The sequence below is a fragment of the Pleuronectes platessa genome, chromosome 17 (genome assembly GCF_947347685.1).
Source record: "Pleuronectes platessa chromosome 17, fPlePla1.1, whole genome shotgun sequence".
Classification (NCBI taxonomy): domain Eukaryota; kingdom Metazoa; phylum Chordata; class Actinopteri; order Pleuronectiformes; family Pleuronectidae; genus Pleuronectes; species Pleuronectes platessa.
In genome coordinates this window covers 4,947,615-5,062,646 of record NC_070642.1, presented here as the reverse complement: position 1 = coordinate 5,062,646, position 115,032 = coordinate 4,947,615, and the positions used below count along the sequence as shown (strand labels likewise).

At 43.2% G+C, this 115,032-nt stretch overlaps 3 protein-coding genes and 1 pseudogene across 3 annotated transcripts; all 4 read right to left on the bottom strand.

Moving 5' to 3' along the window:
• Positions 1 to 2,534: 2,534 nt before the first annotated feature.
• Positions 2,535 to 7,460, bottom strand: LOC128460606 (cilium assembly protein DZIP1-like; annotated as a pseudogene).
• A 753-nt stretch (positions 7,461 to 8,213) lies between these two features.
• On the bottom strand, positions 8,214 to 33,112 carry LOC128460605 (midasin). Its single transcript, XM_053445848.1, has 28 exons — positions 32,911 to 33,112; positions 30,845 to 30,960; positions 30,352 to 30,483; positions 30,206 to 30,268; positions 29,783 to 29,825; positions 29,650 to 29,700; positions 29,397 to 29,440; positions 28,944 to 29,142; positions 28,606 to 28,670; positions 22,849 to 23,010; positions 17,224 to 17,359; positions 16,517 to 16,695; positions 16,220 to 16,351; positions 15,965 to 16,106; positions 15,157 to 15,464; positions 14,917 to 15,069; positions 13,972 to 14,073; positions 13,682 to 13,880; positions 13,427 to 13,594; positions 13,116 to 13,276; positions 12,872 to 12,961; positions 12,100 to 12,215; positions 11,507 to 11,681; positions 11,194 to 11,267; positions 10,890 to 11,004; positions 10,477 to 10,543; positions 9,413 to 9,555; positions 8,214 to 9,322 (listed from the first exon to the last, which is right to left on the bottom strand). Exons 1-28 carry the CDS (start codon positions 33,110 to 33,112, stop codon positions 9,137 to 9,139), a joined length of 3,723 nt encoding a protein of 1,240 aa, XP_053301823.1. The 3' UTR covers positions 8,214 to 9,136.
• Positions 33,113 to 49,533: 16,421 nt separating this feature from the next.
• On the bottom strand, positions 49,534 to 73,800 carry LOC128460604 (midasin). The gene is made up of 29 exons (XM_053445847.1): positions 73,648 to 73,800; positions 73,262 to 73,346; positions 71,483 to 71,598; positions 70,990 to 71,121; positions 70,839 to 70,901; positions 70,416 to 70,458; positions 70,283 to 70,333; positions 70,030 to 70,073; positions 69,577 to 69,775; positions 69,239 to 69,303; positions 60,014 to 60,017; positions 58,439 to 58,615; positions 57,729 to 57,907; positions 57,432 to 57,563; positions 57,177 to 57,318; positions 56,370 to 56,677; positions 56,130 to 56,282; positions 55,186 to 55,287; positions 54,896 to 55,094; positions 54,641 to 54,808; positions 54,330 to 54,490; positions 54,092 to 54,181; positions 53,320 to 53,435; positions 52,764 to 52,938; positions 52,451 to 52,524; positions 52,143 to 52,257; positions 51,730 to 51,796; positions 50,733 to 50,875; positions 49,534 to 50,642 (listed from the first exon to the last, which is right to left on the bottom strand). The coding sequence occupies exons 1-29, from the start codon at positions 73,798 to 73,800 to the stop codon at positions 50,457 to 50,459; spliced, it is 3,642 nt and encodes a 1,213-aa protein (XP_053301822.1). The 3' UTR covers positions 49,534 to 50,456.
• Positions 73,801 to 97,106: 23,306 nt separating this feature from the next.
• On the bottom strand, positions 97,107 to 108,985 carry LOC128460603 (midasin). Its single transcript, XM_053445845.1, has 18 exons — positions 108,938 to 108,985; positions 105,953 to 106,088; positions 105,245 to 105,423; positions 104,948 to 105,079; positions 104,693 to 104,834; positions 103,880 to 104,193; positions 103,640 to 103,792; positions 102,706 to 102,796; positions 102,528 to 102,641; positions 102,273 to 102,440; positions 101,962 to 102,122; positions 100,952 to 101,067; positions 100,359 to 100,533; positions 100,069 to 100,119; positions 99,738 to 99,833; positions 99,326 to 99,392; positions 98,264 to 98,406; positions 97,107 to 98,173 (listed from the first exon to the last, which is right to left on the bottom strand). Exons 1-18 carry the CDS (start codon positions 108,983 to 108,985, stop codon positions 97,988 to 97,990), a joined length of 2,472 nt encoding a protein of 823 aa, XP_053301820.1. The 3' UTR covers positions 97,107 to 97,987.
• Positions 108,986 to 115,032: the final 6,047 nt, after the last annotated feature.

The window sequence follows — 115,032 nt, the reverse complement described above, 5'->3', positions numbered from 1 at the left end:
TAGTTTTTTTTACTGAATTCTCATTTAGATTTGATGTTTAGTTCAGGATAAGTACTTTTGTCAAATGTTGTCCCAGAAATTCTCCAGTCATCTGTGCTTTTCATTGACTATAGGGAAAAGGGGAAATGTATAAGTTGTATTTCCCACATGTGTTTTAATTGAAATGTGAGGTCAGCTGCATGCAAGACATAAAAACACCCAAATTAAATAAGAAATGTTTTATTCATTAGTCAACAACATAGTACAAACCCCAAAGAGAGTAAAGACATTTCTCAGGGCATGATGTCACCCAGTGTACATTATACAGAGTAGGAGCAGGGGTTGCAGTGGGGGGGGTTTCTGTCCTGTAATAGGAGATTCAATACATGAACAAACAAAAAATTATCTTCTGGTCTTTAATTCTACCCATCTGCGGATGGGGGCACAAAGCTTATTATCACGGTGACAGATTCAAGGAAAAGGCCCTGACCAATAAAAAGTCATTTCATTTATACAAGTAGAAGCTCCTCCTCACAGGAGAAGAACGTTTATCCAATCGGCTCTCTGAGTGTGTGACCAGGCTGGTCGAACATTCTGTCTCCATCAATCTGCATGAGGACTTCTTTGAAGTCTTGCAACACAATGACATCTTGTTTCTGCTCAGACTCAAGAAGAAGCTCTTGAGTTTGAAAACCTGTTTTCCCAGTGACCCCCGTCTTCTGGTCAGTAACAACTATAGTCTCTCTGCTCCATCTGCTTGACTGGCCCCTGCTGTGAAAACCTTTTGTTTTAGCAAGAGGCACAGGAGTCTCTAAGCAAATACACATCTGAGCATTGTGTGCAAATACACATTGTGTTACAAGTCTAACTACAGAATCACATCTTGTAACAATATTCTCTATATAAACTTGTCATTCTTTCATTAAACTTATCTAAATACAGAATGTCCCATTACAGTCCATTTACAAATATCACTTTATAAGTTGTATAAGTGTATAAGTTGTATTTCCCACATGAGTTTTCATTAAAAACTTAGTGGTGGGTGGAGCCTGCACTCTTCCTTGCGTCCACTGTGTCCTTCAACAAAAGGGAGAGCCTTGGTGCCCTCTTCCCTTTCTCTGCGATGAACTCCAGCTGGTTATGGTAGGAGTCCATCACCTCCATGGACGTGACCACCTCCAGGTCCTGCTGGATGAGCTGGAGGAGCTCACAGAGGCTCTCGAGAGACGGCCTGATGCAGCAGTGCATGGCTTTCTCAGCCAGAACCTTTGAGAGAGAACTCCCCAATAAAGCCTGATGGTATTAAGGAAGCGACCGGAAGGTTTGGCGTTGTTTTGTTCTTCCCTCAGCCGATCAATCACCCTCACGTCCCTGACTGGCTCCAGGCAGGACCCACTCTTCTGATAAAGGCCCTCCCTGTCAAAGTTCTTCCTGTACGCTGCCTGGCAGTGTTTGACCAGCAGAGACCTGAAGGAGACGCTGGCTGACCAGTCGGACAATGATTGGACCTCCACCTGAAGAGGAGAAAACCATAAGGAAATATTAACACAAATGTAACTCACATAGTGATCAGTGTCAGCTGATTTGATCCTCAAATCTAAATGAACTCATTATTTGATTAACACAACATGGGTCAAAAGTGAACCCACTCAGTTTGTATTATTTATATCTTTGCAGTAAATTGTTTTCGTCATTCAGTATTTCAGGTTATCTTCAATTAACAGTTTTTTCCACTTCCATTCTAATTCAAAAAATGGGTCAAAAATATTGTATTGTAAAATATGGTATGATTTCCGATGTTTTTTTAATGCATATTAGAGTTTTTCTTTGCTATATCTTTGAAATCCACTTATTTCTTCATTTAATATTGTACGTATTCATTAAATATCTTGTTTTTAACACAAATCATAATTTAAATCCTCCCTTCTTACCTTATGAATAAATGTATATTCTTATTAAGTCTTATTTGACAATCTATTACTAGTGAGAAAGATAATTAATAATTTACCCAAGGGGTTTGGATAGCTTGTTTATCAAAGGGTTAAATTAAGGTTCCAACCTGCACATAAAAGACAAGCTGTCCAACTAAGTAAGAAACAGGATAAAGTAGCTTCCAGTCATAGATGCATCACTTACTGTTGAGAGGTGTTGGCACAACTCAGAGAAGACTGCAGCAGAGTGTGGTTTCTGCACGGCCCTCTTGAAAACGAGCTCAACCATTACCTGCAACTGCTCCTCACCGTCCGACTCCTCGTGACTCAGATCCGTCATGAAAGCTTGAAAGTTTTCAGTGATGCAGCTGACGGACTCCTCCGGCCGGACCTGCTCCTTCCTCACAGCTTCTTCAGAGGCGGCTGGAGCTTCGTCCTCTGTCGTCTCGATCATCTGGATGGAGGCAGCGCCAAAGGTGATGTCCACCTGCGGCTGATACGCGTAGGAGGCAGCGCCGAGAAAGACAACGGGGTCGTCCGGCCCTCTGATCAGCTGGGTTCCATGGCTTCTTTGAGAAGTATTAAATATGACTGTTCTGGCAGCGGCTGGAGTGTGGACTGAATTCACTGCTTGTTTCCTCGGAGTCGCTGGAGTCCCAGAGGGAGGACACACTGCTCCTCAAGGCGATTGTGTCCCAGCAGCCTGAGCTGGAGCAATTCTGCTCCTCCTCTTTGGCCCGGACAGTGATTTTCTGATCTAAAAACAAACAGAGGGCATCATATTGACACACGAGGTGAGTGCATCATATTTAAGACCTAACCTGATTAAAAAACGTTTCATTTAAACGTTTTTAAATTTAAAAAGACATTTGAGACTTTTAAAATAACTCGTTGACTCCTTGAATATAAACAACACAACTTCTGTGACTAACATCGACATGTAAATCATTTTAAACAAACTTTTTCACTGTTATCAAATGAAGTTTGATGGATGAAGAGAATCATATCTTTTCTCGTATGGTGTGAGTTTGTAGTTCAGGAAACTAAGCATGAACCTTCCTTGCAGTTTGCCTTATCCACGTGGCCATCCTGATCCCTGTTTTCCTGCATTTCAACAGAAACTTTGTGTTTTAAAACCATCATCATTCCATTTTAAACACTTTTGATGTAATCATTTTCAAGACATGTGACTGATTGTGTACGTACATTGTGATACACTGAAATACTGAAAGGTGAAATGCATGATGGGAGAAGTAGTTTGTTTGTAAGTGTTCCTCAAACCTACTAGAATTGATTCATCCAGTGGTTAAATTCCTCCTCAGGCAGGACACTGAAGCCCAAATTGCCATGAGAGTGGGATGTATGAGTGATGGTGGTCGAGGGGACTAGAAAATCTCTAAATAACACAGTGTGTTTTGTATTTTTACATGACTTTGCAGGTCCTTGGAGCAGCCTTGCTGTTGGGTGGAGCCATCTTGGGCTTGGTGGTGCTCTCGGCCCTCGGCGCTGGCTGGGGAGTCTTGGACTCTTTGCCTGCAGGTCCAGACACCAGAGTCACTGATGGTGTTTCAGAGCCTTAATCCAATTATGTGAAGGTAGACAAACTTTTACAGATTAGACTGAGAGTGTTGGATATACACAGTCAAAACCAATTACACTTTATAAAAATGAAACTAATATTTCATTTCAAATCAGTCATATAAGGCTATGAGTGGAGATGGAAGGTCCAGTGTGGTGTGGTTTAAATTGGTCTGTTAGCAGAATAAGAATTAAAAGAGGATTTCTGATGACGGAGTCTGAGGAAGCACCTTGAACCGCTTGTCCGGATGGAGCCTGAGGCTCTGGAGGAGCTTCTGTCATCATTCTGGCGCTCATCTTCTCGTCCAAGCTGAGGTCGAGCTCCCCCCGACAGCGCCAGTAACCAGGCACCTCCTTTGCTTGGTCCTCCAATGATTTCACTTTGGCCATGAAGAAAGTGAAATCCTTGCTCTTCACACCACTTAGATTCTGAGAAGAAGAAGCAGAAGGGTGAAGGTCTAGAGAAAGCGTCTCTTCATAGCTTATATGTCTTTTCATAGATCATTTCCACGCAGCCCTGTATCTGTATGCAAGTCAACCGGAAGTGAGGAAAAGAGGCTCCTCCTTCTCATTAAATAACTATTTTGTTCTCCTATATTGTGACTTTATCCTCTTACTCATAGGGTTTAGTTCGTATATGAAACAGAAGCGTGGACACGAAAACAAAACTGTGTGGAGAGAGGAGGTGTTAATAGTGAGAACATACGGGCTTGACCCCCAGCTCCTCCAGGCTCTTAAAGGCGGACTGCTCCAGCTCTCGTCGGACCTCCTTCTTGTCGCTGGGGTTCAACTTCAGATCATGTACCATCATGCTCTGACTCTGTTCCAGCTCAGAGGCGCTGCTCGAGTCTGTAAAAGAAACCTCACTCGGTCAGTCTTGTGTTGACAATCACACATGTTGGGCAGATAAAACAGGCGTTAACAGAGAGGGGTCAGGGACATGGCAGCAGTGCAGCTGTTACACTGCATTAAATCCATCATGCAGGGAAGCACATGCTCAGCCTGTCTGGGAGTGACCATGTTTTAATGTTCTCATTTTAGTTTTAGGATTTACTCACCAAGAACAACCCTCGATGGTTTGGGCTCTGGTGCCAGTGCGCAGACCACCACTGGAAAACACAATGAGATGAATGCATTAGGATCATATGAGCAGTTTCTGTCCTGAAGAAGACATGTGAGATGGATCCATACCTGGTTCTTCCACTTCTTTGGTGTTGGAGGGAATATTTACCATCTGCAAGTGGAACAAATCATCACAAGTTATACCTCATGATCATGCATGAAAAAGATAAACAGTCTTTGAGATTTTCATGAAATTAAACGAGAGCGTTTGGTGAAATTCTCTAAAAAGTTGCACTGACAGCAAGAGACTTGGCCGTTTACATCTCAGCAGAATTCATTCTTTATGTCTTTATGTATTGTTATTAGAGCTGAATTTAATAATTGGGCGGATCAAAAAAATCTATATCAGGTCTGATTGTTTATGACAGTCTCTACAAAACAAGAGCTTTTCTTTACGCGCTCAGAACACTTTGCACAACAGGAAATACATGTCAGACATGATCAGTTTGCTTGTTTAATATTTCACATGCGCCAACTCTGACAGAAACTCACCTTATTCATTTCAGAGTCATGGTGTTCCTTGCTCTGGTGCAGGATGGATTTCCACGATTCATCCTGGAGAGAAATATTTTAAGCATTTTGTGTTATCACATCACTTCACTCATTTCTAGGCTTTAAAATATCAGCTCCCTGTGCCACTGACCTGCTCCTTCAGCTGCTGCTCCAGCTTCAGGAGGAGTTGTTCCTGGGAGCGAGCAGAGTCGGTTTGGACTCGCTCAAAGCGAGCCATCTCCTCAGCTTTGAAATGGCCTAGCTCACTCTCAAGTCGCTTCTCCTGGAATTACACAAAAAAACAGTGAAATAACAAGTGCCTGTTATAAGAGTGGAAGCTTCAACAAGATTACGGAGAGAACTATTTTAAGCATCACTTCACTCATTTCTAGGCTGTAAAATATCAGCTCCCTGTGCCACTGACCTGCTCCTTCAGCTGCTGCTCCAGCTTCAGGAGGAGTTGTTCCTGGGAGCGAGCAGAGTCGGCTTGGACTCGCTCAAAGCGAGCCATCTCCTCAGCTTTGAAATGGTCTAGCTCACTCTCAAGTCGCTTCTCCTGGAATTACACAAAAAAACAGTGAAATCACAAGTGCCTGTTATAAGAGTGGAAGCTTCAACAAGATTACAGAGAGAACTATTTCCCCAAATCAGTTTTCAAAATCTGATCAACCTGACTTCAAATCAGTTGTTAACTATCTCTGTACATTTTCTGCCAGGAGTCGACAAGCAGCTTCAACTAACATGCAAAATAATTAATTTAATTTGAATAACAGCAGACAGCGTTCACATGAATTGTGCCTTAAAATTTAAAATCAGAGAAAGTTAATGAGTGCATCAAGTTTTCCTTAATCGCTCGTTACTACCACGTGACAACAAATCTGTTTGGTTCTCCGATGTTCTGCTTTTCTTACCTGAGCTGTTTTGAGCTCCAGGTTCTGCTGCAGCTGAACGTTCCGCTCCCTCAAGCTGCTGATCTCCATCTTCAGATTATTGATCTGAGATTTCATTTCCCGATCCGACTGCAGCTCTGGAGGAAAGAATACGAGTCATATCACTTGCATTAATTAAAAGCTCATCTACAGGTGAAAGACAAGACTCTGTTCTGAACCCTTTTTCAAACTGGCGTCCCGCGGGTCGCCCCTCAGTGGCCACGAGAGATCGTTGTTTGCTTGATCCGGTTTAAATCCATTTTAAATAAGAACTTTAACAGCTAAAACTTTCATTACTGTTTCACCAGAAAGCAGGACGTCTTTTACCTCATTACACTAATGATCACATCATTACACTACATGCAGTGGAAAACGTAGCATCAACAGGTGGTGGCACCAAGGGATTGTTGTTTACATGATGGTGCTCAAATCAATCCAAAACAAAAACCATAACAGCTACAACATTCAGTCTTTTAGAAGCAGAAAGCCAAGGGCTCAGTTTTCTACCTCCTCATGTTGAGGTAGAAGACGCAACGTTACGTGTATCTGACTTTACTTATGTTCCTCTCTATCTCTCTCTCTCTTTGTGTCAGGTGGACTTACGGCTCTCATGGTCCTCCGGATGACGGCGTTCCATGTGGCTCTGGAGGAATTGTGGAGTGAAGAACCCCTTCTTACAAATTGGACACTAAAAGAAAGAAAGAAGGAGAAAACGTTATTGATTACATTGTATAAGGCAACTCCCATTACTGAGGAAACAGGTCAGTGTAGATCCGTTATTGAGCCACCTCTGTTAGCTGAGCTAGAAGCGCTCCTAGCAGCTTACCTTATGGCTACAGAGGAGCAGCTTGGACTGGAGGTCGCTCACGAGCTTCCCCTTCAGCACAAGTTCTTCTTCCAGAGCCTTCACCCTCTCCTCCTGCTGGCTCTGCTGCTCCAGCAGCTGCTCCTGCTCTTTGCGCTCCGCCTCCAGCCTCTCCTCCACCGCATGAAGGTTGAGGCTGAGGACTTCCTGGCAGTGGAGCAGCCACTCCATCGAGAGCTGCGCCAGCTGCAGGACCTTGAGAAGGCCCGGGTCCACCGGGCTCCGGCACTCCTGGCACCGCTCCCCATCCAGGCTGCACAACATCACTTCCATGATGTGCTCCTGGAGAGTTTCTATATCCAAGTGGCTTTTTACATGGTTTATGTCCACCTTGTACATCTGCCGCCAGTCCACCGTCTCCCCGCGATGGCGGAATTTGAAGGGGGGGACAGTGGAGGTACCACTGCGAGAAGTCATCCCCGCTGCGGGTACAGAGTAGTGGCTGAGCTGGTAGTTCAGGATGGACTAGATCCCTGCTGGTGAGTGGCTCCCTTGGGTGTCACTCGTGTAGGGGTACTAGATGCCGTTGTGAAATGGCTGCAACAAACAGAGAGACGATAACATATCATCTATTTCATCAAAGGAGGCTCTGATTACATAGAAGATGAGTCTTCTATGTCATCAAAGGAGCCTCTGAGAACCACCCATGGGGGGGGGGGGCGATTAACGTTGTGGAATGGTTGTTGTTTAGTGCAATTTAGTAAACGTTTGTGTCTTGACATTTAACATAGATGTGTTTGAGACTTCCTGTTTTTCCAACTTCAAAGAGTACGATGGCAATTTGTCAAAAACTATCGCAAAGAGGCAAACAAGAAACTAACCCATAACTCTTCTTGAACCCTCGACACCCGACATTTAACGGAGCTAACAGCGGAGAAGTTCTTCAACATGGATGACATTAAATTAATAATTGAAGTGGAGAAGTAACTTGAGTTGTATGATTCTCAGCATATGTTGTATAAAGACAACACCAAGAAAGACACATGTTGGGACGCTGTCGCAGTTAATGTTGGAGCAACAAGTCAGTATATGCTTGAGTATATCATTGAAAAAAATGATTAAATGCCGTTTTTACTGCAGGCTGATAACAGCAGAAGTATGTGATATTATTAGTAATGCGCGGCTGTGCATGGCTGCCCACTGCTCTGTGTGTCCTCCTGTGTTCACCAGATGGGACAAAAGCAGAGAACAAATTCCCCCCATTTGCATGTCTTATGTGTGTGGGACCAATACATGTATCTTATGAAACATGCTGATCTCAGAATGTCTATTGTTGTGGTTGGAGCAATGATATATTAAGAGACAGAGATACAGAGATACTTTTTAAACAGTTTATTGTCAGGATCATTCGTGTCATGATTTAACAGATGGATGCTCTTAAAAATGGCCAGTGTCTTCTGACACTTACATGTACGCTACGAAACACAGAGGTGATGAGAAACATTTCAATGCACATTTCATCTAGTCCTAACAGACACGTTGATGAGCCGTCGCTCAGCAGATGTGTCATCTTCAAACCACACACGCTGGTAATTCTGGGGCATTCACTCAAAACTGGAATCTGCGGAACTGTCGTTGTGCTTCAAAGTGTGTGAGATCGGAGTTTCTAAAAAATCGGTGACAGAGCTGTGGCCGTGCCTCCGACTCCTCAACCAGCAGCTGATCCAGCTGTGGAGGGAGATGCAACACTGTTCTCCTCTCCAAGGCACATTTAGGAGTTCCTCAGTCACGACCACGACAACATGCTACTGTAGGTCGTGACGTCCATTTTACACAAAGCACAGCTCTGCACGTCTGTCGTGTTCACACATGGATGACTGGATGATCTCTGCAGCACTGACTGTCCCATCCACACGGACAAACAGACGGTCTGGGGGTATTGTACAAGGTGGACAGAGGTATTTACTGACCCTTCACTGAGGTGGTTCACACGCAATGAAATCACAATTTTACTTCTATCGCTTCATCTGAGACGTGCAAGTTAAAGCAATCCTCGCTACATTACAAAAGAAACACAATTCTTCTGATAACAAAGATAAAACAGCAAAGGTTGCTATTAAACTCTACTAAAATCTACAGTAAAAATAGGAAAATAAAGGCACATGTACAGCGGTAAATCCGTCTTCTGTTTTATTTTTTTGTTCTGTTGATTTTCAGTTCTGGCTGAGAAGCTTAGCAGCAGAGTGGCATTGTGCAGTGGGTCGCCGAACACTTCTTCCCTTTGTGTGAAAGATGGCTTCTCATTGGTCGGCTGCCGTGACCAGTTCAAACCACTGCCTGAGAGCGTCGCTCAGCGTCTCCGGCAGGGCGTTGACGTCTCGCAGGATGACGTAGAAGGGGAAGGGGAACTCCTCCATGTAGGTGCGGATCTCTGGGAGTTCCCCCGGCCCTTTGAATATGGGGACCTTGATGTCGAGGATGGAGTCCTGCATTGAGCACAGACAAAAACGCTGCTTAGTAACAGTTTGTGTACGGAAAAGTAAAATACAAGTGAAGTCAAATTCTGCTTTTCTCACCCGTGAGTTGGGGTTGTCGAGAACCACGAAGATGACAAACACATTTGCACTGCGAGCTGCTCGCACTGCTGCCGTCACCCGCTCCTTCCCCTCCAGGAAGAGACCCCTGCCGTCAGAGACGATGACCAGCAGCTGGGCCGTGTCTGTGGAGGGAGGTCAGAGGTCAGAGGGGAACGGTCAAGGGTATTAAAGGTAAATGAAACAACTCGTGCTGTTAATTAAGTTTTGTTTGCATGAGGCAAGGACTGTGAGGTGATAAAGTACATGTACAGTTCAAATCTGATGTAGAACAGCTTATATTCTTATTTATATCAATTCAATTTACATGAAATGGGCTTTTGAATAGCAATTGAATCAGCTTGAGTCCAACGCAACATGCAACTCTGTTAATTCCTTTGGGAAAGGACCAACGATTTCCATTTCCCAGTCTAATTGTGATATTTTAAATCAAGAGAGAATCATTAAAAAGACATGTTTATGTTGAAAAGGACTAAAATACATGTGAGCACTGGCTTCAGTGGCATACTGGGAAATCTTGCATTGTGGGACTGAGCAAAGTGACATACATGAATGAATAATTTATTCGGTACAATTCTTGTTATTGTTGCTCAGTGTTAACAGGCTTAGCTGCTTGTTGAGCTTCTACATAATTCATAATTCTGCCTGTATCACAGTGACATGAAGGGAAACGCTCCCTCTGAGGTTTTCAGTCACTTGTTCTTCCTCTTTGTCACATAACAGGTTTTTTATGGATCAGACCTAATCTGACTCCATTTACTCACACAGGTTCAGCAGGAAGAAAGACTCCAAGCAGTCACACACTTTAAAAACTTTTACAACCAATAAAACCGTTTATGAACCAACAAGAGATGTTTAATGGTTTTTAAATGTGCTGTTATTGATCAAAATGTTTTGGGTTAGTAAGATTTGAAAACAGATGTGATATTGCTGCTTAAACTTTGACATTTCAATGACACACACATACACACACATCTCAAAAGTCCCACTATACACAGCATCAGTTGACTGAGCTGGTACAGTCAGCACGTAGCGTGAGTCATTACCTGAGTTTACAGATCCTGGAATCTGCTGCCGAGCTGCGAGAAACATTTTGGTGGAAGTCTCCATAAACTACAGAGGAGAGAGAGGGATGAGAGAGTGAGTCAGACGGGAGGAGCTTGTTTGCTCACAGTATGTATGCAATCATATGAAAAGGCACAAGGCGGAAAAGTTAACTTGTTTAAAAGCTTTTCAAACATGTATTCCTTATACGAGGTGGGTGTCTCGGCATGGGAACACACAGGAGGAGTCTTATTAAGGAAAGAATCACGAAGCTTTTAAAAAACAGGTGTAGTATTTCTTACAGGTGTCAGGATTAAAGCATGATTTGCTGTTCAAGATCAGTCATGTTTAAAAGGCAAACATGAGCAGCGACATTAGTTCAAATTTGAGAACAGAGGATGGTCGACCCCCCCACCTGAGCTATTCTGGTCTTCTTCTGCTGGAACTGACACAGTCGGAGGATCCGAGCCCCGGACTCGTCGTTGAACTGCTGCTGGAAGGGATGGAGCAGCTGCACCTGCTCGCCAAAGCTGAACACACCAACAGACATGACATGAACATGTTGTTCACCACGAGCTGTGCATTCCAGTGCACTCAGTTTCGTTTGGGATCAGTTTGTTACTTTAATTACGTTTTTCTTCTCTAGCATCATTTGATCACTTTCTATCTTCACTGTGCAAATAAACTAAAAACAAGAATTAAAGAAGAAAAGTCCTTACCTGCACACAGACACCTGTCCAACCTCCAGTAGAGTGAGAGCGTTGATGATCACTGACAGGGATTCAAACGCCAGCTGCACCAAACACACACAGGTCCTTTGTCAGATATTTACTGCAATTTCTTATATTCACTATGATTCTATGAAACAGATATTTCTGTACAGATAGTGAAAGGACCTGTCCTGTCCTATACCAACACAAACCACATTTGAACACAGCGTTAATCATCAATAATTCATTTTTAATCTATGGAACAGCTTTCTGGAAGAGCTATAAAGCAGGTATACAAGGTTACATGACGGGGCTCTGTCACCTGTTTGGAGTGGTTGTCCACCATACTGGAGGAGTCATCCACAGCCAGACAGACATGGTACTCCCTCTTACTGGGCTTGGTCCTCCTCAGCCAGATCTTGTCTTTGCGGAACTGACTGGCGATGTAGGGGATGACCTTCCTCATGTTCAGACGCTTCCCTGTGCGGTAATCTCCTCTGTGAAGCGACAGTGCAGCGCCACGGTCAACACCACTGATTAAACGTAGAGGCTTACCAGGCTACTATGGTTTTTTTAGCTAAGAACTTTTTGGATACTTTTTCCTCACTCTAGTTAAGTGTTAAGGACAGAGGATGTGGGAATATGGGCTATAATCATTAATTGATTTGAAATAATCTGAGAAAATGAGGAAAAATATTCTCTGTTCGGTGAGTCAACCATTTTACTCCTTATCCCATAAAGACAAACTCTTATGATTTCATTTAGCCATTATGGATACTGAGCGTAGATTGATCCAAATTAGCATACAACATAATAAAGTGAGCAAAAGTGAAGTGGTCTTAAAACGTTCTAAATCAATTTGCCATCTTTACCCTGCAGCACTCATGGTGTATGTTGTGTTGTGTTTGTACTGACTTGAGCTTGGCGGCCTGTGTGGGCTCCAGGATGAGGCGGAGCTGCTCACACAGCTGCTGGGACAGAGCGGAGGTCAGGGTCTGGTACTGATGCCACATGGAGGCAGCTGCACTCTCCTGAAACAGACAAGAACACGTCGGCCACGAGTTACAACCTGATATTAGTTAATGTAAACCACTGAGATCAGAGAGAATAGATCTCAGACACAGCCGGAGATTAAACAACACTACGAGTGATACATGTAGCCTGTGGAGTTTTGGACCACTGGTGGCACTATTGAGCAATTTGTGCAGTCAAAAGTCAAACTGTTTTGGTGTGCAATAGTGCATGTCAGCAGATGTTTTGTGGACATTCAGTCAGACCCACAGACAGAAGATACATTGCAGAAAAAAGCCAAAACCTCCTTAAGAATATAAAGTACTGATAGATAAACCATGATCTAGTCACACATGGCATCTGTAGTTCAGGAGATAGAGCGGGTCACTGACCAGAAGGTTAGTGGTCCGTTCAAGTCTCCCTATCCCAAACGCCAAACTGATCCTGGGCGAGATACTGAGCCCCAAATTGCGCCCGCGGGCAGTGCCAGCAGTGTGTGAGTGATGTATGATACAACTGTATGGATGTGTGTGGATGGCAAAACTAAACTGTGAAGAGTTCTGAGTAGTCATCAAGACTAGAAGAGTGCTACATGAATACAGTCAATTAACTATTTACACAATTTACAAAGAGTGGAGGAGGAGACTTTAGATTAAACCTCCTGTTGCAGCCTCACCTCCTCCTGAGCTCCTGGAGCCAGTTTGTGCCAGGCCTCCAGCTGCAGCTCCATCTCCCTCCTGATCTCCTCTGGGTCTCTCTCTGCTTTCTGCAAACACAAACACAAACACAAACACAGAGACACGACTTTGATACTAAATTCTTAGTTTTTTGGCCTACGGCGAAACAAAAGCCCTGAGAATGTTTGTGTAGGACGAGGAAGAAGAGCAAATCTGAGTGTCTGTGTTACAGCGGTTGTTTACCTCCATGGTGTCCATCAGCAGCTCAGGAATAGTGTGAATTGTGGATTCTGTGCTTCTCTCTGCTCGCCTATCTTCTGCGAGACGCTGGCGGTCCTTCCATCTCTCCTGGTCCTCCTCCTCCTCGCCCTGCCTCTGCACGTCCATCTCCCCACTGTCTACACCTGCACATGGACAAAAGGAGGAAGAAGTGAGATGATGCTCAGCTTTCTTTAAAAACAACTAGAAATTCATAACCAACATAAAGGAGAAGAAGATATGCTGAAGCTGGAGAAGAACATATGCTGAAGCAGTAGAAGAAGATATGCTGGCACCTTTCTGGGAGGCCTTGGTTGAATCCAGCTGCTCAGGCTTCAGCTCCTGAACATCAGCGGCACGGAGGTCCTCTTCCTGGTCCTCTGTTTCCATGGCAACATCCTCATCTTTCTGATCCTGGTCCTGCTGAGGCCCCGCTGCTTTCTGCTGGTCTGCACTTGCCACATCTGGAAACACAACAGTCATTCATCCGCCTATAAAAACACTGATCTGAGGTTCTCATGGGCTACTTGTGTGTTTGTGTGATCACTGACCGTATGTCTGAGTGTCGTAGGCCGTCTCTCCCTGTTTGATGTGCTCGTACAGCTCAGAATCCTGCTGGGCGTCGCTCGGCCTGTTGTCTGCACTTCTGTCCTTGCTGCTCTCCACTGTACGCAGACGCTTGTTTATTTGTTCGTTGTAGTCGCCTGTCGATCGCTCGTTGTCCGCGTGACCAGGCTTCCTCTTGAAGCTCTGGAGCAGTAGAATAAAAAGAAAGCTGCGATGAGATGGATTGAAAAACAAAAGGCAGGCAGAAACGGAGCCTGATCCCTGTGAGTCGTACCTGAGTCTTGCTCTGAGTCTGTGTCTGTGCAGCCATTCTAGCCGTCAGCTTTGACTGGTGACCATCTGCTTGGCTGGCATCAGCTGCCCCGCTCCCATGTTCCTATACAAGAGAGAAAAAGGTTTAATATTTTAAATTCAATCGTCTGTAAAGGGACAACTTGACTGTGGATGAAGAATTGATCCAGATCTGGCTCCACTGAACTGAGCCAGGTCTGTGCTGAGTCGATCAATGGCAGTAGCCGCTAAACTTATGACAGTGTACAATTATTTCTGACACGATCCCAACTTTCTCTGATATCATGCATACATAAGCAACACACATTTTAGATAAGGATGTCAGCAGTTTTATTGCCACTGACTGCAAAGCTTCAGGACATGAGGAGAAACGTTTCCTCTGATCTGATCTTTTCCTGTTTAACTGCACAGACAGATTTTATTAGTCAGATGTTTTATTATTAAAGCCCTATGAGACGATTTCTGAATATGGGCTATACAAATACAATTTGATTGATTGGTTGATAATGTGTGAAGATAGGTCGCCATTGACTTCAATTGGTTCGGATTCTGCTGCTACAAAATTGACCTCTGAGATTCCAGAAGTGTTTTGTGGATTCTGACACTTCACCCACCTGTCCATCGGCATAGTGGTGAGAAGATGATGATCATTTATTTAATAACAAAGATTTCATTTTTCAGTGAACTTACCCTTTAAGACTTTTCAATGAATTTCCAGGCCCAATTTATTCAAAGTCAAGGATAATATTGCTACAATAATGACCACTCTGTACCCGCTGCTGAAACCATGTCTGAACAATCTGAAGACTAAACCTCTTCAGGTCTTATACCGTGTCCCACAGTTTGCCTGGTTTCACTGGTTTGGGTTTTCTAGAGTAACACGCCTCAGACAGGTGACGCTCTTGATTCAGTTCAGAATGAAGTGTACCTCTTTAGCTTGGTCTTTCTCCGACGCCTCTCCTCCCAGCTCCACAGCTGTGTCACTCTGGACATTCTCCTCTCCAGTCTGACCGTCTCGGTTATGCTCCTTCCTCTCTGCTGACTCTGGCTGCTCCTCATCCCCACCCTCCTCCTCTTCATCCTGCACGCATGAAAAATCATTATAGTGAAACGGAGAACAAAAGTATGCGTTTGGAGAGAAGTTGCAGAAGCTCCTTTAAATACACACTTTTGGTTTGTCTCCTTTGTCGTCGCGAACAGTGTGATCTTCATCTCTTCCTGCCTCTTGTCCACTCTTTTCCTTCTCCTCCTCCTCTTCATCTTGCGCAGCAGACTCCTCGTCAACTCCTTTTTTCTCCCCTTCTCCCTCCTCCTCTTCAGTCTTGGGCTCTTGCTCCTTCTCCTTCTCCTCTCCTGGTAGTTCTGTCTGTTCCTCCTGCATCTCCTCTGCTCCTTCATCCTCTCCTCCATCTTTCTCTCCATCCTCCTTCTCGTCCAGGTCCATGGCTTTTTCATCGATGTCTAAGGGATTCTCTTCTGAAGAGGGAAAACATGTTTCAGAGGCTAAAAGTTATGGTAATGTATTTCAGAGATACTGTTGCACGTTCTGTGTATGTATAATTACCAAAAGATGCCTCTTTATATATCAGAAATATTTTTATTCAGTTTTTAGCACAATAACTTCTCAAAGTTATGTGTTGCTGAAACAGCTTTGGTGCTGTTCTAGGACTTATTTAGATGACATTATACTGAATGTATTTAAACTGTATTTTAACCAAAAAGGATAGTATAATTTCTTAGGTTTTATTGTTTAACATTTTGTATCTTTCATTACAGGGAGTTTTTTCCCACTCGAATAAATCTACCACACAGTTCAGTGTGCAGAAGGTCTGAATACTCTGAGACCATCTTGTCAATATATAAATTCTTCATCAGCTTCATTCTCCTTAAGCAACTCCCTCTAAAATCACTGTCCTTCAACTACATGTTAATATGATTAAAAAAGCTGCATCTCTAAGTTCAGCAGCAGGTCTCACCGTCACCCTCGCCCTCTCCATCCTCTCCAGGTTCTTCATCCTGGTCCAGATTGAGATCCTCGGGCAGATCCATGGCCTCAGCCTCAGGCCTCTTGTCCTGCTGACCGTGGTATGGATCCACTTCATTCTCATCAAACTCCCTCTGAGAAACAGCAACAGCACAGATCAGACACAGCTCAACCACAGAAGTAAGAGGAGATCAGCGTATGCAGGGAGGAGTACCTCTGAACTTCTTCAGTTCTTAATGAATATTACCTCATCTCCTTGCTCGTGGATCTTTTCTTTCTCCTCCTCAACCATCTGTTCATCTTTATCCTGGTTTTTCTTGTCTTTGTTTGGCTCTTCAGCGTCCAAGTTGTCGTCTTTGGCAACCAGCTCGGATTCACCCTGACACAGAATCCAGTGTTGACAGGAAATTAGGCCAGACCAACAACACCTCACTGGTCTTTAATATTGATTAATGTGAAAAACAGCCAATAAAATACTTAGTGGAGACATTAACGATGTATGTTAAATATTGTTTTAGCCTGATGGTAATCTAGTGTCCTTTACCTGGTCCATGCCCTGGCCAGACTCTTCCTCCTGGTCACTTTCCTCTTCCTCCTCCTCATCATCATCCTCATCATCTCCCCACATCCTCTCATCCAGAGTGTCAGTCTCGCCTTCACCCAGGTTCCCCATCTTTTTGTCCAGATCCTCCTGGTCCTCTTTATCAGAGTCTTCATCTTCACCTGAGAATGATGAATGGATGATGGATCTTATGAGCAGTTATTTTGGAAGAGGCGTTTTTACTTTCTGAAATTCTTTAGTCGTTGGTCACCAGCACGAGATGATAAAAAATGAGTTAATTTTTAACTTCTTATAAAAAGAAGCCTTCCTAGCCTGATCTTACACTGCAACAAGAAAGTTGTGCCTGCATCCGAGTACATTTCTGACCAGGTTTAAAACAGCATGAAGGCGTGAGAAATCTAAGAAGCCCTTCCTTCTATTCTACGTGCTGCTTAAACACAAACTTAATTAGCTGAGAGCTTATTAACACAGACTGTCACTTTTTGCAATAGATGGTGCATTTAATCTGCAGTGGTTGTGGTAGTGTCAGGTCACATGACCTGGGTTTAAGGAACCCACTGAAGTCTGTGTCAACAAATCAGGACTGAGATTTTTTTTACTCCAGTTTCTCAGTAGCCAGCAGTAGGGACTAGAAAGCAAGAGATAAAACCATGAAATGGAACAAAAGCAAAATTGGTGGGCCACATCACCTGGTTCTTTCTCATCCCCATCATGCATCTGGCCATCAAAGTCCTCGGACATTTCAATAGCGTTGTCTTCAGCCTTGATTTTCTCTTTATCCTGTTGTTCTTCCTTCTCCTGGCCCTCCTGAAACGTGTCCTCCACCTGGAGGAGGAAGAGGAGAAATGTTGACCAAACCAAAAATCCTCTTGAGAGATTCATCAGTAACGTGACTTATTAAACGACTTATTAAAGGCTTTGGTTTATTTTTTTATTTTTTTTCACTTTATTTATTGGTTTTCACAATTGAACATGAAATCTCATACATGCAGACGTATATGAACAAATCCCCCCCCCACCCCCCCCCACCCCAGGGGACAAACTGAAAAGAAAAATTTAATAATGACTTCAGATCCTCGTAACACTTCTAAGCCTTCTTTTGTAAAAGCTTCTCATTAGTTAAGTCTCATTGGCTCCTGTGACTCTAACAGCAGCTCAGGGTTATTGTATGATTCTCTGGGTGCTGGAGGGCAGAGTGCAGGCATCAGGTCATGTGAACATGTAGGTTCAAATGTCTGAACAGCTTGCTGACACTGTGAAGGAGGTAGACACTGAACTCAGTTCACCTGCAGTAAGTGTGACAGGAGCTTACATCTCCATGTTAAAAAAAGATAAGAGCAGTTCTCTTTTTGGCCATGCTGCCATGTTAGAGATGTTTATGTCTGATCGTTTCCACCACACTAATCTGTCCCGACAGGGACTGGACAGATGAGTGCAAAATGTATTAACCTTCATGGTCCCAGAACTGGGAATCCTGAAATATGCTGCGAGATTGTCTCCCAAAAGAAACTAAAGTTTAGTCCAGTGCACAAACATAAGCTCACAGACAGAGTCTCTGAGTTTCAGCAGACGATACTGAGCTAATTCTAGGAGTCTGAACTCGGATGCCGTATTTATTACACATGCACTGAAATATCTTAAGGATTGGTTTAAAATAGTGTTACTCAAAACTTAGCTGCAGTTTGTCTGTCCTTGTCAAATAATAGCATGCTCTTGCTGTTGATATAATAAAACCAAGCTTTTTATCTATTCATAAATATCCCTCTCCAGAGGCTTATATTGAATATCCTCACAGCATGAAGTGAAACTAGTCTTACACAACTAGCTGAAAGGAGATCAAATATGAGATCAAATATGTTTTAGTTTTTTTTACTGAATTCTCATTTAGATTTGATGTTCAGTTCAAGATAAGTACTTTTGTCAAATGTTATCCCAGAAATTCTCCAGTCATCTGTGCTTTTCATTGACTATTGTTGCGGGTGGAAATCAAAGGAGAGGAGTCGTCGTTCTCAAGTTGAAATTAAGCAAGTTTATTCAGAGGTCACAGGTCAGGAAAACGCGGTGTCCAGGAATTGAACATGCATGGGTCTCTAGTTCTATGCAGAAGGCTGCGCAGGAAGAAAGACGCTTAAACAGAGTACGCACATAGATTATATATTGTTATATTGGGCGTGACTGGGGTTCTTCTTGTATTGGTCAAAACTAGATGGAGGCTGCTGCATCTAGACGGGACAGTGCCTCATCCTCTTGGAATATCGCGTGATGACGATGTCGTACGTGCACTCCGTTGTCGTGGTTACCAGAGGTGATAATGTTGCTGTATCAGTGCAGCTGCGTTAGTGTGCTGTCTGGGGGAGAGATTGTGGGCCAAGGTCTACTCACTGTCTCTGTGCGAACTGAATCAGGGAGCTGGGATGTGTGATATAAAGTGTTGACTATGAGTATGGTTTAAGGAATATATGTGGTGTATCAATATGAGTATGTATTATGTGTTTGGTGTATGTCAATATGTGTATGTGTTATGTGTTTGGTGTTTGGTGTATGTCAATACTATAGGGAAAAGGGGAAACGTATAAGTTGTATTTCCCACATGTTTTAATGTGTTTTAATTGAAATGTGAGGTCAGCTGCATGCAAGACATAAAAACACCCAAATTACATTTAAAACATTTTATTCATTAGTCGACAACATAGTACAAACCCCAAAGAGAGTAAAGACATTTCTCAGGGCATGATGTCACCCAGTGTACATTATACAGAGTAGGAGCAGGGGTTGCAGTTGGGGGGGGTGGGGGGGGGGGGGGGTTTCTGTCCTGTAATAGGAGATTCAATACATGAACCAACAAACAATTATCTTCTGGTCTTTAATTCTACCCATCTGCGGATGGGGGCACAAAGCTTATTATCACGGTAACAGATTCAAGGCAGAGGCCCTGACCAATAAAAAGTCATTTCATTTATACAAGTAGAAGCTCCTCCTCACAGGAGAAGAACGTTTATCCAATCGGCTCTCTGAGTGTGTGACCAGACTGGTTGAACATTCTGTCTCCATCAATCTGCATGAGGACTTCTTTGAAGTCTTACAACACAATGACATCTTGTTTCTGCTCAGACTCAAGAAGAAGCTCTTGAGTTTGAAAACCTGTTTTCCCAGTGACCCCCGTCTTCTGGTCAGTAACAACTATAGTCTCTCTGCTCCATCTGCTTGACTGGCCCCTGCTGTGAAAACCTTTTGTTTTAGCAAGAGGCACAGGAGTCTCTAAGCAAATACACATCTGAGCATCGTATGCAAATACACATTGTGTTACAAGTCTAACTACAGAAACACATCTTATAACAATATTCTCTACATAAACTTGTCATTCTTTCATTAAACTTATCTAAATACAGAATGTCCCATTACAGTCCATTTACAAATATCACTGTATAAGTTGTATAAGTGTATAAGTTGTATTTCCCACATGAGTTTTCATTAAAAACTTAGTGGGGGGTGGAGCCTGCACTCTTCCTTGCGTCCACTGTGTCCTTCAACAAAAGGGAGAGCCTTGGTGCCCTCTTCCCTTTCTCTGCGATGAACTCCAGCTGGTTATGGTAGGAGTCCATCACCTCCATGGACGTGACCACCTCCAGGTCCTGCTGGATGAGCTGGAGGAGCTCACAGAGGCTCTCGAGAGACGGCCTGATGCAGCAGTGCATGGCTTTCTCAGCCAGAACCTTTGAGAGGAACAGCTCCCCAATAAACCTGATGGTATTGAGGAAGCGACCGGAAGGTTTGGCGTTGTTTTGTTCTTCCCTCAGCCGATCAATCACCCTCACGTCCCTGACTGGCTCCAGGCAGGACCCACTCTCCTGAAGGAGACGCTGGCTGACCAGTCGGACAATGATTGGACCTCCACCTGAAGAGGAGAAAACCATAAGGAAATATTAACACAAATGTAACTCACATAGTGATCAGTGTCAGCTGATTTGATCCTCAAATCTAAATGAACTCATTATTTGATTAACACAACATGGGTCAAAAGTGAACTCACTCAGTTTGTATTATGTACAGTGCCTTGCATAAGTATTCACCCCCTTTGGACTTTTCTACATTTTGTCATGGTATAACCACAGATTAAAATGTATTTCATCGTGAGTTTATGTAATGGACCAACACAAAATAGTGCATCATTTGGAAGTGGGGGGAAATATTACATGGATTTCACAATTATTTACAAATAAAAATCTGAAAAGTGTTGAGTGCATATGTATTCACCCCCTTTACTGTGAAACCCCTAACAAAGATCTGGTGCGACCAATTGCATTCACAAGTCACATTTGCAAGTCACATAATTAGTAAATAGGGTCCACCTGTGTGCAATTTAATCTCAGTATAAATACACCTGTTCTGTGACGGACTCAGAGTTTGTTGGAGATCATTACTGAACAAACAGCATCATGAAGACCAAGGAGCTCACCAAACAGGTCAGGGATAAAGTTGTGGAGAAATATGAAGCAGGGTTAGGTTATAAAAAAATATCCAGAGCTTTGAACATCTCTCTGAGCACCATAAAATCCATCATAAGAAAATGGAAAGAATATGGCACAACCGCAAACCTACCAAGAGGAGGCCGTCGACCCAAACTGAAGAGTCGGACAAGGAGAAAATTAATCAGAGAAGCAACCAGGAGGCCCATGGTTACTCTGGAGGAGTTGCAGAGATCCACAGCTGAGGTGGGAGAATCTGTCCACAGGACAACTATTAGTCGTCTACTCCACAAATCTGGCCTTTATGGAAGAGTGGCAAGAAGAAAGCCATTGTTGAAAGGGATCCATAAAAAATCCCGTTTGGAGTTTGCCAGAAGCCATGTGGGAGACACAGCAAACATGTGGAAGAAGGTGCTCTGGTCAGATGAGACCAAAATTGAACTTTTTGGCCTCAATGCAAAATGCTATGTGTGGCGAAAACCCAACACTGCCCATCACCCTGAGCACACCATCCCAACAGTGAAACATGGTGGTGGTAGCATCATGCTGTGGGGATGCTTCTCTTCAGCAGGTACAGGGAAACTGGTCAGAATAGAGGGAAAGATGGATGGAGCCAAATACAGGGAAATCCTTGAAGAAAATCTGATGCAGTCTGCAAAAGACTTGAGACTGGGGCGAAGGTTCATCTTCCAGCAGGACAATGACCCTAAACATACAGCCAGAGCTACAAAGGAATGGTTTGGATTAAAGAATGTTAATGTCTTAAAATGGCCCAGTCAAAGCCCAGACCTCAATCCAATAGAGAATCTATGGCAAGACTTGAAGATTGCGGTTCACAGACGGTCTCCATCCAATTTGACTGAGCTTCATCTTTTTTGCCAAGAAGAATGGACAAACCTTTCCATCTCTAGATGTGCAAAGCTGGTAGAGACATACCCCAAAAGACTTGCAGCTGTAATTGCAGCGAAAGGGGGTTCTACCAAGTATTGACACAGGGGGGTGAATACTTATGCACCAAACAGATGTCAACTTTTTTGTTCTCATTATTGTTTGTGTCACAATAAAATTTATTTTGCACCTCCAAAGTACTATGCATGTTTTGTTGATCAAACGGGAAAAAGTTTATTTAAGTCTATTTGAATTCCAGTTAGTAACAGTACATAATGGGAAAAAGTCCAAGGGGGGTGAATACTTATGCAAGGCACTGTATATCTTTGCAGTAAATTATTTTCGTCATTCAGTATTTCAGGTTTTCTTCAATTAACAGTTTTTTTCACTTCCATTCTAATTCAAAAAATGGGTCAAAAATATTGTATTGTAAAATATGGTATGATTTCCGATGTTATTTCATGCATATTAGAGTTTTTCTTTGCAATATCTTTGAAATCCACTTATTTCTTCATTTAATATTGTACGTATTCATTAAATATCTTGTTTTTAACACAAATCATAATTTAAATCCTCCCTTCTTACCTTATGAATAAATGTATATTCTTATTAAGTCTTATTTGACAATCTATTACTAGTGAGAAAGATAATTATTAATTTACCTTGTTTATCAAAGGGTTAAATTAAGGTTCCAACCTGCACATAAAAGACAAGCTGTCCAACTAAGTAAGAAACAGGATAAAGTAGCTTCCAGTCATAGATGCATCACTTACTGTTGAGAGGTGTTGGCACAACTCAGAGAAGACTGCAGCCTGAGTGTGGTTTCTGCACGGCCCTCTTGAAAACGAGCTCAACCATTACCTGCAACTGCTCCTCACCGTCCGACTCCTCGTGACTCAGATCCGCCATGAAAGCTTGAAAGTTTTCAGTGATGCAGCTGACGGACTCCTCCGGCCGGACCTGCTCCTTCCTCACAGCTTCTTCAGAGGCGGCTGGAGCTTCGTCCTCTGTCATCTCGATCATCTGGATGGAGGCCGCGCCAAAGGTGATGTCCACCTGCGGCTGATACTCGTAGGAGGCAGCGCCGAGAAAGACAACGGGGTCGTCCAGCCCTCTGATCAGCTGGGTTCCATGGCTTCTTTGAGAAGTATTAAATATGACTGTTCTGGCAGCGGCTGGAGTGTGGACTGAATTCACTGCTTGTTTCCTCGGAGTCGCTGGAGTCCCAGTGGAGGAGGACACACTGCTCCTCAAGGCGATTGTGTCTCAGCAGCCTGAGCTGGAGCAATTCTGCTCCTCCTCTTTGGCCCGGACAGTGATTTTCTGATCTAAAAACAAACAGAGGGCATCATATTGACACACGAGGTGAGTGCATGATATTGAAGACATAACCTGATTAAAAAACGTTTCATTTCAACGTTTTTAAATTTAAAAATACATTTGAGACTTTTAAAATAACTCTTTGACTCCTTGAATAAAAACAACACAACTTCTGTGACTAACATCGACAAGTAAATCATTTTAAACAAACTTTTTCACTGTTATCAAATGAAGTTTGATGCATGAAGAGAATCATATCTTTTCTCGTATGGTGTGAGTTTGTAGTTCAGGAAACTAAGCACGAACCTTCCTTGCAGTTTGCCTTATCCACTTGGCCATCCTGATCCCTGTTTTCCTGCATTTCAACAGAAACTTTGTGTTTTAAAACCATCATCATTCCATTTTAAACACTTTTGATGTAATCATTTTCAAGACATGTGACTTATTGTGTACGTACATTGTGATACACTGAAATACTGAAAGGTGAAATGCATGATGGGAGAAGTAGTTTGTTTGTAAGTGTTGTGCAATAGTAGTAGTAGATTTGACGTTGGCTAATTATTAATAATCATGAGAAATGATTATTAAAATAGAAATTATTTATTAAAAATAATTAAAAATTATAAAGCTAGTAATTAAGAATAGTAAAATAATTAATTAGAAATGATACGGTTATCAATTAATAATGGTTAAATAATTAATGAAAACAATAAAATTATCAATCAAGAATGAAACAATCTGTAATTAATGCTTATCGTAGCGGGGCACCACCCTGGTGACAGGGACCAACTAGTCAAACTATAGTTATCAGTCTCAAGTGATAAATGTTATATTAATAATCTCAATATTTAATATTAATGATTATATAATAAACAATGAAGGGTTTTAAGTTCGAGCATAGGCTATAGTAATCCAGCTGTATTCACATACACATGTACAAATAATCACAGAAATACAAATACTTTAATTACAAAAGTATTTATTCAAAAGGGGAAATAAAGTTAATGTTATTTCAATGATTCTTCATTTAACAAACTCCAATATTTCAAAGAAGGCAACAGCAGCAGCAGCACTTATCACAATGGTCACACCTGTAATACTGAGTATCTACTGGTGTGTGTGTGTCTGCCTGTCTGTGTCTCTATGTGTGTGTGTGTGTGTGGGTGTGTGTGTGTCTAAAGAGAAAAGGGAGTGGCTATGGCGTAATGACGAGATCACGTGGTGACGAAGTCTGGCCAGGATCAGGATGTTACGTTCACGTACTTTCAAGATGGAGGTTTATGAATGAAGCCACGTTGCGAAAAGCAAAATGGCTGCCGGTCACTGACCTTAACAAAGGGGATCTTTAGACAAAGAGATTTCTTATCTCCTGGTTCTGGCGCCGAATGGCGTCGAGATGGATTAAGGCTCTTTAAATCTAGAATTTTCTATGCCACATGAAATATGTAAGTGTAGGTCGGGACGTGTGTAAAAACAGGTTTAGGAGAAAAGAGAGAGAGAGGGAGAGATAGAGAGAGATCAGGAAAGCTCTCAAAACATCGTCAGAGACAAACTTCCGGCGAAGCGGGCAGTCCAGTACGTGAGATTTATCCTTTTAACAGATGTAAATCTCAATATCACACTTGTCACAATATCTCTGACGGTAACACTTTAAAAACAAAAGAAGTGCCGGCTTATTACGCGCGCTTCTCAGAACATAGTAGACAAAGGAACCGGATGTGACGTCTCCAGTTCACCACGCGTTACACGGCTAAAAACAGATCAGCGATCTACAAACAAACACACTCAAATAAACATGACACGCTAAGTATTTAAACTAGTCTCTGCCCAGTCAATAAAGCCTCTTACTGTGACCTTCGCGGTGTTGCTTGCGCGTGGCGCGGATTTTCCAGAAGTCCAGTGAATCTCGTTGTTAACCTCAGGATGCCTGCACGGACGGCGAATTTTCCTGGAAACAGATGAGTGAAGTCCTGGCCTCTTAAGCGGGCTTCGTTGGGTCTCGTGTTTACAACGGAGGTTAGCGCTGGGCCGAATAGAGCGAACTTCTCTTGCTCTTGGAACGGAATTTTGCCTCGTCTCTTCTGCGACAGAATGATGCTTTGTCCTGCAGGGATTAACAGCTGTGGTTTATACTTACAATGACTTTGATTAAATTACTTAAATGCACACCGATTTGTTATTCTTGTTTCTGTAATGAGCAGTTAAATAAAAATGTGGGAAAGAATATTGTACAGTATCTAATATTCTGTTGGTCATATTTAAATCATTCATTACGTTTTTTTGGGGGGGGAAAGAGAGGATAAAATAAAAGAATCGCATATTAAATCTTAATCGCAATATGATTATTTCCCCAAATCGTTCAGCCCTATTCACAAGTCATAATGACTGGTTTTGTTATTTTTACTTTACATTTACACTTACAGTTTAGTGCAGTGTAATTATTTCCCGTGATAATTAAATGCCAGTGTGACAATAAATGACAATTTAAAACCATACAAACTGTCATGTTTTACTGTATATAATAGAGGAGGTTTTCTCAAAGAAAAATGATCTGCCACACAAAAGCTGTCAGTCATGGCTGCTTTTTAACACGCGAAAGGGAATGAGGTAACTGTTTCCTTTTCTGAGCCTATGGAGGTCACGTAGAAAATGATCCAAAGACTCATACCCGGCAGATGAACGAATCGTTCACCTCCCGACCGTGTCTTCAGATCAGTGTTTCGTTCTTCGGATCAGTGATTCGTTCATCTGCCGGATACGAGTCTTTGGATCCGTTTTCACGTGACCTGCATCAGCCTATGCAACAGTCCCGATGCGCGGCCACGAGAAAATGAACGAATCTCTCTTTGAGAGGACTCGTTACTCCCGAGTCCTTGTAAGGATTCGTTCGAAACGAACGAATCGTTCACGACCGACACATCGCTACTACATTGTAAATGCTTAGAGATTATGTCTTATTGATATATCAATGCATGAAATAATGCAACAATCTGTAGATGAACAACAATTTATTGAACGGGAACTTTGAGACACATGAGCATTGGGATTGATATTTTTTCTCTCTTCCACTCCTCTCCTATCTCATCCTGTCCTCTTCTCTCCACACCTCCCCTCTCGTATCCGCTCCTGTCTTCTCTTCCTACTCTTCTCAACTCCTCTCCACTCTTCTCCCTTTTCCTCTGTCATCCTCTACTCTTGTATCCTCCTCTTTCATCTTCTCCCCTCTTCTCTTCCTCATCCTGAATCTACAGCGTGTCATTGTCCCTCACTCCTGTAATGCATCACACATTTGAGATTATGAGTCTTACGTAGAAGAGGTAATATGCCTACTCTTACTCTGTAAAAGCTTTTGTAAATCAAACTAATGAACCTAAAAGGAAAAACATAAGGCTGGTTCCCCTGTGGTTCCTCTACAGCAACCTAAAAAATGTCTCACCCCAAATGTTCCTATTTAGTAGTATCATTTTTTTAAAGAAAAAACGAAAAATCACAAAATAGCTAAAAGTAGATATAAGAATGAATGTTACAAAATTTATCAAGACTAGACTGGTCATGTCAACTAGTATAGAAGTAATGTCACAGCCTAATGTGAAAATGTATTGGTAGTTAGCTAGCAACGCAGGCTAGCCAACACTAGCTAGTTAGTTAGCAAGCTGAATGTTGGCTAGCAAGATTGCACTGCATGTGCTTGCTAACCATCATTATTGAATCCAAATTCAAAACAAACTCCCCTAAATGTGGTGAATAACACGGTTTTAGGAAAAGTCAGTGAGTGAAATACATATGGGGATCGAACATAGTTCTAGTATTTTAAAAGCAAGGTAAAAATTACGTCAACAATTCTAGTGTAAGCTGAAGCTAGCAAGTTGCAGCTTGCTAGCAACATTGCACTTCTTAAGGCCAATGTATGCTTCTCCGTTTTGACGAACACGGACAGATAGGACCGCCCTCTCCAACGTGGAACGCCCTCTCCGTGCCTCTCCGCGGCTCCTCGCAGAGCTTTTCGTGCAGCTCTCATTTTTCTAACTACACGTCGAAATGGCGGACAGCCCACGGATAGCACTTGGCTGTGATTGGTCAGCTAACGCCAGCATTTCGGGACATCATTATTTCCGGACCTCAAACTTCCTGTTTCATTCCCTAAATCACAATAAACCTAAATCACAACTAAGACTCTATAATTAATGTGACAAGTGTGTTAAGCCAGCGGCGTTGTCCGGCTGACGGTGGCTGGTTAGAGCACTTACAGCATGTGTGTACGGTCACATACGGTTATAACGAACTTTGATAACGGGGATAGCGGGCTAGCCACCATGCTAACTGCGGTGGGAACAGCGCAAAAACCCGCTGACTTTAATCCCACGGCTCTCATGACACTGTTTCTCAAACACCGTCAGGTTAGAAGCAAACACTTGGTAGTAGCTAGTATCGGCTGTCCGTGCTGACTGTGTGTGGAAGCTAGCTGCCTCCATGTAGCGTCAAGCGGTTGCAGCTGTTGAATTAGCAACGCAGTTTGGAAACAAGACCGGGGAACCGCTGCGCTAAGACACGATAACATAAGCATGTTGACCCGCTGGGTGTCACTTTATTTCAGCAAAACTGTCGCGTCATCAACATCCTTTTTCTGTTGTCATCGTTCACTGTGTGTGAGGAGCCGGGGGGACGTAAATAAACCAGCGTGGACTTCTTCTATATACCTCATGAGGTAGGCTTCTCTAAGCTCGACTTCCGTTACGCCATCTACTGTTCTGGCGGTGAATTGTTTTCAGAACAAAAAGGCTCGTAGAACTATAAATCAAAAAGCGTCCGTCCGCTCCGCCCGTCCGTCCTTCCGCAACGGACTCGGAGAAGCATACTGAGGCCTTTACTAACTAACGTTGATAAACCCAGGTTTACCACACAGTTAAAACACAGCTTCTTACATTTGAGGATAAACTTGCATAAGAAGTTTCACTGTAGATGTCAAGGCTCCCGTGTTGGCTGGGAAATGCATGTATTTCACCCTTGTATTGAGATCGCGAGTAATGTTTCTCGGTTATTATTCCCGAAGTCCACCAATCCGAAACTATACTTTTAAAGTCCATATCACCAGGTTGCCTCATCAAATTCCAACATCCAATACACCAGATAGGATGCCAAGAGCATGTTCTACAACATGGGATCATCCATTTCTATCTACAGTAAGAGCTGTTCACATGTAAAGGGTTTTTATAAACTTATCTTAATTCTGTGCTCAATAGTTTCATTTTATTACTATTTTACACATCATCCAATACAATTTTCCAGAATAACTGTTTCAATTTCCATGTAAGTGTTCACTTTTGCTCAGTTTCCATGACTTTTCCAAACCTGGAAAATGAAAAAATAAATTCCATGTTTTCCATGGTTTCCAGGTACCGTGGGAACCCTTTTGGTGGTGCTCTCGGCCCTCGGCGCTGGCTGGGGAGTCTTGGACTCTTTGCCTGCAGGTACAGACACCAGAGTCACTGATGGTGTTTCAGAGCCTTAATCCAATTATGTGAAGGAAAACAAGCTTTTACAGATTAGACTGAGAGTGTTGGATATACACAGTCAAAACCAATTACACTTTATAAAAATGAAACTAATATTTCATTTCAAATCAGTCATATAAGGCTGAGTGGAGATGGAAAGTCCAGTGTGGTGTGGTTTAAATTGGTCTGTTAGCAGAATAAGAATTAAAAGAGGATTTCTGATGACGGAGTCTGAGGAAGCACCTTGAACCGCTTGTCCAGATGGAGCCTGAGGCTCTGGAGGAGCTTCTGTCATCATTCTGGCGCTCATCTTCTCGTCCAAGCTGAGGTCGAGCTCCCCCTGACAGCGCCAGTAACCAGGCACCTCCTTTGCTTGGTCCTCCAATGAATTCACTTTGGCCATGAAGAAAGTGAAATCCTTGCTCTTTACACCACTTAGATTCTGAGAAGAAGAAGCAGAAGGGTGAAGGTCTAGAGAAAGCGTCTCTTCATAGCTTATATGTCGTTTCATAGATCATTTCCACGCAGCCCTGTGTCTGTATGCAAGTCAACCGGAAGTGAGGAAAAGAGGCTACTCCTTCTCATTAAATATCTATTTTGTTCTCCTATATTGTGACTTTATCCTCTTACTCATGACTGCTCCAGCTCTCGTCGGATCTCCTTCTTGTCGCTGGGGTTCAACTTCAGATCATGTACCATCATGCTCGAACTCTGTTCCAGCTCAGAGGCGCTGCTCGAGTCTGTAAAAGAAACCTCACTCGGTCAGTCTTGTGTTGACAATCACACATGTTGGGCAGATAAAACAGGTGTTAACAGAGAGGGGTCAGGGACGTGGCAGCAGTGCAGCTGTTACACTGCATTAAATCCATCATGCAGGGAAGCACATGCTCAGCCTGTCTGGGAGTGACCATGTTTTAATGTTCTCATTTTAGTTTTAGGATTTACTCACCAAGAACAACCCTCGATGGTTTGGGCTCTGGTGCCAGTGCGCAGACCACCACTGGAAAACACAATGAGATGAATGCATTAGGATCATATGAGCAGTTTCTGTCCTGAAGAAGACATGTGAGATGGATCCATACCTGGTTCTTCCACTTCTTTGGTGTTGGAGGGAATATTTACCATCTGCAAGTGGAACAAATCATCACAAGTTATACCTCATGATCATGCATGAAAAAGATAAACAGTCTTTGAGATTTTCATGAAATTAAACGAGAGCGTTTGGTGAAATTCTCTAAAAAGTTGCACTGACAGCAAGAGACTTGGCCGTTTACATCTCAGCAGAATTCATTCTTTATGTCTTTATGTATTGTTATTAGAGCTGAATTTAATAATTGGGCGGATCAAAAAAATCTATATCAGGTCTGATTGTTTATGACAGTCTCTACAAAACAAGAGCTTTTCTTTACGCGCTCAGAACACTTTGCACAACAGGAAATACATGTCAGACATGATCAGTTTGCTTGTTTAATATTTCACATGCGCCAACTCTGACAGAAACTCACCTTATTCATTTCAGAGTCATGGTGTTCCTTGGTCTGGTGCAGGATGGATTTCCACGATTCATCCTGGAGAGAAATATTTTAAGCATTTTGAGTTATCACTTCACTCATTTCTAGGCTTTAAAATATCAGCTCCCTGTGCCACTGACCTGCTCCTTCAGCTGCTGCTCCAGCTTCAGGAGGAGTTGTTCCTGGGAGCGAGCAGAGTCGGTTTGGACTCGCTCAAAGCGAGCCATCTCCTCAGCTTTGAAATGGTCTAGCTCACTCTCAAGTCGCTTCTCCTGGAATTACACAAAAAAACAGTGAAATAACAAGTGCCTGTTATAAGAGTGGAAGCTTCAACAAGATTACAGAGAGAACTATTTCCCTAAATCAGTTTTCAAAATCTGATCAACCTGACTTCAAATCAGTTGGTAACTATCTCTGTACATTTTCTGCCAGGAGTCGACAAGCAGCTTCAACTAGGATGCAAAATAATTAATTCAATTTGAATAACAGCAGACAGTGTTCACATGAATTGTGCCTGAAAATTTCAAATCAGAGAAAGTTAATGAGTGCATCAAGTTTTCCTTAATCGCTCGTTACTACCACGTGACAACAAATCTGTTCGTACAAGGTTCTCCGATGTTCTGCTTTTCTTACCTGAGCTGTTTTGAGATCCAGGTTCTGCTGCAGCTGAACGTTCCGCTCCCTCAAGCTGCTGATCTCCATCTTCAGATTATTGATCTGAGATTTCATTTCCCGATCCGACTGCAGTTCTGGAGGAAAGAATAAGAGTCATATCACTTGCATTAATTAAAAGCTCATCTACAGGTGAAAGACAAGACTCTGTTCTGAACCCTTTTTCAAACTGGCGTCCCGCGGGTCGCCCCTCAGTGGCCAGGTTAGAGATCGTTGTTTGCTTGATCCGGTTTAAATCCATTTTAAATAAGAACTTTAACAGCTAAAACTTTCATTACTGTTTCACCAGAAAGCAGGACGTATTTTACCTCATTACACTAATGATCACATCATTACACTACATGCAGTGGAAAACGGAGCAACAACAGGTGGTGGCACCAAGGGATTGTTGTTTATGTAGGGTTACACCCAGAGTGTGGACATATTTCTTTATGTGCAGCCTCTGCGTTTACTTTGGGACATCAATCCTGGGTTCCACAGCCAATAGCACCACAGAGCTTGGCAATAGGTCCATCCAATCAGTGACTGGAGATTTGGTGCGCTGGCGAATGGAGAGAGCAGAGGGGCGGGACAAGGTGTGCGGAGAACGGCGACAGTGACGATGGCCGCGCCCGGAGAACTCACACCTGATAAAGAGTGAATGACAGCCGAACAAGTCGGTTAATTATAAGTTTAGCTCTAAGTTTAAGTTTGTTAGTGTCCGTGTTGCGGAAGTATTACGGTTGGAGTGAAGAAGGAGTTTACACCACCAGCACTGAAGATTCCCCTGTGACGCAGTTAGAAGTATAGCACGTTGTAGCGTGAGGCGAAATATCCTCGCTAGTTAGTAAAGTGTGGTTAACCACTTAGCAGCTAGCTCGTCGCCAACTTCGGAGACTTCACCGCGCCAAGGACCGCCAGCCGTTTCGCCACTACCGCCCATGATGTGCCCGCCGCGTCGGGGACTTCGCCGCAGCGCCATTACAGCCCTGGACGGTCCGCTGCTCACTTGCCCTCTCTCTCTCCCTCCCTCTCCCAAGCTACCGACAGACGGTTTGGTTTGTGAGTATTACCCTGCCACATGTGACTCCGCATCGTCAGCGAGCAGCAAAGTGTCTGGGACGGTAGCGTCCATTTTGGGAACAAATCAATTCAAGTTGAGGACCGTGGCTCGACCACTTTGGACTAAACGTGTAAATCAGTGAACTGTGAGTGAACAGACTGAACGTGAAAAACATTGAACTTTGATTGTGAAAGATGTTTATGGTTCAAAACGATCTTTTTTATGGGTTTTAAATTAATGAATGTAACTGAATGTCTTTGCATTTAGTTAGAAGAAAGTGGTAAGCTTAACTTTGAGTTTATTGCATTTATGCATACCTGTTGCTACCTTTTAAGTTAAAGGAACTCACCGGTGAGTAGGACAGGTGTCTTTGTTTATAGAGTTGTCTTGAGCAGGCGAAAGAGTTTCAACGTGAAACCATTGTTTTAATTTTCAATTAAATGATAAACTTTTATTTCCTTTATTTTAATTCCTATGGTTTGTTCCACCTGTTACATTTACATGATGTTGCTCAAATCAATCCAAAACAAAACCATAACAGCTACAACATTCAGTCTTTTAGAACGAGAAAGCCAAGGGCTCAGTTTTCTACCTCCTCAGGTTGATGTAGAAGACGCAACGTTACGTGTATCTGACTTTACTTATGTTCCTCTCTCTCTCTCTTTGTGTCAGGTGGACTTATGGCTCTCATGGTCCTCAGGATGACGGCGTTCCATGTGGCTCTGTAGGAATTGTGGTGTAAATAACCCTTTATTACAAATTTTACACTAAAAGAAAGAAGGAGAAAACGTTATTGATTACATTGTATAAGGCAACTCCCATTTCTGAGGAAACAGGTCAGTGTAGATCCGTTATTGAGCCACCTCTGTTAGCTGAGCTAGAAGCGCTCCTAGCAGCTTACCTTATGGCTACAGAGGAGCAGCTTGGACTGGAGGTTGCTCACGACCTTCCCCTTCAGCACAAGTTCTTCTTCCAGAGCCTTCACCCTCTCCTCCTGCTGGCTCTTTGCGCATCGCCTCCAGCCTCTCCTCCACCGCATGATGGTTGAGGCTGAGGACTTCCTGGCAGTGGAGCAGCCACTCCACCGAGAGCTGCGCCAGCTGCAGGACCTTGAGCAGACCCGGGTCCACAGGGCTCCGGCACTCCTGGCACCGCTCCCCATCCAGGCTGCAGAAGGTCACTTCCATGATGTGCTCCTGGAGTTTCTATATCCAGCTGGCTTTTCACACGGTTTATGTCCACCTTGTTGATCTGCCGCCAGTCCACCGTCTCCCCGCGATGGCGGAATTTGAAGGGGGGGGGACAGTGGAGGTACCACTGCGAGAAGTCATCCCCGCTGCGGGTACAGACTGAGATTAACTTATTTCATCTTTTTTGCGCTGCTGGGCGGAGTGTCACCTGATCAGCTGATGGAGTGTCGACTGAATTCACTGCTTGTTTCCTCGGAGTCGCTGGAGTCCCAGAGGGAGGACACACTGCTCCTCAAGGCGATTGTGTCTCAGCAGCCTGAGCTGGAGCAATTCTGCTCCTCCTCTTTGGCCCGGACAGTGATTTTCTGATCTAAAAACAAACAGAGGGCATCATATTGACACACGAGGTGAGTGCATCATATTTAAGACCTAACCTGATTAAAAACGTTTCATTTAAACGTTTTTAAATTTAAAATGACATTGGAGACTTTTATAATAACTCGTTGACTCCTTGAATATAAACAACACAACTTCTGTGACATGTAAATCATTTTAAACAAACTTTTTCACTGTTATCAAATGAAGTTTGATGGATGAAGAGAATCATATCTTTTCTCGTATGGTGTGAGTTTGTAGTTCAGGAAACTAAGCACGAACCTTCCTTGCAGTTTGCCTTATCCACTTGGCCATCCTGATCCCTGTTTTCCTGCATTTCAACAGAAACTTTGTGTTTTAAAACCATCATCATTCCATTTTAAACACTTTTGATGTAATCATTTTCAAGACATGTGACTGATTGTGTATGTAGGTTGTGATACACTGAACTACTTGCAGGAAAGGTGAAATGCATGATTGGAGAAGTAGTTTGTTTGTAAGTGTTCCTCAAACCTACTAGAATTGATTCATCCAGTGGTTAAATTCCTCCTCAGGCAGGACACTGAAGCCCAAATTGCCATGAGAGTGGGATGTATGAGTGATGGTGGTCGAGGGGACTAGAAAATCTCTAAATAACACAGTGTGTTTTGTATTTTTACATGAATTTGCAGGTCCTTGGAGCAGCCTTGCTGTTGGGTGGAGACATCTTGGGCTTGGTGGTGCTCTCGGCCCTCGGCGCTGGCTGGGGAGTCTTGGACTCTTTGCCTGCAGGTCCAGACACCAGAGTCACTGATGGTGTTTCAGAGCCTTAATCCAATTATGTGAAGGAAAACAAGCTTTTACAGATTAGACTGAGAGTGTTGGATATACACAGTCAAATCCAATTACACTTTATAAAAATGAAACTAATATTTCATTTCAAATCAGCAGCTGCTCCTGCTCTCTGCGCTCTGCCTCCAGCCTCTCCTCTACCGCATGATGGTTGAGGCTGAGGACTTCCTGGCAGTGGAGCAGCCACTCCACCGAGAGCTGCGCCAGCTGCAGGACCTTGAGAAGGCCCGGGTCCACAGGGCTCCGGCACTCCTGGCACCGCTCCCCATCCAGGCTGCAGAAGGTCACTTCCATGATGTGCTCCTGGAGAGTTTCTATATTCAAGTGGCTTTTCACACGGTTTATGTCCACCTTGTTGATCTGCCGCCAGTCCACCGTCTCCCCGCGATGGCAGAATTTGAAGGGGGGGACAGTGGAGGTACCACTGGGAGAAGTCATCCCCGCTGCGGGTACAGAGTAGTGGCTGAGCAGGTAGTTCCCGATGGATTAGATACCTGCTGATGAGTGGCTCCCTTGGGTGTCAATTGTGTAGGGGTACTAGATGCCGTTGTGAAATGGCTGCAACAAAGAGAGAGACGATAACATATCATCTATTTCATCAAAAGAGCCTCTGAGAACCACCCCTGGGGGGGCGCGGACACTCTCCGGGGGGGTGGGGAGATGTCAGAGGTGAGAAAAAAAAGAATGAAAAAAAAATGCCCGACGACCTGTCACTGGTTAGTGAAAGCTCCCTCAGTGGCGACATGCAAGGGGCTGGACTGACACAATCAAATCGTTCTGATTGTTTCGTTCCTGATCCACAAATCAAAGGAGGAGTGTTATCATTTGAACGCGAGTTGCACGCTTCAGAGTATTAAAGTAACTGCAGGCATGGTCAGCACTCACCCTCACTGAGACGACACCCTGCAGAGTTTGTTTTATTTACTTGCCATCGTACACTGTGTGTGTGAAAAGCCGGGAGCAGGCAAATAATGAACATGGACTTCTTCTGAGAACTCATGAGGTAGGCTTCTCTAAGCTCATCTTCCGTCGCGCCACCTACTGTTCTGGCGCCCAATTGTTTTTTTCAGCGGAGAACTATGATTCAAAAAGTGTCCGTCCGATCCGTCTGTCCGGCCGTAACGGAATCAGAGAAGCATACATTGGCCTTTACTCTGCAATCATGGCATATGTCAGGATCTACAGGTAGAAACAAATGACCCAATCCACATTGCTGTTATCATTACGTCCCAATATAACTTCATGGAACTGCAATATGGTTCTATGAGGTCACTTCCCTCAACCCTGGGAACAAGAAGAGATGGCACTTTGTTACCATGGTACCAGTAATATGAACTGCTGGACTGTACAAGCGGCAGGCTTACCAGACCATTTTTTGTCATGGTAACAATAATAAATGCGATTAACGTTGTGGAATGGTTGTTGTTTGGTGCAATTTAGTAAACGTTTGTGTCTTGACATTTAACTTAGATGCGTTTGAGACTTCCTGTTTTTCTAACTTCAAAGAGTACGATGAAAATTTGGCAAAAACTATCGCAAAGAGGGAAACAAGAAACTAACCCGTAACTCTTCTTGAATCTCTATCTATTTGGAATGGTTTAACGTGTGTGCTGTGACTTTTTATCTCCATCTTGTTGTGATGACACTCATCTTAATTTGAAGTTGATCTGATGAAAGCTCTGGTACAAGTATAAAGTAAAAATGTGGAATATGGCCACTAAATGCAAAATAGCAGGCTTCCTGTTGCGTTTTTCCAGTTGCACCTACAGACTTTTTTGTTTGTCTGGTAATGATACACCTGTGTATCGATTTTTGTGAAGATCAGTCAATGTGAACACATTCCGGGGTCTCGGGGGGGGGGGGGGGGGGGGACCATTGTGAGATTTTGTAGTGCATATTGAAAATTCCTCCAGAATACGTACATTTTCACCGCTTTCTAACTTTCTGCCAATTTTGGTAAGAATTTGAGCATGTTAAAGCCAATTCATTTGCCTGAATAATAATAATTACAATTTCAATAGGTCCTCCCAGTGTCAGTGCTCGGGCCCTAATAACTTGTAAGTGCAAATGGATCCATTCTTTTAGGCAGGTACTTTGTTAAAAATCATTAAACCCAATCATACCTTTTTTTTTTTAGTTTTTCTGTATTAAAAAAGTTTTTTTTTTTTTAAATCTTCCAGAAGACCATCAGATCAGAAAGCACTTATAGACACACAGTTCTTAAGAGTTCAGTTTAGTTTGGGGTTTCGATCACTGTCTGGTTTTGTTGCAGGAAATGAGGTCATGCGCAAACAAAGTATATACCTTAAAAACATATATTACTTTAAAATCTTGAAAAATGGCGGGAAAAAGAAAAACGCCTTTGCTAGGAATGTATTGTTAGGATGTTTATATATACACTGTTGTTTTAATACTTGGGAGAATAACACACCACCTGCATACTTATACCGGTAAGTTTTACGCTTTGTTCTGATATTCAAAATGACAGCATCATCTTTGTTTTTATGAATAATGTTGTATACCCTCCTATAATTTTACAGCTTGTGTATATTGTCATGGGTGTAATTGAAAATGCAACCTTTTTAAATTATCTGTAAATTGGATCCAGTGACTATATATAAAGACGGACGACTTGTCTCCACTTCCTCCCACGCTGTAAAAATGAAGCCAAAATAGTATTGCAACCATAAGCAGTGATCATGAAGCATCAAATGACCATTCAAAACAAAACTCATAGGAAACACCAGTGTGACAGATACGTCTTTGAGAAAACTTTATTGGACGTGTTCTTTCTTTTCAGTTTAGTCCATTTTACATTTGCCAATGTTGAGGTTTATGACACATAATGTAGCCAGCCACCAGAGGGCGCCCCAGATGCATAGGGCTTCACTTTTTGAGGAGCTGTCATGTCGGCCATCTTTGTATACAGTCACTGGTTGGAACTAGGATCATGTTCCTCAGGACCCAGAACTTGTTTAAGAAAGTTGAACTAGGAAAGTTTTGGCATGATCGTTTTGTTGTGTATAGTTGTGTCGAGTAGCTTTGACTCCAGAGTGTAAAATGTTTTAATTATGAGGTCTCAAGAAAAAAAAATGCACTAATGCGCGAAGGCATTGTTTTTCTTTTTTTATCAGTGCTTCCAAAGTGTATTTGATTTGGGCTTTGCTACCTCAGGTTCCCTCAGTGTCCAGCTCTCCCTCATCTGTCCTTTGGGAGGCAGTGTGTGTAATTAAGAGTGTGACATATCTGCTGAACAGAGGAAAAATATCTAGACATATCTAATATCTCATTCACTGATGTCAATATATATTGACATCAGTGAATGAGAAGTGAAGCTCAATCTAAACGCCCATCTGTATAAATGTTGCAGCATAAAATAAAGATTTACAGTATTTCCTCTGTTGCTTTAGTTCCTTTGTAGGTTAACAAAGTCACCTCTGGTTCCAATCAAGTTGATTTAGAAATTAAGAGATTGGAAGATCTGTTCCATCAGAAGCTTCCTCTGGAAAAACAGCCTGAGCCAATTTTATGGTCTTCTCGGATATAGCAGGTCAGTTAGATGTGAGGCCACAGCTCAGTGTTTTACAGAAGCCTCTACAATTACCAACCTTGGCTAAATAATGGCAAATGTAACTGTTGCTACTATATTACTTTAATATGTTGTAAAGGTTTTCCAATGTATATTTTGTATTTGTATATAGCATTACTGTGTAATCAGAGATAAGACTTATTTTGAAGCCTCTGCTGAGCTGCTTGTTTGAGAAGTAACACGAAGAAGCAGGCAGATGTAGTTACACACATGTGTAAGAGTTTGTTAATTAAGAGAAGCTAAGATTCCTTTTCAGAGCATACAGCCAACGAGGTATTTTGTCTGTTATTTATTTTAACCTTGATTGTTGTTACGCCCCCTGGTGGCTCGGAGTGGGGCATAGCATAACTGCAACAGGTCTGGGGAAGTGAGGGTGCAGTCACACAAAATCCATGACACGATATAAGGCAAAATAAAGAATTTATTTAAACAAAGCACCACAGGGATCAACAAGGACTCAGTGGCACCAAAGAAAAGAACACAACCCCCCCCTTTACAGGGGCTTAGCACCCAAAAGTACAGCGGATGGTGCTCACTCTAACCTGGGGTTTTAACAAGAAGTAAGCCTAAGTGTGTGTTATATGTAGACCCCGGAGTATCTTACTTGTCCTCGTTGTCCCAGTGCACAGAACAAACAAACATTAACAAAGACAAAACAAAAGTAGGCGGCTAACGACGCAAATAATAAAGGTAAAACTTAATCAATGAACCAGCAAACACCTAAGCTAAGCCAAACAAAACAAACAGCGCTCTGCCACAGCTCCACCCAAAATGCCTCCTCTCTCGCTAACAAAAACACAAAGAACGATTTAAAGGGTAAGGGTTGATTGTAGATCTGAACCAGGTGTGGTGATTTGTTATTGGACCCAGGTGAGTTGAGCGGCCATGACGCTTCTTCCTCTGTTTCCACTTCAATGACGCTTCCTGCTGAGAGCTCCCCCTTCAGGTCCCTGCAGGCATCACCACTCACTAAGGAGGATGAGACAAAACAACCACACAAAACAGAACACAATACATGTATACATACAGGACGTAAAGAACATGGTTCGTAACAATTGTAATTATTGATTATGTGTTTGCTAACATTATATGTTATGTCTTTGTTACCGTGTATAACTTAGTGTTCACGGTTTGATGTGGAGAACAAGACTTCATTAAAAACCCGTGGAGGAAACCATTTGCTGTCTGAATGTGCTTGGGAGGGAGTCACAGCAAAGCTTAGTTTGGGTAGCAACTATAAACTCCACCTTCACCTGAAGCAGACGAACGTGGCCTCCCCCCAACCACCTTCCTAAGTTCACCACTCCCTCAGACACACAAGAATGCAGAAAATCACATAGCATACGGATGTGTGCCACTACAGACAATGATGCAGCTCCTCAGGGCTTCTTGTAGACTGAATAAAATGGATGTGAGCATTAAGTGTCCCACTTGTGAAGTGGCAAATATGGCCTCAAAACAAATGTGGGTCTTTTGGGGAAAATGGGAGGAAGTGAAACTGGAGTTCATGAACAGAGAGAGTGAAAAATAAAAATAAAACAGGAAGTGAGAGCTCAGTCAGGACGGGTCGTCACAATATTATATATAAACACAAACTGGACGAGGAGATCAATGTGTGGTCACATTTCAGCATCTCAATCTTAATGCTGGTGCTTCACATTACACTTTCTCTGAGATCCAAGTTTTCATACCAACCTTTAGATATGAGGTCCTGCTGCCACAAGGTGGAGCTCTTTTCCACGATATAACTCCCACTGCCTGTCTGCTGCAGAGAAATCTACTAGTGTTCACACCCACATACTAGCTGATGTGTTTGGGTCATCATAAAATAGATAAATTACTAAATTAAATGAGTTTATATATTGACCGCATGTTTCTGTTTCATGAGAAGTTAGCATTTTAACTTTATATTCAATTAATTAGCTGCAATGCAAATTCAATGCAACAGACGTGTCATTGTTCTTTAAATTGCTGCTAAATCTGCGTTCCCCTGTCAAAGCTAAACCAGAACCGACTTTTCAAACCTACACTGAAAATAGCTTGATTAAATGTTGGTTGACAATAACGATACACTTGTGTCTTTGGTCATAATTTCACTTTATATAACGATTTGCTTATTTTTAAGAACAATGTACACATAAATGCAAGTTCACTTACTTTTTCTTGCCAGCGTGGATCAGAATGAAAAAATACTCAAAGTAAAACTATTTTTCTATGTTGTTTGCTGAACCGACATGTTGGTCTGTTCCCCCTGGTTTTGATCTGAGGACTCTTTGGTTCAATGTGATCAATCCAACCACAGCAGATTAAGAGCAAGGTTATTTTTAGGGCCCGAGCACTGAGAGTGGGAGGCCCTATTGAAATTGTAAGGATTATTATTATTATTATTATTATTATTATTATTAAGGCAAATTAATTGGCTTTTTGAGGGCTTTAACATGCTCAAATTCTTACCAAAATTTGCAGAAAGTTAGAAAGTGGTAAAAATATACGTATTCTGGCGGAATTTTCAATGGATGTCGCAAAATGTCTCAATGGTGCCCCCCCGAGACCTCTGGAACGTGTTCACATTGACCAATCTTCACAAAAATCGATACACAGGTGATTCATGACCAGAAAAACAAAAAAGTCTTAGGTGCAATTGGAAAAAGGCAACAGGAAGCCTGCTATTTTGCATTTAGTGGCCATTTTGGCCGTATTACACATTTTTACTTTGAGGTACTTGTACCAGGGCTTTCATTAGATCAACTTCAAATTCACAACAAGATGGAAATAAAAAGTTATTAAAATATCCATTTTTCGTCACACAGTGTGACCGTGGCGTGGCGTCAAAGTTTGATTACACGCCATTAAAACATGATGTACTGTATCGCGGAAATACATGGACCATCAATCCTTTGATGCTGAGCCGTTAACAAACAACTCCGCTCCTGCAGTGTGACAAGATCTCCTCGTCACGGAGACGATGTTGTCATAACTCCACTGTGCATTGTCCTATCACCACCAAACTCCTGTCTCATGATCACAGTCCGAGCCTGAACAGCTTAATGTTTCAATATTTCCTCTGTCATTATTTTTTTTTTCAGGCAACACTTCAAAATGCATGTGCTCGGGCGCGCCCAGTGCTGCCTTGCAGTCCCAGAAATTTTTGAAATTGTATTTTATTTTTTTATCAAAATTTCATAATGAATCTTTATCTATTTGATCATGATAATTTTCTAAATAAATCAGTCAATGATTTTATTATAACTGTATCACGAGATTTATTCTTCATCTAAATCTCTCTTCAAGTTGTTTCCTCTTTAACTGTGCACATACATATATGTAAAAGGAGGGGGGGGGGTGTACCTCCACTCGAGGCCTGTTGATATGATAACTGGAAAGTTTTCACATTACAACGTGATCATATTTCACGTTATGATGATCCGTAACACGTTAATTATGCTCATACATGTTTTGTATGACAGCTGTATTTGTGTGTTTGTGTTGTGTCTGTTGTAACAATGTTTTCAATGAGATCTTTACCTGGTTACAGACTGTTCATGGGGTTAACTATTCTAATGTTCAAAGTTTTTTTCATAAACCAAACTAATGCTCCTCTGCCATGGCAGCACATTCAAATGACTTCAGATCCTCGTAACACTTCTAAGCCTTCTTTTGTAAAAGCTTCTCATTAGTTAAGTCTCATTGGCTGCTGTGACTCTAACAGCAGCTCAGGGTTATTGTATGATTCTCTGGGTGCTGGAGGGCAGAGTGCAGGCATCAGGTCATGTGAACATGTAGGTTCAAATGTCTGAACAGCTTGCTGACAGTGTGAAGGAGGTAGACACTGAACTCAGTTCACCTGCAGTAAGTGTGACAGGAGCTTACATCTCCATGTTAAAAAAAGATAAGAGCAGTTCTCTTTTTGACCATGCTGCCATGTTAGAGATGTTTATGTCTGATCGTTTCCACCACACTAATCTGTCCCAACAACGACTGGACAGATGAGTGCAAAATGTATTAACCTTCATGGTCCCAGAACTGGGAATCCTGAAATATACTGCGAGATTGTCTCCCAAAAGAAACTAAAGTTTAGTCCAGTGCACAAACATAAGCTCACAGACAGAGTCTCTGAGTTTCAGCAGACGATACACAGCTAATTCTAGGAGTCTGAACTCGGATGCCGTATTTATTACACATGCACTGAAATATCTTAAGGATTGGTTTAAAATAGTGTTACTCAAAACTTAGCTGCAGTTTGTCTGTCCTTGTCAAATAATATCATGCTCTTGCTGTTGATATAATAAAACCAAGCTTTTTGTCCATTCATAAATATCTCTCCAGAGGCTTATATTGAATATCCTCACAGCAAGAAGTGAAACTAGTCTTACACGACCAGCTGTAAGGAGAGAATATGAGATCATGTTTTTTGTTTTTTTAACTGAATTCTCATTTAGATTTGATGTTCAGTTCAGGATAAGTACTTTTGTCAAATGTTATCCCAGAAATTCTCCAGTCATCTGTGCTTTTCATTGACTACAGGGAAAAGGGGAAATGTATAAGTTTTATTTCCCACATGTGTTTTAATTGAAATGTGAGGTCAGCTGCATGCAAGACATAAAAACACCCAAATTAAATAAAAAAATGTTTTATTCATTAGTCGACAACATAGTACAAACCCCAAAGAGAGTAAAGACATTTCTCAGGGCATGATGTCACCCAGTGTACATTATACAGAGTAGGAGCAGGGGTTGCAGTGGGGGGGTTCTGTCCATTTACAAATATCACTTTAAGTTGTATAAGTGTATAAATTGTATTTCCCACATGAGTTGCTCTCTTCCTTTCGTCCACTGTGTCCTTCAACAAAAGGGAGAGCCTTGGTGCCCTCTTCCCTTTCTCTGCGATGAACTCCAGCTGGTTATAGTAGGAGTCCATCACCTCCATGGACGTAACCACCTCCAGGTCCTGCTGGATGAGCTGGAGGAGCTCACAGAGGCTCTCGAGAGAGAGAAGAGAGACGGCCTGATGCAGCAGTGCATGGCTTTCTCAGCCAGAACCTTTGAGAGGAACAACTCCCCAATAAACCTGATGGTATTGAGGAAGCGACCGGAAGGTTTGGCGTTGTTTTGTTCTTCCCTCAGCTGATCAATCACCCACACGTCCCTGACTGGCTCCAGGCAGGACCCACTCTTCTGATAAAGGCCCTCCCTGTCAAAGTTCTTCCTGTACGCTGCCTGGCAGTGTTTGACCAGCAGAGACCTGAAGGAGACGCTGGCTGACCAGTCGGACAATGATTGGACCTCCACCTGAAGAGGAGAAAACCATAAGGAAATATTAACACAAATGTAACTCACATAGTGATCAGTGTCAGCTGATTTGATCCTCAAATCTAAATGAACTCATTATTTGATTAACACAACATGGGTCAAAAGTGAACTCACTCAGTTTGTATTATTTATATCTTTGCAGTAAATTATTTTCGTCTTTCAGTATTTCAGGTTTTCTTCAATTAACAGTTTTTTTCACTTCCATTCTAATTCAAAAAATGGGTCAAAAATATTGTATTGTAAAATATGGTATGATTTCCGATGTTATTTCATGCATATTAGAGTTTTTCTTTGCTATATTTTTTAAATCCACTTATTTCTTCATTTAATATTGTACGTATTCATTAAATATCTTGTTTTTAACACAAATCATAATTTAAATCCTCCCTTCTTACCTTATGAATAAATGTATATTCTTATTAAGTCTTATTTGACACTCTTTTACTAGTGAGAAAGATAATTAATAATTTACCCAAGGGGTTTGCATAGCTTGTTTATCAAAGGGTTAAATTAAGGTTCCAACCTGTACATAAAAGACAAGCTGTCCAACTAAGTAAGAAACAGGATAAAGTAGCTTCCAGTCATAGATGCATCACTTACTATTGAGAGGTGTTGGCACAACTCAGAGAAGACTGCAGCCTGAGTGTGGTTTCTGCACGGCCCTCTTGAAAACGAGCTCAACCATTACCTGCAACTGCTCCTCACCGTCCGACTCCTCGTGACTCAGATCCGCCATGAAAGCTTGAAAGTTTTCAGTGATGCAGCTGACGGACTCCTCCGGCCGGACCTGCTCCTTCCTCACAGCTTCTTCAGAGGCGGCTGGAGCTTCGTCCTCTGTCGTCTCGGTCATCTGGATGGAGGCAACGCCAAAGGTGATGTCGACCTGCGGCTGATACTCGTAGGAGGCAGCGCCGAGAAAGACAACGGGGTCATCCGGCCCTCTGATCAGCTGGGTTCCATGGCTTCTTTGAGAAGTATTAAATATGACTGTTCTGGCAGCGGCTGTAGACGTCAGAGGAGGCGACTGAGGTCTTTGCGTCGCTGTTGGGTGGAGTGTCACCGGATCAGCTGGAATTTACTGCTTGTTTCCTCGGAGTCGCTGGAGTCCCAGAGGGAGGACACACTGCTCCTCAAGGCGATTGTGTCTCAGCAGCCTGAGCTGGAGCAATTCTGCTCCTCCTCTTTGGCCCGGACAGTGATTTTCTGATCTAAAAACAAACAGAGGGCATCATATTGACACACGAGGTGAGTGCATGATATTTAAGACATAACCTGATTAAAAAACGTTTCATTTAAACGTTTTTCAATTTAAAAAGACATGTGAGACTTTTAAAATAACTCGTTGACTCCTTGAATAAAAACAACACAACTTCTGTGACTAACATCGACATGTAAATCATTTTAAACAAACTTTTTCACTGTTATCAAATGAAGTTTGATGGATGAAGAGAATCATATCTTTTCTCGTATGGTGTGAGTTTGTAGTTCAGGAAACTAAGCACGAACCTTCCTTGCAGTTTGCCTTATCCACTTGGCCATCCTGATCCCTGTTTTCCTGCATTTCAACAGAAACTTTGTGTTTGAAAACCATCATCATTCCATTTTAAACACTTTTGATATAATCATTTTCAAGACATGTGACTGATTGTGTACGTAGGTTGTGATACACTGAAATACTGAAAGGTGAAATGCATGATGGGAGAAGTAGTTTGTTTGTAAGTGTTCCTCAAACCTACTAGAATTGATTCATCCAGTGGTTAAATTCCTCCTCAGGCAGGACACTGAAGCCCAAATTGCCATGAGAGTGGGATGTATGAGTGATGGTGGTCGAGGGGACTAGAAAATCTCTAAATAACACAGTGTGTTTTGTATTTTTACATGACTTTGCAGGTCCTTGGAGCAGCCTTGCTGTTGGGTGGAGCCATCTTGGGCTTGGTGGTGCTCTCGGCCCTCGGCGCTGGCTGGGGAGTCTTGGACTCTTTGCCTGCAGGTACAGACACCAGAGTCACTGATGGTGTTTCAGAGCCTTAATTATGTGAAGGTAAACAAACTTTTACAGATTAGACTGAGAGTGTTGGATATACACAGTCAAAACGAATTACACTTTATAAAAATGAAACTAATATTTCATTTCAAATCAGTCATATAAGGCTATGAGTGGAGATGGAAGGTCCAGTGTGGTGTGGTTTAAATTGGTCTGTTAGCAGAATAAGAATTAAAAGAGGATTTCTGATGACGGAGTCTGAGGAAGCACCTTGAACCGCTTGTCCGGATGGAGCCTGAGGCTCTGGAGGAGCTTCTGGCATCATTCTGGCGCTCATCTTCTCATCCAAGCTGAGGTCGAGATCCCTCCGACAGCGCCAGTAACCAGGCACCTCCTTTGACATCATGCTCGGAATCTGTTCCAGCTCAGAGGCGCTGCTCCAGTCTGACAGCTCCTCTACTGACAGCTCCTCTATTGGTTCCACGTTTACAGCAAAGACGGGCTCCTCTAATTGGCCTGGCACGTGAGGTAAGTTGGGGGGAGGGAGTCAGATAAAACAGGCGTTAACAGAGAGGGGTCAGGGACATGGCAGCAGTGCAGCTGTTAAACTGCATTAAATCCATCATGCAGGGAAGCACATGCTCAGCCTGTCTGGGAGTGACCATGTTTTAATGTTCTCATTTTAGTTTTAAGATTTACTCACCAAGAACAACCCTCGATGGTTTGGGCTCTGGTGCCAGTGCGCTGACCACCACTGGAAAACACAATGAGATGAATGCATTAGGATCATATGAGCAGTTTCTGTCCTGAAGAAGACATGTGAGATGGATCCATACCTGGTTCTTCCACTTCTTTGGTGTTGGAGGGAATATTTATTATCTGTAAGTGGAACAAATCATCACAAGTTATACCTCATGATCATGCATGAAAAAGATAAACAGTCTTTGAGATTTTCATGAAATTAAACGAGAGCGTTTGGTGAAATTCTCTAAAAAGTTGCACTGACAGCAAGAGACTTGGCCGTTTACATCTCAGCGGAATTCATTCTTTATGTCTTTATGTATTGTTATTAGAGCTGAATTTAATAATTGGGCGGATCAAAAAAATCTATATCAGGTCTGATTGTTTATGACAGCCTCTACAAAACAAGAGCTTTTCTTTACGCGCTCAGAACACTTTGCACAACAGGAAATACATGTCAGACATGATCAGTTTGCTTGTTTAATATTTCACATGCGCCAACTCTGACAGAAACTCAGATTATTCATTTCAGAGTCATGGTGTTCCTTGGTCTGGTGGAGGATGGATTTCCACGATTCATCCTGGAGAGAAATATTTTAAGCATTTTGTGTTATCACATCACTTCACTCATTTCTAGGCTTTAAAATATCAGCTCCCTGTGCCACTGACCTGCTCCTTCAGCTGCTGCTCCAGCTTCAGGAGGAGTTGTTCCTGGGAGCGAGCAGAGTCGGTTTGGACTCGCTCAAAGCGAGCCATCTCCTCAGCTTTGAAATGGCCTAGCTCACTCTCAAGTCGCTTCTCCTGGAATTACACAAAAAAACAGTGAAATAACAAGTGCCTGTTATAAGAGTGGAAGCTTCAACAAGATTACGGAGAGAACTATTTTAAGCATCACTTCACTCATTTCTAGGCTGTAAAATATCAGCTCCCTGTGCCACTGACCTGCTCCTTCAGCTGCTGCTCCAGCTTCAGGAGGAGTTGTTCCTGGGAGCGAGCAGAGTCGGTTTGGACTCGCTCAAAGCGAGCCATCTCCTCAGCTTTGAAATGGTCTAGCTCACTCTCAAGTCGCTTCTCCTGGAATTACACAAAAAAACAGTGAAATCACAAGTGCCTGTTATAAGAGTGGAAGCTTCAACAAGATTACGGAGAGAACTATTTCCCCAAATCAGTTTTCAAAATCTGATCAACCTGACTTCAAATCAGTTGTTAACTATCTCTGTACATTTTCTGCCAGGAGTCGACAAGCAGCTTCAACTAACATGCAAAATAATTAATTTAATTTGAATAACAGCAGACAGCGTTCACATGAATTGTGCCTGAAATTTTTTTAAATAAGAGAAAGTTAATGAGTGCATCAAGTTTTCCTTAATCGCTCGTTACTACCACGTGACAACAAATCTGTTCGTACAAGGTTCTCCGATGTTCTGCTTTTTTTACCTGAGCTGTTTTGAGCTCCAGGTTCTGCTGCAGCTGAACGTTCCGCTCCCTCAAGCCGCTGATCTCCATCTTCAGATTATTGATTTGAGATTTCATTTCCCGATCCGACTGCAGCTCTGGAGGAAAGAATAAGAGTCATATCACTTGCATTAATTAAAAGCTCATCTACAGGTGAAAGACAAGACTCTGTTCTGAACCCTTTTTCAAACTGGCGTCCCGCGGGTCGCCCCTCAGTGGCCACGAGAGATCGTTGTTTGCTTGATCCGGTTTAAATCCATTTTAAATAAGAACTTTAACAGCTAAAACTTTCATTACTGTTTCACCAGAAAGCAGGACGTCTTTTACCTCATTACACTAATGATCACATCATTACGCTACATGCAGTGGAAAACGTAGCATCAACAGGTGGTGGCACCAAGGGATTGTTGTTTACATGATGGTGCTCAAATCAATCCAAAACAAAAACCATAACAGCTACAACATTCAGTCTTTTAGAAGCAGAAAGCCAAGGGCTCAGTTTTCTACCTTCTCATGTTGAGGTAGAAGACGCAACGTTACGTGTATCTGACTTTACTTATGTTCCTCTCTCTCACTCTCTTTGTGTCAGGTGGACTTACGGCTCTCATGGTCCTCCGGATGACGGCGTTCCATGTGGCTGTTGAGGAATTGTGGAGTGAAGAACCCCTTCTTACAAATTGGACACTAAAAGAAAGAAAGAAGGAGAAAACGTTATTGATTACATTGTATAAGGCAACTCCCATTACTGAGGAAACAGGTCAGTGTAGATCCGTTATTGAGCCACCTCTGTTAGCTGAGCTAGAAGCGCTCCTAGCAGCTTACCTTATGGCTACAGAGGAGCAGCTTGGACTGGAGGTCGCTCACGAGCTTCCCCTTCAGCACAAGCTCTTCCTCCAGAGCCTTCACCCTCTCCTCCTGCTGGCTCTGCTGCTCCAGCAGCTGCTCCTGCTCTTTGCGCTCCGCCTCCAGCCTCTCCTCCACCGCATGAAGGTTGAGGCTGAGGACTTCCTGGCAGTGGAGCAGCCACTCCATCGAGAGCTGCGCCAGCTGCAGGACCTTGAGAAGATCCGGGTCCACCGGGCTCCGGCACTCCTGGCACCGCTCCCCATCCAGGCTGCACAACATCACTTCCTTGATGTGCTCCTGGAGAGTTTCTATATCCAAGTGGCTTTTTACATGGTTTATGTCCACCTTGTACATCTGCCGCCAGTCCACCGTCTCCCCGCGATGGCGGAATTTGAAGTGGGGGACAGTGGAGGTACCACTGCGAGAAGTCATCCCCGCTGCGGGTACAGACTAGTGGCTGAGCTGGTAGTTCAGGATGGACTAGATCCCTGCTGATGAGTGGCTCCCTTGGGTGTCACTCGTGTAGGGGTACTAGATGCCGTTGTGAAATGGCTGCAACAAACAGAGAGACGATAACATATCATCTATTTCATCAAAGGAGGCACTGATTACATAGAAGATGAGTCTTCTATGTCATCAAAGGAGCCTCTGAGAACCACCCCTGGGGGGGGGGGGGGGGGGGGCGCGGACACTCTCCGGGGGGGGGACTGGAGACTTCCTGTTTTTCCAACTTCAAAGAGTACGATGGAAATTTGTCAAAAACTATCGCAAAGAGGCAAACAAGAAACTAACCCATAACTCTTCTTGAACCCTCGACACCCGACATTTAACGGAGCTAACAGCGGAGAAGTTCTTCAACATGGATGACATTAAATTAATAATTGAAGTGGAGAAGTAACTTGAGTTGTATGATTCTCAGCATATGTTGTATAAAGACAACACCAAGAAAGACACATGTTGGGACGCTGTTGCAGTTAATGTTGGAGCAACAAGTCAGTATATGCTTGAGTATATCATTGAAAAAAATGATTAAATGCCGTTTTTACTGCAGGCTGATAACAGCAGAAGTATGTGATATTATTAGTAATGCGCGGCTGTGCATGGCTGCCCACTGCTCTGTGTGTCCTCCTGTGTTCACCAGATGGGACAAAAGCAGAGAACAAATTCCCCCCATTTGCATGTCTTATGTGTGTGGGACCAATACATGTATCTTATGAAACATGCTGATCTCAGAATGTCTATTGTTGTGGTTGGAGCAATGATATATTAAGAGACAGAGATACAGAGATACTTTTTAAACAGTTTATTGTCAGGATCATTCGTGTCATGATTTAACAGATGGATGCTCTTAAAAATGGCCAGTGTCTTCTGACACTTACATGTACGCTACGAAACACAGAGGTGATGAGAAACATTTCAATGCACATTTCATCTAGTCCTAACAGACACGTTGATGAGCCGTCGCTCAGCAGATGTGTCATCTTCAAACCACACACGCTGGTAATTCTGGGGCATTCACTCAAAACTGGAATCTGCGGAACTGTCGTTGTGCTTCAAAGTGTGTGAGATCGGAGTTTCTAAAAAATCGGTGACAGAGCTGTGGCCGTGCCTCCGACTCCTCAACCAGCAGCTGATCCAGCTGTGGAGGGAGATGCAACACTGTTCTCCTCTCCAAGGCACATTTAGGAGTTCCTCAGTCACGACCACGACAACATGCTACTGTAGGTCGTGACGTCCATTTTACACAAAGCACAGCTCTGCACGTCTGTCGTGTTCACACATGGATGACTGGATGATCTCTGCAGCACTGACTGTCCCATCCACACGGACAAACTGACGGTCTGGGGGTATTGTACAAGGTGGACAGAGGTATTTACTGACCCTTCACTGAGGTGGTTCACACGCAATGAAATCACAATTTTACTTCTATCGCTTCATCTGAGACGTGCAAGTTAAAGCAATCCTCGCTACATTACAAAAGAAACACAATTCTTCTGATAACAAAGATAAAACAGCAAAGGTTGCTATTAAACTCTACTAAAATCTACAGTAAAAATAGGAAAATAAAGGCACATGTACAGCGGTAAATCCGTCTTCTGTTTTATTTTTTTGTTCTGTTGATTTTCAGTTCTGGCTGAGAAGCTTAGCAGCAGAGTGGCATTGTGCAGTGGGTCGCCGCACACTTCTTCCCTTTGTGTGAAAGATGGCTTCTCATTGGTCGGCTGCCGTGACCAGTTCAAACCACTGCCTGAGAGCGTCACTCAGTGTCTCCGGCAGGGCGTTGACGTCTCGCAGGATGACGTAGAAGGGGAAGGGGAACTCCTCCATGTAGGTGCGGATCTCTGGGAGTTCCCCCGGCCCTTTGAATATGGGGACCTTGATGTCGAGGATGGAGTCCTGCATTGAGCAGAGACCAAAACGCTGCTTAGTAACAGTTTGTGTACGGAAAAGAAAAATACAAGTGAAGTCAAATTCTGCTTTTCTCACCCGTGAGTTGGGGTTGTCGAGAACCACGAAGATGACAAACACATTTGCGCTGCGAGCTGCTCGCACTGCTGCCGTCACCCGCTCCTTCCCCTCCAGGAAGAGACCCCTGCCGTCAGAGACGATGACCAGCAGCTGGGCCGTGTCTGTGGAGGGAGGTCAGAGGTCAGAGGGGAACGGTCAAGGGTATTAAAGGTAAATGAAACAACTCGTGCTGATAATTAAGTTTTGTTTGCATGAGGTAAGGACTGTGAGGTGATAAAGTACATGTACAGTTCAAATCTGATGTAGAACAGCTTATATTCTTATTTATATCAGTGAAATTTACATGAAATGGGCTTTTGAATAGCAATTGAATCAGCTTGAGTCCAACGCAACATGCAACTCTGTTAATTCCTTTGGGAAAGGACCAACGATTTCCATTTCCCAGTCTAATTGTGATATTTTAAATCAAGAGAGAATCATTAAAAAGACATGTTTATGTTGAAAAGGACTAAAATACATGTGAGCACTGGCTTCAGTGACATAATGGGAAATCTTGCATTGTGGGACTGAGCAAAGTGACATACATGAATGAATAATTTATTCGGTACAAGTCTTGTTATTGTTGCTCAGTGTTAACAGGCTTAGCTGCTTGTTGAGCTTCTACATAATTCATAATTCTGCCTGTATCACAGTGACATGAAGGGAAACGCTCTCTCTGAGGTTTTCAGGTCTGTGGCAGTCACTTGTTCTTCCTCTGTGTCACATGACAGGTTTTTAAAAACTTTTACAACCAATAAAACCGTTTATGAACCAACAAGAGATGTTTAATGGTTTTTAAATGTGCTGTTATTGATCAAAATGTTTTGGGTTAGTAAGATTTGAAAACAGATGTGATATTGCTGCTTAAACTTTGACATTTCAATGACACAGACATACACACACATCTCAAAAGTCCCACATGACACAGCATCAGTTGACTGAGCTGGTACAGTCAGCACATAGCGTGAGTCGTTACCTGAGTTTACAGATCCTGGAATCTGTTGCCGAGCTGCGAGAAACATTTTGGTGGAAGTCTCCATAAACTACAGAGGAGAGAGAGGGATGAGAGAGTGAGTCAGACGAGAAGAAGCTTGTTTGCTCACAGTATGTATGCAATCATATGAAAAGGCACAAGGCGGAAAAGTTAACTTGTTTAAAAGCTTTTCAAACATGTATTCCTTATACGAGGTGGGTGTCTCGGCATGGGAACACGCAGGAGGAGTCTTATTAAGGCAAGAATCACGAAGCTTTTAAAAAACAGGTGTAGTATATCTTACAGGTGTCAGGATTAAAGCATGTTTTGCTGTTCAAGGTCAGTCATGTTTAAAGGCAAACATGAGCAGCGACATTAGTTCAAATTTGAGAACAGAGGATGGTCGACCCCCCCACCTGAGCTATTCTGGTCTTCTTCTGCTGGAACTGACACAGTCGGAGGATCCGAGCCCCGGACTCGTCGTTGAACTGCTGCTGGAAGGGGTGGAGCAGCTGCACCTGCTCGCCAAAGCTGAACACACCAACAGACATGACATGAACATGTTGTTCACCACAAGCTGTGCATTCCAGTTTCCCTCTTGTTTCTTTTGGGATCACGTTTGTTACTTTAATTTACGTTTTACTTCTCTAGCATCATTTGATCACTTTCTATCTTCACTGTGCAAATAAACTAAAAACAAGAATTAAAGAAAAAAAGTCCTTACCTGCACACAGACACCTGTCCAACCTCCAGTAGAGTGAGAGCGTTGATGATCACTGACAGGGATTCAAACGCCAGCTGCACCACACACACACAGGTCATTTGTCAGATATTTACTGCAATTTCTTATATTCACTATGATTCTATAAAACAGATATTTCTGTACAGATAGTGAAAGGACCTGTCCTGTCCTATACCAACACAAACCACATTTGAACACAGCTTTAATCATCAATAATAGATTTTTAATCTATGTAACAGCTTTCTGGAAGAGCTAATACACGAGTATACAAGGTTACATGACGGGGCTCTGTCACCTGTTTGGAGTGGTTGTCCACCATACTGGAGGAGTCATCCACAGCCAGACAGACATGGTACTCCCTCTTACTGGGCTTGGTCCTCCTCAGCCAGATCTTGTCTTTGCGGAACTGACTGGCGATGTAGGGGATGACCTTCCTCATGTTCAGACGCTTCCCTGTGCGGTAATCTCCTCTGTGAAGCGACAGTGCAGCGCCACGGTCAACACCACTGATTAAACGTAGAGGCTTACCAGGCTACTATGGTTTTTTTAGCTAAGAACTTTTTGGACACTTTTTCCTCACTCGCTATAATCATTAATTGATTTAAAATAATCTGAGAGAATGAGGAAAAATATTCTCTGTTCGGTGAGACAACAATTTTACTCCTTATCCGATAAAGACAAACTGTTATGTTTTCATTCAGCCATTATGGATACTGAGTGTAGATTGATCCAAATTAGCATACAACATAATAAAGTGAGCAAAAGTGAAGTGGTCTTAAAACGTTCTAAATCAATTTGCCATCTTTACCCTGCAGCACTCATGGTGTATGTTGTGTTGTGTTTGTACTGACTTGAGCTTGGCGGCCTGTGTGGGCTCCAGGATGAGGCGGAGCTGCTCACACAGCTGCTGGGACAGAGCGGAGGTCAGGGTCTGGTACTGATGCCACATGGAGGCAGCTGCACTCTCCTGAAACAGACAAGAACACGTCGGCCACGAGTTACAACCTGATATTAGTAAATGTAAACCACTGAGATCAGAGAGAATAGATCTCAGACACAGCCGGAGATTAAACAACACTACGAGTGATAAATGTAGCCTGTGGAGTTTTGGACCACTGGTGGGACTATTGAGCAATTTGTGCAGTCAAAAGTCAAACTGTTTTGGTGTGCAATAGTGCATGTCAGCAGATGTTTCGTGGACATTCAGTCAGACCCACAGACGGAAGATACATTGCAGAAAAAAGCCAAAACCTCCTTAAGAATATAACGTACTGATAGATAAACCATGATCTAGTCACACATGGCGTCTGTAGTTCAGGAGGTAGAGCGGGTCACTGACCAGAAGGTTAGTGATCCGTTCAAGTCTCCCCATCCCACACGCCAAACTGATCCTGGGCGAGATACTGAGCCCCAAATTGCGCCCGCGGGCAGTGCCAGCAGTGTGTGAGTGATGTATGATACAACTGTATGGATGTGTGTGGATGGCAAAACTAAACTGTGAAGAGTTCTGAGTAGTCATCAAGACTAGAAGAGTGCTACATGAATACAGTCAATTAACTATTTACACAATTTACAAAGAGTGGAGGAGGAGACTTTAGATTAAACCTCCTGTTGCAGCCTCACCTCCTCCTGAGCTCCTGGAGCCAGTTTGTGCCAGGCCTCCAGCTGCAGCTCCATCTCCCTCCTGATCTCCTCTGGGTCTCTCTCTGCTTTCTGCAAACACAAACACAAACACAGAGACACGACTTTGATAATAAATTCTTTGTTTTTTGGCCTACGGCGAAACAGAAGCCCTTAGAATGTTTGTGTAGGACGAGGAAGAAGAGCAAATCTGAGTGTCTGTGTTACAGCGGTTGTTCACCTCCATGGTGTCCATCAGCAGCTCAGGAATAGTGTGAATTGTGGATTCTGTGCTTCTCTCTGCTCGCCTATCTTCTGCGAGACGCTGGCGGTCCTTCCATCTCTCCTGGTCCTCCTCCTCCTCGCCCTGCCTCTGCACGTCCATCTCCCCACTGTCTACACCTGCACATGGACAAAAGGAGGAAGAAGTGAGATGATGCTCAGCTTTCTTTAAAAACAACTAGAAATTCATAACCAACATAAAGGAGAAGAAGATATGCTGAAGCTGGAGAAGAACATATGCTGAAGCAGTAGAAGAAGATATGCTGGCACCTTTCTGGGAGGCCTTGGTTGAATCCAGCTGCTCAGGCTTCAGCTCCTGAACATCAGCGGCACGGAGGTCCTCTTCCTGGTCCTCTGTTTCCATGGCAACATCCTCATCTTTCTGATCCTGGTCCTGCTGAGGCCCCGCTGCTTTCTGCTGGTCTGCACTTGCCACATCTGGAAACACAACAGTCATTTATCCGCCTATAAAAACACTGATCTGAGGTTCTCATGGGCTACTTGTGTGTTTGTGTGATCACTGACCGTATGTCTGAGTGTCGTAGGCCCTCTCTCCCTGTTTGATGTGCTCGTACAGCTCAGAATCCTGCTGGGCGTCGCTCGGCCTGTTGTCTGCACTTCTGTCCTTGCTGCTCTCCACTGTACGCAGACGCTTGTTTATTTGTTCGTTGTAGTCGCCTGTCGATCGCTCGTTGTCTGCGTGGCCAGGCTTCCTCTTGAAGCTCTGGAGCAGTGGAATAAAAAGAAAGCTGCGATGAGATGGATTGAAAAACAAAAGGCAGGCAGAAACGGAGCCTGATCCCTGTGAGTCGTACCTGAGTCTTGCTCTGAGTCTGTGTCTGTGCAGCCATTCTAGCCGTCAGCTTTGACTGGTGACCATCTGCTTGGCTGGCATCAGCTGCCCCGCTCCCATGTTCCTATAGAAGAGAGAAAAAGGTTTAATATTTTAAATTCAATCGTCTGTAAAGGGACAACTTGACTGTGGATGAAGAATTGATCCAGATCTGGCTCCACTGAACTGAGCCAGGTCTGTGCTGAGTTGATCAATGGCAGTAGCCGCTAAACTTATGACAGTGTACAATTATTTCTGACACGATCCCACTTTCTCTGATATCATGCAAACATAAGCAACACACATTTTAGATAAGGATGTCAGCAGTTTTATTGCCACTGACTGCAAAGCTTCAGGACATGAGGAGAAACGTTTCCTCTGATCTGATCTTTTCCTGTTTAACTGCACAGACAGATTTTATTTGTCAGATGTTTTATTATTAAAGCCCTATGAGACGATTTCTGAATATGGGCTATACAAATACAATTTGATTGATTGGTTGATAATGTGTGAAGATAGGTCGCCATTGACTTCAATTAATTCGGATTCTGCTGCTACAAAATTTACCTCTGAGATTCCAGAAGTGTTTTGTGGATTCTGACACTTCACCCACCTGTCCATCGGCATAGTGGTGAGTAGATGATGATAATTTATTTAATAACAAAGATTTCATTTTTCAGTGAACTTACCCTTTAAGACTTTTCAATGAATTTCCAGGCCCAATTTATTCAAAGTCAAGGATAATATTGCTACAATAATGACCACTCTGTACCCGCTGCTGAAACCATGTCTGAACAATCTGAAGACTAAACCTCTTCAGGTCTTATACCGTGTCCCACAGTTTGCCTGGTTTCACTGGTTTGGGTTTTCTAGAGTAACACGCCTCAGACAGGTGACGCTCTTGATTCAGTTCAGAATGAAGTGTACCTCTTTAGCTTGGTCTTTCTCCGACGCCTCTCCTCCCAGCTCCACAGCTGTGTCACTCTGGACATTCTCCTCTCCAGTCTGACCGTCTCGGTCATGCTCCTTCCTCTCTGCTGACTCTGGCGGCTCCTCATCCCCAGCCTCCTCCTCTTCATCCTGCACGCATGAAAAATCATTATAGTGAAACGGAGAACAAAAGTATGCGTTTGGAGAGAAGTTGCAGAAGCTCCTTTAAATACACACTTTTGGTTTGTCTCCTTTGTCGTCGCGAACAGTGTGATCTTCATCTCTTCCTGCCTCTTGTCCACTCTTCTCCTTCTCCTCCTCCTCTTCATCTTGCGCAGCAGACTCCTCGTCAACTCCTTTTTTCTCCCCTTCTCCCTCCTCCTCTTCAGTCTTGGGCTCTTGCTCCTTCTCCTTCTCCTCTCCTGGTAGGTCTGTCTGTTCCTCCTGCATCTCCTCTGCTCCTTCATCCTCTCCTCCATCTTTCTCTCCATCCTCCTTCTCGTCCAGGTCCATGGCTTTTTCATCAATGTCTAAGGGATTCTCTTCTAAAGAGGGAAAACATGTTTCAGAGGCTAAAAGTTATGGTAATGTATTTCAGAGATACTGTTGCACGTTCTGTGTATGTATAATTACCAAAAGATGCCTCTTTATATATCAGAAATATTTGTACTCAGTTTTTAGCACAATAACTTCTCAAAGTTATGTGTTGCTGAAACAGCTTTGGTGCTGTTCTAGGACTTCTTTAGATGACATTATACTGAATGTATTTAAACTGTATTTTAACCAAAAAGGATAGTATAATTTCTTAGGTTTTATTGTTTAACATTTGTATCTTTCATTACAGGGAGTTTTTTCCCACTCGAATAAATCTACCACACAGTTAAGTGTGCAGAAGGTCTGAATACTCTGAGACCATTTTGTCAATATATAAATTCTTCATCAGCTTCATTCTCCTTAAGCAACTGCCTCTAAAATCACTGTCCTTCAACTACATGTTCATATGATTCAAAAAGCAGCATCTCTAAGTTCAGCAGCAGGTCTCACCGTCACCCTTGCCCTCTCCATCCTCTCCAGGTTCTTCATCCTGGTCCAGATTGAGATCCTCGGGCAGATCCATGGCCTCAGCCTCAGGCCTCTTGTCCTGCTGACCGTGGTATGGATCCACTTCATTCTCATCAAACTCCCTCTGAGAAACAGCAACAGCACAGATCAGACACAGCTCAACCACAGAAGTAAGAGGAGATCAGCGTATGCAGGGAGGAGTACCTCTGAACTTCTTCAGTTCTTAATGAATATTACCTCATCTCCTTGCTCGTGGATCTTTTCTTTCTCCTCCTCAACCATCTGTTCATCTTTATCCTGGTTTTTCTTGTCTTTGTTTGGCTCTTCAGCGTCCAAGTTGTCGTCTTTGGCAACCAGCTCGGATTCACCCTGACACAGAATCCAGTGTTGACAGGAAATTAGGCCAGACCAACAACACCTCACTAGTCTTTAATATTGATTAATGTGAAAAACAGCCAATAAAATACTTAGTGGAGACATTAACGATGTATGTTAAATATTGTTTTAGCCTGATGGTAATCTAGTGTCCTTTACCTGGTCCATGCCCTGGCCAGACTCTTCCTCCTGGTCACTTTCCTCTTCCTCCTCCTCATCATCATCTTCATCATCTCCCCACATCCTCTCATCCAGAGTGTCAGTCTCGCCTTCACCCAGGTTCCCCATCTTTTTGTCCAGATCCTCCTGGTCCTCTTTAGCAGAGTCTTCATCTTCACCTGAGAATGATGAATGGATGATGGATCTTATGAGCAGTTATTTTGGAAGAGGCGTTTTTACTTTCTGAAATTTTTTAGTTGTTGGTCACCAGCACCAGATGATAAAAAATGAGTTAATTTTTAACTTCTTATAAAAAGAAGCCTTCCTAGCCTGATCTTACACTGCAACAAGAAAGTTGTGCCTGCATCCGAGTACATTTCTGACCAGGTTTAAAACAGCATGAAGGGCGTGAGAAATCTAAGAGAAGCCCTTCCTTCTATTCTACGTGCTGCTTAAACACAAACTTAATTAGCTGAGAGCTTATTAACACAGACTGTCACTTTTTGCAATAGATGGTGCATTTAATCTGCAGTGGGTGTGGTAGTGTCAGGTCACATGACCTGGGTTTAAGGAACCCACTGAAGTCTGTGTCAACAAATCAGGACTGAGATTTTTTGTACTCCAGTTTCCCAGTAGCCAGCAGTAGGGACTAGAAAGCAATAGACAAAACCAAGAAATTTAACAAAAGCAAAATGGGTGGGCCACATCACCTGGTTCTTTCTCATCCCCATCATGCATCTGGCCATCGAAGTCCTCGGACATTTCAATAGCGTTGTCTTCCGCCTTGATTTTCTCTTTATCCTGTTGTTCTTCCTTCTCCTGGCCCTCCTGAAACGTGTCCTCCACCTGGAGGAGGAAGAGGAGAAATGTTGACCAAACCAAAAATCCTCTTGAGAGATTCATCAGTAACGTGACTTATTAAACGACTTATTAAAGGCTTTGGTTTATTTTTTTATTTTTTTTCACTTTATTTATTGGTTTTCACAATTGAACATGAAATCTCATACATGCAGACGTATATGAACAAATCCCCCCCCCCCCCCCCCCACCCCAGGGGACAAACTGAAAAGAAAAATTAAATAATGACTTCAGATCCTTGTAACACTTCTAAGCCTTCTTTTGTAAAAGCTTCTCATTAGTTAAGTCTCATTGGCTCCTGTGACTCTAACAGCAGCTCAGGGTTATTGTATGATTCTCTGGGTGCTGGAGGGCAGAGTGCAGGCATCAGGTCATGTGAACATGTAGGTTCAAATGTCTGAACAGCTTGCTGACACTGTGAAGGAGGTAGACACTGAACTCAGTTCACCTGCAGTAAGTGTGACAGGAGCTTACATCTCCATGTTAAAAAAATATAAGAGCAGTTCTCTTTTTGGCCATGCTGCCATGTTAGAGATGTTTATGTCTGATCGTTTCCACCACACTCATCTGTCCCAACAACGACTGGACAGATGAGTTCAAAATGTATTCACATTCATGGTCCCAGAACTGGGAATCCTGAAATATGCTGCGAGATTGTCTCCCAAAAGAAAGTAAAGTTTAGTCCAGTGCACAAACATAAGCTTACAAACAGAGTCTCTGAGTTTCAGCAGACGATACTGAGCTAATTCTAGGAGTCTGAACTCGGATGCCGTATTTATTACACATGCACTGAAATATCTTAAGGATTGGTTTAAAATAGTGTTACTCAAAACAAAGCTGCAGTTTGTCTGTCCTTGTCAAATAATATCATGCTCTTGCTGTTGATATAATAAAACCAAGCTTTTTATCCATTCATAAATATCCCTCTCCAGAGGCTTATATTGAATATCCTCACAGCATGAAGTGAAACTAGTCTTACACAACCAGCTGTAAGGAGATCAAATATGAGATCAAATATGTTTTTGTTTTTTTTACTGAATTCTCATTTAGATTTGATGTTCAGTTCAGGATAAGTACTTTTGTCAAATGTTGTCCCAGAAATTCTCCAGTCATCTGTGCTTTTCATTGACTATAGGGAAAAGGGGAAATGTATAAGTTGTATTTCCCACATGTGTTTTAATTGAAATGTGAGGTCAGCTGCATGCAAGACATACAAACACCCAAATTAAATTTAAAACATTTTATTCATTAGTCGACAACATAGTACAAACCCCAAAGAGAGTAAAGACATTTCTCAGGGCATGATGTCACCCAGTGTACATTATACAGAGTAGGAGCAGGGGTTGCAGTGGGGGGGGGTTCTGTCCTGTAATAGGAGATTCAATACATGAACCAACAAAAAATTATCTTCTGGTCTTTAATTCTACCCATCTGCGGATGAGGGCACAAAGATTATCATCACGGTAACAGATTCAAGGCAGAGGCCCTGACCAATGAAAAGTCACTTCATTTATACAAGTAGAAGCTCCTCCTCACAGGAGAAGAACGTTTATCCAATCGGCTCTCTGAGTTTGTGACCAGGCTGGTCGAACATTCTGTCTCCATCACTCTGCATGAGGACTTCTTTGAAGTCTTACAACACAATGACATCTTGTTTCTGCTCAGACTCAAGAAGAAGCTCTTGAGTTTGAAAACCTGTTTTCCCAGTGACCCCCGTCTTCTGGTCAGTAACAACTATAGTCTCTCTGCTCCATCTGCTTGACTGGCCCCTGCTGTGAAAACCTTTTGTTTTAGCAAGAGGCACAGGAGTCTCTAAGCAAATACACATCTGAGCATTGTGTGCAAATACACATTGTGTTACAAGTCTAACTACAGAAACACATCTTGTAACAATATTCTCTATATATATATACACACTTGTCACTCTTTCATTAAACTTATCTAAATAAAGAATGTCCCATTACAGTCCATTTTCAAATATCACTATAAGTTGTGTAAGTTGTATTTCCCACATGAGTTTTCATTAAAAACTTAGTGGTGGGTGGAGCCTGCTCTCTTCCTTGCGTCCACTGTGTGCTTCAACAAAAGGGAGAGCCTTGGTGCCCTCTTCTCTTTCTCTGCGATGAACTCTAGCTGGTTATAGTAGGAGTCCATCACCTCCATGGACGTGACCACCTCCAGGTCCTGCTGGATGAGCTGGAGGAGCTCACAGAGGCTCTCGAGAGACGGCCTGATGCAGCAGTGCATGGCTTTCTCAGCCAGAACCTTTGAGAGGAACAACTCCCCAATAAACCTGATGGTATTGAGGAAGCGACCGGAAGGTTTGGCGTTGTTTTGTTCTTCCCTCAGCCGATCAATCACCCTCACGTCCCTGACTGGCTCCAGGCAGGACCCACTCTTCTGATAAAGGCCCTCCCTGTCAAAGTTCTTCCTGTACGCTGCCTGGCAGTGTTTGACCAGCAGAGACCTGAAGGAGACGCTGGCTGACCAGTCGGACAATGATTGGACCTCCACCTGAAGAGGAGAAAACCATAAGGAAATATTAACACAAATGTAACTCACATAGTGATCAGTGTCAGCTGATTTGATCCTCAAATCTAAATGAACTCATTATTTGATTAACACAACATGGGTCAAAAGTGAACTCACTCAGTTTGTATTATGTACAGTGCCTTGCATAAGTATTCACCCCCTTTGGACTTTTCTACATTTTGTCATGGTATAACCACAGATTAAAATGTATTTCATCGTGAGTTTATGTAATGGACCAACACAAAATAGTGCATCATTTGGAAGTGGGGGGAAATATTACATTGATTTCACAATTATTTACAAATAAAAATCTGAAAAGTGTTGAGTGCATATGTATTCACCCCCTTTACTGTGAAACCCCTAACAAAGATCTGGTGCGACCAATTGCATTCACAAGTCACATTTGCAAGTCACATAATTAGTAAATAGGGTCCACCTGTCTGCAATTTAATCTCAGTATAAATACACCTGTTCTGTGACGGACTCAGAGTTTGTTGGAGATCATTACTGAACAAACAGCATCATGAAGACCAAGGAGCTCACCAAACAGGTCAGGGATAAAGTTGTGGAGAAATATGAAGCAGGGTTAGGTTATAAAAAAATATCCAGAGCTTTGAACATCTCTCTGAGCACCATAAAATCCATCATAAGAAAATGGAAAGAATATGGCACAACCGCAAACCTACCAAGAGGAGGCCGTCGAGCCAAACTGAAGAGTCGGACAAGGAGAAAATTAATCAGAGAAGCAACCAGGAGGCCCATGGTTACTCTGGAGGAGTTGCAGAGATCCACAGCTGAGGTGGGAGAATCTGTCCACAGGACAACTACGAGTGGCAAGAAGAAAGCCATTGTTGAAAGGGATCCATAAAAAATCCCGTTTGGAGTTTGCCAGAAGCCATGTGGGAGACACAGCAAACATGTGGAAGAAGGTGCTCTGGTCAGATGAGACCAAAATTGAACTTTTTGGCCTCAATGCAAAATGCTATGTGTGGCGAAAACCCAACACTGCCCATCACCCTGAGCACACCATCCCAACAGTGAAACATGGTGGTGGTAGCATCATGCTGTGGGGATGCTTCTCTTCAGCAGGTACAGGGAAACTGGTCAGAATAGAGGGAAAGATGGATGGAGCCAAATACAGGGAAATCCTTGAAGAAAATCTGATGCAGTCTGCAAAAGACTTGAGACTGGGGCGGAGGTTCATCTTCCAGCAGGACAATGACCCTAAACATACAGCCAGAGCTACAAAGGAATGGTTTGGATTAAAGAATGTTAATGTCTTAAAATGGCCCAGTCAAAGCCCAGACCTCAATCCAATAGAGAATCTATGGCAAGACTTGAAGATTGCGGTTCACAGACGGTCTCCATCCAATTTGACTGAGCTTCATCTTTTTTGCCAAGAAGAATGGACAAACCTTTCCATCTCTAGATGTGCAAAGCTGGTAGAGACATACCCCAAAAGACTTGCAGCTGTAATTGCAGCGAAAGGGGGTTCTACCAAGTATTGACACAGGGGGGTGAATACTTATGCACCCAACAGATGTCAACTTTTTTGTTCTCATTATTGTTTGTGTCACAATAAAATTTATTTTGCACCTCCAAAGTACTATGCATGTTTTGTTGATCAAACGGGAAAAAGTTTATTTAAGTCTATTTGAATTCCAGTTAGTAACAGTACATAATGGGAAAAAGTCCAAGGGGGGTGAATACTTATGCAAGGCACTGTATATCTTTGCAGTAAATTATTTTCGTCATTCAGTATTTCAGGTTTTCTTCAATTAACAGTTTTTTTCACTTCCATTCTAATTAAAAAAATGGGTCAAAAATATTGTATTGTAAAATATGGTATGATTTCCGATGTTATTTCATGCATATTAGAGTTTTTCTTTGCAATATCTTTGAAATCCACTTATTTCTTCATTTAATATTGTACGTATTCATTAAATATCTTGTTTTTAACACAAATCATAATTTAAATCCTCCCTTCTTACCTTATGAATAAATGTATATTCTTATTAAGTCTTATTTGACAATCTATTACTAGTGAGAAAGATAATTAATAATTTACCTTGTTTATCAAAGGGTTAAATTAAGGTTCCAACCTGCACATAAAAGACAAGCTGTCCAACTAAGTAAGAAACAGGATAAAGTAGCTTCCAGTCATAGATGCATCACTTACTGTTGAGAGGTGTTGGCACAACTCAGAGAAGACTGCAGCAGAGTGTGGTTTCTGCACGGCCCTCTTGAAAACGAGCTCAACCATTACCTGCAACTGCTCCTCACCGTCCGACTCCTCGTGACTCAGATCCGCCATGAAAGCTTGAAAGTTTTCAGTGATGCAGCTGACGGACTCCTCCGGCCGGACCTGCTCCTTCCTCACAGCTTCTTCAGAGGCGGCTGGAGCTTCGTCCTCTGTTGTCTCGATCATCTGGATGGAGGCCGCGCCAAAGGTGATGTCCACCTGCGGCTGATACTCGTAGGAGGCAGCGCCGAGAAAGACAACGGGCTCTTCCCGTCCCTCTGATCAGCTGGGTTCCATGGCTTCTTTGAGAAGTATTAAATATGACTGTTCTGGCAGCGGCTGGAGTGTGGACTGAATTCACTGCTTGTTTCCTCGGAGTCGCTGGAGTCCCAGTGGAGGAGGACACACTGCTCCTCAAGGCGATTGTGTCTCAGCAGCCTGAGCTGGAGAAATTCTGCTCCTCCTCTTTGGCCCGGACAGTGATTTTCTGATCTAAAAACAAACAGAGGGCATCATATTGACACACGAGGTGAGTGCATGATATTGAAGACATAACCTGATTAAAAAACGTTTCATTTCAACGTTTTTAAATTTAAAAATACATTTGAGACTTTTAAAATAACTCTTTGACTCCTTGAATAAAAACAACACAACTTCTGTGACTAACATCGACATGTAAATCATTTTAAACAAACTTTTTCACTGTTATCAAATGAAGTTTGATGGATGAAGAGAATCATATCTTTTCTCGTATGGTGTGAGTTTGTAGTTCAGGAAACTAAGCATGAACCTTCCTTGCAGTTTGCCTTATCCACTTGGCCATCCTGATCCCTGTTTTCCTGCATTTCAACAGAAACTTTGTGTTTTAAAACCATCATCATTCCATTTTAAACACTTTTGATGTAATCATTTTCAAGACATTTGACTTATTGTGTACGTACATTGTGATACACTGAAATACTGAAAGGTGAAATGCATGATGGGAGAAGTAGTTTGTTTGTAAGTGTTGTGCAATAGTAGTAGTAGATTTGACGTTGGCTAATTATTAATAATCATGAGAAATGATTGTTAAAATAGAAATTATTTATTAAAAATAATTAAAAATTATAAAGCTAGTAATTAAGAATAGTAAAATAATTAATTAGAAATGATACGGTTATCAATTAATAATGGTTAAATAATTAATGAAAACAATAAAATTATCAATCAAGAATGAAACAATCTGTAATTAATGCTTATCGTAGCGGGGCACCACCCTGGTTACAGGGACCAACTAGTCAAACTATAGTTATCAGTCTCAAGTGATAAATGTTATATTAATAATCTCAATATTTAATATTAATGATTATATAATAAACAATGAAGGGTTTTAAGTTCGAGCATAGGCTATAGTAATCCAGCTGTATTCACATACACATGTACAAATAATCACAGAAATACAAATACTTTAATTACAAAAGTATTTATTCAAAAGGGGAAATAAAGTTAATGTTATTTCAATGATTCTTCATTTAACAAACTCCAATATTTCAAAGAAGGCAACAGCAGCAGCAGCACTTATCACAATGGTCACACCTGTAATACTGAGTATCTACTGGTGTGTGTGTGTCTGCCTGTCTGTGTCTCTATGTGTGTGTGTGTGTGGGTGTGTGTGTGTCTAAAGAGAAAAGGGAGTGGCTATGGCGTAATGACGAGATCACGTAGTGACGTAGTCTGGCCAGGATCAAGATGTTACGTTCACGTACTTTCAAGATGGAGGTTTATGAATGAAGCCACGTTGCGAAAAGCAAAATGGCTGCCGGTCACTGACCTTAACAAAGGGGATCTTTAGACAAAGAGATTTCTTATCTCCTGGTTCTGGCGCCGAATGGCGTCGAGATGTATTAAGGCTCTTTAAATCTAGAATTTTCTATGCCACATGAAATATGTAAGTGTAGGTCGGGACGTGTGTAAAAACAGGTTTAGGAGAAAAGAGAGAGAGAGGGAGAGATAGAGAGAGATCAGGAAAGCTCTCAAAACATCGTCAGAGACAAACTTCCGGCGAAGCGGGCAGTCCAGTACGTGAGATTTATCCTTTTAACAGATGTAAATCTCAATATCACACTTGTCACAATATCTCTGACGGTAACACTTTAAAAACAAAAGAAGTGCCGGCTTATTACGCGCGCTTCTCAGAACATAGTAGACAAAGGAACCGGATGTGACGTCTCCAGTTCACCACGCGTTACACGGCTAAAAACAGATCAGCGATCTACAAACAAACACACTCAAATAAACATGACACGCTAAGTATTTAAACTAGTCTCTGCCCAGTCAATAAAGCCTCTTACTGTGACCTTCGCGGTGTTGCTTGCGCGTGGCGCGGATTTTCCAGAAGTCCAGTGAATCTCGTTGTTAACCTCAGGATGCCTGCACGGACGGCGAATTTTCCTGGAAACAGATGAGTGAAGTCCTGGACTCTTAAGCGGGCTTCGTTGGGTCTCGTGTTTACAACGGAGGTCAGCGCTGGGCCGAATAGAGCGAACTTCTCTTGCTCTTGGAACGGAATTTTGCCTCGTCTCTTCTGCGACAGAATGATGCTTTGTCCTGCAGGGATTAACAGCTGTGGTTTATACTTACAATGACTTTGATTAAATTACTTAAATGCACACCGATTTGTTATTCTTGTTTCTGTAATGAGCAGTTAAATAAAAATGTGGGAAAGAATATTGTACAGTATCTAATATTCTGTTGGTCATATTTAAATCATTCATTACGTTTTTTTTGGGGGGGGAAAGAGAGGATAAAATAAAAGAATCGCATATTAAATCTTAATCGCAATATGATTATTTCCCCAAATCGTTCAGCCCTATTCACAAGTCATAATGACTGGTTTTGTTATTTTTACTTTACATTTACACTTACAGTTTAGTGCAGTGTAATTATTTCCCGTGATAATTAAATGCCAGTGTGACAATAAATGACAATTTAAAACCATACAAACTGTCATGTTTTACTGTATATAATAGAGGAGGTTTTCTCAAAGAAAAATGATCTGCCACACAAAAGCTGTCAGTCATGGCTGCTTTTTAACACGCGAAAGGGAATGAGGTAACTGTTTCCTTTTCTGAGCCTATGGAGGTCACGTAGAAAATGATCCAAAGACTCGTACCCGGCAGATGAACGAATCGTTCACCTCCCGACCGTGTCTTCAGATCAGTGTTTCGTTCTTCGGATCAGTGATTCGTTCATCTGCCAGATACGAGTCTTTGGATCCTTTTTCACGTGACCTGCATCAGCCTATGCAACAGTCCCGATGCGCGGCCACGAGAAAATGAACGAATCTCTCTTTGAGAGGACTCGTTACTCCCGAGTCCTTGTAAGGATTCGTTCGAAACGAACGAATCGTTCACGACCGACACATCGCTACTACATTGTAAATGCTTAGAGATTATGTCTTATTGATATATCAATGCATGAAATAATGCAACAATCTGTAGATGAACAACAATTTATTGAACGGGAACTTTGAGACACATGAGCATTGGGATTGATATTTTTTCTCTCTTCCACTCCTCTCCTATCTCATCCTGTCCTTTTCTCTCCACACCTCCCCTCGTATCCGCTCCTGTCTTCTCTTCCTACTCTTCTCAACTCCTCTCCACTCTTCTCCCTTTTCCTCTGTCATCCTCTACTCTTGTATCCTCCTCTTTCATCTTCTCCCCTCTTCTCTTCCTCATCCTGAATCTACAGCGTGTCATTGTCCCTCACTCCTGTAATGCATCACACATTTGAGATTATGAGTCTTACGTAGAAGAGGTAATATGCCTACTCTTACTCTGTAAAAGCTTTTGTAAATCAAACTAATGAACCTAAAAGGAAAAACATAAGGCTGGTTCCCCTGTGGTTCCTCTACAGCAACCTAAAAAATGTCTCACCCCAAATGTTCCTATTTAGTAGTATCATTTTTTTAAAGAAAAAACGAAAAATCACAAAATAGCTAAAAGTAGATATAAGAATGAATGTTACAAAATTTATCAAGACTAGACTGGTCATGTCAACTAGTATAGAAGTAATGTCACAGCCTAATGTGAAAATGTATTGGTAGTTAGCTAGCAACGCAGGCTAGCCAACACTAGCTAGTTAGTTAGCAAGCTGAATGTTGGCTAGCAAGATTGCACTGCATGTGCTTGCTAACCATCATTATTGAATCCAAATTCAAAACAAACTCCCCTAAATGTGGTGAATAACACGGTTTTAGGAAAAGTCAGTGAGTGAAATACATATGGGGATCGAACATAGTTCTAGTATTTTAAAAGCAAGGTAAAAATTACGTCAACAATTCTAGTGTAAGCTGAAGCTAGCAAGTTGCAGCTTGCTAGCAACATTGCACTTCTTAAGGCCAATGTATGCTTCTCCGTTTTGACGAACACGGACAGATAGGACCGCCCTCTCCAACGTGGAACGCCCTCTCCGTGCCTCTCCGCGGCTCCTCGCAGAGCTTTTCGTGCAGCTCTCATTTTTCTAACTACACGTCGAAATGGCGGACAGCCCACGGATAGCACTTGGCTGTGATTGGTCAGCTAACGCCAGCATTTCGGGACATCATTATTTCCGGACCTCAAACTTCCTGTTTCATTTCCTAAATCACAATAAACCTAAATCACAACTAAGACTCTATAATTAATGTGACAAGTGTGTTAAGCCAGCGGCGTTGTCCGGCTGACGGTGGCTGGTTAGAGCACTTACAGCATGTGTGTACGGTCACATACGGTTATAACGAACTTTCATAACGGGGCTAGCGGGCTAGCCACCATGCTAACTGCGGTGGGAACAGCGCAAAAACCCGCTGACTTTAATCCCACGGCTCTCATGACACTGTTTCTCAAACACCGTCAGGTTAGAAGCAAACACTTGGTAGTAGCTAGTATCGGCTGTCCGTGCTGACTGTGTGTGGAAGCTAGCTGCCTCCATGTAGCGTCAAGCTGTTGCAGCTGTTGAATTAGCAACGCAGTTTGGAAACAAGACCGGGGAACCGCTGCGCTAAGACACGATAACATAAGCATGTTGACCCGCTGGGTGTCACTTTATTTCAGCAAAACTGTCGCGTCATCAACATCCTTTTTCTGTTGTCATCGTTCACTGTGTGTGAGGAGCCGGGGGGACGTAAATAAACCAGCGTGGACTTCTTCTATATACCTCATGAGGTAGGCTTCTCTAAGCTCGACTTCCGTTACGCCATCTACTGTTCTGGCGGTGAATTGTTTTCAGAACAAAAAGGCTCGTAGAACTATAAATCAAAAAGCGTCCGTCCGCTCCGCCCGTCCGTCCTTCCGCAACGGACTCGGAGAAGCATACTGAGGCCTTTACTAACTAACGTTGATAAACCCAGGTTTACCACACAGTTAAAACACAGCTTCTTACATTTGAGGATAAACTTGCATAAGAAGTTTCACTGTAGATGTCAAGGCTCCCGTGTTGGCTGGGAAATGCATGTATTTGACCCTTGTATTGAGATCGCGAGTAATGTTTCTCGGTTATTATTCCCGAAGTCCACCAATCCGAAACTATACTTTTAAAGTCCATATCACCAGGTTGCCTCATCAAATTCCAACATCCAATACACCAGATAGGATGCCAAGAGCATGTTCTACAACATGGGATCATCCATTTCTATCTACAGTAAGAGCTGTTCACATGTAAAGGGTTTTTATAAACTTATCTTAATTCTGTGCTCAATAGTTTCATTTTATTACTATTTTACACATCATCCAATACAATTTTCCAGAATAACTGTTTCAATTTCCATGTAAGTGTTCACTTTTGCTCAGTTTCCATGACTTTTCCAAACCTGGAAAATGAAAAAATAAATTCCATGTTTTCCATGGTTTCCAGGTACCGTGGGAACCCTTTTGGTGGTGCTCTCGGCCCTCGGCGCTGGCTGGGGAGTCTTGGACTCTTTGCCTGCAGGTACAGACACCAGAGTCACTGATGGTGTTTCAGAGCCTTAATCCAATTATGTGAAGGAAAACAAGCTTTTACAGATTAGACTGAGAGTGTTGGATATACACAGTCAAAACCAATTACACTTTATAAAAATGAAACTAATATTTCATTTCAAATCAGTCATATAAGGCTGAGTGGAGATGGAAAGTCCAGTGTGGTGTGGTTTAAATTGGTCTGTTAGCAGAATAAGAATTAAAAGAGGATTTCTGATGACGGAGTCTGAGGAAGCACCTTGAACCGCTTGTCCGGATGGAGCCTGAGGCTCTGGAGGAGCTTCTGTCATCATTCTGGCGCTCATCTTCTCGTCCAAGCTGAGGTCGAGCTCCCCCCGACAGCGCCAGTAACCAGGCACCTCCTTTGCTTGGTCCTCCAATGAATTCACTTTGGCCATGAAGAAAGTGAAATCCTTGCTCTTTACACCACTTAGATTCTGAGAAGAAGAAGCAGAAGGGTGAAGGTCTAGAGAAAGCGTCTCTTCATAGCTTATATGTCTTTTCATAGATCATTTCCACGCAGCCCTGTGTCTGTATGCAAGTCAACCGGAAGTGAGGAAAAGAGGCTACTCCTTCTCATTAAATATCTATTTTGTTCTCCTATATTGTGACTTTATCCTCTTACTCATGACTGCTCCAGCTCTCGTCGGATCTCCTTCTTGTCGCTGTGGTTCAACTTCAGATCATGTACCATCATGCTCGAACTCTGTTCCAGCTCAGAGGCGCTGCTCGAGTCTGTAAAAGAAACCTCACTCGGTCAGTCTTGTGTTGACAATCACACATGTTGGGCAGATAAAACAGGTGTTAACAGAGAGGGGTCAGGGACGTGGCAGCAGTGCAGCTGTTACACTGCATTAAATCCATCATGCAGGGAAGCACATGCTCAGCCTGTCTGGGAGTGACCATGTTTTAATGTTCTCATTTTAGTTTTAGGATTTACTCACCAAGAACAACCCTCGATGGTTTGGGCTCTGGTGCCAGTGCGCAGACCACCACTGGAAAACACAATGAGATGAATGCATTAGGATCATATGAGCAGTTTCTGTCCTGAAGAAGACATGTGAGATGGATCCATACCTGGTTCTTCCACTTCTTTGGTGTTGGAGGGAATATTTACCATCTGCAAGTGGAACAAATCATCACAAGTTATACCTCATGATCATGCATGAAAAAGATAAACAGTCTTTGAGATTTTCATGAAATTAAACGAGAGCGTTTGGTGAAATTCTCTAAAAAGTTGCACTGACAGCAAGAGACTTGGCCGTTTACATCTCAGCAGAATTCATTCTTTATGTCTTTATGTATTGTTATTAGAGCTGAATTTAATAATTGGGCGGATCAAAAAAATCTATATCAGGTCTGATTGTTTATGACAGTCTCTACAAAACAAGAGCTTTTCTTTACGCGCTCAGAACACTTTGCACAACAGGAAATACATGTCAGACATGATCAGTTTGCTTGTTTAATATTTCACATGCGCCAACTCTGACAGAAACTCACCTTATTCATTTCAGAGTCATGGTGTTCCTTGGTCTGGTGCAGGATGGATTTCCACGATTCATCCTGGAGAGAAATATTTTAAGCATTTTGTGTTATCACATCACTTCACTCATTTCTAGGCTTTAAAATATCAGCTCCCTGTGCCACTGACCTGCTCCTTCAGCTGCTGCTCCAGCTTCAGGAGGAGTTGTTCCTGGGAGCGAGCAGAGTCGGTTTGGACTCGCTCAAAGCGAGCCATCTCCTCAGCTTTGAAATGGTCTAGCTCACTCTCAAGTCGCTTCTCCTGGAATTACACAAAAAAACAGTGAAATAACAAGTGCCTGTTATAAGAGTGGAAGCTTCAACAAGATTACAGAGAGAACTATTTCCCTAAATCAGTTTTCAAAATCTGATCAACCTGACTTCAAATCAGTTGGTAACTATCTCTGTACATTTTCTGCCAGGAGTCGACAAGCAGCTTCAACTAGGATGCAAAATAATTAATTCAATTTGAATAACAGCAGACAGTGTTCACATGAATTGTGCCTGAAAATTTCAAATCAGAGAAAGTTAATGAGTGCATCAAGTTTTCCTTAATCGCTCGTTACTACCACGTGACAACAAATCTGTTCGTACAAGGTTCTCCGATGTTCTGCTTTTCTTACCTGAGCTGTTTTGAGATCCAGGTTCTGCTGCAGCTGAACGTTCCGCTCCCTCAAGCCGCTGATCTCCATCTTCAGATTATTGATCTGAGATTTCATTTCCCGATCCGACTGCAGTTCTGGAGGAAAGAATAAGAGTCATATCACTTGCATTAATTAAAAGCTCATCTACAGGTGAAAGACAAGACTCTGTTCTGAACCCTTTTGCAAACTGGCGTCCCGCGGGTCGCCCCTCAGTGGCCAGGTTAGAGATCGTTGTTTGCTTGATCCGGTTTAAATCCATTTTAAATAAGAACTTTAACAGCTAAAACTTTCATTACTGTTTCACCAGAAAGCAGGACGTATTTTACCTCATTACACTAATGATCACATCATTACACTACATGCAGTGGAAAACGGAGCAACAACAGGTGGTGGCACCAAGGGATTGTTGTTTATGTAGGGTTACACCCAGAGTGTGGACATATTTCTTTATGTGCAGCCTCTGCGTTTACTTTGGGACATCAATCCTGGGTTCCACAGCCAATAGCACCACAGAGCTTGGCAATAGGTCCATCCAATCAGTGACTGGAGATTTGGTGCGCTGGCGAATGGAGAGAGCAGAGGGGCGGGACAAGGTGTGCGGAGAACGGCGACAGAGACGATGGCCGCGCCCGGAGAACTCACACCTGATAAAGAGTGAATGACAGCCGAACAAGTCGGTTAATTATAAGTTTAGCTCTAAGTTTAAGTTTGTTAAGTTTGTTAGTGTCCGTGTTGCGGAAGTATTACGGTTGGAGTGAAGAAGGAGTTTACACCACCAGCACTGAAGATTCCCCTGTGACGCAGTTAGAAGTATAGCACGTTGTAGCGTGAGGCGAAATATCCTCGCTAGTTAGTAAAGTGTGGTTAACCACTTAGCAGCTAGCTCGTCGCCAACTTCGGAGACTTCACCGCGCCAAGGACCGCCAGCCGTTTCGCCACTACCGCCCATGATGTGCCCGCCGCGTCGGGGACTTCGCCGCAGCGCCATTACAGCCCTGGACGGTCCGCTGCTCACTTGCCCTCTCTCTCTCCCTCCCTCTCCCAAGCTACCGACAGACGGTTTGGTTTGTGAGTATTACCCTGCCACATGTGACTCCGCATCGTCAGCGAGCAGCAAAGTGTCTGGGACGGTAACGTCCATTTTGGGAACAAATCAATTCAATTTGAGGACCGTGGCTCGACCACTTTGGACTAAACGTGTAAATCAGTGAACTGTGAGTGAACAGACTGAATGTGAAAAACATTGAACTTTGATTGTGAAAGATGTTTATGGTTCAAAACGATCTTTTTTATGGGTTTTAAATGAATGAATATAACTGAATGTCTTTGCATTTAGTTAGAAGAAAGTGTTAAGCTTGACTTTGAGTTTATTGCATTTATGCATACCTGTTGCTACCTTTTCAGTTAAAGGAACTCACCGGTGAGTAGGACAGGTGTCTTTGTTTATAGAGATGTCTTGAGCAGGCGAAAGAGTTTCAACGTGAAACCATTGTTTTAATTTTCAATTAAATGATAAACTTTTATTTCCTTTATTTTAATTCCTATGGTTTGTTCCACCTGTTACATTTACATGATGTTGCTCAAATCAATCCAAAACAAAAACCATAACAGCTACAACATTCAGTCTTTTAGAAACAGAAAGCCAAGGGCTCAGTTTTCTACCTCCTCATGTTGAGGTAGAAGACGCAACGTTACGTGTATCTGACTTTACTTATGTTCCTCTCTCTCTCTCTCTCTCTTTGTGTCAGGTGGACTTACGGCTCTCGTGGTCCTCCGGATGACGGCGTTCCATGTGGCTGTTGAGGAATTGTGGAGTGAAGAACCCCTTCTTACAAATTGGACACTAAAAGAAAGAAAGAAAGAAGGAGAAAACGTTATTGATTACTTTGTATAAGGCAACTCCCATTACTGAGGAAACAGGTCAGTGTAGATCCGTTATTGAGCCACCTCTGTTAGCTGAGCTAGTAGCACTCCTAGCAGCTTACCTTATGGCTACAGAGGAGCAGCTTGGACTGGAGGTCGCTCACGAGCTTCCCCTTCAGCACAAGCTCTTCTTCCAGAGCCTTCACCCTCTCCTCCTGCTGGCTCTGCTGCTCCAACAGCTGCTCCTGCTCTTTGCGCTCCGCCTCCAGCCTCTCCTCCACCGCATGAAGGTTGAGGCTGAGGACTTCCTGGCAGTGGAGCAGCCACTCCACCGAGAGCTGCGCCAGCTGCAGGACCTTGAGAAGACCCGGGTCCACAGGGCTCCGGCACTCCTGGCACCGCTCCCCATCCAGGCTGCAGAAGGTCACTTCCATGATGTGCTCCTGGAGTTTCTATATCCAGCTGGCTTTTCACACGGTTTATGTCCACCTTGTTGATCTGCCGCCAGTCCACCGTCTCTCCGCGATGGCGGAACTTGAAGGGGGGGACAGTGGAGGTACCACTGGGAGAAGTCATCCCCGCTGCGGGTACAGACTGAGATTAACTTATTTCATCTTTTTTGCGCTGCTGGGCGGAGTGTCACCTGATCAGCTGATGGAGTGTCGACTGAATTCACTGCTTGCTTCCTCGGAGTCGCTGGAGTCCCAGTGGAGGAGGACACACCGCTCCTTGAGGCGATTGCTGTCTCAGCAGCCTGAGCTGGAGCAATTCTGCTCCTCCTCTTTGGCCCGGACAGTGATTTTCTGATCTAAAAACAAACAGAGGGCATCATATTGACACACGAGGTGAGTGCATCATATTTAGGACCTAACCTGATTAAAAAACGTTTAATTTAAACGTTTTTAAATTTAAAAAGACATTTGAGACTTTTAAAATAACTCGTTGACTCCTTGAATATAAACAACACAACTTTTGTGACTAACATCGACATGTAAATCATTTTAAACAAACTTTTTCACTGTTATCAAATGAAGTTTGATGGATGAAGAGAATCATATCTTTTCTCGTATGGTTTGAGTTTGTAGTTCAGGAAACTAAGCACGAACCTTCCTTGCAGTTTGCCTTATCCACTTGGCCATCCTGATCCCTGTTTTCCTGCATTTCAACAGAAACTTTGTGTTTTAAAACCATCATCATTCCATTTTAAACACTTTTGATGTAATCATTTTCAAGACATGTGACTGATTGAGTATGTAGGTTGTGATACACTGAACTACTTGCAGGAAAGGTGAAATGCATGATTGGAGAAGTAGTTTGTTTGTAAGTGTTCCTCAAACCTACTAGAATTGATTCATCCATTGGTTAAATTCCTCCTCAGGCAGGACACTGAAGCCCAAATTGCCATGAGAGTGGGATGTATGAGTGATGGTGGTCGAGGAGACTACAAAATCTCTAAATCATCATCATCATCATCATCGTCATCCGCTTATCCGGGGTCGGGTCGCGGGGGTAGCAGCTCAAGCAGGGGGCCCCAGACTTCCCTTTCCCGGGCCACATTGACCAGCTCTGACGGGGGGATCCCGAGGCGTTCCCAGGCCAGTGTTGAGATATAATCTCTCCACCTAGTCCTGGGTCTTCCCCGAGGTCTCCTCCCCACTGGACGTGCCTGAAAAACCTCCCAAGGGAGGCGCCCAGTGGGCATCCTTACCAGATGCCCGAACCACCTCAGCTGACTCCTTTCTAAGTAAAGGAGCAGCGGCTCTAATCCGAGTTCCTCATGGATGACTTAGCTTCTCACCCTATCCCTAAGGGAGACGCCAGCCACCCTTCTGAGAAAACTCATCTCGGCCGCTTGTACCCGCGATCTCGTCCTTTCGGTCATCTCTAAATAACACAGTGTATTTTGTATTTTTACATGACTTTGCAGGTCCTTGGAGCAGCCTTGCTGTTGGGTGGAGCCATCTTGGGCTTGGTGGTGCTCTCGGCCCTCGGCGCTGGCTTAATCCTTAGAGCCTTAATCCAATTATGTGATGGTAAACAAGCTTTTACAGATTAGACTGAGAGTGTTGGATATACACAGTCAAATCCAATTACACTTTATAAAAATGAAACTAATATTTCATTTCAAATCAGCAGCTGCTCCTGCTCTCTGCGTGCCGCCTCCAGCCTCTCCTCCACCGCATGATGGTTGAGGCTGAGGACTTCCTGGCAGTGGAGCAGCCACTCCATCGAGAGCTGCGCCAGCTGCAGGACCTTGAGAAGACCCGGGTCCACAGGGCTCCGGCACTCCTGGCACCGCTCCCCATCCAGGCTGCAGAAGGTCACATCCATGATGTGCTCCTGGAGAGTTTCTATATCCAAGTGGCTTTTCACACGGTTTATGTCCACCTTGTTGATTTGCCGCCAGTCCACCGTCTCCCCGCGATGGCAGAATTTGAAGGGGGGGGACAGTGGAGGTACCACTGGGAGAAGTCATCCCCGCTGCGGGTACAGACTAGTGGCTGAGTGGGTAGTTCATGATGGATTAGATCCCTGCTGATGAGTGGCTCCCTTTGGTGTCACTTGTGTAGGGGTACTAGATGCCGTTGTGAAATGGCTGCAACAAAGAGAGAGACGATAACATACCATCTATTTCATCAAAGGAGCCTCTGAGAACCACCCCTGGGGGGGCGCGGACACTCTCCGGGGGGGTGGGGAGATGTCAGAGGTGAGAAAAAAAAGAAAGAAAATAAATGCCCGACGACCTGTCACTGGTTAGTGAAAGCTCCCTCAGTGGCGACATGCAAGGGGCTGGACTGACACAATAAAATCGTTCTGATTGTTTCGTTCCTGATCCACAAATCAAAGGAGGAGTGTTATCATTTGAACGCGAGTTGCACGCTTCAGAGTATTAAAGTAACTGCAGGCATGGTCAGCACTCACCCTCACTGAGACGACACCCTGCAGAGTTTGTTTTATTTACTTGCCATCGTACACTGTGTGTGTGAAAAGCCGGGAGCAGGCAAATAATGAACATGGACTTCTTCTGAGAACTCATGAGGTAGGCTTCTCTAAGCTCATCTTCCGTCGCGCCACCTACTGTTCTGGCGCCCAATTGTTTTTTTCAGCGGAGAACTATGAATCAAAAAGTGTCCGTCCGATCCGTCCGGCCGTAACGGAATCAGAGAAGCATACATTGGCCTTTACTCTGCAATCATGGCATATGTCAGGATCTACAGGTAGAAACAAATGACCCAATCCACATTGCTGTTATCATTACGTCCCAATATAACTTCATGGAACTGCAATATGGTTCTATGAGGTCACTTCCCTCAACCCTGGGAACAAGAAGAGATGGCACTTTGTTACCATGGTACCAGTAATATGAACTGCTGGACTGTACAAGCGGCAGGTTTACCAGACCATTTTTTGTCATTGTAACAATAATAAATGCGATTAACGTTGTGGAATGATTGTTGTTTGGTGCAATTTAGTAAACGTTTGTGTCTTGACATTTAACTTAGATGCGTTTGAGACTTCCTGTTTTTCTAACTTCAAAGAGTACGATGAAAATTTGGCAAAAACTATCGCAAAGAGGGAAACAAGAAACTAACCCGTAACTCTTCTTGAATCAATATATTTGGAATAGTTTAACGTGTGTGCTGTGACTTTTTATCTCCATCTTGTTGTGATGACACTCATCTCAATTTGAAGTTGATCTGATGAAAGCTCTGGTACAAGTATAAAGTAAAAATGTGGAATATGGCCACTAAATGCAAAATAGCAGGCTTCCTGTTGCGTTTTTCCAGTTGCACCTAGAGACTTTTTTGTTTGTCTGGTCATGATACACCTGTGTATCGATTTTTGTGAAGATCAGTCAATGTGAACACATTCCGGGGTCTCGGGGGGGGGGGGGGGGGGGGGGGGGGGGGGCGACCATTGTGAGATTTTGTAGTGCATATTGAAAATTCCTCCAGAATACGTACATTTTCACCGCTTTCTAACTTTCTGCCAATTTTGGTAAGAATTTGAGCATGTTAAAGCCAATTCATTTGCCTGAATAATAATAATTACAATTTCAATAGGTCCTCCCAGTGTCAGTGCTCGGGCCCTAGTAACTTGTAAGTGCAAATGGATCCATTCTTTTAGGCAGGTACTTTGTTAAAAATCATTAAACCCAATCATACCTTTTTTAGTTTTTCTGTATTTTTTTTTTTTTTTTTTTTAAATCTTCCAGAAGACCATCAAATCAGAAAGCACTTATAGACACACAGTTCTTAAGAGTTCAGTTTAGTTTGGGGTTTCGATCACTGTCTGGTTTTGTTGCAGGAAATGAGGTCATGAGCAAACAAAGTATATACCTTAAAAACATATATTACTTTAAAATCTTGAAAAATGGCGGGAAAAAGAAAAACGCCTTTGCTAGGAATGTATTGTTAGGATGTTTATATATATACACTGTTGTTTTAATACTTGGGAGAATAACACACCACCTGCATACTTATACCGGTAAGTTTTACGCTTTGTTCTGATATTCAAAATGACAGCATCATCTTTGTTTTTATGAATAATGTTGTATACCCTCCTATAATTTTACAGCTTGTGTATATTGTCATGGGTGTAATTGAAAATGCAACCTTTTTTAATTATCTGTAAATTGGATCCAGTGACTATATATAAAGACGGACGACTTGTCTCCACTTCCTCCCACGCTGTAAAAATGAAGCCAAAATAGTATTGCAACCATAAGCAGTGATCATGAAGCATCAAATGACCATTCAAAACAAAACTCATAGGAAACACCAGTGTGACAGATACGTCTTTGAGAAAACTTTATTGGACGTGTTCTTTCTTTTCAGTTTAGTCCATTTTACATTTGCCAATGTTGAGGTTTATGACACATAATGTAGCCAGCCACCAGAGGGCGCCCCAGATGCATAGGGCTTCACTTTTTGAGGAGCTGTCATGTCGGCCATCTTTGTATACAGTCACTGGTTGGAACTAGGATCATGTTCCTCAGGACCCAGAACTTGTTTAAGAAAGTTGAACTAGGAAAGATTTGGCATGATCGTTTTGTTGTGTATAGTTGTGTCGAGTAGCTTTGACTCCAGAGTGTAAAATGTTTAATTATGAGGTCTCAAGAAAAAAAAATGCACTAATGCGCGAAGGCATTGTTTTTCTTTTTTTATCAGTGCTTCCAAAGTGTATTTGATTTGGGCTTTGCTACCTCAGGTTCCCTCAGTGTCCAGCTCTCCCTCATCTGTCCTTTGGGGGGCAGTGTGTGTAATTAAGAGTGTGAAATATCTGCTGAACAGAGGAAAAATATCTAGACATATCTAATATCTCATTCACTGATGTCAATATATATTGACATCAGTGAATGAGAAGTGAAGCTCAATCTAAACGCCCATCTGTATGTAACACCCGTCTCATGTACCTATGGGGCGGGGCCCGAGTTAGACTTATGATATTCCCTTTTTTGTTTTGCTTAATAAATAAAATAAGAATTTAGTAAATGAAAAACACACACAATAGCACTTTAAATGTAAATACCTTCTTTAGTTAGAGGATTTTTTTAGTTCAAAATAGACAAATAAAAATAGGCAATAATCACTTGGGTTCAGTGACAATACAATTAACATTCAACAGAAATGATACCCGTTTTAAATCATAAAGCCAGCGAATAATGCAATGAACCCACACACACACACACCACAGTCCACAACAGTCTGGGAAAAGCTATCCCAAAACCCCGTTGCAGGCCTGTTCCGTTGCTCGTGTGCGTTGAGGCCCAAAACACACTGGCCGCTTCGCTTTCTGAAAGCAAAATAAAAGGCACGTGCAAATCAAGTTACTCACGGCTCCCGACAACAGTCCCTGCGCTCCTGACAGTCCGTGGGGAAACAGGGGATGGCGGCTCGCCGGCAGGCGCAGACGAAACTCACAGTCCACTCGTACGATTCCGTCCGACAGCTCTCGTCCACACCAGAGGGCGCAGATCCTCTTGACAGGGCTATCAGACTGTTATCAGGTAACAGTCCGTTGACCTACAAACAAGAGCTTTCAGCCTCTAAAAAAAAACTTCGACGCGGTTGGGCTAACTCGTGTCTCCCTCTTTTTCTTCTTTTTTTTCCTCTTCCCCGCTTTCTTCCCGGAACCACCACACAGTCTAAATCCCACCCCCTCACGTCAGACTGCTCCCGCGATTGGCCGGAGTCTCCAAGCTCTGTACAAGCCAAACACAGCAAAGACTTTTGTGATCGACAACTCTTAAAACAAATATTGTGTAAATAACGTAATTACACTTGAACACAGTCTCCGATGAACTTACTCTTTTTCCTTTTAGAACACGACATGAGATGACATGAACTTATATTTTTAACACATACTTCATGTCGATTTTAAACTTTTTAACCTTTGTATTTTAACCATATTTATGCATTTTTAAACACATGAATACACAATAAACTTCACATGAATTATGAATCTGTACATTATATTATTATCAAAAATGCAAATACACCCATTACTTTAGCAAGGGCTACATCCTCCCCCATCTAAGTGTCTGGATGTCCTCATCAGACCCAAATCAATAGTTCCACATTCTGCCTAATGTATCTGTATGGCGTCTGGGCAATAGCTAATCTGGATTATCATGCCTCGAAAACTAATAGTCACAGGTCTGTCAGTCGGTTGTCCAGGTTCATCATAACTGAGGCGTAGAACAGGTTTCACTTTCCTTTTTGCAGTAGGTTCACGGCGAGAGTCAGCATCCACAACCGAGGTGCTAGGGATAGGGACGTCTCCCTCGTCTAGCTCTGTGTCCACCACAGAGTCTCGGCGTGTCTGTGGACTTTCTTCCATTTGCTCCTTTGCTGCTGGAAGTTCATTCGCTGGTTCCTCCGCTTCAGGTAAGTCATTGACAACAAGATGATCTCTCACGGGTCTGTCGTGCAGGTCCGGAGCATCCCTTTTTTCAGCCTCATTGCTCTGAGAATCTACACGGGCACGAAGTGTCAGTGGAGGTAAAAAGTAGACCTGTTCCTCATCAGACTCTGAGGTGTACTCATCTCGGCTTACATGTCTTGTGTTTTGTGTCTGATCTTCGTTTTCACACCTAGTTTGCTGTGCCCTGGTCACCGGTCTCTTGGGCTGTACTGTCCGATCTGATGGAGCAGACATTCTCACCAGGTAACCAATGGGTAGCAGGTGGTCTCTGTGTAATGTTTTCACTACACCAGTTCCCCTCTCCGGTTTTACACGATACACAGGGAGATTGGTTAACTTGGCGACCACTACATAGGGTAGGGAGTTCCAACGATCCTGTAGTTTGTGTTTTCCTGTGATGCCAAGATTGCGAACCAGTACCCGGTCTCCCAGCTCCAAGGTCTGATTCCGAACTCTTGTATCATACCGTTTTTTGTTCCGTTCATGGTTCTTGGAAGCTGCATCAACGGCTAACTGGTAAGCATTCCGTAGCTCCTTTCTCATGTTGGCCACATACTGGTGGTGTTTCAAATCATCCTCTTCCTCGGATCCAATGCCAAAACACAAATCAACTGGTAGCCGTGCCTCTCTTCCAAACATAAGGAAGTAGGGCGAGTACCCAGTGGCATCATTTCTTGTGCTGTTGTAAGCATGCACTAGCTGACTTATATGCTGGCTCCATTTTGGCTTCTGAGCTGGATCAAGCGTGCCAAGCATTGCCAGAAGAGTGCGGTTAAACCGCTCAGGCTGAGGATCACCCTGAGGATGGTAAGGTGATGTTCTGGACTTGCGGACACCGAGTAGGGTCAAGAGTTCTTTTATTAGTTTGCTCTCAAAATCTCGGCCCTGGTCACTGTGGATGCGGGCAGGCAACCCATAATGCACAAAGAACTTTTCAAAGAGGACTTTGGCTACAGTAAGTGCTTTCTGATCTTTTGTGGGAAATGCTTGAGCATATCTGGTGTAATGATCAGTGACAACTAGCACGTTAGCTATGCCTTTTGAGTCTGGCTCAATGGAAAGAAAATCTATGCAGACCAGATCTAGAGGGCCACTACTTGTGATCTGCTGTAAAGGGGCAGCTTTCTGTGGGATAGTTTTCCTAGCTACGCACCTTCCACAGTTCTGGATGTATGTCGCGATTTCAGAGGCCATTTTGGGCCAGTAAAACCGGTCCTTAATGAGCTCTATGGTTCGGTCTGTACCGAGATGACCAGCATCATCGTGCACTGATTTCAACACCATCTGTCGATATTTGTCAGGTAAGACAAGCTGACTCACTTCTCTCCCAGAGGGTCGTTTGGTGACTCTGAACAGAAGGCCACGCTTTATCTTAAGTTTGGAATTTTCTCTCTGCAGCAAGGTCACGTCTGGGTTAGGATGCTTAGGAGCTGGAGCACCTTGTCCCCGCTCAACTTGAAGCTTCACTACACCTATGACCAGATCAGAGTCTTGAGCTTCTGAGAGCTCCTTTAAGCTCAACTGCTCCAGTGGGCTCATTTCAATCTGAGTAAGACCAGCATACACAGCAGGAATGGCGTCAGGCGAAACACCTAGCTGGTCAACGAATCTGGTGGTGTGTTGGTGGGAACCATCTGTAGTGATCCTACGACATAGAGCTTTGATGCCAGAGGGAGGTAAATCCACCCACCCATCTCCTGTCTCCTGCAGACTCCTGGACAATAAGTCAGCATCAATATTTTCCCGGCCGGGCTTGTAGCGGATGCTGAAGTCGTAGGTAGAGAGCGCCGCTAACCACCGGTGGCCTGTCGCATTCAACCTGGCTGTCGTCAAGACGTAGGTAAGGGGATTATTGTCTGTTCTTACCGTAAACTTCGCACCATACAAATAGTCATGGAACTTATCAACGACTGCCCATTTTAGAGCTAGAAATTCTAGCTGATGGACTGGATAGTTCCGTTCGGCTTGACTCAACTTGCGACTGGCAAAAGCGACTGGGCGGATCCCCTCGGGATACTCTTGATTAAGCACAGCTCCCAGCCCGTTTAGACTTGCGTCCACATGCAGGATGTAATGTTTAGCTGGGTCAGCAAAGGCCAAGACCGGTGCATGTGTGAGTTTGTAGACAATGTTCTGAAAGGCTTCATCGCAAGCTGGAGTCCAACGACTACCAAAAGGCTCAGAGACTTGGAAGTAAGTCTCTTTCTTTCCTTTGATGACATCCTTCCTGCTCCTCTGTGCAGGAGGATAACCTTTGGTCAGTTCGGTGAGTGGGCGGACGATGGAGGAATAGCTCTCAATGAACCGCCGATAGTACCCACAAAACCCTAGAAAGGATCTGAGGGACTTCAAGTCGTTGGGTTTCTTCCAGTGGGTCACAGCCCTCACTTTCTCTGGGTCAGTGGCGACTCCAGAGGCCGAAACAATGTGCCCTAGAAACTTCACCTGGGGCTGGCAAAATTGACACTTGTCAATGGAAAGTTTGAGGCCACATTCCTCTAGCCTATCCAGAACCTTTAATAGTCGCTCCTCGTGCTCCTCTAGGGTCCTACCAAAAACAATGAGATCATCAAGGTACACGAGAACTTGTAACAGGTTCATGTCTCCGACGGCTTTCTCCATTAACCTTTGGAAGGTTGCAGGAGCGCCAGTGATACCTTGAGGCATTCTCTCAAACTGAAAGAAGCCAAGAGGACAGATAAAAGCTGTTTTTTCTTTATCTGCCTCTGACATCTCCACTTGGTAATATCCACTTCTCAAATCCAATACAGAGAACCATTTGCTCCCTGTCAAACAATCCAGTACATCATCTATGCGCGGCATAGTATACTGATCGGGAACAGTTCTGGAGTTCAGCAGCCGATAATCAATGCACATCCGCACTTTGCCACTCTTTTTTCTTACTATGACAATCGGAGATGCATACGGACTCCGCGACTCTTTGATTATTGCCCTTCTGGCAAACCACTAAGTGAAGGTGTGTGCACTGAGCTTTTCCTGACTGAACCAACCCCTTTAGACTCAGCAGAGCCTTTTGAAGCCCCCTTCTCCTCCTTACTCTTGCGCAGCGCTCCGAGCAGTCTTTGGATTACTTTAGCTGTGTTCTCTGGGGCTATGCAGTGAGTGGCGATATGGCCGTTCTCGCCACACCGGTAACAGAAAAAACTTTCAGGATCTTTTACAGTGTATGGTTTCGAAGCTTTGCCGTATCTAGCTCCCCCATTTATCCTTTTTGTGTCTGCTGAGGTTGCACCATGTGAAACAGACATGACAGTTAACTGGTGTTGTAACTGTTGCACTTGCTGCGTTAACTGCTGGACTTCACTTGCTGTTGCAGTATCTGTACTTTTCTTGGGTGGTTTTTGTGCTAACTCAGCTTGTGAGTCTTGTCGCTTGTTTGTTAGCTCATTAAGCTGAGAGCGTAGATCTTTAATCTCTGTTTTTAACTCTTGAACTTCTGCTGATTTGGTTTTTGTCTCCTCACCAACTTTAACTTGTCTCACTGTTGTGTTTAACTTACGTCGTGCAGTCTCATATTCTTCCTCCTCCCGGATCTCATTCAGGAGCCTCAGAAAGTTAGGGGTTTCTCCTTCCTTTCTCTTAGTCTCAGCTGTAAAAGCATGATGTCAGACTCAGGAGCGCCCCTTATGAGTTGGTCAATGCGTGCACGATCAGCTCTGTGACTCGGAAGACCTCCTCTTTGCACCACTTTAGTCAGTGAGCGTTCCAACCTTCTCAGGAAGTCTGACAGCTTTTCTCCTCGCTGTTGGTGGAGACTCCTGAAAGCAAATTACAAATCTTCACCAGACTCAGGAGTTCCGAATGCACTTTCTATAGCTTCTACATAACACTCAGGGCTAGCATCAGGATTATTTAGCCGCACAGCTTGGATAATTTCCAGAGCAGGCCCCTTTAAACTCTCTGCTATTCTCTTTCGTTTTTCTCGGGCGGAACAGTCACACTCTTCCATCATCAGGCGAGCCTGCTCGAGCCAGTGTTCAACACTCTCCTCACCTGCTGGGGTGGGGAGATGACCAGAGAACGTCCGAAGACGTCTAAATGCATTGTTCTCACTGGTAGGTCGCATTGTTTTTACTAACAGATCTCCAACTGCACGTATGATCGATTCAGGTGAGTTACCCTGTGGAACATCTGTAGACAGCATGGCATGAACATCATCAACTGATTTCCCCTCCTCTTTCATTAGCTTGTTAAGCTTGGCTAAGAAGTCATCAGCCGGACTCTCAGATTCAACAAAGAGGGATATTTTCCAGGCAGGACCTCCATCCAATGTCTGAAGTTGAGATGGTATGCGGTCTGGGTGAACATCTTGACGACATTCACAAAGTACTAGACTATTGCCGGTCTTAATGTCAAGTACTGTCTCTCTTACTTTCACTCTTCCAAAAGCTTTCACTGTCTCAGCAGTCTCTTCAATGGCTGTATGGTCAGTGTCAGCAGGAACGTCATGCAGTACAAAGGCCCGGTTTGGGTCTATGCCTGCCTCACTGCACCAGCTACTAAGCTCAGGTGCTGGCTGAGAAGCTGTCTGACTAGTTGTCTGAGTAGTCGTCTGAGTAGTCATTACTCTAACCTGCTACTGGTGTGTAACTGTGAAAACTGAAACGAAATGCACCTTTAACGGGCAAAAACTAAAAAGATTAAGCATGGGAATATCCCAGCGGTGCCTCCATTTTGTGTAACACCCGTCTCATGTACCTATGGGGCGGGGCCCGAGTTAGACTTATGATATTCCCTTTTTTGTTTTGCTTAATAAATAAAATAAGAATTTAGTAAATGAAAAACACACACAATAGCACTTTAAATGTAAATACCTTCTTTAGTTAGAGGATTTTTTTAGTTCAAATAGACAAATAAAAATAGGCAATAATCACTTGGGTTCAGTGACAATACAATTAACATTCAACAGAAATGATACCCGTTTTAAATCATAAAGCCAGCGAATGTGGCTGAATGTGTTGTACCCGCCTGCCTGAAAACATCCACCATCATCCCCGTTCCCAAGAAGCAGAGGATCACAGGCCTTAATGACTACAGACCAGTCGCCCTGACCTCTGTAGTAATGAAGACCTTCGAGCGACTCGTGCTGACCCACCTCAAAACTATAACCAACCACCTCCTCGACCCGCTGCAGTTTGCCTACAGAGCCAACAGGTCCGTAGACGATGCAGTCAACATGGGACTCCACTTCATCCTCCAGCACCTCGACTCCCCCAGCACCTACGCCAGGATCTTGTTTGTGGACTTCAGCTCCGCATTCAACACCATCTCTCCAGCTCTTCTCCGGGACAAGCTGACCCAGCTGAGCGTGCCTGACCCCACCTGCAGGTGGATCACCAACTTCCTGACCGACAGGAAGCAGCGCGTGAGGCTGGGGAAGCTTGTCTCTGACACCCGGACCATCAGCACTGGAGCCCCTCAAGGTTGTGTGCTCTCTCCTCTCCTCTTCTCCCTCTACACCAACAACTGCACCTCCAGCCATCCCTCTGTCAAACTCCTGAAGTTTGCCGACGACACCACCCTTATTGGATTAATTTCCAATGGGGACGAGGCCGCCTACAGAGAGGAAGTTAACAGCCTGGCTTCCTGGTGCAGCCAGAACCACCTGGAGCTGAACGCTTCAAAAACTGTAGAGATGGTGGCAGACTTCAGGAGGAGCCCAGCCCAAACCGCCCCCCTCACCATGTGCGACTCCCCAGTTAAAACAGTGGAGTCATTCAGATTCCTGGGGACGATCATAGCACAGGACCTGAGGTGGACGGAGAACATCACCTCCATCACCAAGAAGGCCCAGCAGAGGATGTTCTTCCTGCGGCAACTGAGGAAATTCAGCATGCCGCGGAAAGTGATGGTTGAGTTCTACACAGCCATCATTGAGTCCATCCTCACCTCATCCATCACCGTTTGGTTCGCTGCCTCCACTGCCAAGGACAAGGGCAGACTGCAGCGGATCATTCGGTCAGCTGAGAAGGTCATCGGCTGTGACCTGCCGGCTCTCCTAGACCTGTTCCACTCCAGGACCAGAAAGAGAGCAGGCAAGATCATCGCTGATCCTTCCCATCCCGGTCACCACCTGTTCCAGAGACTTCCATCTGGGAAAAGGTTCCGGGCCGTCAGGACTAAAACCTCGCGTCACCTGAACAGCTTTTTCCCCATGGCAGTGGGGCTCACAAACAAGCCCCCCCCATCACACTGACTCTGCTGACCCCCCCCCCCCCCACCCTCGCACATAATTTATAACACTACATTATTGGCACTACCACCAATCTTTGCACCTTAAAACCGCACAAAACACATTTACTGTATATATTATTTTTTCGATATTGTTGTTTTTTTATATTGATGTTTATATTGCTCTATATTGTTGTTTTTTATATTGTTGTTTGTAAAGTGCACCAACCACACCAAGGCAATTTCCTGTATGTGAAAATATACAAGGCAATAAAAAGAATTCTGATTCTGATTCTGATTCTGAATAATGCAATGAACCCATACACACACACACCAGAGTCCACAACCGCATGTTTCTGTTTCATGAGAAGTTAGCATTTTAACTTTATATTCAATTAATTAGCTGCAATGCAAATTCAATGCAACAGACGTGTCATTGTTCTTTAAATTGCTGCTAAATCTGCGTTCCCCTGTCAAAGCTAAACCAGAACCGACTATTCAAACCTACACTGAAAATAGCTTGATTAAATGTTGGTTGACAATAACGATACACTTGTGTCTTTGGTCATAATTTCACTTTATATAACGATTTGCTTATTTTTAAGAACAATGTACACATAAATGCAGGTTCACTTACTTTTTCTTGCCAGCGTGGATCAGAATGAAAAAATACTCAAAGTAAAACTATTTTTCTATGTTGTTTGCTGAACCGACATGTTGGTCTGTTCCCCCTGGTTTTGATCTGAGGACTCTTTGGTTCAATGTGATCAATCCAACCACAGCAGATTAAGAGCAAGGTTATTTTTAGGGCCCGAGCACTGAGAGTGGGAGGCCCTATTGAAATTGTAAGGATAATTATTATTATTAAGGCAAATTAATTGGCTTTTTGAGGGCTTTAACATGCTCAAATTCTTACCAAAATTTGCAGAAAGTTAGAAAGTGGTAAAAATATACGTATTCTGGCAGAATTTTCAAATGATGTCGCAAAATGTCTCAATGGTGCCCCCCCGAGACCTCCGGAACGTGTTCACATTGACCAATCTTCACAAAAATCGATACACAGGTGATTCATGACCAGAAAAACAAAAAAGTCTTAGGTACAATTGGAAAAAGGCAACAGGAAGCCTGCTATTTTGCATTTAGTGGCCATTTTAGCCGTATTACAAATGTTTACTTTGAGGTACTTATACCAGGGCTTTCATTAGATCAACTTCAAATTCACAACAAGATGGAAATAAAAAGTTATTAAAATATCCATTCTTCGTCACACAGTGTGACCCTGGCGTGGCGTCAAAGTTTGATTACACGCCATTAAAACATGATGTACTGTATCGCGGAAATACATGGACCATCAATCCTTTGATGCTGAGCCGTTAACAAACAACTCCTGCAGTGTGACTGTGAGGGATGCAGTATGGTGTGAGGATCCAATAGCAGAACACGGAGGCACAGGTAGGAGCAGTTAACAAACTTTACTTCTTGTATATGGTACACGTAAAGGCAGTCCAAACACGAGAACGTAAATCCAATAGGGAGCAGGCAGAAGCAGAGTTGGTAATCGTTAAGGTCCAAGGTCGGTACACGGGCAGACAGTCGGCGAAGGTGCAGAGTATCCGGCAGGGAAAAGGCAGAGACGAGAAACGTTAAACAGGCAGTGGTCGGCAACAAGAGAGCTATCAGAGAGAAATGCTGGGACGCTAAGAACATGAAGATACAAAGACGAACTGGCAACGCGACACAGGAACACAGAGACTAAATACACCGGGTGATTAGGAACAGGTGCAACCAATCGGGGAGGAGCTGACAATCACCAGGGTGGAACACACACACGAGGGAGGGAGTGAGGAGTCTGAAACGAGAGGAGAGATGAGTAGGGACACACAACACAGAACATAAATCATGACCACCCAGGTGAAACAACTTATCGGACCGGACGAGACTTGACAGTGACAAGATCTCCTCGTCACGGAGACGATGTTGTCATAACTCCACTGTGCATTGTCCTATCACCATCAAACTTCTGTCTCATGATCAGAGTCCGAGCCTGAACAGCTTAATGTTTCAATATTTCCTCTGTCATTATTTTTTTTTTCAGGCAACACTTCAAAATCTATGTGCTCGGGCGCGCTCAGTGCTGCCTTGCAGTCCCAGAAATTTTTGAAATTGTATTTTATTTTTTTTATCAAAATTTCATAATGAATCTTTATCTATTTGATCATGATAATTTTCTAAATAAATCAGTCAATGATTTTATTATAACTGTATCACGACATTTATTCTTCATCTAAATCTCTCTTCAAGTTGTTTCCTCTTTAACTGTGCACATACATGTATATGTAAAAGGGGGAGGGGGGGGTGTACCTCCCCTCGAGGCCTGGTGATAAGATAACTGGAAAGTTTTCACATTACAACGTGATCATATTTCACGTTATGATGATCCGTAACACGTTAATTATGCTCATACATGTTTTGTATGACAGCTGTATTTGTGTGTTTGTGTTGTGTCTGTTGTCACAATGTTTTCAATGAGATCTTTACCTGGTTACAGAATGTTCATGGGGTTAACTATTCTAATGTTCAAAGTTTTTTTCATAAACCAAACTAATGATCCTCTGCCATGGCAGCACATTCAAATGACTTCAGATCCTTGTAACACTTCTAAGCCTTCTTTTGTAAAAGCTTCTCATTAGTTAAGTCTCATTGGCTGCTGTGACTCTAACAGCAGCTCAGGGTTATTGTATGATTCTCTGGGTGCTGGAGGGCAGAGTGCAGGCAGCAGGTCATGTGAACATGTAGGTTCAAATGTCTGAACAGCTTGCTGACAGTGTGAAGGAGGTAGACACTGAACTCAGTTCACCTGCAGTAAGTGTGACAGGAGCTTACATCTCCATGTTAAAAAAGATAAGAGCAGTTCTCTTTTTGGCCATGCTGCCATGTTAGAGATGTTTATGTCTGATCGTTTCCACCACACTAATCTGTCCCAACAATGACTGGACAGATGAGTGCAAAATGTGTTAACCATCATGGTCCAAGAACTGGGAATCCTGAAATATGCTGCGAGATTGTCTCCCAAAAGAAACTAAAGTTTAGTCCAGTGCACAAACATAAGCTTACAGACAGAGTCTCTGAGTTTCAGCAGACGATACTGAGCTAATTCTAGGAGTCTGAACTCGGATGCCGTATTTATTACACATGCACTGAAATATCTTAAGGATTGGTCTAAAATAGTGTTACTCAAAACTTAGCTGCAGTTTGTCTGTCCTTGTCAAATAATATCATGCTCTTGCTGTTGATATAATAAAACCAAGCTTTTTGTCCATTCATAAATATCTCTCCAGAGGCTTATATTGAATATCCTCACAGCATGAAGTGAAACTAGTCTTACACAACCAGCTGTAAGGACAGAATATGATATCAAATATGTTTTTTGTTTTTTTAACTGAATTCTCATTTAGATTTGATGTTCAGTTCAGGATAAGTACTTTTGTCAAATGTTATCCCAGAAATTCTCCAGTCATCTGTGCTTTTCATTGACTACAGGGAAAAGGGGAAATGTATAAGTTTTATTTCCCACATGTGTTTTAATTGAAATGTGAGGTCAGCTACATGCAAGACATAAAAACACCCAAATTAAATAAAAAAATGTTTTATTCATTAGTCGACAACATAGTACAAACCCCAAAGAGAGTAAAGACATTTCTCAGGGCATGATGTCACCCAGTGTACATTATACAGAGTAGGAGCAGGGGTTGCAGTGGGGGGGTTCTGTCCATTTACAAATATCACTTTAAGTTGTATAAGTGTATAAATTGTATTTCCCACATGAGTTGCTCTCTTCCTTGCGTCCACTGTGTGCTTCAACAAAAGGGAGAGCCTTGGTGCCCTCTTCCCTTTCTCTGCGATGAACTCCAGCTGGTTATAGTAGGAGTCCATCACCTCCATGGACGTGACCACCTCCAGGTCCTGCTGGATGAGCTGGAGGAGCTCACAGAGGCTCTCGAGAGACGGCCTGATGCAGCAGTGCATGGCTTTCTCAGCCAGAACCTTTGAGAGGAACAGCTCCCCAATAAACCTGATGGTATTGAGGAAGCGACCGGAAGGTTTGGCGTTGTTTTGTTCTTCCCTCAGCCGATCAATCACCCTCACGTCCCTGACTGGCTCCAGGCAGGACCCACTCTTCTGATAAAGGCCCTCCCTGTCAAAGTTCTTCCTGTACGCTGCCTGGCAGTGTTTGACCAGCAGAGACCTGAAGGAGACGCTGGCTGACCAGTCGGACAATGATTGGACCTCCACCTGAAGAGGAGAAAACCATAAGGAAATATTAACACAAATGTAACTCACATAGTGATCAGTGTCAGCTGATTTGATCCTCAAATCTAAATGAACTCATTATTTGATTAAAACAACATGGGTCAAAAGTGAACCCACTCAGTTTGTATTATTTATATCTTTGCAGTAAATTATTTTCGTCTTTCAGTATTTCAGGTTTTCTTCAATTAACAGTTTTTTTCACTTCCATTCTAATTCAAAAAATGGGTCAAAAATATTGTATTGTAAAATATGGTATGATTTCGGATGTTTTTTTAATGCATATTAGAGTTTTTCTTTGCTATATTTTTGAAATCCACTTATTTCTTCATTTAATATTGTACGTATTCATTAAATATCTTGTTTTTAACACAAATCATAATTTAAATTCCCTTCTTACCTTATGAATAAATGTATATTCTTATTAAGTCTTATTTGACACTCTATTACTAGTGAGAAAGATAATTAATAATTTACCCAGGGGGTTTGCATAGCTTGTTTATCAAAGGGTTAAATTAAGGTTCCAACCTGCACATAAAAGACAAGCTGTTCAACTAAGTAAGAAACAGGATAAAGTAGCTTCCAGTCATAGATGCATCACTTACTGTTGAGAGGTGTTGGCACAACTCAGAGAAGACTGCAGCAGAGTGTGGTTTCTGCACGGCCCTCTTGAAAACGAGCTCAACCATTACCTGCAACTGCTCCTCACCGTCCGACTCCTCGTGACTCAGATCCGCCATGAAAGCTTGAAAGTTTTCAGTGATGCAGCTGACGGACTCCTCCGGCTGGACCTGCTCCTTCCTCACAGCTTCTTCAGAGGCGGCTGGAGCTTCGTCCTCTGTCATCTCGATCATCTGGATGGAGGCAGCGCCAAAGGTGATGTCCACCTGCAGCTGATACTCGTAGGAGGCAGCGCCGAGAAAGACAACGGGGTCGTCCTGCCCTCTGATCAGCTGGGTTCCATGGCTTCTTTGAGAAGTATTAAATATGACTGTTCTGGCAGCGGCTGGAGTGTGGACTGAATTCACTGCTTGTTTCCTCGGAGTCGCTCGAGTCCCAATGGAGGAGGACACACTGCTCCTCAAGGCGATTGTGTCTCAGCAGCCTGAGCTGGAGCAATTCTGCTCCTCCTCTTTGGCCCGGACAGTGATTTTCTGATCTAAAAACAAACAGAGGGCATCATGTTTACACACGAGGTGAGTGCATCATATTTAAGACCTAACCTGATTAAAAAACGTTTCATTTAAACGTTTTTAAATTTAAAAAGACATTTGAGACTTTTAAAATAACTCGTTGACTCCTTGAATATAAACAACACAACTTCTGTGACTAACATCGATATGTAAATCATTTTAAACAAACTTTTTCACTGTTATCAAATGAAGTTTGATGGATGAAGAGAATCATATCTTTTCTCGTATGGTGTGAGTTTGTAGTTCAGGAAACTAAGCACGAACCTTCCTTGCAGTTTGCCTTATCCACGTGGCCATCCTGATCCCTGTTTTCCTGCATTTCAACAGAAACTTTGTGTTTTAAAACCATCATCATTCCATTTTAAACACTTTTGATGTAATCATTTTCAAGACATGTGACTGATTGTGTACGTACATTGTGATACACTGAAATACTGAAAGGTGAAATGCATGATGGGAGAAGTAGTTTGTTTGTAAGTGTTCCTCAAACCTACTAGAATTGATTCATCCAGTGGTTAAATTCCTCCTCAGGCAGGACACTGAAGCCCAAATTACCATGAGAGTGGGATGTATGAGTGATGGTGGTCGAGGGGACTAGAAAATCTCTAAATAACACAGTGTGTTTTGTATTTTTACATGACTTTGCAGGTCCGTGGAGCAGCCTTGCTGTTGGGTGGAGACATCTTGGGCTTGGTGGTGCTCTCGGCCCTCGGCGCTGGCTGGGGAGTCTTGGACTCTTTGCCTGCAGGTACAGACACCAGAGTCACTGATGGTTTTTCAGAGCCTTAATCCAATTATGTGAAGGTAAACAAGCTTTTACAGATTAGACTGAGAGTGTTGGATATACACAGTCAAAACCAATTACACTTTATAAAAATGAAACTAATATTTCATTTCAAATCAGTCATATAAGGCTATGAGTGGAGATGGAAGGTCCAGTGTGGTGTGGTTTAAATTGGTCTGTTAGCAGAATAAGAATTAAAAGAGGATTTCTGATGACGGAGTCTGAGGAAGCACCTTGAACCGCTTGTCCGGATGGAGCCTGAGGCTCTGGAGGAGCTTCTGTCATCATTCTGGCGCTCATCTTCTCGTCCAAGCTGAGGTCGAGATACCTCCGACAGCGCCAGTAACCAGGCACCTCCTTTGACATCATGCTCGGAATCTGTTCCAGCTCAGAGGCGCTGCTCCAGTCTGACAGCTCCTCTACTGACAGCTCCTCTATTGGTTCCACGTTTACAGCAAAGACGGGCTCCTCTAATTGGCCGGGCACGTGAGGTAAGTTGGGGGGAGGGAGTCAGATAAAACAGGCGTTAACAGAGAGGGGTCAGGGACATGGCAGCAGTGCAGCTGTTACACTGCATTAAATCCATCATGCAGGGAAGCACATGCTCAGCCTGTCTGGGAGTGACCATGTTTTAATGTTCTCATTTTAGTTTTAAGATTTACTCACCAAGAACAACCCTCGATGGTTTGGGCTCTGGTGCCAGTGCGCTGACCACCACTGGAAAACACAATGAGATGAATGCATTAGGATCATATGAGCAGTTTCTGTTCTGAAGAAGACATGTGAGATGGATCCATACCTGGTTCTTCCACTTCTTTGGTGTTGGAGGGAATATTTATTATCTGAAAGTGGAACAAATCATCACAAGTTATACCTCATGATCATGCATGAAAAAGATAAACAGTCTTTGAGATTTTCATGAAATTAAACGAGAGCGTTTGGTGAAATTCTCTAAAAAGTTGCACTGACAGCAAGAGACTTGGCCGTTTACATCTCAGCAGAATTCATTCTTTATGTCTTTATGTATTGTTATTAGAGCTGAATTTAATAATTGGGCAGATCAAAAAAATCGATATCAGGTCTGATTGTTTATGACAGCCTCTACAAAACAAGAGCTTTTCTTTACGCGCTCAGAACACTTTGCACAACAGGAAATACATGTCAGACATGATCAGTTTGCTTGTTTAATATTTCACATGCGCCAACTCTGACAGAAACTCAGATTATTCATTTCAGAGTCATGGTGTTCCTTGGTCTGGTGGAGGATGGATTTCCACGATTCATCCTGGAGAGAAATATTTTAAGCATTTTGTGTTATCACATCACTTCACTCATTTCTAGGCTTTAAAATATCAGCTCCCTGTGCCACTGACCTGCTCCTTCAGCTGCTGCTCCAGCTTCAGGAGGAGTTGTTCCTGGGAGCGAGCAGAGTCGGTTTGGACTCGCTCAAAGCGAGCCATCTCCTCAGCTTTGAAATGGCCTAGCTCACTCTCAAGTCGCTTCTCCTGGAATTACACAAAAAACAGTGAAATAACAAGTGCCTGTTATAAGAGTGGAAGCTTCAACAAGATTACGGAGAGAACTATTTTAAGCATCAATTCACTCATTTCTAGGCTGTAAAATATCAGCTCCCTGTGCCACTGACCTGCTCCTTCAGCTGCAGCTCCAGCTTCAGGAGGAGTTGTTCCTGGGAGCGAGCAGAGTCGGTTTGGACTCGCTCAAAGCGAGCCATCTCCTCAGCTTTGAAATGGTCTAGCTCACTCTCAAGTCGCTTCTCCTGGAATTACACAAAAAAACAGTGAAATCACAAGTGCCTGTTATAAGAGTGGAAGCTTCAACAAGATTACGGAGAGAACTATTTCCCCAAATCAGTTTTCAAAATCTGATCAACCTGACTTCAAATCAGTTGTTAACTATCTCTGTACATTTTCTGCCAGGAGTCGACAAGCAGCTTCAACTAACATGCAAAATAATTAATTTAATTTGAATAACAGCAGACAGCTTTCACATGAATTGTGCCTGAAATTTTTTTAAATAAGAGAAAGTTAATGAGTGCATCAAGTTTTCCTTAATCGCTCGTCACTACCACGTGACAACAAATCTGTTCGTACAAGGTTCTCCGATGTTCTGCTTTTCTTACCTGAGCTGTTTTGAGCTCCAGGTTCTGCTGCAGCTGAACATTCCGCTCCCTCAAGCCGCTGATCTCCATCTTCAGATTATTGATCTGAGATTTCATTTCCCGATCCGACTGCAGCTCTGGAGGAAAGAATAAGAGTCATATCACTTGCATTAATTAAAAGCTCATCTACAGGTGAAAGACAAGACTCTGTTCTGAACCCTTTTTCAAACTGGCGTCCCGCGGGTCGCCCCTCAGTGGCCAGGTTAGAGATCGTTGTTTGCTTGATCCGGTTTAAATCCATTTTAAATAAGAACTTTAACAGCTAAAACTTCCATTACTGTTTCACCAGAAAGCAGGACGTCTTTTACCTCATTACACTAATGATCACATCATTACACTACATGCAGTGGAAAACGTAGCATCAACAGGTGGTGGCACCAAGGGATTGTTGTTTAAATGATGGTGCTCAAATCAATCCAAAACAAAAACCATAACAGCTACAACATTCAGTCTTTTAGAAGCAGAAAGCCAACGGCTCAGTTTTCTATCTCCTCATGTTGAGGTAGAAGACGCAACGTTACGTGTATCTGACTTTACTTATGTTCCTCTCTCTCACTCTCTCTTTGTGTCAGGTGGACTTACGGCTCTCATGGTCCTCCGGATGACGGCGTTCCATGTGGCTGTTGAGGAATTGTGGAGTGAAGAACCCCTTCTTACAAATTGGACACTAAAAGAAAGAAAGAAGGAGAAAACGTTATTGATTACATTGTATAAGGCAACTCCCATTACTGAGGAAACAGGTCAGTGTAGATCCGTTATTGAGCCACCTCTGTTAGCTGAGCTAGAAGCGCTCCTAGCAGCTTACCTTATGGCTACAGAGGAGCAGCTTGGACTGGAGGTCGCTCACGAGCTTCCCCTTCAGCACAAGCTCTTCTTCCAGAGACTTCACCCTCTCCTCCTGCTGGCTCTGCTGCTCCAGCAGCTGCTCCTGCTCTTTGCGCTCCGCCTCCAGCCTCTCCTCCACCGCATGAAGGTTGAGGCTGAGGACTTCCTGGCAGTGGAGCAGCCACTCCATCGAGAGCTGCGCCAGCTGCAGGACCTTGAGAAGGCCCGGGTCCACCGGGCTCCGGCACTCCTGGCACCGCTCCCCATCCAGGCTGCACAACATCACTTCCTTGATGTGCTCCTGGAGAGTTTCTATATCCAAGTGGCTTTTTACATGGTTTATGTCCACCTTGTACATCTGCCGCCAGTCCACCGTCTCCCCGCGATGGCGGAATATGAAGTGGGGGACAGTGGAGGTACCACTGGGAGAAGTCATCCCCGCTGCGGGTACAGACTAGTGGCTGAGTGGGTCGTTCAGGATGGACTAGATCCCTGCTGATGAGTGGCTCCCTTGGGTGTCACTCGTGTAGGGGTACTAGATGCCGTTGTGAAATGGCTGCAACAAACAGAGAGACGATAACATACCATCTATTTCATCAAAGGAGGCACTGATTACATAGAAGATGAGTCTTCTATGTCATCAAAGGAGCCTCTGAGAACCACCCCTTGGGGGGGGGGCGCGGACACTCTCCGGGGGGGGGGGGGGGACTGGAGACTTCCTGTTTTTCCAACTTCAAAGAGTACGATGGAAATTTGTCAAAAACTATCGCAAAGAGGCAAACAAGAAACTAACCCATAACTCTTCTTGAACCCTCGACACCCGACATTTAACGGAGCTAACAGCGGAGAAGTTCTTCAACATGGATGACATTAAATTAATAATTGAAGTGGAGAAGTAACTTGAGTTGTATGATTCTCAGCATATGTTGTATAAAGAACAACACCAAGAAAGACACATGTTGGGACGCTGTCGCAGTTAATGTTGGAGCAACAAGTCAGTATATGCTTGAGTATATCATTGAAAAAAATGATTAAATGCAGCTTTTACTGCAGGCTGATAACAGCAGAAGTATGTGATATTATTAGTAATGCGCGGCTGTGCATGGCTGCCCACTGCTCTGTGTGTCCTCCTGTGTTCACCAGATGGGACAAAAGCAGAGAACAAATTCCCCCCATTTGCATGTCTTATGTGTGTGGGACAAATACATGTATCTTATGAAACATGCTGATCTCAGAATGTCTATTGTTGTGGTTGGAGCAATGATATATTAAGAGACAGAGATACAGAGATACTTTTTAAACAGTTTATTGTCAGGATCATCCGTGTCATGATTTAACAGATGGAAGCTCTTAAAAATGGCCAGTGTCTTCTGACACTTACATGTACGCTACGAAACACAGAGGTGATGAGAAACATTTCAATGCACATTTCATCTAGTCCTAACAGACACGTTGATGAGCCGTCGCTCAGCAGATGTGTCATCTTCAAACCACACACGCTGGTAATTCTGGGGCATTCACTCAAAACTGGAATCTGCGGAACAGTCGTTGTGCTTCAAAGTGTGTGAGATTGGAGTTTCTAAAAAATCGGTGACAGAGCTGTGGCCGTGCCTCCGACTCCTCAACCAGCAGCTGATCCAGCTGTGGAGGGAGATGCAACACTGTTCTCCTCTCCAAGGCACATTTAGGAGTTCCTCAGTCACGACCACGACAACATGCTACTGTAGGTCGTGACGTCCATTTTACACAAAGCACAGCTCTGCACGTCTGTCGTGTTCACACATGGATGACTGGATGATCTCTGCAGCACTGACTGTCCCATCCACACGGACAAACAGACGGTCAGGGGGTATTGTACAAGGTGGACAGAGGTATTTACTGACCCTTCACTGAGGTGGTTCACACGCAATGAAATCACAATTTTACTTCTATCGCTTCATCTGAGACGTGCAAGTTAAAGCAATCCTCGCTACATTACAAAAGAAACACAATTCTTCTGATAACAAAGATAAAACAGCAAAGGTTGCTATTAAACTCTACTAAAATCTACAGTAAAAATAGGAAAATAAAGGCACATGTACAGCGGTAAATCCGTCTTCTGTTTTATTTTTTTGTTCTGTTGATTTTCAGTTCTGGCTGAGAAGCTTAGCAGCAGAGTGGCATTGTGCAGTGGGTCGCCGCACACTTCTTCCCTTTGTGTGAAAGATGGCTTCTCATTGGTCGGCTGCCGTGACCAGTTCAAACCACTGCCTGAGAGCGTCGCTCAGCGTCTCCGGCAGGGCGTTGACGTCTCGCAGGATGACGTAGAAGGGGAAGGGGAACTCCTCCATGTAGGTGCGGATCTCTGGGAGTTCCCCCGGCCCTTTGAATATGGGGACCTTGATGTCGAGGATGGAGTCCTGCATTGAGCAGAGACCAAAACGCTGCTTAGTAACAGTTTGTGTACGGAAAAGAAAAATACAAGTGAAGTCAAATTCTGCTTTTCTCACCCGTGAGTTGGGGTTGTCGAGAACCACGAAGATGACAAACACATTTGCACTGCGAGCTGCTCGCACTGCTGCCGTCACCCGCTCCTTCCCCTCCAGGAAGAGACCCCTGCCGTCAGAGACGATGACCAGCAGCTGGGCCGTGTCTGTGGAGGGAGGTCAGAGGTCAGAGGGGAACGGTCAAGGGTATTAAAGGTAAATGAAACAACTCGTGCTGTTAATTAAGTTGTTTAAATGAGGTAAGGACTGTGAGGTGATAAAGTACATGTACAGTTCAAATCTGATGTAGAACAGCTTATATTCTTATTTATATCAATTCAATTTACATGAAATGGGCTTTTGAATAGCAATTGAATCAGCTTGAGTCCAACGCAACATGCAACTCTGTTAATTCCTTTGGGAAAGGACCAACGATTTCCATTTCCCAGTCTAATTGTGATATTTTAAATCAAGAGAGAATCATTAAAAAGACATGTTTATGTTGAAAAGGACTAAAATACATGTGAGCACTGGCTTCAGTGGCATACTGGGAAATCTTGCATTGTGGGACCTAGCAAAGTGACATACATGAATGAATAATTTATTCGGTACAATTCTTGTTATTGTTGCTCAGTGTTAACAGGCTTAGCTGCTTGTTGAGCTTCTACATAATTCATAATTCTGCCTGTATCACAGTGACATGAAGGGAAACGCTCCCTCTGAGGTTTTCAGTCACTTGTTCTTCCTCTTTGTCACATGACAGGTTTTTTATGGATCAGACCTAATCTGACTCCATTTACTCACACAGGTTCAGCAGGAAGAAAGACTCCAAGCAGTCACACACTTTAAAAACTTTTACAACCAATAAAACCGTTTATGAACCAACAAGAGATGTTTAATGGTTTTTAAATGTGCTGTTATTGATCAAAATGTTTTGGGTTAGTAAGATTTGAAAACAGATGTGATATTGCTGCTTAAACTTTGACATTTCAATGACAAACACATACACACACATCTCAAAAGTCCAACTATACACAGCATCAGTTGACTGAGCTGGTACAGTCAGCACGTAGCGTGAGTCGTTACCTGAGTTTACAGATCCTGGAATCTGCTGCCGAGCTGCGAGAAACATTTTGGTGGAAGTCTCCATAAACTACAGAGGAGAGAGAGGGATGAGAGAGTGAGTCAGACGGGAGGAGCTTGTTTGCTCACAGAATGTATGCAATCATATGAAAAGGCACAAGGCGGAAATGTTAACTTGTTTAAAAGCTTTTCAAACATGTATTCCTTATCTGAGGTGGGTGTCTCGGCATGGGGACACGCAGGAGGAGTCTTATTAAGGAAAGAATCACTAAGCTTTTAAAAAACAGGTGTAGTATTTCTTACAGGCGTCAGGATTAAAGCATGATTTGCTGTTCAAGGTCAGTCATGTTTAAAGGCAAACATGAGCAGCGACATTAGTTCAAATTTGAGAACAGAGGATGGTCGACCCCCCCACCTGAGCTATTCTGGTCTTCTTCTGCTGGAACTGACACAGTCGGAGGATCCGAGCCCCGGACTCGTCGTTGAACTGCTGCTGGAAGGGGTGGAGCAGCTACACCTGCTCGCCAAAGCTGAACACACCAACAGACATGACATGCACATGTTGTTCACCACAAGCTGTGCATTCCAGTTTCCCTCTTGTTTCTTTTGGGATCACGTTTGTTACTTTAATTTACGTTTGACTTCTCTAGCATTATTTGATCACTTTCTATCTTCACTGTGCAAATAAACTAAAAACAAGAATTAAAGAAAAAAAGTCCTTACCTGCACACAGACACCTGTCCAACCTCCAGTAGAGTGAGAGCGTTGATGATCACTGACAGGGATTCAAACGCCAGCTGCACCAAACACACACAGGTCATTTGTCAGATATTTACTGCAATTTCTTATATTCACTATGATTCTATAAAACAGATATTTCTGTACAGATAGTGAAAGGACCTGTCCTGTTCTATACCAACACAAACCACATTTGAACACAGCTTTAATCATCAATAATAGATTTTTAATCTATGTAACAGCCTTCTGGAAGAGCTAATACACGAGTATACAAGGTTGCATGACGGGGCTCTGTCACCTGTTTGGAGTGGTTGTCCACCATACTGGAGGAGTCATCCACAGCCAGACAGACGTGGTACTCCCTCTTACTGGGCTTGGTCCTCCTCAGCCAGATCTTGTCTTTGCGGAACTGACTGGCGATGTAGGGGATGACCTTCCTCATGTTCAGACGCTTCCCTGTGCGGTAATCTCCTCTGTGAAGCGACAGTGCAGCGCCACGGTCAACACCACTGATTAAACGTAGAGGCTTACCAGGCTACTATGGTTTTTTTAGCTAAGAACTTTTTGGACACTTTTTCCTCACTCCAGTTAAGTGTTAAGGGCAGAGGATGTGGGAATATGGGCTATAATCATTAATTGATTTAAAATAATCTGAGAGAATGAGGAAAAATATTCTCTGTTCGGTGAGACAACAATTTTACTCCTCATCCGATAAAGACAAACTGTTATGTTTTCATTTAGCCATTATGGATACTGAGCGTAGATTGATCCAAATTAGCATACAACATAATAAAGTGAGCAAAAGTGAAGTGGTCTTAAAACGTTCTAAATCAATTTGCCATCTTTACCCTGCAGCACTCATGGTGTATGTTGTGTTGTGTTTGTACTGACTTGAGCTTGGCGGCCTGTGTGGGCTCCAGGATGAGGCGGAGCTGCTCACACAGCTGCTGGGACAGAGCGGAGGTCAGGGTCTGGTACTGATGCCACATGGAGGCAGCTGCACTCTCCTGAAACAGACAAGAACACGTCGGCCACGAGTTACAACCTGATATTAGTAAATGTAAACCACTGAGATCAGAGAGAATAGATCTCAGACACAGCCGGAGATTAAACAACACTACGAGTGATAAATGTAGCCTGTGGAGTTTTGGACCACTGGTGGGACTATTGAGCAATTTGTGCAGTCAAAAGTCAAACTGTTTTGGTGTGCAATAGTGCATGTCAGCAGATGTTTCGTGGACATTCAGTCAGACCCACAGACAGAAGATATATTGCAGAAAAAAGCCAAAACCTCCCTAAGAATATAAAGTACTGATAGATAAACCATGATCTAGTCACACATGGCGTCTGTAGTTCAGGAGATAGAGCGGGTCACTGACCAGAAGGTTAGTGATCCGTTCAAGTCTCCCCATCCCACACGCCAAACTGATCCTGGGCGAGATACTGAGCCCCAAATTGCGCCCGCGGGCAGTGCCAGCAGTGTGTGAGTGATGTATGATACAACTGTATGGATGTGTGTGGATGGCAAAACTAAACTGTGAAGAGTTCTGAGTAGTCATCAAGACTAGAAGAGTGCTACATAAATACAGTCAATTAACTATTAACACAATTTACAAAGAGTGGAGGAGGAGACTTTAGATTAAACCTCCAGTTGCAGCCTCACCTCCTCCTGAGCTCCTGGAGCCAGTTTGTGCCAGGCCTCCAGCTGCAGCTCCATCTCCCTCCTAATCTCCTCTGGGTCTCTCTCTGCTTTCTGCAAACACAAACACAAACAAAGAGACACGACTTTGATACTAAATTCTTAGTTTTTTGGCCTACGGCGAAACAGAAGCCCTTAGAATGCTTGTGCAGGAAGAGGAAGAAGAGCAAATCTGAGTGTCTGTGTTACAGCGGTTGTTCACCTCCATGGTGTCCATCAGCAGCTCAGGAATAGTGTGAATTGTGGATTCTGTGCTTCTCTCTGCTCGCCTATCTTCTGCGAGACGCTGGCGGTCCTTCCATCTCTCCTGGTCCTCCTCCTCCTCGCCCTGCCTCTGCACGTCCATCTCCCCACTGTCTACACCTGCACATGGACAAAAGGAGGAAGAAGTGAGATGATGCTCAGCTTTCTTTAAAAACAACTAGAAATTCATAACCAACATAAAGGAGAAGAAGATATGCTGAAGCTGGAGAAGAACATATGCTGAAGCAGTAGAAGAAGATATGCTGGCACCTTTCTGGGAGGCCTTGGTTGAATCCAGCTGCTCAGGCTTCAGCTCCTGAACATCAGCGGCACGGAGGTCCTCTTCCTGGTCCTCTGTTTCCATGGCAACATCCTCATCTTTCTGATCCTGGTCCTGCTGAGGCCCCGCTGCTTTCTGCTGGTCTGCACTTGCCACATCTGGAAACACAACAGTCATTTATCCGCCTATAAAAACACTGATCTGAGGTTCTCATGGGCTACTTGTGTGTTTGTGTGATCACTGACCGTATGTCTGAGTGTCGTAGGCCGTCTCTCCCTGTTTGATGTGCTCGTACAGCTCAGAATCCTGCTGGGCGTCGCTCGGCCTGTTGTCTGCACTTCTGTCCTTGCTGCTCTCCACTGTACGCAGACGCTTGTTTATTTGTTCGTTGTAGTCGCCTGTCGATCGCTCGTCGCCTCTTGCTCTGAGTCTGTGTCTGTGCAGCCATTCTAGCCGTCAGCTTTGACTGGTGACCATCTGCTTGGCTGGCATCAGCTGCCCCGCTCCCATGTTCCTATAGAAGAGAGAAAAAGGTTTAATATTTTAAATTCAATCGTCTGTAAAGGGACAACTTGACTGTGGATGAAGAATTGATCCAGATCTGGCTCCACTGAACTGAGCCAGGTCTGTGCTGAGTCGATCAATGGCAGTAGCCGCTAAACTTATGACAGTGTACAATTATTTCTGACACGATCCCAACTTTCTCTGATATCATGCATACATAAGCAACACACACTTTAGATAAGGATGTCAGCAGTTTTATTGCCACTGACTGCAAAGCTTCAGGACATGAGGAGAAACGTTTCCTCTGATCGGATCTTTTCCTGTTTAACTGCACAGACAGATTTTATTAGTCAGATGTTTTATTAGTAAAGCCCTATGAGACGATTTCTGAACATGGGCTATACAAATACAATTTGATTGATTGGTTGATAATGTGTGAAGATAGGTCGCCATTGACTTCAATTGGTTCGGATTCTGCTGCTACAAAATTGACCTCTGAGATTCCAGAAGTGTTTTGTGGATTCTGACACTTCACCCACCTGTCCATCGGCATAGTGGTGAGTAGATGATGATAATTTATTTAATAACAAAGATTTCATTTTTCAGTGAACTTACCCTTTAAGACTTTTCAATGAATTTCCAGGCCCAATTTATTCAAAGTCAAGGATAATATTGCTACAATAATGACACCTCTGTACCCGCTGCTGAAACCATGTCTGAACAATCTGAAGACTAAACCTCTTCAGGTCTTATACCGTGTCCCACAGTTTGCCTGGTTTCACTGGTTTGGGTTTTCTAGAGTAACATGCCTCAGACAGGTGACGCTCTTGATTCAATTCAGAAAGAAGTGTACCTCTTTAGCTTGGTCTTTCTCCGACGCCTCTCCTCCCAGCTCCACAGCTGTGTCACTCTGGACATTCTCCTCTCCAGTCTGACCGTCTCGGTCATGCTCCTTCCTCTCTGCTGACTCTGGCTGCTCCTCATCCCCACCCTCCTCCTCTTCATCCTGCACGCATGACAAATCATTATAGTGAAACGGAGAACAAAAGTATGCGTTTGGAGAGAAGTTGCAGAAGCTCCTTTAAATACACACTTTTGGTTTGTCTCCTTTGTCGTCGCGAACAGTGTGATCTTCATCTCTTCCTGCCTCTTGTCCACTCTTCTCCTTCTCCTCCTCCTCCTCCTCTTCATCTTGCGCAGCAGACTCCTCGTCAACTCCTTTTTTCTCCCCTTCTCCCTCCTCCTCTTCAGTCTTGGGCTCTTGCTCCTTCTCCTTCTCCTCTCCTGGTAGGTCTGTCTGTTCCTCCTGCATCTCCTCTGCTCCTTCATCCTCTCCTCCATCTTTCTCTCCATCCTCCTTCTCGTCCAGGTCCATGGCTTTTTCATCGATGTCTAAGGGATTCTCTTCTAAAGAGGGAAAACATGTTTCAGAGGCTAAAAGTTATGGTAATGTATTTCAGAGATACTGTTGCACGTTCTGTGTATGTATAATTACCAAAAGATGCCTCTTTATATATCAGAAATATTTGTACTCAGTTTTTAGCACAATAACTTCTCAAAGTTATGTGTTGCTGTAACAGCTTTGGTGCTGTTCTAGGACTTCTTTAGATGACATTATACTGAATGTATTTAAACTGTATTTTAACCAAAAAGGATAGTATAATTTCTTAGGTTTTATTGTTTAACATTTGTATCTTTCATTACAGGGAGTTTTTTCCCACTCGAATAAATCTACCACACAGTTAAGTGTGCAGAAGGTCTGAACACTCTGAGACCATTTTGTCAATATATAAATTCTTCATCAGCCTCATTCTCCTTAAGCAACTGCCTCTAAAATCACTGTCCTTCAACTACATGTTCATATGATTCAAAAAGCAGCATCTCTAAGTTCAGCAGCAGGTCTCACCGTCACCCTCGCCCTCTCCATCCTCTCCAGGTTCTTCATCCTGGTCCAGATTGAGATCCTCGGGCAGATCCATGGCCTCAGCCTCAGGCCTCTTGTCCTGCTGACCGTGGTACGGATCCACTTCATTCTCATCAAACTCCCTCTGAGAAACAGCAACAGCACAGATCAGACACAGCTCAACCACAGAAGTAAGAGGAGATCAGCGTATGCAGGGAGGAGTACCTCTGAACTTCTTCAGTTCTTAATGAATATTACCTCATCTCCTTGCTCGTGGATCTTTTCTTTCTCCTCCTCAACCATCTGTTCATCTTTATCCTGGTTTTTCTTGTCTTTGTTTTGCTCTTCAGCGTCCAAGTTGTCGTCTTTGGCAACCAGCTCGGATTCACCCTGACACAGAATCCAGTGTTGACAGGAAATTAGGCCAGACAAACAACACCTCACTGGTCTTTAATATTGATTAATGTGAAAAACAGCCAATAAAATACTTAGTGGAGACATTAACGATGTATGTTAAATATTGTTTTAGCCTGATGGTAATCTAGTGTCCTTTACCTGGTCCATGCCCTGGCCAGACTCTTCCTCCTGGTCACTTTCCTCTTCCTCCTCCTCATCATCATCTTCATCATCTCCCCACATCCTCTCATCCAGAGTGTCAGTCTCGCCTTCACCCAGGTTCCCCATCTTTTTGTCCAGATCCTCCTGGTCCTCTTTATCAGAGTCTTCATCTTCACCTGAGAATGATGAATGGATGATGGATCTTATGAGCAGTTATTTTGGAAGAGGCGTTTTTACTTTCTGAAATTCTTTAGTCGTTGGTCACCAGCACGAGATGATAAAAAATGAGTTAATTTTTAACTTCTTATAAAAAGAAGCCTTCCTAGCCTGATCTTACACTGCAACAAGAAAGTTGTGCCTGCATCCGAGTACATTTCTGACCAGGTTTAAAACAGCATGAAGGGCGTGAGAAATCTAAGAAGCCCTTCCTTCTATTCTACGTGCTGCTTAAACACAAACTTAATTAGCTGAGAGCTTATTAACACAGACTGTCACTTTTTGCAATAGATGGTGCATTTAATCTGCAGTGGTTGTGGTAGTGTCAGGTCACATGACCTGGGTTTAAGGAACCCACTGAAGTCTGTGTCAACAAATCAGGACTGAGATTTTTTTTACTCCAGTTTCCCAGTAGCCAGCAGTAGGGACTAGAAAGCAAGAGATAAAACCAAGAAATGGAACAAAAGCAAAATTGGTGGGCCACATCACCTGGTTCTTTCTCATCCCCATCATGCATCTGGCCATCGAAGTCCTCTGACATTTCAATAGCGTTGTCTTCAGCCTTGATTTTCTCTTTATCCTGTTGTTCTTCCTTCTCCTGGCCCTCCTGAAACGTGTCCTCCACCTGGAGGAGGATTGGAGAAATGTTGACCAAACCAAAAATCCTCTTGAGAGATTCATCAGTAACGTGACTTATTAAACGACTTATTAAAGGCTTTGGTTTATTTTTTAATTTTTTTTCACTTTATTTATTGGTTTTCACAATTGAACATGAAATCTCATACATGCAGACGTATATGAACAAATCCCCCCCCCCCACCCCAGGGGACAAACTGAAAAGAAAAATTAAATAATGACTTCAGATCCTCGTAACACTTCTAAGCCTTCTTTTGTAAAAGCTTCTCATTAGTTAAGTCTCATTGGCTGCTGTGACTCTAACAGCAGCTCAGGGTTATTGTATGATTCTCTGGGTGCTGGAGGGCAGAGTGCAGGCATCAGGTCATGTGAACATGTAGGTTCAAATGTCTGAACAGCTTGCTGACACTGTGAAGGAGGTAGACACTGAACTCAGTTCACCTGCAGTAAGTGTGACAGGAGCTTACATCTCCATGTTAAAAAAAGATAAGAGCAGTTCTCTTTTTGGCCATGCTGCCATGTTAGAGATGTTTATGTCTGATCGTTTCCACCACACTCATCTGTCCCAACAACGACTGGACAGATGAGTTCAAAATGTATTCACATTCATGGTCCCAGAACTGGGAATCCTGAAATATGCTGCGAGATTGTCTCCCAAAAGAAACTAAAGTTTAGTCCAGTGCACAAACATAAGCTCACAGACAGAGTCTCTGAGTTTCAGCAGACGATACTGAGCTAATTCTAGGAGTCTGAACTCGGATGCCGTATTTATTACACATGCACTGAAATATCTTAAGGATTGGTTTAAAATAGTGTTACTCAAAACAAAGCTGCAGTTTGTCTGTCCTTGTCAAATAATATCATGCTCTTGCTGTTGATATAATAAAACCAAGCTTTTTATCCATTCATAAATATCCCTCTCCAGAGGCTTATATTGAATATCCTCACAGCATGAAGTGAAACTAGTCTTACACAACCAGCTGAAAGGAGATCAAATATGAGATCAAATATGTTTTAGTTTTTTTTACTGAATTCTCATTTAGATTTGATGTTCAGTTCAGGATAAGTACTTTTGTCAAATGTTGTCCCAGAAATTCTCCAGTCATCTGTGCTTTTCATTGACTATAGGAAAAAGGGGAAATGTATAAGTTGTATTTCCCACATGTGTTTTAATTGAAGTGTGAGGTCAGCTGCATGCAAGACATAAAAACACCCAAATTACATTTAAAACATTTTATTCATTAGTCGACAACATAGTACAAACCCTAAAGAGAGTAAAGACATTTCTCAGGGCATGATGTCACCCAGTGTACATTATACAGAGTAGGAGCAGGGGTTGCAGTGGGGGGGGGGGGGGGGACCCTCCATCTGCTTGACTGGCCCCTGCTGTGAAAACCTTTTGTTTTAGCAAGAGGCACAGGAGTCTCTAAGCAAATACACATCTGAGCATTGTGTGCAAATACACATTGTGTTACAAGTTTAACTACAGAAACACATCTTATAACAATATTCTCTATATAAACTTGTCATTCTTTCATTAAACTTATCTAAATACAGAATGTCCCATTACAGTCCATTTACAAATATCACTGTATAAGTTGTATAAGTGTATAAGTTGTATTTCCCACATGAGTTTTCATTAAAAACTTAGTGGTGGGTGGAGCCTGCTCTCTTCCTTGCGTCCACTGTGTGCTTCAACAAAAGGGAGAGCCTTGGTGCCCTCTTCCCTTTCTGTGCAATGAACTCCAGCTGGTTATGGTAGGTGTCCATCACCTCCATGGACGTGACCACCTCCAGGTCCTGCTGGATGAGCTGGAGGAGCTCACAGAGGCTCTCGAGAGACGGCCTGATGCAGCAGTGCATGGCTTTCTCAGCCAGAACCTTTGAGAGGAACAACTCCCCAATAAACCTGATGGTATTGAGGAAGCGACCGGAAGGTTTGGCGTTGTTTTGTTCTTCCCTCAGCCGATCAATCACCCTCACGTCCCTGACTGGCTCCAGGCAGGACCCACTCTTCTGATAAAGGCCCTCCCTGTCAAAGTTCTTCCTGTACGCTGCCTGGCAGTGTTTGACCAGCAGAGACCTGAAGGAGACGCTGGCTGACCAGTCGGACAATGATTGGACCTCCACCTGAAGAGGAGAAAACCATAAGGAAATATTAACACAAATGTAACTCACATAGTGATCAGTGTCAGCTGATTTGATCCTCAAATCTAAATGAACTCATTATTTGATTAACACAGCATGGGTCAAAAGTGAACCCACTCAGTTTGTATTATTTATATCTTTGCAGTAAATTATTTTCGTCATTCAGTATTTCAGGTTATCTTCAATTAACAGTTTTTTCCACTTCCATTCTAATTCAAAAAATGGGTAAAAAATATTGTATTGTAAAATATGGTATGATTTCCGATGTTATTTCATGCATATTAGAGTTTTTCTTTGCTATATCTTTGAAATCCACTTATTTCTTCATTTAATATTGTACGTATTCATTAAATATCTTGTTTTTAACACAAATCATAATTTAAATCCTCCCTTCTTACCTTATGAATAAATGTATATTCTTATTAAGTCTTATTTGACACTCTATTACTAGTGAGAAAGATAATTAATAATTTACCCAAGGGGTTTGGATAGCTTGTTTATCAAAGGGTTAAATTAAGGTTCCAACCTGCACATAAAAGACAAGCTGTCCAACTAAGTAAGAAACAGGATAAAGTAGCTTCCAGTCATAGATGCATCACTTACTGTTGAGAGGTGTTGGCACAACTCAGAGAAGACTGCAGCAGAGTGTGGTTTCTGCACGGCCCTCTTGAAAACGAGCTCAACCATTACCTGCAACTGCTCCTCACCGTCCGACTCCTCGTGACTCAGATCCGTCATGAAAGCTTGAAAGTTTTCAGTGATGCAGCTGACGGACTCCTCCGGCCGGACCTGCTCCTTCCTCACAGCTTCTTCAGAGGCGGCTGGAGCTTCGTCCTCTGTTGTCTCGATCATCTGGATGGAGGCAGCGCCAAAGGTGATGTCCACCTGCGGCTGATACTCGTAGGAGGCAGCGCCGAGAAAGACCACGGGGTCGTCCGGCCCTCTGATCAGCTGGGTTCCATGGCTTCTTTGAGAAGTATTAAATATGACTGTTCTGGCAGCGGCTGGAGTGTGGACTGAATTCACTGCTTGTTTCCTCGGAGTCGCTGGAGTCCCAGTGGAGGAGGACACACTGCTCCTCAAGGCGATTGTGTCTCAGCAGCCTGAGCTGGAGAAATTCTGCTCCTCCTCTTTGGCCCGGACAGTGATTTTCTGATCTAAAAACAAACAGAGGGCATCATATTGACACACGAGGTGAGTGCCTCATATTTAAGACCTAACCTGATTAAAAAACGTTTCATTTAAACGTTTTTAAATTTAAAAAGACATTTGAGACTTTTAAAATAACTCGTTGACTCCTTGAATATAAACAACACAACTTCTGTGACTAACATCGATATGTAAATCATTTTAAACAAACTTTTTCACTGTTATCAAATGAAGTTTGATGGATGAAGAGAATCATATCTTTTCTCGTATGGTGTGAGTTTGTAGTTCAGGAAACTAAGCACGAACCTTCCTTGCAGTTTGCCTTATCCACTTGGCCATCCTGATCCCTGTTTTCCTGCATTTCAACAGAAACTTTGTGTTTTAAAACCATCATCATTCCATTTTAAACACTTTTGATGTAATCATTTTCAAGACATGTGACTGATTGTGTACGTACATTGTGATACACTGAAATACTGAAAGGTGAAATGCATGATGGGAGAAGTAGTTTGTTTGTAAGTGTTCCTCAAACCTACTAGAATTGATTCATCCAGTGGTTAAATTCCTCCTCAGGCAGGACACTGAAGCCCAAATTGCCATGAGAGTGGGATGTATGAGTGATGGTGGTCGAGGGGACTAGAAAATCTTTAAATAACACAGTGTGTTTTGTATTTTTACATGACTTTGCAGGTCCTTAGAGCAGCCTTGCTGTTGGGTGGAGCCATCTTGGGCTTGGTGGTGCTCTCGGCCCTCGGCGCTGGCTGGGGAGTCTTGGACTCTTTGCCTGCAGGTACAGACACCAGAGTCACTGATGGTGTTTCAGAGCCTTAATCCAATTATGTGAAGGTAAACAAGCTTTTACAGATTAGACTGAGAGTGTTGGATATACACAGTCAAAACGAATTACACTTTATAAAAATGAAACTAATATTTCATTTCAAATCAGTCATATAAGGCTATGAGTGGAGATGGAAGGTCCAGTGTGGTGTGGTTTAAATTGGTCTGTTAGCAGAATAAGAATTAAAAGAGGATTTCTGATGACGGAGTCTGAGGAAGCACCTTGAACCGCTTGTCCGGATGGAGCCTGAGGCTCTGGAAGAGCTTCTGTCATCTTTCTGGCGCTCATCTTCTCGTCCAAGCTGAGGTCGAGCTCCCCACGACAGCGCCAGTAACCAGGCACCTCCTTTGCTTGGTCCTCCAATGAATTCACTTTGGCCATGATGAAAGTGAAATCCTTGCTCTTTACACCACTTTGATTCTGAGAAGAAGAAGCAGAAGGGTGAAGGTCTAGAGAAAGCGTCTCTTCATAGCTTATATGTCTTTTCATAGATCATTTCCACGCAGCCCTGTGTCTGTATGCAAGTCAACCGGAAGTGAGGAAAAGAGGCTACTCCTTCTCATTAAATAACTATTTTGTTCTCCTATATTGTGACTTTATCCTCTTACTCATAGGGTGTAGTCCGTATATGAAACAGAAGCGTGGACACGAAAAGAAAACTGTGTGGAGAGAGGAGGCGTTAATAGTGAGAACATACGGGCTTGACCCCCAGGTCCTCCAGGCTCTTAAAGGCGGACTGCTCCAGCTCTCGTCGGACCTCCTTCTTGTCGCTGGGGTTCAACTTCAGATCATGTACCATCATGCTCTGACTCTGTTCCAGCTCAGAGGCGCTGCTCGAGTCTGTAAAAGAAACCTCACTCGGTCAGTCTTGTGTTGACAATCACACATGTTGGGCAGATAAAACAGGCGTTAACAGAGAGGGGTCAGGGACGTGGCAGCAGTGCAGCTGTTAAACTGCATTAAATCCATCATGCAGGGAAGCACATGCTCAGCCTGTCTGGGAGTGACCATGTTTTAATGTTCTCATTTTAGTTTTAGGATTTACTCACCAAGAACAACCCTCGATGGTTTGGGCTCTGGTGCCAGTGCGCTGACCACCACTGGAAAACACAATGAGAGCAATGCATTAGGATCATATGAGCAGTTTCTGTCCTGAAGAGGACATGTGAGATGGATCCATACCTGGTTCATCCACTTCTTTGGTGTTGGAGGGAATATTTACCATCTGCAAGTGGAACAAATCATCACAAGTTATACCTCATGATCATGCATGAAAAAGATAAACAGTCTTTGAGATTTTCATGAAATTAAACGAGAGCGTTTGGTGAAATTCTCTAAAAAGTTGCACTGACAGCAAGAGACTTGGCCATTTACATCTCAGCAGAATTCATTCTTTATGTCTTTATGTATTGTTATTAGAGCTGAATTTAATAATTGGGCGGATCAAAAAAATCTATATCAGGTCTGATTGTTTATGACAGCCTCTACAAAACAAGAGCTTTTCTTTACGCGCTCAGAACACTTTGCACAACAGGAAATACATGTCAGACATGATCAGTTTGCTTGTTTAATATTTCACATGCGCCAACTCTGACAGAAACTCACCTTATTCATTTCAGAGTCATGGTGTTCCTTGCTCTGGTGCAGGATGGATTTCCACGATTCATCCTGGAGAGAAATATTTTAAGCATTTTGTGTTATCACATCACTTCACTCATTTCTAGGCTTTAAAATATCAGCTCCATCTGCCACTGACCTGCTCCTTCAGCTGCTGCTCCAGCTTCAGGAGGAGTTGTTCCTGGGAGCGAGCAGAGTCGGTTTGGACTCGCTCAAAGCGAGCCATCTCCTCAGCTTTGAAATGGCCTAGCTCACTCTCAAGTCGCTTCTCCTGGAATTACACAAAAAAAAAGTGAAATAACAAGTGCCTGTTATAAGAGTGGAAGCTTCAACAAGATTACGGAGAGAACTATTTTAAGCATCACTTCACTCATTTCTAGGCTGTAAAATATCAGCTCCCTGTGCCACTGACCTGCTCCTTCAGCTGCTGCTCCAGCTTCAGGAGGAGTTGTTCCTGGGAGCGAGCAGAGTCGGTTTGGACTCGCTCAAAGCGAGCCATCTCCTCAGCTTTGAAATGGCCTAGCTCACTCTCAAGTCGCTTCTCCTGGAATTACACAAAAAAACAGTGAAATCACAAGTGCCTGTTATAAGAGTGGAAGCTTCAACAAGATTACAGAGAGAACTATTTCCCCAAATCAGTTTTCAAAATCTGATCAACCTGACTTCAAATCAGTTAACTATCTCTGTATATTTTCTGCCAGGAGTCGACAAGCAGCTTCAACTAACATGCAAAATAATTAATTTAATTTGAATAACAGCAGACAGCGTTCACATGAATTGTGCCTTAAAATTTAAAATAAGAGAAAGTTAATGAGTGCATCAAGTTTTCCTTAATCGCTCGTCACTACCACGTGACAACAAATCTGTTTGTACAAGGTTCTCCGATGTTCTGCTTTTCTTACCTGAGCTGTTTTGAGATCCAGGTTCTGCTGCAGCTGAACATTCCGCTCCCTCAAGCCGCTGATCTCCATCTTCAGATTATTGATCTGAGATTTCATTTCCCGATCCGACTGCAGCTCTGGAGGAAAGAATACGAGTCATATCACTTGCATTAATTAAAAGCTCATCTACAGGTGAAAGACAAGACTCTGTTCTGAACCCTTTTTCAAACTGGCGTCCCGCGGGTCGCCTCTCAGTGGCCACGAGAGATCGTTGTTTGCTTGATCCGGTTTAAATCCATTTTAAATAAGAACTTTAACAGCTAAAACTTCCATTACTGTTTCACCAGAAAGCAGGACGTCTTTTACCTCATTACACTAATGATCACATCATTACACTACATGCAGTGGAAAACGTAGCATCAACAGGTGGTGGCACCAAGGGATTGTTGTTTACATGATGGTGCTCAAATCAATCCAAAACAAAAACCATAACAGCTACAACATTCAGTCTTTTAGAAGCAGAAAGCCAAGGGCTCAGTTTTCTATCTCCTCATGTTGAGGTAGAAGACGCAACGTTACCTGTATCTGACTTTACTTATGTTCCTCTCTCTCACTCTCTCTCTCTCTCTCTCTCTCTTTGTGTCAGGTGGACTTACGGCTCTCATGGTCCTCCGGATGACGGCGTTCCATGTGGCTCCGTAGGAATTGTGGAGTGAAGAACCCCTTCTTACAAATTGGACACTAAAAGAAAGAAAGAAGGAGAAAACGTTATTGATTACATTGTATAAGGCAACTCCCATTACTGAGGAAACAGGTCAGTGTAGATCCGTTATTGAGCCACCTCTGTTAGCTGAGCTAGAAGCGCTCCTAGCAGCTTACCTTATGGCTACAGAGGAGCAGCTTGGACTGGAGGTCGCTCACGAGCTTCCCCTTCAGCACAAGCTCTTCTTCCAGAGCCTTCACCCTCTCCTCCTGCTGGCTCTGCTGCTCCAGCAGCTGCTCCTGCTCTTTGCGCTCCGCCTCCAGCCTCTCCTCCACCGCATGAAGGTTGAGGCTGAGGACTTCCTGGCAGTGGAGCAGCCACTCCATCGAGAGCTGCGCCAGCTGCAGGACCTTGAGAAGGCCCGGGTCCACCGGGCTCCGGCACTCCTGGCACCGCTCCCCATCCAGGCTGCACAACATCACTTCCATGATGTGCTCCTGGAGAGTTTCTATATCCAAGTGGCTTTTTACATGGTTTATGTCCACCTTGTACATCTGCCGCCAGTCCACCGTCTCCCCGCGATGGCGGAATTTGAAGGGGGGGACAGTGGAGGTACCACTGCGAGAAGTCATCCCCGCTGCGGGTACAGACTAGTGGCTGAGCTGGTAGTTCAGGATGGACTAGATCCCTGCTGATGAGTGGCTCCCTTGGGTGTCACTCGTGTAGGGGTACTAGATGCCGTTGTGAAATGGCTGCAACAAACAGAGAGACGATAACATACCATCTATTTCATCAAAGGAGGCACTGATTACATAGAAGATGAGTCTTCTATGTCATCAAAGGAGCCTCTGAGAACCACCCCTGGGGGGGGGGGGGGGGGGGGGGGCGATTAACGTTGTGGAATGGTTGTTGTTTAGTGCAATGGGGGGGGGGGGGGGGGGGACCATTGTGAGATTTTGTAGTGCATATTGAAAATTCCTCCAGAATACGTACATTTTCACCGCTTTCTAACTTTCTGCCAATTTTGGTAAGAATTTGAGCATGTTAAAGCCAATTCATTTGCCTGAATAATAATAATTACAATTTCAATAGGTCCTCCCAGTGTCAGTGCTCGGGCCCTAATAACTTGTAAGTGCAAATGGATCCATTCTTTTAGGCAGGTACTTTGTTAAAAATCATTAAACCCAATCATACCTTTTTTAGTTTTTCTGTATTAAAAATTTTTTTTTTTTTTTTTTTTAAATCTTCCAGAAGACCATCAGATCAGAAAGCACTTATAGACACACAGTTCTTAAGAGTTCAGTTTAGTTTGGGGTTTCGATCACTGTCTGGTTTTGTTGCAGGAAATGAGGTCATGCGCAAACAAAGTATATACCTTAAAAACATATATTACTTTAAAATCTTGAAAAATGGCGGGAAAAAGAAAAACGCCTTTGCTAGGAATGTATTGTTAGGATGTTTATATATACACTGTTGTTTTAATACTTGGGAGAATAACACACCACCTGCATACTTATACCGGTAAGTTTTACGCTTTGTTCTGATATTCAAAATGACAGCATCATCTTTGTTTTTATGAATAATGTTGTATACCCTC

Coding starts and splice junctions, on each gene's coding strand:
- LOC128460605 (XM_053445848.1), bottom strand. CDS start 33,112: ATGGAAGTGACCTTCTGCAGCCTGGATGGGGAGCGGTGCCAGGAGTGC. Junction 30,484..30,844: donor TGGATCTCAAAACAGCTCAG/GTAAGAAAAGCA, acceptor GTGTAATTCCAG/GAGAAGCGACTTGAGAGTGA. Junction 9,556..10,476: donor TCCAGGATCTGTAAACTCAG/GTAATGACTCAC, acceptor CTCCCTCCACAG/ACACGGCCCAGCTGCTGGTC.
- LOC128460604 (XM_053445847.1), bottom strand. CDS start 73,800: ATGGAAGTGACCTTCTGCAGCCTGGATGGGGAGCGGTGCCAGGAGTGC. Junction 70,902..70,989: donor AGCAGCAGCTGAAGGAGCAG/GTCAGTGGCACA, acceptor ATTTCTCTCCAG/GATGAATCGTGGAAATCCAT. Junction 54,182..54,329: donor TGCTGATGGACACCATGGAG/GTGAACAACCGC, acceptor TTGTGTTTGCAG/AAAGCAGAGAGAGACCCAGA.
- LOC128460603 (XM_053445845.1), bottom strand. CDS start 108,985: ATGACGGATCTGAGTCACGAGGAGTCGGACGGTGAGGAGCAGTTGCAG. Junction 103,793..103,879: donor ACAAAGGAGACAAACCAAAA/GTGTGTATTTAA, acceptor TCATGCGTGCAG/GATGAAGAGGAGGAGGGTGG. Junction 102,642..102,705: donor TGCACAGACACAGACTCAGA/GCAAGAGGCGAC, acceptor GTCTGCGTACAG/TGGAGAGCAGCAAGGACAGA.